This window comes from Alligator mississippiensis, chromosome 15 (genome assembly GCF_030867095.1).
Source record: "Alligator mississippiensis isolate rAllMis1 chromosome 15, rAllMis1, whole genome shotgun sequence".
Lineage (NCBI taxonomy): Eukaryota > Metazoa > Chordata > Crocodylia > Alligatoridae > Alligator > Alligator mississippiensis.
The window spans coordinates 31064877-31192924 of NC_081838.1; the positions used below are offsets into that span (position 1 = coordinate 31064877).

Sequence of the window (128048 nt, forward strand, 5' to 3'; positions counted from 1 at the left end):
CAGGCTGCCTGCTGCCCCCATCGGCTCCTCCCAGCCCATGTGGACGATTTCCTCGAGTGCGTCCTCGGCCTCGCACCCAGCGCCTGCCCAGGTGGTCGGGCCCTGCCCACTGCTGCTGCCCCGCAATGCTGGCATGATGCTTACTTGGAGCCGCCCAGGCTCTGACATCCCCGGGGCCGAGATCTCCCCCCTCCACGGGAGTCTCAAATTTCCCCACCAAATCCTGGGTTTGGGAGAATTGCCCTGAACCACCCAGGTTCCCACAATACCTTGGGGTGAGCCCCAGTCTGGGGAACGGGGAGCAGGGACCCCGGTAACGTGGCCTTTACCCCATTGGCACAGAGACACTGCCACGGCCAAATGTGATGGCCCCCAAAATCATGGTGGTAGAGAATGGGACCCTCAGCCTGACGTGCGAGTCCCCCCCAGCACCGAGACGCTGCTGTGGGACTGCGATGGCTCCGTCCTGGCGCCCGGCAGCCACATGGGCTGTTTCCAGGAAATGGGACCTTGATGGTGCAGGGGGTTGGCTGGGATGGCGCCGGTTATTACACTTGTGAGGTCGGGAACCTCAGCAGCGCGGCAAGGAGCGAGGGGATCAGTGTGCCGGTGATCTGTGAGAATTGGCGACCCCTGGCCCTTGGGATCACAGATGGCTTTAGGGTGGACGTCGGGGCTGGTATCACAGGCCTGGGATGCGGCTGGCTCTGGGGTGGGTGTCGGGGGTAATAGCACACCCTGCGAAGCAGGTGAGAATGTGATCCCCATCCCCCACCACACACACATGCAGGGCCAGTGGTGAGTGGCAGGGTATTGACCCCCACCCACTCCACCGGTGCTCCTCACTTCTGACCCACAGCCCCCTGGTTTCCCTATGGTGCCCAGGACACCTGGGTCCCCTCCGGACATCTCTGGAGCTAACGACCCTCTTGGCTCCGTCTCTGCCCAGGCCCAGCCCGGGAGCTCCCCCGACCCCACCTACCAGGTAAGGGCCTCCCTGGGGCTGCTGAGAATGGGACAGCTCATCACAGCCCAGGGCTGCAAGGGGCTGGGAACATGTCCCCTCCACTGGGTGTCTCTGACCTGCCCCTGTCTCCCCCAGTGCTGCAGCCCGTCACCAGGGACCTGTACCAGGAGCTACAGACCTAAGCGATGACCCCCCAGCCCAGTGCATGGTGGGAGGTCCGATGCACTTGACCCTCCCCCACCACTGTGAACAAATAAAGCTCCGCAGGTTTGCTGCCTCCCTGGCTCTGTGGGCGCAGGAGACCGGTGGACATGGTGTATCTTGATGTTAGGCTTTTGGTACGGTCTTAACAACATTCCCGAAGGCAAGCTAAGGATGAATGGACTGTAAGGTGGATAGAAAACTGGCTGGAGCATCAGACTCAGAGGGTAGTAATCAATGGTTCAATGTCTAGTTGGCAGGTGGTATCAAGTGAAGTGCCCCAGGGGTTGGTTCAATGTCTTCATCAATGTCCTGGAAGATGGCAGAGTGCATCCTCAGCAAGTTTGCAGGTAACACCAAGCTTGGGGGAATAGTAGATATGCTGGAGGGTAGTGCTAGGATTCAGAGAGACCTCAACAGGAGGATTGGGTCAAAAGAAATCTTATGAGGTCCAACAAGGACAAGTGAAAAGTCCTACGCTCAGGGTGGAACAATCCCATGCACCGGTGCAGGCTGCGGTGACGGGCTGGGCAGCAGCTCTGCAGAAAAGGACCTGGGAGTGACAGGGGACAAGAAGCTGAACAGGAGCCAGCAGTGTGCCCTGGCTGCCAAGAAGGCTAATAGCATCCTGGGCTGCATTGGCAGGAGCGTCGCGCGCAGATGGAGAGCAGTGATTCTTCCCTCTATTCAGCATTGGGGAGGCCACATCTGGAGTCCTGTGTCCAGTTGTGGGCCCCCCCACTGCAGAAAGGATGGGGACACATTGGAGAGAGTCCAGCGGAGGGCAACAAAAATGGTTGGGATGCTGGGGGCGTGAGTTATGAGGAAAGACTGAGAGGACTGGGCTTATATAGTCTACAGATGAGAAGACTGAAGGGGGATTTGATAGCAGCCTTGAACTACCTGAAGGGGGCTTCAAAAGATGGAGCTGGACTGTTCTTAGTGGTAGCAAATGACAGAAGGAGCAATGGGCTCAAGTTGCAGCAAAAGAGGCGTAGTTTGCATATTAGGAAGAATTTTCCCACGAGCAGGGTAGTAATGCAGTGGAACAGGCTCCCCAGAGAGGTGGGGGAGTCTCCATGCTTGGAGGTTTTGAAGACCCGGCTCAACAAAGCCTTGCCTGGGATGATGTAGTTGGGACTGGTTTTGCTTGGAGAAGGGGGTTGGACTAGATGTGACCTCCTGAGGTCCTTTCCAGCCCAAATTTTCTATGATTCCCACTGCCTTGCCCCTCCCCCCCAGAGGGTGGGGGGGAGCAGGACAGATACCACCCCAGAGCCAGCCCCACTCCAGGTACCTGGATGCCTGGGGTCTCTCCCTGGTCTAGGAGAGGAGCGGGGTGGAGGGGCTTCGGGCAGGGAGCTGGGACACCTGGGTTCCCTCCAGCTCTGGGACTGGAGTGGGGTCTGTGGGGGGAGGAGAGCACGGGGCGCTGGGAGCCTGGAGGCCTGAGTCCCATGCCCTCAACCCCCGACAGGTGACAAGCAGCCCATTGAGGAGGTGATGGAGTTGCTGCTCCATGGTGAGTCTGCCCTGATGTCAGAGTCTGGAGACCCTGGGGACCCCACCAGGCCCATCCCCCCATCCCAGGATCATCCAGTTAAGCCACGTTCCTCAGCCTTCTGCCTTGCTGGATCCCGCTGGACACCTGGGTTCCCTCCAGCTTCTGTGGGGAGAGGCGGTGGGAGCTGGGGCCCTGGATGCCTGGGTTATGTCTGTGCCCCGGTTGGGAGGGGATGGATATGCCGGCTGGACCTTGACACCCCATTTCCATGGTGGCCAAAGTCATGGGAGGGGGCACCCAACCCTGACCTTTGACCCTGGAAGGCCCAAACACAGGATGGGGCCCAGCCTGGTGGCAAACTGGAATTTATTTGCCCCCCCGGGGGGGGGGGGGGGCAAGTGCACCAGAGCTTCCAGCATGCACTAGGCTGGGGGGCAGGGAGAAGGGTGGTGCTGGTTAGTGCAGTGGCAGCAGCCAGGTGCCCCATGGGGGTCACAACCCAGGTGTTCGTGGTGGAAGCCCAGGGGCAGCCGTGGGGTTGTGGGAGACGACCAGCAATCCCCAGGTAGATGTGGCCGGTGCGTGGAGCGTGGGGGGCTCTGGGGGACACAGCACAAGTGCCCCCAGGATGGAGAAGACATGGTATATATGTGTTTGCATGCGTGTGGTTTCTCTTCAGATGGCATAAATCTTTTGCCTTTTACTAAAGGCTTTTTAGCCCCAGTCAAGTGTAGTGCCTGTTCTTAACCTGGCAGGGGAAACACCATGTATCTGGGTCCATGAAGGCAGTTTTCCTTAAGAGCCCGGGGGATATCTGTTCTATTCGCGTGGTTTAGTACCTGCCGAGGTGTTGCGGCTTAAAGCCCATGTTATGGAAATGGCAGGCTCCTCTCTAGCTTGCTCCTGCAGACATATGGCTGAGGGCAGGTAAAACTTGGAGGCCTCTGAGCCCCAAGCCTCCTGGCCTGGGCCTGCACATAGGGTGCCTGCCAAAAGACTTTGGAAATATCTGAAGCCAGCAGTGGGGGCGGAGGGTGTTTGCCGGTTGTAGGGCCACTTACGGTTCTGGACCGACTCCTGGACTTGGACTTGATTTGGCTGATTTGGCTTGGAACATGAAAAATGTATTAAAACAAAAGAAAAAGAAGTGTGTCTCCATGTGTAGTCCCCCCCCAGCGATGCTGTCGCAGCCCAAGGCGATGTCCCCCGACCCCACAGTGGTGGAGAATGGGACTCTTGAGCCCCCTGCCCCCTCCGGCACCAAGATGCTGCTGTGGGACCGCGATGGCTCCGTCTTGGCTCCCGGCAGCTGCGCGGGGCTGTCCCTGGGGAACCGGACCCTGACGGTGCAGGGGGTCGGCCAGGACGACGCTGGGGATTACACTTGTGAGGTCAGGATCCCCGTCAACCGCAACTGCAGCCGCCCCGTCCCTGTTACAGTCACCTGTGACTAGGCCTGTGCGAGTAGGCAGCTATTCGATTCGGCTTCGGATCCGGCCACTTCGGATGGCTGCGCTCCTATCCGGAGCTCCGGACTGGGTTTCCTCCTCGATCCGGCCGATGCTTTGGAGCTGCCTCGGAGATCTGACCGCAGAATATAATGGGGGATCAATGAAATGTCTATAACGTTGTTGTTTTTTGTGTGATTTGGATGAAACTTGCAGGGAGTGTAGCCTCTGCTGAGAGCATGAAGCCTGCCAAGTTTCAAGATGATAGGTGCAGGAGGTGTGTTAAGTTTGGGGAACTGCACCCCAAATTCCTGAAAGCAAAACTCTTGTCATATCTATGTGTTACACCACAGGGGGGTCAAAACTGCAGGGGTGGTAGCTCTTGCTGAGGCCACAAAGCCTGCCAAGTTTCAAGGAGATCGGTGCAGGGGGAATCTGTCTTTTGGGGTCGCAGTCCAGTGGTTCCACGTCCTCGGTAAGATAGGTAGCCACCAAGCTTTGGTGCTACCTGCCCGAGGCTGGGGTCTGGTGCGTTTGGACCCCAGCATTGAATCCATGCCCATGGCCCACATTGGCAGTGGCTGGAGTGGAGGAGACTGGCTGACGCTGGTGCTGGTGCTGGGAGTGCTGGCATGGGGAAATGGATCCCCCTCTTCCACATCCCCTCACCTCTGCACTTCGGCCTCCCTGACTTTGTTAACCAGCACCTGCCTCCAGTGATCGAGGGTTTTGGTGCTGCCAGTGCACATGCTCCCCTTCACCCTCAGGTTGCACATGCCCGCCGTCATGTGGACTGTACTGGACCGCAAGGGGTCCAGCCGACTCCTGATGCCCTTCTTCAGCTGCCTTGCCAGTGCCTGCACATCTGGTGACAGAGGCCTGCCCCAGCCAGGAACATTGATCCCCTGCAACTTCTCCATTTGGTTCTCCAGTTCCCTCACTATGGGGATCACCTGGCTGAGGAGGGCATCGCCAGTGCTAAGGGTCTCGGTGGCCTTGAGGAAGGTTTGAGGACCACCAAGATCTGGGAGATGGTACCCCACTCAGCTCTGTTCAGGGGGGCGCTGATCCCAATCTCCCTGAGCAAGCCCATCTCATGGATGGCCTTCTGTTGCTCCACCAGCATCTCGAGAATCAGGTATGCGGAGTTCCACCGAGTCTCCACATCCTGCAGGATTTTGTGCTGCAGGGTGCTCAGCTCTGCCTATTTCTCCCGCAGCATCGTACCCGCTTGATGCTGCGGTGGAAGCCCGCCACCTTCCTGCATTTTGAAATCAGCTGGCTTGTAGCAGCAGTGGTGGCGGCACCATCACCAGCAGCCCTGGCCCCCTCCAAAGCATCCCTGATTATGAGGTGCAGCCTGTGTGCCACACAGCGGATGCCAACAAAGTTGGCATCACAGACAGCCTTCACCATATTGGTCCCGTTGTCGGTGACTATGAACCCATGGGTGAGCTCGACCTGCCCAATGAGCCAACCCTGCACCATGCGGTTCATGGCCCCCATGATCTCCCTTGCTGTGTGGGACTCATCCAGCACATCGACTTGTGGTAGAGCCCACCGATGGCCTGACTGATCGCACCAGTGCTCTGCGAGGTAGAGGTAGGCGTGATCACCACCCTGACTGCTCCAGATCTCGGAGGTGAAATGCAAGGTTACCTGCAGCCCTGCCTTGCACAGCTCCTCCCTCAAGTACTCCCTGCATGCCTCATACAGGGAGGGCACCACTGCCCTGCTAAAGGTGGTGTATGTAGGCACTTTGTAAAATGGGGCCAGAAGTGCTGTGAACCGCCTGAACCCTGGCCGCTCAACTAGGGAGAAGGGCTGGCTATCTACAGCAAGCATCTCCCCAATAGTCTGGGTGATCTTGCTCACCTTTACAACTTGCCCCCCTTTCTGTCCACCTTTCCCCCACTGGTCCAGGGTGACCTGCCTCTGCTTTGTGGGGAAGGGGGTTTTGGAGCGAGTGGGGGACTTCCCTTTTGGCGCACACACACTGGTGCCAGGCTGAGCAGCAGGAAGAAGGGCAAGGGGGTGCTGCCTCCTGAGATGCAGCAGTATGGCCGTGCTGGAAAAGTGTCTCAGTCCTTGCCACGGCTCATGTGCCTTCGGCAGTGCTGGCAGATGGCAAGCCTGGGATCATCTGCCACCTCATAATGATCCCACACTACACTACTCCCCTGCTTCTGGGTTGAGGGTGAGGATCCTGCATTTTCCCCCTTCTCAGCAGGCTGAGGCTCAACAGCAGGAGGAGCTGCCTCAGCTGAGCTACTTGCCTCCACAACCTCAGCCTCCTCCGAGGTGCTGCTTTCTGGAGGAGACCTGGGTCTAGGGGAAATTTGAGAGGTGTGGAGCACAAACTGACTCCCCCTCAGTCCCCAGAATTGCTTGGAGCCAGCATGCTCAGCACCCCTGGTTCCAGCTCCAGCTCCTCCTCTGGCAGTGGGAGGCTCACGCTGAGAGATGACATTGGGGTGAAGGAGGCAGTGATTCCACTGCTGGTGCCCACTTCTGGACTGAGCGGAGGTGGTGCAGGTGCAGGGATGTCAGGTGCAGACACCGCTCCCACCGCCTGGCTTCCACTGGCAGCACTGATGTCATGGCTGCTCAGGAAGAAAATGTGTCTGTGTTTGGTGGGGGGCAGCAGCTCTAGCTCTTCCCCTACCCCCTCCCTCCCCTGCCAGAAGACCTGGCACCTGCCTTTACAGCACGCTTCATATTAATCTTTTCTGTGCTGCAAAAGGTGTCTCTGTGTGTGTCAATCCTTTTGTGTTGTGTTTTATTCCCTCTGTTGCATGCGTGCACTGGACTCTGCTTTGATTGTTTGCTTCAGTGTTAAGAGCTGAGTAAAAATTGTGTGCTGTCTGTCTGTCTTCTTCTCCTATGAATATCTGATTTTTCTTCTTTATATTGTGTGTGCGCGCACTCAACAACTTAAGGGACAGTCAGCACGGGTTTGTCGCAGGTAGGTCTTGCTTGACCAATCTCATCTCCTTCTACAACCAGGTGACTTATCACCTGGACAAGGGAGAAGAGATTGATGTCATATATCTTGACTTCAAAAAAGCCTTCGATCTGGTTTCCCATGATCACCTCTTGGAGAAACTGGCCAATTGTCGCCTTGGGTCCTCCACGATCCACTGGCTGGAAAATTGGCTCCGTGGTCGGACCCAGAGGGTAGTAATTGATGGAAGTCACTCATCGTGGTGTCCTGTGACCAGTGGGGTCCCCCAGGGCTCTGTCCTTGGACCCATACTGTTCAACATCTTCATTAATGATGTGGACACTGGAGTCAGAAGCGGACTGGCCAAGTTCACCGATGACACCAAACTTTGGGGCAAAGCATCCACACCAGAAGACAGGAAGGTGATCCAGGCTGACCTGGACAGGCTCAGCAAGCGGGCGGATGAGAATCTGATGGTGTTCAACGCTGATAAATGCAAGGTTCTCCACCTTGGGAAAAAAAACCTGCAGCATCCTTATAGGCTCGGCACTGCTACACTGGCTAGCGCTATGGAAGAAAGAGACTTGGGGGTCATCATTGACCACAAGATGAACATGAGCCTGCAATGCGATGCTGCAGCTAGTAAAGCGACCAAAACGCTGGCTTGCATCCATAGATGCTTCTCAAGCAAATCCCAGGACATCATTCTCCCCCTGTACTCGGCCTTGGTGAGGCCGCAGCTGGAGTACTGCGTCCAGTTTTGGGCTCCACAATTCAAAAAGGATGTGGAGAAGCTTGAGAGAGTCCAGAGAAGAGCCACGCGCATGATCAGAGGTCAGGGAAGCAGACCCTACAATGACAGGCTGAGAGCCCTGGGGCTCTTTAGCCTGGAAAAGCGCAGGCTCAGGGGTGATCTGGTGGCCGCCTACAAGTTTATCAGGGGTGACCACCAGTATCTGGGGGAACGTTTGTTCACCAGAGCGCCCCAAGGGATGTCGACTAGGTCGAACGGTCACAAACTACTACAAGATCGTTTCAGGCTGGACATAAGGAAGAATTTCTTTACTGTCCGAGCCCCCAAGGTCTGGAACAGCCTGCCATTGGAGGTGGTTCAAGCGCCTTCATTGAACACCTTCAAGAGCAAACTGGATGCTCATCTTGCTGGGATCCTATGACCCCAGCTGACGTCCTGCCCTTTGGGCAGGGGGCTGGACTCGATGATCTTCCGAGGTCCCTTCCAGCCCTGATGTCTATGAAGTCTATGAAATCTGTGTGCCTCCCCGCACAGTGATGGATCACACTATCAGGGAAAACACAGCTTTCTTTTTTCAAAGTTTGCAAAAATAAAGAGCAAACATAAATTGAAATAAATGAATTGAATAGTACTAAAAGATGCTAAGTTAAGCTAAGCTATGCTAAATCCTACCCAATCCTTTCTAACAACAAAAAGGAACAGGCAAGTTCAACTACTGAGTACAGGAAGCAAGCTGAGATGCCCGTGTCTGCTAGGGAACCTTTCTTACGAGGATCCTGAGACAGAACAAGCTTGCGAAAGGCACAGCCCGCCTCCAAATAGCTTTTATGTTGTTTCTAGGCCCCGCCCCACAGGCACTGTCATTGGCAAGGCAGCCACAGAGAAGTCCTTCTCACTGGCCACCTACACATGTCAGTCTTCCCCCCTCCCTCCCCTGCTCCCTCCCTCTTCCAACTTTCACTTTCAGCCGCGGAGCCACCGAGACAGCCGGCCGCCTCCTCCGGCTCCGCGCCTGCGCCGAGGGGTGTGGACCAGGGTGCCGCGGCTCCGCGGAGCGGCGCCCAGCTAACCAGGGAGGCGGCGCCGCACGGGCACCTCGCCAAACACCAGGGGAGCCTGTCAGCCCGTTTCGACCAGCTTGCATCCTGCCTGGAAAACCAGGAAGCTCCTGATGTGCAGGCACATGGACGTAGAGGTGGTAGACAGGGTGCAAATGGCTGTGCGGGTGCAGGTTTTGTAATGGGTTATGATTTTTCTTTGTGGAGTGATACTTGGAGCGTAGATGTATGTATATATAACTTTTTTCATCCAAAAAAAAGTGTGTCTCCATGTGGGTGGATGTGCATGCGTGTGCAAGGACACCAGGGCAGACTGGAGCTGCCTGGTGGGAGATTCCCCCCAGCAGTGTGGGGTGGGATGTGCCCCCTTCCCCCTCCCGAACCTGGCCCTGCCCCTGGACAGACAGACGCGGGGGTGGGGGGCAGGATGGAAGAGGGGGCCGGCTGCGCTTCGCTGGGACCCCTGTGCTCCCCTGCCAGCAGCAGCCGCTGCCACTGCTCCACCATGGGCCTGCTCCGCGCCTGGACACCTGGGTGCCCCAGACCCTGGGTCCCGTGGAGCGGTGGCGGCAGCTGTGCGGCTCTGGGTGGGGTGGGCGGGGGCAGCTCTGCTTCCCCTGGGCTGGAGCTGGGTTTCCTCTGCCCAGGGGGCCCCTTCCACCCCCCGGGCACGTCTCCCCCACCCATAGGGCACCCGGGCCGGGGTCAACAGAGCCCAGGGGGGAGGGTGCGGACAGACCTGAGGGGCCCGGGCTCTGGCCTGGGGCAGGACTGCAGTGCCAGGATGCGCCCCTGCCCCCCCTCCAGCTACAGGTGGCAGTGGCTGGAGTGGAGGATTCGGGGGCCCGGACGCCTGGGTTCAGTCCCCGGTCTAGGAGAGGAGGGATCCAGGGGCTTAGGGCAGGGAGCCCGGTCACCTGGGTTCTCTGTAGCTCTGGCAGATGAGGGCGAAGATGGTTATTTATTCCCAATTCCTTATTCCCAGTTCCAGTTCCCTTTTCAAAGCTAATCTATACCCGATAAAAGCTGGGCCTGGCAGGATCGTGGTTAAGGTTGTTTGGGACAGCCCCCCAGTGGCATGGAGAGGAAGTTTGGGGTGGCCCAATAAATATTTTGTCCCATAATCCTATCTTAATCTGAACTTCATTTAGGGCCCCTGACTTGATACAAGATATTATTTACATATTAAGTAATACATATGCATAGCTAATGAAATTCTGTCTCTTTAGGTTGTGTAATTCATCAATAACAAGCTTTTACTGAGTATAGATTAGCTTTGAAATAGGAATCAGGAATAAGGAACTGGGAATAAGCAACTTCAGGCTCCTTCTGGGAGGGAAGTGAGGGTAAGCGGCTTAGAGACTGTGGGCCTGGACCCCTGGGTCCTCCCTTGGCTGCAGGACAGGAGTGGGGGCTGGGGGTGGCGAGAGCAGGGGCATGGGCTGTCCGGACACCTGGGTTCGCGCCCCTTCTCTCCTAGACCAGGGAAAGAGCCCAGGGGTCCAGGCCCCCGCACGACTACCCATGGCCAGGGGGTGGGAGGATGGGGGGGAAGATGCAGGACCCAGGTGTCTGGGTGGGAAAGGGGCCGTGGCAGGAGCTGCTGCTGGCAGGTGAGTGGAGAGCGGGTCCCGGTACAGCGTGGCTGTTTGCACTGTGCAACTGTGTGCCTGCACGCTGATTTACAGTCTCATGTGGAAATCATCCTGCTTGTGGGCATGGAGCTGCATGTCTACGGTGAACGCCGACCCTTTGCCTCCACCCTCCCCCTGCTTCCCATCGCACGCAAGGAGCTCTGGGCACGTCCCAAGGAGCCTGCTGCTCTTCCACCCAGTGTCCCGGAGAGACCCTGGGCATGGCGGGGACGAGGGCAAGGCTGCGGTGCTGCCCCACTACTGAGGGCTCTTCCGGCAGGTGGTGAAGAATGGGATCCTCAACCTGATAAGTGAGGCTCCCTGTGCCCTAGACGCTGCTGTGGGACTGTGATGGCTCCATCCCGGTGCCTGGCAGCCACATGGGGCTGTCCCTGGGGAACTGGACCCTGCTAGCGCATGGGCTTCCCAGGGATGATGCTGGTGATTACGCTTGTGAGGTCAGGAACCCTGTCAGTGGTGCACAGAGTGATGGGGTCATCCTCAATGTGATCTGTGAGCATTGGCCATCTCTGGCCGTTGTGGTCAGACACAGCATGGCTGGCTCTGGGGTGGGTGTTGGGTCTGGTGTCACAGGCCTGGCATGCAGCTGGCTCTGGGGTGGGTGTTGGGGCTGGTATCAGATGCCTGGGATGTGGCTGGCTCTAGGGTGCACATTGGAGCTGGTATCTGAAGCTTGGGATGCGGCTGGCTCTGGGGTGGGTGTCGGGGCTGGTATCAGATGCCTGGGATGTGGCTGGCTCTATGGCTGGGTGTCCAGGCTTGTATCAGAGCCCTGAGATGCAGCTGGCAGTGGGGTGGGCATTGGGGCTAGGTGTAACAGTGATGAGTACGCCTGAACCTTCACTAGTTTTTTCCTAGGAACAGCTTTGTATGTTTTGAAAAAGTATTTTATCTAACCAAGGGCATAGAGTAGGTTGTTTAGGCTGGGGGAGATCGCTTGTTGCTTAGTTGCTTAATTGCTGGCCTCGCTAGAAGGAAAAGCTGCATCAGCAAGGTCCCGGGTGGAGTTGGAAAGGGGGGAGTTACTTGGTAGAGTTGGAAAAGGGGGGTTACTTGCTGGGCTTGCTACACATTTCATCACATCAGCAAGTTTAACCTGTTACGTAGCTATATAAGGCTGATGCCCACTGGGGTGGGGGTGCTTGCTTTGCGAACGATTGCCATGCACCACTTTCTGCGCAGAAATAAAGATTAAGTTGGATCCTTCACCCCTGTGTGTTTATTGGCAGAAGCACACTGGGCACGAACTCACTGTCCTTTGGGGACAACAACAGGACCTGTGTGATGCGGCTGGCTCTGGAGTGGCTGTGGGCAGTGTCAGCCCTTGCTCTCCCCACAGACGGTCTGGATAACACCCAGACCCTCGTGGGACTTCCCCCCTCAGTGGCTACTGGACGACATCTGTCAGCCCCAGGGGTCGCCCGCATGTACGTGCAGGTTTGTGAGTCCGTTGATGAATTTTGAATAGGGCTCTGGGAGCGGTCGATCTGGAGATATTCAGCCCAAAAGTTGGTCCCCAGCATTGATTAACTCAGGCCAGGGCTTCTAGCCTTTGATCAGTGAGGTTTCGAGACTTCCCAGTTGTTACATTGTCTCCTATTGAGTTCTTCTGTTGGTTGATCTGCAGCTTCCAGGTGTTAATTGCTGCCTGCTTCCATGTTACACATTCGATCACTGATTCACTGGCTCTTTCAGGGGCCAGCCTGATACAGGGAAGGGCACTTTGATTCCTGCCCTTGTTAACATTGTTACAATGTATAACTTACTTATGAAACTAAACACATTTAGTTGAAAGGTGAGGAGTATAAAATATAAACTACAAAAGTAATGCCATGGCACGCAAATAGATAAAAACACCAAAATACAAGGGGAGATACAAATTTCAAAACACAATTCCTTATCTTAAAGTGAAAGAAAGAGGAAGGAAGAAAAGGTAGAAGAGGAAAAACATATCCAAGGAGGGGAGAGCAACTGCAGGCAAAAGGAAAAGGGGCTTTCTGCTACACCCGTATTACCCTGCTGGGGCCCCTGTTTCTTGGCCACAGCATGACCCTAATTTGCAAGGTCGACTTGGTCCCAGCCCCGTTGAGCCACTGGTCCCACAATGGCTCCGTCTTAGGGGTGCACCCACTTGGTGCCATGTAGAGCCGTGGCTGGGAGTGTGCTGGGTGCCGCGGTGCTGGGGGGGACCCTGGCCTACTTCCTCTGTGAGTCGCTGCCCGGACGTCTGGGTTCCCTCCCCAGTGGTGTGAGGGCAGGGGGTGCTGTGGGGGTGTTGGAGCAGGGGGCTCACAGCACCGGGACCATCTCCTGCCCATCTTCTCTGGGTGTCTCTGATCTGCCCTCATCTCCCCCCAGACACTGCAGCCCGGAGCCCGGGACCTGTAGACCAGAGAAATGTGCCCCTACCCCTGGCCCAGTGCATGCTGGGAGCCCCAGTGCACTTGAGCTCCCTGCTGCAGCCAAGTAAAGCCTGGCTGGTTTGCTGCCTCCCTGGCTCTGTGCATGCGGGAAGACAAGTGGATATGGTGAGTCTTGATTTTAGCAAGGCTTCTGATACGGTCTTCACAGCATTCCCACGGGCAAGCTAAGGAAGTCCGGGCTGGATGAATGGACTGTAAGGGGCATAGAAAACTGCCTGGAGTATCGGGTTCAGAGGGTAGTAGTCAATGCTGGATGTTTTGTTCAGCGTCTTCATCAATGACCGAGGAAGATGGGATGGGAGGAGCCCTCAGCAAGTTTGCAGATGACATCAAGAAGTGGGGAGGAGTATATATGCTGGAGGGTAGGACTAGGATTTACAGAGACCTCAACATACTGGAGGATTGGGCCAAAATAAATCTCATGACGTCTAGCAAGGACAAGTGTAAAGTCCTTCACTTGGGACAGCACAATCCCGGGCCCCAGGACCGGCTGGTGGCTGACTCGTTGGGGAGCAGCTCTGCAGAGAAGGACCTGGGGGTGACGGGGTGACAAGAAACTGAATGTAAGCCAGCAGTGCGCCCTTGCTGCCAAGAAGGCTAACGGTGTCCTGGGCTGCATGGGTAGGAGCGGTGACGGTAGGTTGAGGGCAGTGATTCTTCCCGTCTGTTCTGCACTGGGGAGGCCACATCTGGAGTCCTGTGTCTAGTTGTGGGTCCCGCACTGCAGAAAGGATGTGGACACATTGGAGAGAGTCCAGCAAAAGGCAATGAAAATGGTTTGTGGGCTGGGGGACATGACTTGTGAGGAGAGGCTGAGGGAACTGGGCTTATTTAGTCTGCAGAAGAGATGACTGAGGGGGGACTGAATAGCAGCCTTCAACTCCCTGAACAGCATTTGCAAAGATGATGGAGCGGGACTGTTCTCAGTGGTGGCAGGTGACAGAAGGTGCAAGGGGCTCAAGTTGCAGCAAAAGAGGCTTAATGTGGACATTAGGACGAATTTTCTCACCTGGAGGGTAGTAAAGCACTGGAACAGGCTCCCCAGAGAGGTGGGGGAGTCTCCATCCTTGGAGGTGTTTAAGCCCTGGGTAGACAAAGCCTTGTCTGGGATGATGTAGCTGGGGCTGGTCCTGCTTGGAGCAGGGGGGTTGGACTGGAGGGGACCTCCTGAGGTCCCTCCCAGCCCTCTGTGTCTATGATTCCTGCTGCCCCCCTGCCCACAAACCTGGACGCCTGGATTGTCATCAGCTCTGGGAGGGGAGTGGGGTCTGGGGGCATGAGAGCAGGGGTGTTGGGAGCCCAGACACCTGGGTTCCCTCTCAGGGCTGGGACAGGAGTGGGGGGTTGAGTGGTTTAGGGCAGGGAACCTGGATGCCTGGGTTCCCTCCGGCTGTGACAAGAGTGGGGAGTGTGGGTGCTTGGGGTGGGGGTGTGCTGAGCAGGGGCACTGGGATCCCCGACTCCTGGGTTCATTCCAGGTCGGGCAGCTAGGACGCCTGTCCTCTCCCTGGTCCAGGAGAAGAGGGCTATGGAAGGGCTCATGGTGAGGAACCTGGACACCTGGGCTGCCTCCAGCTCTGGGAGTGGAGTGGGGTTTGTGGTAGGGCGAGATCATGGGGTGCTGGGAGCCCGGACGCCTAGGTCCCATGCCCTCAGCCACTGGTGATGTGTAGGGGGTGCACACAGGTCCACGAACACCCGCTTAGTGTGGCAGTGCATGCCCTGCAAACAGGCAGTGCATGGCCAGCAAAAGGCATTTTCATTGCCTTTTGCTGGCCATATAGGTTACATGGAGGTCAAGGAGAAAGGGATTTGGTGGTAGGGGTCTGCTACAGACCCCCACACCAAGGGGAAGAACTAGATTCGGGGCTCCTGAGGCAGCTCTCGGAGACCATAAAAGCTAAAGAGGTGGTAGTCATGGGGGACCTAAACTACCCAGGCATCTGCTGGGAGATGCAGACGGCAAAGTCCCACCATTCACGCAGGTTTCTAACCTGTGTACAGGACCTCCACCTGACACAGGAGGTACACGGTCCCACTAGAGGGAATGCCTTACTGGATCTGGTATTGGCAAAGGGGGGAGGACATGGTAGGGGACCTACAGATCGGTAGCCATCTGGGGGACAGTGATCACCTAATAATAGAATTCACCATAAGACGTCGAGTGGGTAAGGTAACGAGTAGGGTGAAAGTGCTAGACTTTAGGAAAAGTGATTTCAATGAACTCAGGCGATTAGTCAAGGACGCACTGCAGAGTAGGAGTTTTGAAGAGATGGGAGCCCAGGAAGGGTGGCTGTGCCTTAAGGAAATGATCCTACGGGCACAAAGGGAGACGATCCCGACGCGAGGAAAAAGAGGGAAAGGGGCCAGGAGGCTTGACCAGAGAAATCCAGGGCAGCCTAAGGGCCAAAAGGGGAGCACATAAAAAGTGGAAACAGGGTGAGATCACCAAAGACGAATATACCTCCTCTGCTCGCGCTTGTAGGGAGGCAGTTAGATGGGCCAAAGCTACCATGGAGCTGAGGATGGCATCCCAAGTAAAGGACAACAAGAAATTGTTTTTTAGATATATAGGGAGTAAAAGGAAGGCCCAGGGAGGAATAGGACCCCTGCTAAATGGGCAGAAACAATTGGTGACAGACAGGGGGGACAAGGCTGAACTCCTCAATGAGTTATTTGCCTCAGTGTTCCTAAGCGAGGGGCACGACAAGTCTCTCACTGGGGTTGTAGAGAGGCAGCAGCAAGGCCCCAGACTGCCATGCGTAGACCCTGAGTTGGTGCAGAGTCACTTGAAAGAACTGGATGCCTTTAAGTCGGCAGGCCCGGATGAGCTCCATCCGAGGGTGCTGAAGGCACTGGCCGACATCATTGCAGAGCCACTGGCGGGAATATTTGAACACTCGTGGCGCACGGGCCAAGTCCCGGAGGACTGGAAAAGGGCCAACGTGGTCCCCATTTTCAAGAAGGGGAGGAAGGAGGACCCGGGCAACTATAGGCCAGTCAGTCTCACCTCCATCCTTGGCAAAGTCTTTGAAAAAATTATCAAGGCTCACATATGCGAGAGCCCAGCAGGACAAATTATGCTGAGGGGAAACCAGCACGGGTTCGTGGCGGGCAGATCGTGCCTGACCAATCTAGTCTCTTTTTATGACCAGGTTACAAAATGCCTGGACGCAGGAGGAGGGGTGGATGTCGTATACTTAGACTTCAGGAAGGCCTTTGATACGGTATCCCACCCCATACTGGTGAACAAGTTAAGAGGCTGTGATGTGGATGACTACACAGTTCGGTGGGTGGCGAATTGGCTGGAGGGTCACAGCCAGAGAGTCGTGGTGGATGGGTCGGTCTCGACCTGGAAGGGTGTGGGCAGTGGGGTCCCGCAGGGCTCGGTCCTTGGACCGATACTCTTTAATGTCTTCATCAGCGACTTGGACGAGGGAGTGAAGTGTACTCTGTCCAAGTTTGCGGATGACACAAAGCTATGGGGAGTAGCAGACATGGTGGAGGGCAGGGTACAGCTGCAGGCAGACCTGGACAGGTTGGACAAGTGGGCAGAAAACAACAGGATGCAGTTCAACAAGGAGAAATGCAAAGTGCTGCACCTAGGGAGGAAAAATGTCCAGCACACCTACAGCCTAGGGAATGACCTGCTGGGTGGCACGGAAGTGGAAAGGGATCTTGAAGTCCTAGTGGACTCCAAGATGAACATGAGCCGGCAGTGTGACGAAGCCATCAGAAAAGCCAATGGCACTTTATCGTGCATCAGCAGATGCATGACGAATAGGTCCAAGGAGGTGATACTTCCCCTCTATCGGGCGCTGGTCAGACCGCAGTTGGAGTACTGTGTGCAATTCTGGGCACCGCACTTCAAGAGGGATGTGGATAACCTGGAGAGGGTCCAGAGAAGGGCCACTTGTATGGTTAAGGGCCTGCAGACCAAGCTCTACGAGGAGAGACTGGGGCACCTGGACCTCTTCAGCCTCCGCAAGAGACTTTTGAGAGGTGACTTTCTGGCTGCCTATAAGTTCATCATGGGGCCACAGAAGGGAATTGGTGAGGTTTTATTCAGCAAGGCACCCCCGGGGGTCACAAGAAATAATGGCCACAAGCTAGCAGAGAGCAGATTTAGACTGGACATTAGGAGGAACTTCTTCACAGTTCGAGTGGCCAAGGTCTGGAATGGGCTCCCAAGGGAGGTGGTGCTGTCCCCTACCCTGGGGGTCTTCAAGAGGAGGTTGGATAGGGATCTAGATGGGGTCATCTATACCCAGCACTCTTTCTTGCCTAGGCAGGGGGTTGGACTTGATGAACTACTGAGGTCTCTTCCGACCCTAACATCTATGAATCTATGAAAAAGGTGCTGTGGACACTGCCGATGGCACCTGCGGGCACTCGCTGCTTGCCACTCCCACCCCTTGCTGCTGGCAGTGTCTGCCAGTGGTCCATGGTCACTGCTGGCCACCACTGATGCTGCTGGTGGCGTCTGCAGGTGGTCGCCGACCGCTGGTCGGTGCTCGCCACTCCCACCCTGCTGCTGACAGCGCCGTGGCTGCCTGCGGGAGCTCCCCGCTTACCACCACCATGCTCCTGCCACCAACAGCGCTGCCACTGCCTGTGGGAGATTGCCAGGCACCCCCGGTCTCTGGGGTCATGCGGCATTCATGGCCTCAACCCCCCATAGGTGACAATGAAGAGGGCAGAGATGTCGTCTGGATCTTGATGCCCTGTTTCCGTGGTGGCAAAAGTCACGGGAGGGAGGCTTTGAGCTTTCACCCAGGAAGGCCCAAACAGAGGATTTGGCCTGGGGAGGCAGGAAACCAGCCGGGCTTTACAGATGATCCTCGCCATTCGCGGGGGATACGTTCTCGCATCCCTGTGAAAGGTGCAATTCACAAATAAGGACAGCGTTGAAGAACGCAGTGCCCCAGCGGCTCTGGGGGGGCAGGGCTCTGGCGGTGGCAGTGGGAGTGTGGCAGCAGCAACTGCAGAGCTCCCGAGGAGCTCCTGTAAGTGTATCAAGTGTATTTACAATGCAGGTTCAGCATTCGCAAATATTTGAAACCATGAATGCCGAACCTGCAAATAGCAAGGGTTTTCTGTATTTGTTCACAGTGCAGGGGTCAAGTACACTGAGGTCCCAGCATGCACTGGGCTGGGGGGGCATTGCTCAGGTCCTCAGCTCCTGGTACAGGTCCCTGGTGCCGGGCTGCAGCGTCTGGGAGGAGACAGGGGCAGGTCAGACACGGGGAGGAGATGTGGGGAGTGGGGGGATGCTCCCAGCCCCCTGGCACTGGGCTGTGATGAGCTGCATGGTGCTCAGCAGCCTGGTGGGGAGCGCTGACCCCTTACCTGGTAGGTGGGGTCGGGGGAGCTCCCGGGCTGGGCCTGGGCAGAGACGGAGGCAAGAGAGTCGTTAGCACCAGAGACCCCAGGGGACCATAGCATGGAGAGGGAAAGGCAGGGGCTGCAGGTTGGGAGTGAGGGGCACCGAGGTCAGGGGGATCAAGCCCCTGTTACTCACCGCTGCCCTCACACAGGCCGGGGGGTTCACGTTCTCATACACCGGGGGGGGATCCGTGCTGCCTTGTGGTGTCTTCTTCCTCCGACAGTGTCGGACTAGGAGAGAGGAGAGAGGCTGAGACCAGGGACCCAGGTGTCCTGGACCCCCCCGACGGCCCCCATTCCCCTTACACAGCCGGGGAGGGAGCCCAGGCATCAGGGCAGCTACTCACATAAGACATAGGCCAGGGCCCCCCCCAGCGCTGCAGCTGCCAGCGTGATCCCAGCCACAGCTCCGGCTGAGAGACTGGGATCTGCATCGTGGGGAGAGATCAGAGTGGGGCAGAGACCCCCTCCTTGCCCCCAGCCCGGTCCCCCCAGTGCTGCCCGGGGGCACAAACCCGCCTCACCCTGCCCCAGGGTGATGGAGACGGCAGCACGTGCCCAACCGCCCCACCCTGCCCAATGGGAGAGAGCCCAGGGGCTTGCAGACACGGGGTCCTGGCCTTGGGGGTCCTGGCCAGGTGTCAAGAGCACACAGTCGTAGCCCTCTGCCATGCTCAGTGCTGGGACCGTGGCAGGCAGCAGCCTGACCCCAGGCAGCATGGGCTAGGAGTGGCCCCAGACTCACCTGCCTGCTGCCCTGGCCCCAGGGCGACAGAGACAGAGGCAGTGGCGCTGCGGCCCGTGTGGGGGTTGGTGGCGTGGCACTCGAACACACCCGTCTGCTCTGCGCCCCTCAGCGCCAGGCTCAGGACGGCACTGGTCAGGGCTGGGACCAGATCAGACCCATTGTGGGACCAGTGGAACTGCGGGGCCGGGAATGAGTCGGCCACACATGTCAGGGTCACATTGTCACCGAGTAGCAGGTGCAGGGGCCTCGGCGGGGAGATGTGGGCAGTGAGCGGACCATCTGTGGGGAAAGTGAGGGATGACACTGCCCACGGCCACCCCAGAGCCAGCTGCATCCCAGGGTGTGATACCAGCCCCGATACCCACCCCAGAGCCAGCTGCATCCCAGGGTGTGATACCAGCCCCGACACCCGCCCCAGAGCCAGCCACGCTGTGTCTGAGCCCAAAGGCTGGGGGCAGCCGATACTCACAGATCACGGTCACAATGACCCCCTCACTGTGCACTGTGTTGATGGGGTTCCTGACCTCACAAGTGTAATTACCAGCGTCGTCCCGGCCGACCCCCGGCACCGTCAGAGTCTGGTTCCCTGGGGACAGCTCCACACGGCCGCCGGGCACAAGGACAGAGCCGTCGCAGTCCCACAGCAGCGTCTCGGTGCTGGGGGGGGCTTCGCATGTGAGCTTCAGGGTCCTGTTCTCCACCACAGTGAAGTTGGAGGATAACACCTTGGGCTGCGACAGCATCTCTATGAGGGACAGAGGTGGCGTTACTGGGCTCCCATCTGCCCCTGCCCACGTGCCCCGACAGGTACTGGGAAAGGTGGGATCCTGCGGCCCAGCCCACATCCAGGATTGGGGCCCCCTGGTGCTGTGAGGACTTCCCCAGCCACACCTGCAGGCCCTGCCCGCCCCCAGCACCATCGTGGTCCCAGCCGCAGGGGTACGCGGTTGAGCCTGGGCGTGCTGGCGGGTGTGGGGAAGGCAGACAGGTTGGACAGGACGACGCTGGGGAAACGGTGCCCTTCCCCCCATCCAAGTGTCCCTGTGGGTGTCAGGGCAGGGAACGTGGATGGAGCATCGATGGCGCCGGGGGATGCTGTCGAGCGGTTCCCCTGAGCGCAAGAGGCCTTGGGGCCGACAGGGGGGTCCAGGGGACCCCTGGCCCCAGCAGAAGTGACCAGAGGGTCCCGGGACCTGGGCACGACTCACCCCAGAGCCGCAGGTCCAGGGGGCAGCTGACGGCCGTGAGCCCGGTGACGGGGTTGTGCACCTCGCAGCGGTACGTGCCCTGCTGGCCCCAGCCCAGCTCGGTCAAGTTCAATATCTCCCCCGTGCCAGGCAGCGCAGTGTCGCTATGAAACCACCCATACCGCGGGGCTGGCACAGAGCCAGCCTCAAACGACAGCCCCAGTGCAGAGCCCACAGCCCAGTCCAGGGGCCCTGGCGGGGCGACAGTGGCAGCATCCGGCCCGTCTGCGGGGAGACGCGTGGGGTCAGGGGGGCAGAGCCGGGTCCAGAACCAGCCACATCCCAGGACCTTACACCCAGCCCCGACGCCCACCCCGATCCAGGCACACCTCAGTCCTGTGTTACCCACCCCCCCTGATGCCCACCCCAGAGCCAGCTGCATGTTGGGAGCCCTGTGATACTCACAGGCGACCGTAACGGTGACAGGGCGGCTGCGGTTGTGGCTGACAGGGTTTCTGACCTCACAAGTGTAATTACCAGCATCGTCCCGGCAGACCCCCTGCACTGTCAGAGTCCGGTTCCCTTGGGACAGCCCCACGCAGCCACCGGGCACCACCACAGAGCCATCATGGTCCCACAACAGTGCCTTACTGCTGCAGGGAGCCTCGCACGTGAGCTCGAGGGTCCTGTTCTCCACCACCATGGGGTTGGGAGCGTCACCTTGGGCTGCGACAGCATCCCTGTGCCCGTGGGGCAAAGGACACGTTACCACGGTCCCTGGTCCCCATGCTCCAAACCGGGGCCCACCCCAACGCGCTGTGAGAGCCTGGGTGTTTCGGGGCAATTTGCCCACATGCAATTTGGGGGGGACCTTTGTGACCCCTGTGCAGGAGGTCAGAGCCCGGGTTGCTCTGAGCAGGCGTCATGCTGGCATTGCAGGGCACCAGCAGTGGGCAGGGCCCGGCTGTGCCTGGGCAGGCGCTGGGTGTGAGGCCGAGGACACGCTCCAGGAAACGGGCTCAGAAAATGAGCAGAGGAGCCGGCAGGGCTGGGCCCACTCCCTGTCCCCAGCTTCCGCTTTCTGGAGAGGAAACTGCAGCACGGCCGAACGGGCAGTTCCTGGCTGGCTGTAGTCTGGATCTCACCCCTCCTTCCCCACCACGGCCCTACCAGGGGCTGGCGCAGACCCAGGGTCTTCCCCATCCCCTCTACAGGGAAGGCAAAACCCCCCAGTATGGACCAGTCTGAACTGGGGGGAAATCTTTTCCTGCCCCCAGCGCACCAGACTCGGGTTGAGCCCTATTGCAGGGACAAGGCCCTGTGGGTTGGTGCCCATTGGCACAGCCCCGTCCCCTACACCCGGTGTCTCTGGGAGAGGCTGAGAAACCCCTTGGCGCAGGGAGCAGGAAGGGAGAGGCAGCCCTGGGCCTGGGAGAGCCCCACAGCTGAGCCCCAGTCTGCCCCGTCCAGGCCCCCGACCCCCGCCACAGGGAGCCCATTCCCCCTGGCCCTGGGACCCGCTCGACCCTGGGACACGGGGATGAGGCCAGTGCCACATGGGCAGATGGGTCTGTGGCAGGTCTGTGGCGAGACCGGGTGTCACCAGTTGCTCTGTTGAGGACAGCCTTGTGGGGCCAGCGGAGGTCAGGGGGGCAGAGGCTTTGGGCAAACGACATGTAAAGCACCTGGGGATGGGGCAGATGGGCACCCTCCCCATGTACCCCTGAGAACTGGCGCCCCACGCTCGAGGTGCCAGGAGGCACCCCCATGCCACCATCCTGCCTCTGGCTCTACACACGCAATGGGGCCGCGGAACCCGGCTTGGCCTGGACTCACCACTGGCGTGAGGCTGGTGCCAGGGTGGCCACATGCCAGGGGGTAGCGGCTCTGGGCACCGAGGCAACACCAGGGCACTTCCCCCTCCAAGGTGCCTGGGACGTGTCTGGGCTGAGCCCCAGCCCACTCAGGTCACCTGTGACCTGGACGGCAGGTGCCAGCACCCATCCCTCCCGGTCCCCCAGCCAGGCTGACGCCAGGACTGACCCCTCCCGAGCCCAGAGCCCTGCCGTGGGGTCAGGGGGACACTCACCATACACTGCCAAGGTCACCGAGACAAGGGAGCCTGTCGTGGGCAGCCACAGAGAATAGGGGCTGGAGTCGTTCAGCATTAACCCCGTGATGTGCAGGGAGCAGTCGGGCCGCCCCGTCTCGCGCCCCGTGTAGCTGGAGCCGTTTCTCTGGCCAGTGCCCTGGACGTAGGTCAAGATCTCGGCGGATAATACGGTCTCAGTCCCGCGGTACCAGATGCAGACCGCAAGGCTCTGCGGTGGCTGCAGGGCCAAGGTCACGGCGCCCCCGACCTGCGGGGCTGGCGGCGGGTCAGGGGTGAGGGCGATGTGGCTCTGGGCCGGCGCCGGCTGCAGGCAGGAGCCCAGGACAGCGGCTGCGGGGAGAGCAGAGGTCGGGTCGGGTCGGGTCGGGTCGGGTGGGGTCGGGCCGGCTTTGGCGCCCGGAGCTCGGCGCCGCCAGCAGGGTCCGCGCCCTGTGCCGGGGGGGCCGGGAGACGGCGGCCCGCGCTGCCCTGCCCCGGCCGTGTGTCCCCGCGGGACGCGTGCGGGCCCCGGGAGTGCCCGTGCCCGTGGCCGGGGGGCCGCAGTGCCGGAGGCGCGGGCACTTGTGCACGGTGTCAGGACACGGCGCATAGCAGTGCCCGGGCACACGGATGTGCGCGTGCCCGCGTGTGCGAGGGCGCCAGGCCGGGGCAGCTGCGCGGTGGGAAATGCCCCGGCAGCGGCGGAGGCGGCCCGGGGCGGGCGGGACCCCCGCTCACCTGCCAGCAGCAGCCGCCGGCTCGGCCCCGCCATGGCCCGTCTGCCCGGGCCCGGCCCGCCGCCCGCGGGCGGAGGCTGCTGGACGGGGGGGGTAGGGGGCGGCTCCTCCCGGCCCCGCCCGCGGCAGCCCCGCCCGCTCCCCCCTCCGCCCGGGCCCGGGACAGCGCGGCCGGGGGGCGGCCTGCACCTGGTACCGCGGCAGCGACCCTCGTCCCCCGCGCCCGGCTGTCCGCGCCAGAGCACCGCCCTGCCGACCCGCGCCCCCGGGGCCAGGCCCTGCTCGCCGGGCTTGGGGGGGGCAGGGCCCGGGGCAGCGCTGCAGCCCGTGTCCCCCGCGCCCAACGCAAAGACTCCGGGGGCGCAGGCGGTGCCAGGGCACTGCCCGGGGAAGCTCACAGCACCAGGGGTTCCCCAGTTGGGGGGGCCGTCACCGGCTCCACTGGGCCTTGCAGCACGGGCGCTTGTAGCACTTTCTGCACTGTCCCCCGGCACTTGGTGGGGTGGGCTGTGCCCCAGGAGTGAGGGGCACTGCCCTTGGGCTGCATCCCACTGTTGGGCACTGCACCTTTAAAGGGCTTTCCCTGCCCCACCCGTGCCCCTCACTCCGGACCTGCAGCCCCTCCTCCCCGGGCTGTGCCCCTCAGACCCAGGCTGAGGTCAGTCAAGTGGTGCCCACAGCCCACATCGTGCCCCCCTCCGGAGGTTGCAATCTGAACAGAGATGTGCCAGTGCCAGTGCCAGCACAGCCAGGAAGAGCTGTGGGGCTGTGGCCGGCCGACTCCTGGGGAGAGTGGGGGTGGCTCAAGGGGTCCCACCAGGTGCTGGCCATGGGGACGTGCCCCTGGGAAGGGGGGGTGGTCCTGGCAGTTGACAAGATGGAGGCAAGGGCAAAGGTGGAGGCAAGAAGGGTCAATGGCACCCAGGAGTCCTGACCAGGAGCAAAGGAAGTTGGCATGCAGGATACAGCAGAGGGGCTGAGAGTCAGGAGTGAGGGGCAGCCCTGGGGAGGAGGGCAGAGAGCTGGTGTGGGGCCTCCTGGAGGAAGCCCAGGCCCGGGAAGGGGCAGCGTGGAGTGGCCACCCCTGTCCCACTGAGTCCAGAGCCCAGACAGGTGAATGTCAGCAGGTTTGTACCCACCCCAATCACAGTTCCTTACACCAAGCCCCGATTTGGGGTTTCCCTTCTGACTTCGTTCACAGTCCTTGTTCCCGTCGCTGTCACTTCCGCTGCTGCTGGTCCCGTTGTCGTCCATCTCGCCGTCTCCAGGTCCGGTTGTGTCACTGTCCTCTTCGTTCTCCCTGTCCGGTTCTCCTTCCAGGGGTCTTTGAACAGCCTGTGCCAAGTGTCTCTTTTCCAGGTGGAGTTGGCTGTGTCTTCTCCATCCTGTCCCACCGATTTCCGGTAGTAGGACTGGAGTTTGCTCAGAAACATTTTAACACTCTGCTCCCCGCGGTTCATGTGTCTGTACGTGAGGAGGTTCCTGCGTTGCCACGGGGCGCTCCCGACGCAGGACACAAACGGGTCGAAGCGGGTTGTCGGGGACCCCAGATGTTTGGTCAAGCGTCTGTACAGCGTCGCCTCCCTCGTCATCAGCCTGACTCCTGTCACTCCCTCCAGGAGCCGGCTTACCTTTCCCCACACTCCCTCAGGAGGTGACCTGTAAAATACTTGACAAGACAGGCTGTTTTGGTTGCTGGCCCGGTCGCGAGCTTGCAGATCTGGCTCCTCTACCTTGCCCGCAGGAAGAGGTGGATGTCTGGCATCCCCCTGCCCCCAGTTTGTTTCTTTTTGTATAGGATCTTCCTTGCCACCTTCTCCATACTGGATCCCCAGAAGAAATGCACATGGTTGCTGGACTGCGTGGGTGATACACCTGGGAGATGTGGGGAGACCAGTGCGGTGTACAGAAGCACTGGTAGCATCACTGCCTTCATGAGCACCACGCGTCCCCCCCCATGGGGAGGTGGCACGCATGCCACCAACCCATCCTCTGCTTCACCTTGGCCTCCTTCTCACACGCTCTGCCTCTGCTTAGCTCAGGGTCAAAACGGACCGTGAGGATCTTGACCTCTCACAGGGGACTGAGACCCCGGGGCCTCCAGGTCCCCGAGCTCGGCTACGGCCAGGCAGGGGTTTTGCTCATGTTGAGCTTGGCGCCTGCTGCCACTTCATAAAACCATGTGCGCCACAGGGCTCTTCCTCCTGCACACTTATTCTGGCACAGGATGTTCAGGTCGTCCATGTAGGCCAGGACCTTGATCTTTTCCTTGCTTCCTTCAGGGATCTGGACTCGGTGCATCCCAGGTTCTTGCCTGATGTGCTGGGCCAAGGGGTCAACGGCGTCGAGGAAAAGAATCGGGGAGAGTGGGCAGCCCTGCCGGACCCCGACTCTATCGCGATCCACGTGCTCAGGAACCTGTTGACCAGCACCTTGCTGCTTGGGTCCTTATCCAGCTGGTGAAGGTCGAGGGGATGCCCATTCATCTCAGCATCTTGAAGAGAAGTCAGTGTGACACTCTGTCATTGGCCTTTTCCAGGTCCAGGCTCAGCACCACTTGCTTCTGCCTTCTGTCCCATTCTAGTCGGAGCGCGTCTGTAGCAGGGTGGGGGCCCTAGGGGTGGCCGTGTTTCCCGTAGCCTCCTTAATCATGCCAGTCTTGCCCTAGAGGCACCCTCTATCTTGCCTGCCACTGTCCCAGCCACCTGCAGAGGGTTCAGGATTGAGAGTGTGTTCGGGGGTAGAAAGGTAAGAAAGATTTATTGACTTAACAAAAACACAAGTATGTGTAGTAACAAGACAAACAGTGACAGACAAAAGCAATTTGCATTGGCAACTTATCGGCAGTCCCCTCTGATGCCTGGTACACAGTGAGCTTCTCTTTCCACAAACTTCAGCGAAGCCAGGCGTCCCTGAACGACACTGTCCAAATGGGTACCGGGAAAGGACCCTGGCATGCAGTTCTTGGGCTCTTTGAGGTCCACGGGCCTGATCCAGGCAACAGCTAACTAATCCTTTTCATAGAGCTGCCTCTTCCTTCTTTGGGAGCCTGTAGCCATGCTTCACTTCCCAGAGAGTGAAAGAGCTCCCACTGTCGTTCATGGGGATGATGCTGTATCGGGTTAATGAAACGGCACTGCTCTGGCAGAATCATAGCACTAATTTGCTTTAGGAACTTCACTGGTATAAAAGGATGAGGATAAGTGGTGGAGACTTGTGGATACAGCCTTCTTCTGGTTGTGTTAAAGTGGGTACCATACGACCACACCTCTGTGTAGGTATGATTCACAAACCATGTAATAACTTTGTTCCAACCTGTGATGCGCTCTCCTACTTGTGGGTCTCACACCATCCCTGGAGAGTGTTGTCAGCCATAGGGATGGGAGGGGGAGATCCTCCCATAAGCGCAGTGGCTCGAGAGGCTGAACAGATGCAGAACGCACTATTGGGGACACAAACTCAGGGGCGTTGAGCTCAACGGGGTTCCCCTCAGGAAGTATGTAACAACACATTTTTAAATGAGCAGAGCTACAACAATCCCCTCCTCTCCCACAGTTAGCCATTTCAGCCTTCAGGTAGGGAATGAACCCAAGATAATAACTGGTGCCACAGGTGTACTGACAGTTACCACCTTGCGAGTCAACTATCATGTTTCTTCTACTCAGAGACCAGGACTTCACCTGCTCCGGGGTGGCAGGTTTCTTTTAGTATGGATACTGCAGCTGGACCACGTGAAGGCCATCTGAACGCGTTTCCGGGGGATGCTCTCCAGGGTCAGGCCACTCCTTGAGGTCTTCAGGAGCAAGTTCATTAATATCTGGGTAATAAGAAGGATAGTAGACACGCCCTACCCAGGAGACACAATAAGGCGTTCATAAAAAGAGTACATTCATAACAGTCCACCACTTCATGGTGCCAGTCGATTCAGACCGGTGACAGAGCAGGACTCGTCTTCAGTGGCAGGCTCAATTAGAAATGGTTATGGCTGCACTTGTGGACACATCTAATCTGTAGGAACAAGACAACAAGGAGCTTGGCTCCCGTGAGATAAATCTGACTTAAATATCCACCATGTATTATGCATACCGTTTGCTAATAGTGTCCCCTCCCATTTATTTCTTTGAGGATGCTTCACTACTACCCGATCTCCTGCCTGGAGCTTTCCCGGGTCACCAGCCCTAGGTCGCTCTACTGCCGGCTCCCGGGGACCACCCAATCCAAAGGCCTGTTGCATGGGGCTACCTCCCGGATGGGGTCGGTTATTGGCCCAATTGATAGCTCGATTCAGGTGCAAGTCCCAGTCTTTAAGAGCTGGGCCAGCGGCTACCTGCAAATTACATTTGAGGATGCCCTTGGCTTGCTCTACCAATCCGTTAGACTGCGGATGGTATGGGATGTGATACGTCCATAACATGCTATGTTTTGCAGTCCCACCATACACAAGATGATTGCGGAAGTGAGGACTATCATCGCTGTGTAGTTCTGTAGGTGGTGGATACACAGCTAGCAGAGTTTCCAGTGCTGCACAAGCATCCTGGGCTGTAGCTCTCGGTGAGGCATGGGCAAATGTCGTTCCTGTGACAACTTCCGCAGCCACAAATGCATACTGTCGCTTTCGGGAAGTCCGAGGGAGGGGGCCTATGAAATCACATTGCCATACCTGCCATGCTACCTTTCCTTCACGTAATGACAACAGGACAGTCGGGCAGGGTTTTAATCGCATTTTTACTTCACGGCAAGTGATGCATGCGTCGACTATTTCTTGTGCTTTTTCTTAGTTACATGAATGCCCCAAGATGCGGCCAGGCGGGCGGTTCCGTCACGCCCGGGGTGTCCATGTTGTCGATGTAGCCATTCTGCGGCTCGTTCCCCAGGTGTACCGTGGGAGGAGGAGTTGGGTAGCGATGGATTAGCCACTTTATCTTTTTCTTCAACATACAAGGTTTCAGCGCTCTCCTCTCTTGTTAGCTGATCAACTCGCCTATTCCACTTTGCCTCTGGGCCTTCTCCTGCCTTATTTCCATGTGCTGCACTCACATGTCGCATGTGTAGAGGAAGTTTATCTTGGGCTAACTCCCATAAGGCTTTCCACTCTTCGTGGCTCCAAATGTCTTGTCCTCGTCTTTTAAAGTCCTCTTTATTCCATAGGGGTAGCCATTTAGTACATCCTTCTACTACCATCCAGGAGTCACAATGAATATAGATGGGCCTTCTAGGACGCGGACCCTGTATTAACTCCCACACAGCCACACCGAGCACTGCTTGGAGCTCGGCATACTGCGCGCTTTTTCCAAGGCCGTGTGATACTATTTGCTTGCCATCTCGAATCCTCAAGGCGGCTGCTCTCCAGGCACGACCTCGAGCAGACCCATCTGTAAACCAGACTTCAACATCGGCTGAGGTTTCCATTTCAGGTGAGAAAGGAGGTGCTTCTTTGATGGGTGAAGGTTCACTGCAGCTTGTTTGATCAGGATAAACATTAATTGTACTTTCAGTGACTCTTTTAACTAATGCAGGGTGTCCTTGTGGGGTTACTCATTGGACTTGGCTCAAAATGTAATAAATCCACCTTTGGACCGCAGTGTTTTGGGCTCTCCCCCCAGGTGGTAGCTGGCGATCTGGCAGAGCCATTCCAAGGATAGGTATCGGAGTAGTGATAACTGTGGGTAATTCCCCTCTCAGTGCTTCTGTGGCTTCCAGGGCTGCTGTTGCTGCACACAACATCTGGGCTCAGAGAGTATACCTTGCTTCTGCCCCTCTCCTGCCTCGGCTCCAGAATCCAAGGGGTTTTCCTTCTGCTTCCGAGGACCCTTTCTGCCACAGGCTCCAGTGTGGTCCTCCTTCCGAGACACCGATATGGAGCCAAAGCTCTCCTTCGGGACATCGTGCTGCTAGAGAGGCATGAACAGTTACTGCTTCTTTAAGGGCTTGCAAGGCATATTTATGCTCAGGACCCCATTCCCATTTAGTTCTCTTTTTACATAGATTATACAAGGGACGAGCCAATATGCTAAACTCAGGAACATGCATACGCCAAAAATTTAGTGCTCCCAATTGGACTTGCAGTTCTTTCACATTAGTGGAAGTCGAGGTCTCTGCTATATTTCGCAGCTCCTCAGCTGGTATTGTGGGCCCCCCATTCTGCCATTCTGGTCCTAGAAATTCACACTGGGGCCCGACCTCTTGGATTTTTTGTTCAGACAGTGTGACTCCAAAGGTAAGCACTTTTTGTTTCAATGATTCAAAGGCTGCACTTGATGGCAGCCTCTCTGTCTTGACTGCTTACCATAACGTCATCTATGTACTGCCACACGCGTACGTCAGGGTACTTTTCTTGAACTTCATGATCTATTGTAGCTAAAACTCCATGAGCCAGGGTGGGGCTGTGTATCCACCCCTGGGGCAACACGGTGTAGGTATACTGTTGCCCTATCCACGCAAAAGCAAATACTGGCCAGTGGCTCTCCTGGATGGGAATAGGAAAAAACATGTCTTTGATATCAACAGATCCCATCCACACGGGTCCATAACTTCGGATGCTTTCTGTCAAGGCTGGTAGTGATGGGATGGCAGCTGTTAAGGGGTCAGTATTAGCATTCAAAGCTCGAAAGTCAAAAGTCAACCGCCACCCTCCATGTGGCTTGCGCGCTGGCCACACTGGATTGTTATGTGGGGAGTGGGTTTGGATAATAGTCCTGTCTTCTAACTGCTGACTTATGATACACTGGATAGGCTGGGTGGCCTCGGGGGGAGTTCGATACTGGGGTCTGTGTACTCCTTTCATGGGAGGCAGGGTTAGTGGGATCATGCTACATCGAGTTACAGCTGTTACAGCTGTTTCTTCTGGTTCTCGGTGAGGTACTGCGCGCTCAAACTGCCAATTCTCTTGTTCAAGGGCAAACCACTGTCCTCTCAGTACATTAAGTCCCAGTAAGCTTGGTCCCCCTTTAAGTATGACTGCGGCCACTGTTACCTTAGAGCCATTGGGTAATGCGAAGGTTTGTCAGACTAGATGTCCTGGTTGTCTGGTGCCTCCGACTCTAATTACTTGATAAGGGGTTCCTTTCTCCCCCTTCAATCTGCGGAATTTAAAATGCAAATCTGGGTACTCGTGTTTAATAGTGTATCAATTGACTTTTCACTTTTACTTAATTGTATCTGTACAGGTATCCGAATTAAGGGGCCAATATTAACTTTAGATACCGGTCCTCGGCCCGCTACTACTCGCATTGTGTCTCCTTTCTTTGGGGGTTGGGCTGGCTGGACTTCCTAGGCCATATGATCAGGCGGGGTAAAAGCTGGTGGCCCCGCATGTGCCTGGGAAAATGTTGACAGCTTTGCTCTCAGGGCAGAGAATCTCTCCAGTGACACTGTTGGTGGCACAAAAGGCTCTGCTTTTGGTCTCGCCCTTTTGGTACAGTGTTTAGCCCTCAGCCCTTGCAAGACATTGATGGGCAGTCTATTGATTTGCACATCATTGAAACAGGCAGCTGACAAGTCTTTCCACATTTTTGCTTGCGGAGTCTTGGGCCGGCCTTTCCCGGCTTTTCTCAACAATTCGGGGGGCCAGGGGGTTTATCTTTCCAGAGCTTAACTTTTGGTTTATCTCTATACAGACACTTGTGGGAGGATCACTTCATAGCCTGCGCTTGTGGGGGGCCAGTAGGGGGCGCTCCTGCGTTGAGCTGCCCACCTCCCTGCTCCCGACCACCTTCCAGGCTCCGAGTGCCTCCCTGGGGTGCCTCCCGTCCGGCCGACCCCTTCCCTGGAGCACACCCGCTAGCCTGGGGGTCCCGCTGCCACCATCCAAGGCTCTGGACTCAATTCTGGCTCTGCGCGCCTTGGAGAACGCAGCCCTGATCGTCCAATGGGTCCTAGACCCAATACAGGCACTTGGGGCACTTCCCAAGTCAGGGGCTTAATAGGAAAGTCTCCCTTAGTCCACAGACCTAAGGGGCCTCCTCGGCATAATTTAGACCCACCCCTCAATAAGTCTCCCACACCGGTCACAAAGGAGAACTTTATTGATTACAGGGGTAGGGCGGAAACAGGGTAAAAGGTAGAACAATATCAGAGGAATATCAGAGGAATCCCATAGAGCAAACTAGAGTGGCTGAGGTAGCCGTTTAAACACGCATCTGAGTTACTGTAAGCTAAATATCTAGTCTGATCTCGAGTAGCTTACTCACACGCATCGTCCAGAGGTGATTGGAGTTTCCTCTGGAGGCAGGGCACTCTTTGAGCATGCGATGATGAGGAGAGAGCCAGTTTCAGATTCACCTGGATGACCGCATGGCTAATGGCTGCCTTCTTCCTGGCCCGGGCCTTTAAATAACCTCTCGGACCTCAGCAGCCCGGTCCAATCGAAGCTGCCAGTGCTGGCCACAAGCCAACCAATCTAAAAAACCATCACTGGCTACCTGGGCCGGTGAGATGGGCTTTTCCCCCCCCACCAGAGCATCCGTCTCCGAGGCACCAGGCTTTTGTCATGTAGACAAGGGAGGGAGATCCCTGCCCTGAGGGATTCAACGCCAGCCTCTCACGCTGGCAGAGATCTCTGGAGAGGGGCACCGACAGTGGCATTTCTGCCACACTTCCCCCCACTCCTTTAAAAGCTCGGACACGGAGCCTCTCAGGGCCATGGGTCCGGGCATGTCGGGTCAGGGAGTTCCCACGGGATGCCAGAAGAAGAGGAAAAAAAAAAGAAAACCTGAAACATGGAACGAGTTATAACAATAAAATACAGAAACCATAAAACCTGATGGGCAGCCTTACACTAGTGATCTCTTCACTAGGCCTGAGTCCAGAGGACCCACTACTCAGAGTCCTTTTGTGACAAGGCATCCGCTATCACATTCTGGCTTCCCTTGATGTGCTCGACAGTGAAGTTGAACTCGTGAAGCTGCCAGGCCCATCGCTGCAGCTTGGCATTAGTGTTTTGCATGGTCTGCAACCACTGCAGCGGGGCATGGTCCGACAGGACGGTGAACTGTTATCCCCATAAATAGGACTTCAGCTTGTTCAGGGCCCAGACGATGGCCAAGCACTCCTTCTCAATGGAGGACAGGTTTCGCTCCCGAGGGATTAGCTTCTGGCTGAGGTACACCACGGGGTGCCGTGTCTCCTGGTGTTCCTGTAAGAGCACAGCTCCTAGTCCTACATCAGAGGCACCCGTTGCCACGTAGAAGGGTTTATCCTGGAGCGGTGCCTTCAGGATCGGTTGTTTGACCAGGGCGGCCTTGAGGGAGTCAAATGCTTCCTGGCACCCCTGCTTTCAGACCACCGGGTCTGGGCTGCCCTTCTTGGTCTGCACAGCTTGTGCAGTGGTGCTGCAGTTGCTCCAAACCCCGGGACAAATCTTCGGTAGTAACCTGCCAGGCCGAGGAAGGCTCTGACTTGCTTCTTGGTCTGTGGAGGCGGCCAGTCTTTGACGGCCTCAATCTTGTCCCACGAAGGAGCAATATGACCTCCACCCACACGATGACCCAAGTAGACTACCTCAGATAGTGCCCACTGGCACTTTTTGGCTTTCACAGTAAGACCAGCTTGCTTGATCTTACCTAACACGGTGGTCAGGTGAGTCAGGTGCGACTTGAAATCCTGACTGAAGATGGCGATGTCATCAATGTAAGCCATGGCAAACTGCTCGCATCCTTGCAGCAGATTATTAATCAGTCTCTGGAAAGAGGCGGGCGAGTTGTGCATACCGAAAGGTAAAACTGTGAACTCATATAGCCCTATAGGTGTGGTAAAGGCAGACTTGGCTATGGCATCCGGGTCCAGGGCCATCTGCCAAAATCCTTTAGACAGATCGAGAGTTGAGATCACCTTGGCTGGGCCCAGGCGATCCAGCAACGTGTCCATCCTGGGCATAGGGTACGCATCAGAGGTGGTAATGGCATTCAGCTTCCGGTAGTCCACACAGAACCGGATGGTCCCATCCTGCTTCCGGACGAGTACCACCGGACTGGCCCAGGGACTCATTGAAAGCCGGATTACCCCCAACTCCTCCATCTCTGCGAGCTCCCGTTTTATTTCTTGCCTCACCTTCTCATTAACTGGGTTATGTCGGGAGAATATAGGGCGATGGCTGCCTGTCTCTATAGAGTGTACCGCCAGGTCCGTTCTACCTGGTTTATTGGAGAACACAGTCTCAAAGTCCTTGAGCGCTGCGAGCAGCTGGTCCTTGTCCTGGGAGGGCAGATGGTCCGGCAGGCAGAGTTCCTCGATCCCTGCCTCGCCATCCCAGTCCCCATACATGACCGGCTCCTCTGGGTCCTCCGGTGTTCCCTCAATGGAGGGAACCCAGAATACCATCTCCTTTCTGTCGTAGTAGGGTTTAAGCATGTTCACATGAACTGTCTTAGGCTTTCTATCCCTAATAGCCACTATGTAGGTCACATCATCCAGTCTGTCCAGGATAGCATGAGGACCTTCCCAAGCGGCTTGCAGCTTGTCTGTTTTTAGTGACAGGAAAACCATCACATTCTCACCCCGCTCAAAGGTACGTAAGCGGGCCTTCTCATTATACCAGGACCTTTGCTTCTCCTGGGCCTGTCCCAGGGAGTCCCGTGCCACCTTCATCATGTCAGTAAGTTTCTGACAAAAGTTAAGCACATACTCCACCATGGAGGTCTTTGTGGAAGTGATCTTCCCTTCCCACTCCTCTCTCACCGAATCCAGAGGACCTCGCACTCACCTCCCAAACATCAGCTCGAAGGGCGAGAACCCAGTGGACTCCTGGGGCACCTCCCTGCAGGCAAAGAGCAGGTGCGGCAGTTTCTCATCCCAGTCATTGGGGTTGGAGTCCACATAGGCCTTTAGCATCCCTTTCAAGGTCTCATTGAACCTTTCCACCAGCCCATTTGTCTGAGGGTGGTAGGCTGTGGTCTTAAGGTGTTGCACCCCACAGCAGTCCCGCAGGCACTTCATCACCTCTGCCACGAAGTTCCCACCCCGGTCCGTCAGGATCTCGGAGGGAAAACCCAGCTGACAGAAGACCTTGATGAGGGCGTCAGCAATCACGGGTGCCTCAAGGGAGGTCAAGGCAACTGCCTCTGGGTGCCGAGTTGCAAAATCCACTAGAGTCAGTATGTATTTCTTTCCTCTACGAGTCCTATGCTTCAGCGGTCCCACAATGTCTACTGCCACCCTGGGGAAGGGTCGATCGATGATAAGGAGGGGCTGCAGGGGAGCCCTTCTCCTGTCCCCACTTTTGCCTGTCCGCTGGCATGACTCACAAGAGTTGCAATAGTCCGCCACATTCTGGGCAATTCTGGGCCAAAAAAAGTTCACCTGCAACCGCTGGCGTGTCCGTTCCCTGCCCATGTGACCAGCACACGGTAGATCGTGAGCCATGGCAAGCAATTGCTGTCTGTATTTCCGGGGTACTATGAGCTGGCGCTGGGGCTCCCAGGTCTCGGCATGGTTCTTCGGTACCCACAACCGATAGAGAAGCCCCTTATCCCAGACCACCTGTTCCCTTTTGTCCGGTGTGAACTCAGTCTGTTGCTCCCGAGCCATCTGCCGGAGTCCCTCCAAGCTGGGGTCCTCCCAAACCTCCCGCTTGAACTCCTCTTGCCCAGCTAGGCAATCAGCAGGGAGTGCAGGTGCTCCTGCAGGGAGTGCACTCTCACCCTCAGGGACTTCCTGGGTCTCCTCCCTGATAGTCTCATGTCCCCCTGCCACTGACGGAATACACACCTCCCTGGGACTGTCACTTAACCCACCCTCGGGGTCGCTAGTTCCTTCCGGGACTGGTGTCCCTTCCCCTGCGGCCAATGGTGTGGCTGTCTCCTGGGGATTTTCTAACCCCTCCTCTTTAGCCTTCCTGCTCTGCAGGCGAGTCACCGCATGAACAGTGCAGGGCTTTGGCTTTTGGGTCTGTTCCCACCTCCAGAGCTGGGATTCCTGCCCCATAAGATCCTGTCCGCCAGGATGGGGACCAGAGCCCCTTCCAGTACCCCCATTTCCAGGTATGTTGCACAGTCGTTCCACACGACGGGTGCACGGACTACCGGTGCTGTCAGAGGTGGGGGCCCCACCCCATGAATAGTAAGGGTATTCCCTGGGATTATGTCTGCGGGCGAGACAAGGTTGGAGTTGATTAGTGTCACACTGGACCCCGTGTCCAGTTCCCCCACAAGGGTCCTCTCCTTCACCGTGATCACGGTCCGGTGGGGGGCCATCACCTCCTCCGAGTTTGTGATCCTGTAGCAACAGACACTCCCCTCAGAGGGGCTCCGGCCCTCCCCCTCACTGCTCACGGCTGTTGCACGCCTGATGGGCCTGGCTCTATTGCTTAGCTTTGGGCAGTTGGGCTTGATGTGGCCTGGCTCCCCGCAGTTATAGCACCCCCTCTTTTCCGAATTGGGTGTTCTGTCCGAATCAGGGGCTGCCTTGCGCTCTGCAGGAGGTGGCTCTCTTTCCCCTTTTTGACCTGGACCTCCCTTCCCCCCTCTTTGGGACCCTTTTTGTTCCTTCCCAGAGTAGGGAGGCTTCTTATGGTTTAGCAACAGTTGGTCTGCAATCTCAGCGGCCTCTTGAGCATTTTTGGGGTCCCTGTCCCTGACCAGGGTCTTAACCTCTCTCGGACACCAAAAATAGAATTGTTCCAGCACCAGGAGCTGGCGTGCCTTTTTTAAAGTGTCAATCTTGGCTTCGGCTAACCATTTACTGTATGTCGTCCAACAGGGCTACATAATCAGTCAATGACTTTCTGGGTTGTGGATGAGTATTCCGGAATTTTTTCCAAAAATAATCCGGTCCTAACTGGAACCTTTTAGACACAGCAGCTTTGAAGGCATTATAGTCATCAGCTGCGTCTGAGGGCAGGCTGTTCAGGACCACCACCATGTTGCCTTCTACTAGCACAGACAGGTACATCATGAGCTTTTCCTCCGGCACCTTACACCGCTGGGCTTGTCTTTCGAAGTTGCTTAGGAATACCGCAGGATCGTCTCCGTCTCGGCAGCGAGCGAAGGCGGAGACGTCCAGTTTGGGGGGTTCCCCGGACGCTTGCGGAGTGCTCGCGTTTCCCTTGCTGGTCGGCAGACGGAGCTGATCCTCCAGCTTTTTCTCCTCCAGCTCCAGCTTTTTTGCCTCCAACTGGCCTTCCGTCTCCATCCTCTTTTCCTCCAACTGTCGTTGTTCCCGTTCCTTCTCACGCTGGGTCTCCAGCCATCTTTGTTCCCTCTCACGCTGGGCTTCCAGCTCCATCCTTTTTGCTTCTAGCTGTCATTGTTCCTTCTCCTTCTCGCGCTGGGCTTCCAGCTTTTTTGCCTCCAGCTGGGCCTCCAGCTCCAGCCTTTTTAACTCCGTCCTTTTCAGCTCTAGCTCATGGAGTCTCTGCCGCTCCCCCTCAGAGGGTGATCTCTTGGTGGCCTCCGGGCTTGACGAGCGGGAGTGTGTTCCTGGGTTGGTCTTAGGAGTTGTCAAGCATGAAGGTGACGCTTGTTGACTCGCTGGTGCACAAGAGTTTAACCAGCCCTTCCTTCTTTAGCCCTTTCTTCACGTGAAGGCCTCTCTCTTTTGCCAGTTCTTTCAGTTCAGACACGGTCATCCGGACATACTCGTCCGCCATCCTGACTCTCTACACTATCCAGTCGACCCGATGCCAAATTAGAAATTGTTTGCTCAAGGGGTTTCAGTGACTCTATTCCTTTTCCCAAATTATGCCTCAAATACAGCAGGGTATTCGGATCCCACGACTGCCACCACGTGTGGCGGGCCAGTAGGGGGCGCTCCTGCGTTGAGCCGCCCACCTCACTGCGCCCGACGACCTTCCAGGCTCCAAGCGCTCCCTGGGGTGCCTCCCGTCCGGCTGACCCCTTCCCTGGAGCACACCCGCTAGCCTGGGGTTCCCGCTGCCACCATCCAAGGCTCTGGACTCACTTCTGGCTCTGCGCACCTTGGAGAACACAGGCCTGATCGTCCAATGGGTCCTAGACCCAATACAGGCACTTGGGGCACTTCCCAAGTCAGGGGCTTATTAGGGAAGCCTCCCTTAGTCCACAGACCTAAGGGGCCTCCTTGGCATAATTTAGACCCACCCCTCAATACGTCTCCCACACCGGTCACAAGGAGAACTTTGTTGATTACAGGGGGTAGGGCGGAAACAGGGTAAAAGTAGAGCAGTATCACGGAACTATCAGAGGAATCCCATAGAGCAAACCAGCATGGCTGAGGTAGCCGTTTAAACACGCATCTGAGTTACTGTAAGCTACATATCTAGTCTGATCTCGAGTAGCTTACTCACACGCATCATCCAGAGGTGGTTGGAGTTTCCCTCTGGAGGCAGGGCACTCTTGGAGCATGCGGTGATGAGGAGAGAGCCAGGTTCAGATTCACCTGGATGACCGCATGGCTAATGGCTGCCTTCTTCCTGGCCCGGGCCTTTAAATAACCTCTCGGACCTCAGCAGCCCGGTCCAATCGAAGCTGCCAGTGCTGGCCACAAGCCAACCAATCTAAAAAACCATCACTGGCTACCTGGGCCGGTGAGCGAGGCTTCCCCCCCAAGGTGACCAGAGCATCCACCTCCGAGGCACCAGGCTTTTGTCATGTAGACAAGGGAGGGAGATCCCTGCCCTGAGGGATTCAACACCAGCCTCTCCCGCTGGCAGAGATCTCTGGAGAGGGGCACCAACATTTCTGCCATTTCTGCCATAGCACTAACTGCACTTTCTTCTGGAGGGGAGCAGCCATGCGCAGGACCATAATTTTTCCTTTCTTCTGTTTTAATGTTTCCAAGCGGCTCTGCAAAGCTCGCACAGCCTTGCATGCCATGCTGTTGGAATTTCTCACATCTTTTAACTCCTTACTCAGCCGAGTGACCTCTTCCTGGAGCTGGGCATTCTCTTCGGCCCCTAACCTCAGGCATGTTGCCAGCAGCCACGACAGGCACCCCTTCCTGGGTTTACTCCAGGCAGCAGCAGCGAACCTAGCCCAATGATCGGGTACAGTTCCCAGGTCACTCCAGGCATGTCTCAACCTGTCCTTATCCCACCCGGGATTCTCCATCCCCGTCACCTCCTTAAGCAAAGCTACTAACGGGGCCCGCACAACTCCCTCCATTCCAAGCTTTCTCTCCGGACCAGAGCCTCTCAATCCTGTTCGTGATGCCAATTTATGTCCCAGCCGCCTGCGGAGGGTTTGGAATTGAGAGTATGGTTGGGGGTAGAAAGGTAAGAAAGATTTATTGACTTAACAAAAACACAACTACACGTAGTAACAAGACAAACAATGACAGACAAAAGCAATTCACGTCGGCAACTTATTGGCAGTCCCCTCTGACGCCTGATACACAGCAAGCTTCTTTTCCTCAAAGTTCAGCGAAGTCAGGCATCCCCGAACGACACTGTGCAAAGGGTACCAGAAAGGACCCTGGCATGCACTTCTTGGGCTCTTCGAGGTCCATGGGCCCACTGATCCAGGCAGCAGCTAACTAATCCTTTTACAGAGCTGTCTCTTCCTTCTGAATGGTTTCCAGATATTCTAGCTCATTTATAGCTTCTGAATGGTTCTGATAACGAACGACCACTCAGATTCCTTCTACTTCAACTGTCTTTAGACTGACCAGTTAGCAGTACAAGCCTTGCATTTCTTTGATAAGGTAATTTTAACACCACAGGGCCTTACTACTTCTAGGCTTTGCTAAATTTACTAGGCCTTACTTTATACAAGGCCTCACTACATCATAAACTTTAATTAGGCTTTTAGCAACAACATATAGCTTAGTGTCTAAATAAATACAGAAAAACACTTAGTTTAATCTTCATAGAGCCTTCAGCAAGCACCTTTATCACACAGACATAATTTCAGCTGTCACAGCCACGTCTTGTTGGAATAACTGATATAGGGAGGCTGCCCTTGATCTGTGGGTTTAGCACCGTCTGGCTAGATCTTATGGATCCCTGTGGTTCATGGACCCCTTGGCGTCCCACGCTGCGGTGGATGGCTTCCGAGTCTCTTCTGCCTTATGGGCTATGTGCGTGGCTCCAACCGTCCCTTTACCACGCCCTAAGCCTTGCAGGTGGTATTGGCATTATCTTGCCTAGCCCTTGTTATAATTCAGCCCCTTGTCCTCACTGGGCTCTCCGCAGCCCTGTCACTGCACCCTCTCTGGCACCTGGGTCTGTGTGCTCCCCCAAAATGCCTTGCCCTCTCTGGTACCAGGGCCCGTGTGCCCCAAATGCCATGCCCTCTCTAGCACCGGGGTCCCCACACTATAGCAGGGCCCCAAGGAGGCCTCCTCCTTCCCCAAATAGCCTCACCCAAACCACTGGTGTTATCAGACAGCAAACAGACAACTGCAATCAAACATAAGCCCCTGGGCTATAACGCAACACAAAGTGCAAGGCATGCTCTGCCCCTTTAAAAGAGCAAAGCTCCCTCTCTACTACTGGGTGCCTGTAAGCCAGGGTGCTTGATGGGCTCCTGATGCCCCATTAGCCCTAAGGGTAGCGCATCTGACAGCTGTAGCATCTCCAAACCCTTCCTTCCTGAAGGCTCCTTCCCCTTCAGCTGCTGGCAGGGCCCCAGCCCTAGGGTTTATATGGGCCTAGGGCCCTGCCTCTTGCAGCCAGCTAACCAGGTGCAGGTGCGGCCAATTCCCTCATTAGCCAGTTGTCATGGGAACCTGCACCTGGGCTCTTATCTGGCTCTTTGTGTTCCCTCCCCGGCAATCTCTGCTCTAATAGGAGCAGGCACCTTAGTGTCCTGCAACAGCGTCCCTCAGTGGCAGCACGGCCCCGTGGATCTGGCATCCTGGTACCACACATGCATGACTGGTCCTCATGGGTGATGGCACCTAGGACCGATTTAAATCACTCGGCCAAGACTTTGGCCAGCAGCTTATAGTCGAAGTTCAGGAGGGTGATGGGTCTCCAGTTCCTCAACTCTTCCCTTGGACCCTTTGTGTGCAAGAGGGTCACGAGGCCCCGGTCCATTCAGCCCGCGAATGGCCCTCTTGTAGGCACTCTTGAAAGAGCTACAGGAGGTTGGGCCCACCAGAATCCAAAAGGGCACATAAAACTGCTCAGGCAGGCCGACCGACCCAGGCATCTTAATGTTGCTGGACCTCCGGAGGGTCTGCTCAACCTCCTCCAGTGTCCACTCCTCGTCCAGCGGCTGCTGCTCAGCTTCTCTGAGGGCTGAGTGAGCCCTGCAGGCAGGCACTGCTGCACAGCCCCCGGGGCCTCCCGCCGTGCGGTGTAGAGTTCTTGGGAGAAAGTGGTCCATTTCCAACACACCCTCCTTTGGTCCATGGGCTATGGCAGGGGTCAGCAACCCCTGGCATGCGTGCCATTAGTGGCATGTGGAGAGAGTTTTCCCAGCACGCTGAGGCACGCTCAGAAATTGTTTAAAAAAAAAGTTTTAAGTTGCTGCTCTGGGCTGTCCCATGCAGCCAGAAAGAAGTCCCAGTGCTGCAGGGGCGCCATGGTGGAGCCAGGAGAACGCTGTCAGAGACGCTGTCTGCTCCACTGCCCCTGCCCCTTGCTGCCAGGCTGCCTCCTCCAGCCCGGCTGGCCCCTGGAGGCAGCTGCGGGTGGACGGGGCTGGGGCTTGCCCAGGAGGCTTGCCGGGCCAGGCAGGCAGACACCCTGTCCCACCCGGGCAGGGCAGCACTGGGGCCGGGCGTGGGGACAGGGTCTGGGCGGCGTGGGGGAGGCGCCGCGGGCAAGCCAGCCGGGTCGGGCCCTTAGGAAGGCCTACCCATGGCCAGGGGGCGGGAGGATGGGGGGGAAGATGCGGGACCCAGGCGTCTGGGCGGGAGAGGGGCCATGGCAGGGGCTGCTGCTGGCAGGTGAGTGGAGAGCGGGTCCCGGTACAGCGTGGCTGTTTGTACTGTGCAACCGTGTGCCTGCACGCTGATGTCCATACCCATACCCCCACCCAGTGCCCTCCTCAGAGGGTCTACTCCTGAAAAAGTCTGTGCCAGGCCCCTCTCCATCAGATGAGGTCTGCCATTTCTTTCCTGTTGTCCTCTTCTGTCTTCCTGTAGTACCAGGACATTTCACTTAGTCCCATTTTAATACAGTCCTGGACTGTGGGGTCTGAGTGTCTGTTTATGAGCAGCGTCCTGGCTTTCCACAGCACGTACCCAAAGCAGGACATGAACTGGTGGAAGCGAGGTGTCGGGGTCCCTTGCTGTCTGGTCAGGTTTCTGACACCTGTCACCGCCAGGAGGAGCTCACAGACTTTCCTCCACACCTCCCTGGCAGGTGGGCAGTCCCAGAAGAGGTGGTTGATCGTTTCTGCCTGCCAGCGGCAACTTGTCCTCGGTCAGTTCAACAGACCTCCCTGCCCTGCACTGTTTCTCCATGCCCGCATGGGGAGTGCCTGGTGGGCTCCTGCCAGCTCAGGTCTCTGTGCTCCTGCAGCTGCTTGTGGAGGATTCGTTCCCACACGGCCAGGCAGCTGTCACCAGGTAGTAAGTCTACCGGTGATGTGGTGTCTCTTCCCTTAGCACCTCCTGTATCTTGCGGTGGCTCACCAGGGTCACCAGGGTAGCATTGTGCAGCTTGTATTTCTCTAGAAAGTGCTTCAAGACCTCATAAAACCATGGGGAAAACATGGTCCATGGGCTCCCATTGGTCGTTGTGTGCACTTGCCACTGTCTCAGCAACTGCCCTGCAAAATCCATAACAAAGCTGGCTGTTTTAGATCCCCCGCTGTTCCCAGTTTGCAAACCTGGCTCATGTACATGGCCCAGAGCAAGAGGAGGATGTCTGGCACCCCTCTGCCTCTGGACCGTTTGGCTTTGCACAGTTTGGCCCTTGCCTCTTTCTCCCATGTGGAGACCCAAAAGAAAACATACACAGCTCTCTGCATCCTGCGAACGACACACGAGAGCGATGTGTAGCAGCATCGGAGGAGCACCGCCTTCATCAGCACCGCCTGCCCCCACTGCCAGGCAGCGCGATTGTCGTAGCCCCAGGCTCTGTCTGGCCTTGGCCTCCGTCTTCTCCCATGCCCTCTGCCCCGTCAGCTTTGGACCAAACTCCACCCTCAGCATCGTTACCCCTTCCCGGGGGACGGTTACCCCAGGGGCGATGAGTCCTCGAGCTTACCCAGGACTAGGCAGGTGCTTTTGCTCACTTTGAGCTTGGCTCCTGCTGCTGCTCTGTATACCTGGGTGTGTTGTAGTGCTCCTTCCATTGACCCTTTGCCCTGCGTATGATGTTCAGGTCATCCATGTATGCAAGGATACTTTTGTCTCCCCCGTTCCTCCCATCACCACTTTAATGTTGGCCAGCGCTGGGACCTCCAAGCTACAGATAGTCTCATGTGGAAATCATTCCGCTTGTGGGCATGGAGTTGCATGTCTACGGTGAACGCCGACCCTTTGCCTCCACCCTCTCCCTGCTTCCCGTCCCACGCAAGGAGCTCTGGACATGTCCCAAGGAGCCCACTGCTCTTCCACCCAGCGTCCTGGAGAGACCCTGGGCACAGCGGGGACGAGGGCAAGGCTGCGGCGCCGTCCCCACTCCTGAGGGTTCTTCCAGCAGGTGGTGAAGAACGGGATCCTCAACCTGATGTGTGAGGCCCCCCGCGCCCTAGACGCTGCTGTGGGACTGCGATGGCTCCATCCCGGTGCCCGGCAGCTGCATGGGGCTGTCCCCAGGGAACCAGACCCTGCCGGTGCACAGGCTCCCCAGGGATGATGCTGGTAATTACACTTGTGAGGTCAGGAACCCTGTCAGCGCTGCACAGAGTGACGGGGTCATTGTGAATGTGATCTGTGAGTATTGACCATCTCTGGCCCTCGTGGTCAGACACAGCATGGCTGGCTCTGGGGTGGGCGTTGGGGTTGGTACCACAGGCCTGGGATGTGGCTGGCTCTAGGGCTGGGTGTCATGGCTGGTATCACAGGCCTGAGATGCAGCTGGCGGTGGGGTGGGCATTGGGGCTAGGTGTAACGGGACCTGTGTGATGCGGCTGGCTCTGGGGTGGCTGTGGGCAGTGTCAGCCCTCGCTGTCCCCACAGACGGTCTGGATAACACCCACATTACCCTGCTGGGGCCCCTGTTCCTGCCCCTCAGCCACAGCATGACCCTGATTTGCAAGGTTGACTTGGTCCCAGCCCCGTTGATCCACTGGTCCCACAATGGCTCTGTCTTAGGGGTGCACCCACTCGGTGCCATCCGGAGTCGTGGTTGGGAGCGTGCTGGCTGCCGCGGTGCTGGGGGGAACACTGGCCTACTTCCTCTGCGAGTCGCTGCCCGGACGCCTGGGTTCCCTCCCCAGTGGTGTGAGGGTCATTGCTGTCTCGCAGGGTCTTTCTCCGACTGTATCAGACTAGGGGAGAGGAGAGAGGTTGAGACCAAGGACTCAGGTGTCCTGGAGCTCCCCACAACAGCCCCCATTCCCCTCACACAGCTGTGGAGGGCACCCAGGCATCAGGGCAGCTACTTACATAGGACATAGGCCAGGGCCTCATGCAGTGCTGCAGCTACCAGCCTGATCCCAGCTCCAGCTCTAGCTCCAGCTCCAGTTCCAGCGGAGAGACTGGGACTTGCGACATGGGGAGAGATCAGAGTGAGGCAGACACCCCACTCCTTGCCCCGCAGCCCGGTCCCCCCAGTGCTGCCCGGGGGTGCTCACCTGCCTGCCCCAGCCCCAGGACGACAGAGATGGAGGTGGTGGCGCTGTGGCCCGTGCGGGGGTTGGTGGTGTGGCACTCAAACACACCCGTGTGCTCCGTGCCTGGCAGCGCCAGGCTCAGGATAGTGCCGGTCAGGGTCACATTGTCACCGAGCAGCAGGTGCAGGGGCCTCGGCGGGGTGATGTGGGCAGTGACCGGACCGCCTGTGGGGGGAGTGAGGGATGACACTGTCCATGGCCACCCCAGAGCCAGCTTTATCTTGGGGTGTGATACCAGCCCCGACACCCACCCCAGAGCCAGCCACGCTGTGTCTTACTCCAAGGGCCAGGGGCAGTCAATACTCAGATCACGGTCACAATGACCCCCTCGCTCCATGATGTGCTGCTGGGGTTTCTGACTTCACAACTGTAATTACCAGCATCATTCTGGCCAACCTCCTGCATTGTCAGGGTCCGGTTCCCTGGGGACAGTCCCACGCGGCTGCCGGGCACCAGGACAGTGCCATCATGATCCCACAGCAGCGTCTGGGTGCTGAGGAGCCACACTGCACATGAGCTCAAGGGTCCCATTCTCCACCACTGTGGGGTTGTGGGGGCATCACCTTGGCCTGCAACAGCATCTCTGTGGGGGACAGAGGCTGCATTACCAGTGTCCCAGCTGCCCGTGCCCAGGGGCCGAGACCCCGACAGGTCCTGAGGAAGGTGGGAGTTGCGGCTGGCAGGATCAGGGCCGCCCAGGCGCTGAAAACCACCCCAGCTCCAGCCATCCCTGCAGCCTGTGTCCGCACCCTTGACTCTGTCATGGCCCCAGCAGCACGGGATGTGGGGAAGGCAGGCGGGTGGAACTGGGCAAGGGGAAATGGCACCATCTCCCCACGGCCAGGCCCTGTGCCAATGCTGGGGGCAAGGAGCAGGATCTAGTCCAGGGGGCACTACCACCAGGCAGTGTCCAGCCATGGTCAGGCAGGCACTGGGTGCGAGTCCAAGGACACGCTCCAGGAAACTGGCTCAGTAAATCAGCAGGCGGGGCTGGGCCGCGCTCCCCCCTCCAGGCTTCCGGGAGAGGAAGCTGCGGCCCCGACACTGAGGCCATGTCTGGGAACAGGACCCAGCCCCGGCTGCACCAGCACTGCGGTGCCCACAGGATGCACCGGTCAAGCACCAAGGTCCCGGCTGCACTGTCCTCTCCCACCTAGCTCCCAGGGAGGAGCTGGCACTGGGGCGGGGAGTGGGGGCTGGCAGGGACCTGCTCAGCGTCAGGCAGGTCTAGTCCTGGACAAAGTCCATGATTTATTTTAGGGACATGCTTAAGCATGCAAGAGAGGGGCTTACAAAGACTACATGCATCACAGGCAACAACTAGTTTTTAAGTACATAATACACATGGTGGGCTGGAGTAAAAGAAGCAATAGTTGGGATAGAGATTAGGAAAAGGCACTCAGCCCTACTCCTATTGAAACCAGGGGAAAAATACCCCTTGACTTCAGGGATAGGAAGATTGGAGCCAACACAGTCCTGGACAAACCCATCATCCAGCCTTTTCCTAAGACTACAAGCCAGAGCCCAGGTCAGGCTGTGCTGCCCCGGCAGAGGAAAGCAAAACCCCCCAGAGTGGACCGGTCTGAGCAGGGGGGAAATCCCTTCTTCCCACCCCATTGAGCCTGAACCTGGGGGCAAGACCAGGACTTTGCAGTTGCTGCCAGCAGAAGCATTGGCACAGCCCCGTCCCCTGCCGCCCCCAGAGCCATGGAGGAAACAGCCCCCACCCCAGCCCAAGCGGGGTGTGGTGCAGGGAGCCCAGGGCCTGGTCAGTGCTGCTGGAAGAGCCCGTGGGAGCAGGGACAGGGCCACAGCGTTGCCCATGTCCCTGCAGCTCCCGGGTCCCCCCAGCACCCTCTGTGCAGGAGGGCAGTGGGCTCCTCAGGATGTGCCCAGAGCTCCTTGCCTGGGGTATGAAGCAGGGAGAGGGAGGAGGGAAAGGGATGGCGCTCACCGTAGAGCCGCAGCTCTGTGCTCACAGGTGGGATGATTTGCCCGAAAACCTGCATCTGCAGCTTGTAGGTGCCGGTGTTGGCAAGCGTGAACGTGGTGATGTGGATCTACCACTAGAAATCGGTAGCAGAGGAGGGAGAAGACTCAGCGAATGCCACCTGGCACAGGGACACGTGGCACAGGACCATGCAGGCCCCACTGAGGGAGAAGAGAGCGACAACAGTGGAGAAGAGGAACAGACGCGTGGAGCGAAGGACAGCGATGGTGACAGCAGCAGCAGCGGGTCCCCGGCGGGAGATGGAGCGACAGTGACGGAGAGACCCTGTGAACTGAGTGCCTGACCCTGGAAGCGGGGCATGGGTGGACAGGAGAGACCAGAAAGGACTGAGTTTGTGGACTGTGCGTGTTGCGCGTGGTTGTGGAGATTGTAATGGGTATGGGTGGCCAGTAGGCCTTTGTATGGTCTTCATGTAATGGGATCGGTTTTACCCTTCTGGGATGTAACATGTTAGAGAGGAGATATATATAATCTTATATATAGGGACAAATATATTTTTACCAAAAAATAAAAATAAGACGTGCAGTGCGCAGTCCAGGTCCACCGACACCTGCCCCGCGAAGGCCGGGCCCTGGACCAGCAGCAGCCGAGGCGGTGCCGCCAGGGCCTGCGGGGCCGGTCCCGCCAGGGCCATGGGCTCCCACCCGGACGCGGCGGGCGGGGGCGGCGGCTCCAGCTCCCCTCCCGGGGCCGGGCTTCCTCCAGGGCGGCCCCGCGCCACCCTCCGACCCGCAGCCCCTGCGCCCCGCCCGCGGGGCACTGCCCGAGGCGGGGCGCTGTACGCAGCGCGGTGTCGCCCCTGTCGCCGTGCCCGTGCGGGGCGCTCCCCGGCTCGGCGCCCCCTGTGCCAGCGGGCACCGCCCCCGCGCGGCGAGCTTCCCCGGGCAGTGCCCTGGCACCGCCTGCGCCCGCAGGCTCGGCGCGGGGCACACGGGCTTCAGCGGCGCCGCCGCCGCCCTGTCTGCCCCCCCGGCCCGTGCCCTGCGGGGGCGGGGCTGCCGCGGGCTGGGCCGCGAGGAGCCGCCCCGCCCCGTCTAACTGCCGCGGGCGGCGGGGCCGGGCCCGGGCAGACGGGCCATGGCGGGGCCGAGCCGGCGGCTGCTGCTGGCAGGTGAGCGGGGGTCCCGCCCGCCCCGGGCCGCCTCCGCCGCTGCCGGGGCATTTCCCACCGCGCAGCTGCCCCGGCCTGGCGCCCTCGCACACGCGGGCACGCGCACATCCGTGTGCCCGGGCACTGCTATGCGCCGTGTCCTGACACCGTGCACAAGTGCCCGCGCCTCCGGCACTGCGGCCCCCCGGCCACGGGCACTCCCGGGGCCCGCACGCGTCCCGCGGGGACACACGGCCGGGGCAGGGCAGCGCGGGCCGCCGTCTCCCGGCCCCCCCGGCACAGGGCGCGGATCCTGCTGGCGGCGCCGAGCTCCCGGCGCCAAACCCGGCCCGGTCCCACCCGACCCGACCCGACCCGACCTCTGCTCTCCCCGCAGCCGCTGTCCTGGGCTCCTGCCTGCAGCCGGCGCCGGCCCAGAGCCACATCGCCCTCACCCCTGACCCGCCGCCAGCCCCGCAGGTCGGGGGCGCCGTGACCTTGGCCCTGCAGCCACCGCAGAGCCTTGCGGTCTGCACCTGGTACCGCGCGGCTGAGAGCGTATCATCCGCCGAGATCTTGACCTACGTCCAGGACAAGGGCCAGAGAAACGGCCCCAGCTACACGGGGCGCGAGACGGGGCGGCCTGACTGCTCCCTGCACATCACGGGGTTAATGCTGAATGACTCCAGCCCCTATTTTCTGTGGATGCCCACGACAGGCTCCAAGATCACGGTGACCTTGGCAGTGTATGGTGAGTGTCCCCCTGACCCCACGGCAGGGCTCTGGGCTCAGGAGGGGTCAGTCCTGGCGTCAGCCTGGCTGGGGGACCGGGAGGGACAGGTGCTGGCACCTGCCGTCCAGGTCACAGGTGACCTGAGTGGGCTGGGGCTCAGCCCAGACACGTCCCAGGCACCTTGGAGGGGGAAGTGCCCTGGTGTTGCCTCTGTGCCCAGAGCTGCTGCCCCTTGGCATGTGGCCACCCTGGCACCAGCCTCACGCCAGTGGTGAGTCCAGGCCAAGCCGGGTTGTGTGGCCCCATTGCGTGTGTAGAGCCAGGGGCAGGATGGTGGCATGGGGGTGCCTCCTGGCACCTCGAGTGTGGGACGCTGGCTCTTGGGGGTACATGGGGTGGGTGCCCATCTCCCCCATTCCCAGGTGCTTTGCATGTTGTCTGCCCCCCCACCCTTCCCCGGGAGCTGCCCATGCCCCATCTGTGCCTCTGTCTTCATCCAGCACCCCCTGGCCAGGATCAGGTGTGCATGCCCATGTGTTTGCTGTTGTCCTGGGGTGTGACGGGAGGCTGCGATCTGTGCCAGGCCCTGCTGCACCCCCATGCCCTCCCAAACTCCCCCCACTGCCATTACCCCTGGTCCTGACAAGGAGCTGAGTCACCTCCGCGCCTGTTGCCCTTCCTGTTTGGAGCGTTGCGGGTGAGGCCTGGGTGCGGCGGGGCCACGGGCAAGGCCACAGCACCGTCCCCACTCCTGTGAGCTCAGCGTCCCTCTGCGGCTCAGGGGGCGGAGGGGCCTTGCCCAAAGCCTCTGCCCCCCTTGCCGTCTGCCAGCCCTGCAAGGCTGTCCTCAACGGGGCAACCAGTGTCGTTTTGAGCCTTTTGTTACGGTCTGGTTTTCTAATAAAATGTTTTTAAGAAAAAAAACCAACAAACCAGTGACACCCGGCGTCACCACGGACCCACCATGGACCCGCCTGCCCGCGTGGCACTGGCCTCATCCCCATGTCCCCTGACCCTTACGGGGCAGCTGTGCAATGTGGGCCGCACCCAGTGCTTAATGGCCCCACCTTCAGGGCTGAAGTCCCCGGAGAAGCCCAGGCAATGATTAACCACCTGCAGCTCCCACGGCTCTGGGAGCTGGGGACAGGCCACACGGGGGACTGCTCTGGCTCAGGCCTCCCGGGGTCGAGCGGGTCCCAGGGCCAGCGGGAATGGTCTCCCTGTGATGGGGATCGGCGGCCTGGACGGGGCAGACTGGGGCTCAGCTGTGGGGCTTTCCCAGGCCTAGGGCTGCCTCTCCCTTCCTGCTCCCTGTGCCAGGGGGTTTCCCAGCTAGGGGGCAGGAAAGGATTTCCCCCCAGTTCAGACTGGTTCATACTGGGGGGTTTTGCCTTCCCTGCAGAGGGGATGGCGAAGACCCTGGGTCTGCGCCAGCCCCCGGCAGGGCCGTGGTGGGGAAGGAGGGGTGAGACCCAGACGACAGCCAGCCAGGAACTGCCCGTTCAGCCGTGCTGCAGTTTCCTCTCCAGGAAGCTGAAGCTGGGGGCAAGGAGTGGGCCAAGCCCTGCCGGCTCCTCTGCTGATTTTCTGAGCCCATTTTCTGCAGCGTGTCCTTGGCCTCGCACCCAGCGCCTGCCTGGGCACAGCCGGGCCCTGCCCACTGCTGGTGCCCTGCAATGCCAGCATGACTCCTGCTCAGAGCAACTTGGGCTCTGACCTCCTGCACGGGGGTCACAAAGGTCCCCCTCAAATTGCATGTGGGCAAATTGCCCCGAAACACCCAGGCTCCCACAATGCGTTGGGGTGGGCCCCGGTTTGGAGCATGGGGAGCAGGGACCGTGGTAATGTGGCCTTTGCCCTGCGGGCACAGGGATGCTGTCGCAGCCCAAGGTGACGCTCCCCAACCCCATGGTGGTGGAGAACAGGACCCTCAAGCTCACGTGCGAGGCTCCCTCCAGAACTGAGACGCTGCTGTGGGACCACGATGGCTATGTGGTGGTGCCCGGCGGTCGCGTGGGGCTGTCCCCAGGGAACCGGACTCTGACGGTGCAGGGGGTCTGCCGGGACGATGCTGGTAATTACACTTGTGAGGTCAGAAACCCTGTCAGCCACAACCGCAGCCACCCTGTCACCGTTACGGTCGCCTGTGAGTATCACAGGGCCCCCAAGATGCAGCTGGCTCTGGGGTGGGCGTCGGGGTGGGTATCACAGGCCTCAGATGTGCCTGGATCGGGGTGGGCGCTGGGGCTGGGTGTAAGGTCCTGGGATGCGGCTGGTTCTGGACCCGGCTCTGCCCCCCTGACCCCATGTGTCTCCCTGCAGACGGGCCGGATGCTGCCACCGTCGCCCCACCAGGGCCCCTGGACCGGGCTGTGGGCTCTGCACTGGGGCTGATGTGTGAGGCCGGCTCTGTGCCAGCCCCGCGGTATGGGTGGTTTCATAACGACACTGAGCTGTCTGGCGCGGGGGAGACATTGAACTTGACCGAGCTGGGCTGGGGCCAGCAGGGCACGTACCGCTGCGTGGTGCACAACCCCGTCACTGGGCTCACAGCAGCCAGCCGCCCCCTGGACCTGCGGCTCTGGGGTGAGTTGTGCCCAGGTCCCGGGACTCTCCAGTCACTTCTGCTGGGTCGGGGGTCCCCTGGACCCCCCTGTCGGCCCCAAGGCCTCTCGCGCTCAGGGGAACCTCTTGACAGCATCCCCCGGCGCCATCGATGCTCCATCCACGTTCCCTGCCCTGACACCCACGGGGAGACTCGGATGGGGGGAAGGGCACCGTTTCCCCAGCGTCGTCCTGTCCAACCTGTCTGTCTTCCCCACACCCGCCGGCATGCCCAGGCTCAACCGCGTACCCCTGTGGCTGGGACCACGATGGTGCTGGGGGCGGGCAGGGCCTGCAGGTGTGGCTGGGGAAGTCCTCACAGCACCCAGGGGGGCCCTGATCCTGGATGTGGGCTGGGCCGCAGGATCCCACCTTCCCCAGTACCTGTCGGGGCACGTGGGCAGGGGCAGATGGGAGCCCACTAACGCCACCTCTGTCCCTCACAGAGATGCTGTTGCAGCCCAAGGTGATATCCTCCAACTTCACGGTGGTGGAGAACAGGACCCTGAATCTCACGTGCGAAGCCCCCCCCAGCACTGAGACGCTGCTGTGGGACCGCGACGGCTCTGTCCTTGTGCCCGGCGGCCGTGTGGAGCTGTCCACAGGGAACCGGACCCTGACGGTGCCGGGGGTCGGCCGGGACGACGCTGGTAATTACACTTGTGAGGTCAGGAACCCCATCAACACAGTGCGGAGCAAGGGGGTCATTGTGACCGTGATCTGTGAGTATCGGCTGACCCCGGCCCTTGGGCTCAGACACAGTGCGGCTGGCTCTGGGGTGGGTGTCGGGGCTGGTATCACACCCTGAGATGCGGCTGACTCTGGGGTGGATGTTGGGGCTGGTATCATACCCTGGGATGCGGCTGGCTCTGGGGTGGCCATGGGCAGTGTCATCCCTCGCTCTCCCTGCAGATGGTCCAGTTGCTGCTCATATCACCCTGACGGGGCCCCTGCACCCGCTGCTTGGTGACAACGTGACCCTGACGTGTGCGGCCGACTCGTTCCCAGCCCCGCAGTTCCACTGGTCCCACAATGGCTCTGATCTGGTCCCAGCCCTGACCAGTGCTGTCCTGAGCTTGGTGCTGAGGGGCGCGGAGCAGACGGGTGTGTTCGAGTGCCACGCCACCAACCCCCACACGGGCCGCAGAGCCACCACCTCTGTCTCCATCGGCCTGGGGCCGGGGCTGGGGCAGCAGGCAGGTGAGTTTGGGGTCACCCCTAGCCCATGCTGCTGGGGTCAGGCTGCTGCCTGCCATGGTCCCGGCAGTAAGCATGGGAGAGGGCTACGTCTGTGCGCTCTTGACTCTTGTCTGGGACCCCCAAGGCCAGGACCCCGTGTCTGCAAGCCCCTGGATGCCTGGGTTCTGTCCCAACTCTGCGGGGAGGGCTTTGAATGGGATTCACGACTGCCTATCTTTTATGGGGTCAGAGAATCATAGATGATGTGGGTGGAAGGGACCTGGGGCGGTCACGTCTGCTCGAGCCCGCTCTTCCAAGCAGGACCAGCCCCACCTTGGTCATCCCAGCCAAGGCTTTGTCTACCCGCAACTTAAGCACCTCCCGGGATGGAGACTCCAGCACCGCTCTAGGCAGCCTGTCCTAGCACTTCACCATTCTCCTTGTGAGATGGTTCTTCCTCATTTCTGACCTCGACTTCCCCTGCTGTAGCTTAAGCCCATTGCTCCTTGTTCTGTCATCTGCTGCTGCTGAGAACAGTCCATTTCCATCCTCTTTGCAACCCCCCTGCAGGGAGCTGGAGGCTGCTATTAAATCCTCCCTCAGTCTTCTCTTCTGCTGGCTCACTCAGCCCATTTCCCTCAGCAGCTCCTCATCCTTCCTGTTCCCCAGCTGCTGAACCCTCTTCCTTGACCTCTGCTGGTCTCTCCCTTCAGTCCTGTCTGCAGTGCAGGGCACACAGCTGGACACAGGACTCCAGATGTGCCCTCTCCAGTGGTGAATAGAGGGAAGAATCACTGCCCTTGATCTGCTGGCGATGCTCCTACAAGCGCAGCCCAGGGTGCCATTTGCCTTGTTGGTTGCTTGCATGTGATGAAAATTGCCCTTTTTTGCAATTTAACTGCGTTCCTGTTTCCACAGATAGGTTTGGCCACAAGGGCCCCACTCTTGGCTCCTATTTGGCTTCTGGTCCCCTGTCACCCCAGGTCCTTCTCTGCAGAGCTGCTGCCCAGCCTGTTGGCCCCCGGCCCACCCCGGGATTGTCCTGTCTGAAATGCGGGACTTTGTCCTTGTGGTTGTTGAACTCCCTGGGGTTTCTTTTGGCCCAATCCTCCCTGGTGTGGTGGTCTCTGAGTCCCAGCCTGACCCTCCGTTGTATCTGGTTTGGTGCCACCTGGGTGCTGCATACCACCCTGCACCTGGCTGAGCCTCCTCCTATCTGCCCGCAGGAAGTCTGTCAGGCGGCACCATCGCTGGCATCATCATCGGGACGCTGGTGGGGTTGGGGCTGCTTGTTTTTGTCTTCTACTACTTCTGGGGCCAGAGCAAAAGGTACTGGCCTGGTGTGGGGCCTGAAGCCTGGACACATGGGTTGTCTGGGTGGGGAGGGGGCCTGGAGCCTGGATTTGCCCAGACAGGCAGGGGTCAGACAGGCATGGGGGGGAGGGTGTTCCCCATCCCCCCTTCCCAGGCTCACACTGCTTTCTCCCCAGGCACAGCAAGAAACCGGTGCAAACCGGATCCAGGACACCTGTGGCCCCCCATGGTGAGTGCTGAGGGCTGTGGGAGAGTGGGGGGCACCCCAGTGACATCATGGGAACCCCCTTAGCACACAGGAAGTGACATCACAGGCACTTCCCCTGTCCCAAGACCCTGAGGTGTCACCAACACTGTGCCCCTGTTGCTGCTTGGGGGCAGGGGGCTGAGCCCTTGGGACCCCTGTTTTAACCCGTCTCTGTCATCCCCAGGGCCCGACGTCACCCGCAGCGGTCCCCTCAAGGTGAGGACTGGCAGGGCTCAGACACCTGGGCCCCCTGGGGGGTGGGGGTGAGAGCAGGGGGCTGGGAGCCTGGACACCTGGGTCCCCCCCTCCTGACCCGCCCTGTCAGCAGGAGGAGGAGGTGAGCTACAGCTCCGTCGCTTTCCGGGCGGGAGGGCTGCAGACGCCGCGGCCCCAAGGCCCCGCCAAGGCCGACACCACTGTCTACGCCGAGGTCAAGAAGAAGTGACCTGGGCCCCCAGCCCGGGGGGCCCAGGCAGCCCAGACACCGGGGCTCTCCTGTGCTGTGGGCCTGGGTTGGGGGTGAGGGTGGGGGGCAGTGGCCAGGACACCTGGGCTCTTTCTTGTGCTCCAGCGGGGAGGCTGGGGGCCCAGACGCCTGGGTTCCCCTCTGCTTTGCAGAGCTGTGCAGTGTGGGGGTGGGGGGGCTCACATCTGGGGGGGCCATCCCTGGCTCCCACCCCCTCTCTGCCCTGGGGGCATCTCCCCTCCAGCTTGGCCGGGGGTGGGGGTTGAGGCATCCCTTGATTCCTGTGTTTGTAATAAAAACATGCGAGGCCGTGGCTTGTAGATGTGAAACTGCCTGGACACGGATGGCCATGCACACCCGCTGGACACGCACACGTGCGCCATGGCCATGCACGCACCCTGGATGTGCACCTGCGTGTGCCATGGCCAAGCACACTCTGGATCCACACATGCGTATGCCATGGCTGTGCTTGCTCTGGGCCCAGCGTGTGGCTGCTTTGGCCCCATCTCTGCACACGTGTTGCTGGCGTGTGCGCTATACACAGCCCCTGCTCCCCTTCCCCCCTCCCCGGAGCTGCACTCCCCCATTTGCTTTGCAAATGCGGCTCTCTGAGGCAGCCCCGGACACCTGGGTCCTCTCCTGGCGCTGGGAGCGGGGCTGGGGGCCTGGCTTCTCTGGCAGGGGAGTGCGGCGGGGGTGCCAGCGGGGTGCTGGGGGCCCACATGCCTGACTTCTCCCTGGCACCCGCTGTGGTTCCGTGAGCTGGAGCAGCAGACTGGCCCTGGAGGAAACTTTCTAGTGAATCCAGCAAAGAGGAACCAGGCCAAACCTCAAGGCAGCTTCCGCTCCCCCCCAGCCAGAAGGGAACCCAGGCGTCCGGCCCCCACCTTCTTCAAGGGGGGACTCCTGTACCACCCCCGCCCCGTGCACCTGGTTAACCCTGCGTGGGCCGCAGCCCCGACAAGTAGCCCCCACCGCCTCCTGGGCCAGGGCCCTGGCTGCTCTTTGGGTCTGGGGGTCTGGGCCTGGGTCCCATGGGCAGCGGTCCAGGCGCTGTTCACACCAGCACAGCTCTGGGGGTGCAGCCCGTGCCAGGGCACTGCCTGGGGAGAGCTCCCAGCCCCATGTTCTCCAGCTGGGGGGGCGGACACGGGGTCCAAGGCGGCACTCCTGGCAGGGGAGCACACGTGGGCACACGCGTATGGAGCCCGTGAGAAGGTCCCCCGCCCCCTGCCGACAGGCCTTGCGACACCCGTGATTGCAGCGCTTCCTGCCCCCTTCTCTGCACTTCCCCCCCGTCAGCCACGAGCTCACCCGGGGCAGGGCTGCGGGCAGGGGCAGCGGGTCGGGAGGGAGGGGCGAGGGGGAGGGCGATGCCCCGCGCTGTGGTGGGGCCGGCACTGTCTTGGGCGCTGCTGCCCCCTGGTGGCTGCCCTGGGAACTGCGCCTGCGCTGCCCCCTGCCGGCAGCCGGGACGCCTGTTCTCCCTGGTCGGGGAGCGGCTGCTATGGCAGGAGGCGGCGCTGGGAACTGCACCTTTCAGGGGCTTTCGCTTCACGGCCCCGACCCCGACCCGCAGCCCCTGCCCGCCGGCCCCGCCGGTGCCCCTCGGACCCGGGCAGAGGCGGTGCCCGGAGCCCAAATAACGCCCTTCCCGGGGATGTTGCAACCCGGACAGGGAAGTGCCCGCGCAGCCGGGAGGGGTGGTGGGGCTGGGCCGCCTCGAGGGGTCCCTCCAGCCGCCGGCCATGGGGACGCGCCCCTGGGGGGGGATCCTCCTGGCAGGTGAGAGAGGGGCCAAGGGCAAGGTGGGGCAGGGAGGTGTCGGTGGGACCCAGGAGCAGAGCAAACGAGTGCAGGAGACAGCAGAGAGGCTGCGGTCGGGAGGGAGGGGCATTGCCAGGGCTGGGGGGGCAGGGGCTGCGGTCGGGAGCGAGGGGCATTGCCAGGGCTGGAGGGGGCAGGGGGCTGCGGTCGGGAGCGAGGGGCACCGCCAGGGCTGGGGGGGGCAGGGGTCTGCGGTCGGGAAGGAGGGGCACCGCCAGGGCTGGGGGGGCAGGGGGCTGCGGGCGGGAGGGAGGGGCACCGCCAGGGCTGGGGGGGGCAGGGGGCTGCGGTCGGGAGCGAGGGGCACCGCCAGGGCTGGGGGGGGCAGAGGGCTGCGGTTGGGAGGGAGGAGCACCGCCAAGGCTGGGGGGGGCAGGGGGCTGCGGGCGGGAGGGAGGGGCACTGCCAGGGCTGGAGGGGGCAGGGGGCTGCGGTCGGGAGCGAGGGGCACCGCCAGGGCTGGGGGGGCAGGGGGCTGCGGTCGGGAGGGGCACCACCAGGGCTGGGGGGTTCACTAGCTAGTCTAAACCCCCCTCACCCACAGCTGCTGTCCTGGGCTCCTGCCTGTTGCTGGTGCTGGCCCAGACCCACATCACTGTGACCCCTGACCCCCCGCCGGCCACAGTGGTGGGGGGAGCTGTGACCTTGACCCCGCAGCCACCTCCGCAGCCGAGCCTTGTGGCCTGCACCTGGTACCGTGCAGGTGAATTTGAGATCTTCACACACCGGCCTGAGGGTGGCGCCACCCTGAGCCACGGGCCCGGGTACACGCGGCGTGAGACGGGGGGCCCTGGCTGCTCCCTGCGCCTGGGGGGGCTGCGGCCCAGTGACTCCGGTCCTTACACCGTGCTGCTCGGGATGCCCGGGAATGGCCACTCCATCTCGGTCCACCTGGCTGTGCTTGGTGAGTGCCTCCGGGCCCGGGAGAACCCAGGGCCTGCTCCCTTCCCAGACCTGGAGAGAACCCAGGCATCCTGCAGGTGACTTTCCACCTGCACCCCGCACCCCTTCCCAAAATCCCTTGCAGGGGGAGCAGGGACCCCAGTGACCCCCCCACCCTGGCACAGAGCCCCTGGACCCCCCGGCAGTGACGTTCAGTAGTGACACAATGCTGGAGAACAAGACTCTGGAGCTGACGTGCGAGGCCCCCGAGGGCGCCGAGACCCTGCGCTGGCTCCACAGCGACTCCATCCTGGTGCCTGGCAGCCGTGTGCGGCTGTCCCCCAGGAACCGGACACTGCAACTTCGCCAGGTTAGCCGTGGTGATGCTGGAGACTATCAGTGTGAGGTGCAGAAAGGCATCAGCCACATTCGGAGCAGAGCTGTTACCATCACTGTCATCTGTGAGTGCAGTGCATGTGGCCAGATCTGTATCACAGGCCCAGGATGCAGCTGGCTCTGGGGTGGGCATCGGGGCTGGTTTCACACCCTGGGATGTGGCTGGCTCTGGGGTGGCTGTGGGCAGTGTCACCCCTCACTCTCCCCACAGATGGTCCGGAGATTGTCCACATCATCCCACAGGGGCCTCTGGCCCTGCCCGCTGGTGAGAAAGTGAACCTGACATGCATGGCTGACTCAGTCCCAGCCCCGCAGTTCACCTGGTCCCACACCTCTCACATGGTCCCGGCACAGACCAGCACCAGCACTGGTGCTGTCCTGAGCTTGGTGCTCATGGGCATGGAGCAGACGGGTATCTACAAGTGCTGTGCCACCAACCCCCGCACCGGCTTCATCGCCACCACCTCCATTTCCATCACCCTGGGTTCAGGGCAGGGGGGTGAGTGCTCCCGGACAGCACCAGGGGGGTTGGGCTGGGGGGGTCTCTGCCCCCTCCTGATCTCCCCCCATGATGCAGGTCCAAGTCTTGTGGCTGGAGTCGTGGCTGGGGTTGCGCTAGCGGCCGTGGCACTGGGAGGCACTCTGGCCTATGTCCTCTGTGAGTAGCCACCTGGATGCCTGGGTTCCCCACCCAGCTGTTGGAGGAAGGAGGGGTGGAGGGGGGGGGGCAGGACACCTGGATTCCTGGTCTCAGCCTCTGTCCTCTCCCCTAGTCCGACACTGTCGGAGGAAGACCCCGCGGGACAGCAAGGAGCCTCCCCAAGTGTATGAGAACCTGCCCTCCCCGGCCTGTATGGGGGCAGTGGTAAGTGACAGGGGCTTGACCCTCACTCCCAACCCGCAGCCCCCTGCCTTCCCCTCTGTCCCCTATGGTGACCGGGACACCTGGGTCCCCTGGGGTTTCTGGTGCTAACAACCCTCTTGCCTCCCTCTCTGCCCAGGCCCAGCCCGGGAGCTCCCTCGACCCCACCTACCAGGTAAGGGCCTCCCTGGGGCTGCTGAGAACCGGGCAGCTCATCAGGGCCCAGACCTGAGAGGGGCTTGGTGTGTCCGTCTGACCCGTATCTCTGACCTCCCCTGTGTCCCCCCAGACGTTGCAGCTCGGAGCCGGGGACCTGTATCAGGAGCTCTGGACCTGAGCAATGTCCCTCCCTAGCCCGGTGCATGCTGGGGCAAGTGCCAAATGTACTACCCTGTAACCAAATAAAGCCTGGCTGGTTTGCTGCCTCCCTTGGCCCCATTCTGCATTCAGGCCTTTCGGGGGTCAGAGGTCAGGGATGGGTGCCCTCCCATCACCCCCTACCCCCAATGTTTCAGTCACCATGGAAACGGGGTGTGGAAGTCTAGGGGGCATCACCGTGGTAGCCATCTCCCTCACCCCCCCACCCAGAATCAGCAGTTGGGGAGCCGTGTGCTGGAGGGGTGGGAGTGTCCATTCCCCACTTCCCACATACACAGCAGGGCAGGAAAGGGTTAATCCTGGTGTGTGCTGGGCATTCCTTCCAGCCACTGGGGTGGAACCGGGCTCCAGGGAGAAAACCCAGGTGTGGCCCCCCCATGGGAGAAGCCAGCTGTCCCGGTCCCGTCCCACAGCACAGAGTGGACCCAGGCAGCTGGGGGCAGGGTGCAGGGAGGAGCTCTTTAATCCCGAGTGTCCGGGGCTCTGGGGGCGTCTCCTGGGAGGGGCAGATCTCTTGTGGGGTGCCCCGGGCTGTGACGTCAGCGCTGGATCTGCTCGTAGACAGACTCCGCGCAGCTCAGGAGCTCCTGCAGGAGACTGGGGTTAGGTGGGGCACTGGGGGGGGGCACCAGGGGGTGTTGGGGGGCACTCACCATGTAGCGCAGCTCAGGTGGCAGCTCTACGGGGGGGTCCTGCGGGGTGGACATGGGGAGTTATTATAACCCACCTACTGCTGCCCCTCACAGTGTCCGGGGGACCGAGTGGGGGGGCACACTCACCGGGGGGCCACAGGGGTTTGTGTTGCCCCCAGGCAGGGGGGAGTCCAGCGGCGACTCCATCACCTCGTAGATGTGCTGCTTGTCACCTGGGGGGGCGGGGCAAGGGGGCATGGGACCCAGGCATGCAAGGCCCAGCCCCACCGCCCCCAGCCTGGGAGGACCCAGGTGTCGGGGCCCCCAGCCCAACCTCCAGCCGCGGAGAACCCAGGCATCCGGGCCCCTCACTCACTCCTGCCGGAGACCTGGGGGTCCAGCTTGCCCATGGCTCTGCACAGAGAAGGGTGGAGGTGAGAGACGGGGCGAAGACCTCTGCCCCCTCCCCCTGGGGCAGGGACCCAAGCGTCCGCCCCCGTCCCGGGAAGGGACCCAGGCGCAGCCCCCCGGGAAGGGGCCCAGGCGTGCGGGGCTCACCGCGTGGCGGGCTCGGCGCGGCGCAGGCGGCGGTAGAGGACGGCGGTGCCGAGCGCCCCGGCCAGCAGCGCCCCGACCAGCACCGCCGCCACCACCCAGCCCAGGTACTGCGGGGCCGCGGGCGGGGCCCAGGCGGGCGGCGGCTCCGTGCCCTCGGCGTCTGCGGGAGAGAAGGCGGTCAGGGCCGGGGGGGATGCGGGGGTGGTCGGGGCCGGGGGATTCAGGCGTCCAGGGCCGGGGCGGGGCGGGGGGTGGGGTGGGGTGGGGTGGGGGAGGATCAGGCGCCCTGGGGGTTGCGGGAGGCTCAGAGCCGGGGGGACCCAGGCATCCGTGTCCGGGGTGCGGGGAGGATGGGGCCGGGGGCGGCTCACCGCGCACGAGGAGCCGCACTTGGCCGCGGCGGCTGCCTTGGGGCAGGAGCTGCAGCGCGACGCGGTAGAGGCCGGAGTCGCCGGGCCGCGCCCGCAGCAGCACCAGGGTCCCGTCGGCGCGGCCGCGCTCCCGGCCCGTGCTCCGCGCCCCGTCTCGTTGCGGCCGCGACTGCCCCGGGAAGAAGGAGAGGATGCGGGAGCCGCCGTCGGGCGCGCCCTCCCCGCGGTACCAGTCGACCTGGCGCAGCGGGCCCAGCTCGGTCGGGGTCAGCGTCACGTTGTCCCCGGCGCGGGGCTCGGCCGGGGTCACCAGCACGAACAGCTCGTCCGCGCCCGCCAGCGCCAGCCACAGCCACAGCCACAGCCACGGCCACGGGAGAGCTGCGGGGGGAGAGGGAGGTGGGACCGGGGCTCCGCACTCCCGACCGGCAGCCCCCCAGGCCCCCGGTGCCCCTCACGTCCGACATGCAGTCCCCAGGCTCTCTCGGTGCCCCTCACTCCAGACCCACAGGCCCTTGTCCTCCCAGGTGCTCTCACTCCCGACCTGCACCCCCCCAGCCCTCCGGTGCCCCTTGCTTCCAAGTCACAGCCGCCCTGGGGCCCCTCGTTCCCGACCCGCACCCTCTGGTGCCCCTCGCTCCCAACCTGCAGGCCCTTGCCCAGCTGCCCTGAATCCCGACCCCCAGCCCCCTGGTGCCCCTCAATCCTGACCCGCAGCCCCGCCCCGCCCCGGTGCCCCTCACCGCTGACCCGCAGCCCCCAGTCCCTTGGTGCCCCTCACTCCCGACCCCCAGCCCCCCGGTGCCCCTCACCTGCCAGCCGAGCCCCGCAGCGGGGCGCTGCCATCGCCCTCCCTGGACGAGACCCGGGCTTCAGAGCGAGTTGTAGGGGAGGGGGTCGCTGGCCGTCCCGGGCGCCTGGCCCCACCGAGAGCCGCGGAACCTGCTCCCCCGCGTCACCAGGTGCAGCACGGCCCGGGCGGGCAGCGAACCGCGGCGGCCGGAGCCCTGGCGCCGGGCCGGGGGGCCGGGCCGGGAAGAGCCCAGGCGTCCGAGCGCCCCGCCCCCTCTACCCCCCCCAGCTCCCACTCTCCTCCCCGGCTGGAGGGAACCAGGCGCCCGGGCTCCCAGCGTCCCCCGACCTCGCTGACCCCTCCCCGGCAGGGAGAGAGCCGAGGCGGCCGGGCCCCCGGTGACGGTCTCACCGGCTCGGTGCTGGTCCCGCTGGGCTGGGGGGAGGAGGCGCAGCACCCCCTTTTCCTGCCTGCCGGTGTGTGTTCGTGTGTGTGTGTCCGTGTGAGTCCGTGGGAGTGTGTCCGCCCCCGCGCCGGGAACCGGCGGAGCTGGCTGGGCCGGAGGCTGAGGCACGGTGCGTGTGTCAACACGCGTGTGCGTCAGCGCGTGTCAACAGGCGTGTGCCCCCATATGTGTGCTCGCGTCGCGTGTTAACGTGTGGGGCGTGTTAACCGTGGAGTGTCAACACGTGTGTGTGTGTTGTGGTAACGCGCGTGCGCCCCAATATGCGTGTGCGCGTGTCACGGCAACACGCGTGTGTGTATCGTGTCAACACGTGTGTGAGAGAGTGTGAGCGTGTGTTCACACGGGGGGGCGTGCACGGGCCGGTGCGGTGCGGTGCCACGTGAGGCCGCCAGGTGTCGTCGCTGCTCCGCAGAAACGGGGGGGGGGGGGGAGGAGGAGGAGGATCGGAGCCCGGACGCCTGGGTGGGGGAAAGCGGACACTCGGTTAATGTATGGGGGGCTGGGGCCGGACACCCGGGTAATCTATGGGCGGGGGTTGGGGCTGGACACCCGGGTAATCTATGGGCTAGGGCAGGACACCCGAGTAATCTATGGGGGGGGGGGGGGGGCTAGGGCCAGACACCCGGGTAATCTATGGGGGGGTGAGCTGAGGGGGGGTTGCGGGCCCGGACGTCTGGGTCCCCTGCGGGGGGGGCAGCAGGTGCACCCAGCCGTTTGCCGGGCTCAGCCCCGCTCACACTCCCCGCCTAGCCCTGGCACGCCCGTGTGCCCCGCTCCGCCCCCAGCCCCGGGGGTCTCACTGCAGACCACCCCCCGGACTCGGCCCAGTAGGCAGGGGGAGGGTGGCGGGCAAGGGACTTTCCAGCTCGGCCGCCGCTTCTGGTCACCGGTGCCGTGCGGGGGGAGGCGGAGCCGGAGGTGAGGGCTGCAGCACCGAGCCCGGGGCACTCACAGCTGCCCCTCCCCTTGTGCAATTCACGCGCGTGTGCCCCGGCTGCACTGCTGTCCTCGGCGCTGCCTCGTACCGCGGGACGGGAGGGGAGGGGGGGGGGCGTTAATGATTCCTCTCCCCGCCCCAGGAAATCCCCGCCCGGGACAGGGGCGAAGTCCCCCTCTCGGGCCCTTTCCCCCACACCCGCCGGCGGCCCCGATCCCGGCGCTGGGGCAGGAGCCGGAGCAGGCTCCGACGGCCCGGGCGCCCGGGCTCCCTCCCAGCTGCTGCGGCCGCGCCCGGGGGGGGTCCCCGGCCCCGCCCCGGGGCGGGGAGTGCGGGAAGCGGCGGCCGGGGCGGGGCGGGGGCGGCTCCGAAAGTCCCCGGGGTTCAGCTGAGCCGGCGGGGAAGTCCCGCGGCTTCTTCCTCAGCGCCGGGGGGGGATGCGCCGGCAGCCGGAGAGGCCAGGCGTCCGAGCGGGGGCCGCCAGCCCCGTCCCGCCGCCCGCCTGCACGGACCCGCCCCCGGCGCGGGCTGAACAACCCCGGCGTCCGGCCGCGGGAGGGACCCGGCTGCGGCCCCCGGCTGAGGAGCCCAGGCGTGCGGCTGCAGACCCGCGCCCGCCCCCCGCCTGCAGCTGAAGGACCCCGGCGTGCGGCTGCGGGCCCCGGCCCGGGACGGGCCGATGGCGGCGGAGGAACTGCCCGTGGACCTGCGGACGTGGCGGCGGGAGGCGCCCCCCCGCGCCCCCCCGGCGCCCCCCGCCCGCCAGCCCGAGACCTGCCTGCCCCTGCGCAAGCGCCGCTACCCGGGCCGGGACCGGGACCCCCCCGAGCCCCCGAGCGCCGCTGCCGGGAGCCCCCCCAGGCCGCAGGCGCAGCCGGAGCCGGAGCCCCCCGCGCCGGGGCCTTGCGGGGGCTGCTGCGGGCCCGGCTTGGCCCTGCGCTATCCGCGCCTGTCGCCCGCCTGCTGCTACCCAGGTGGGTTCCGATGCCGGCCCCGGTCCCGCAGGGCCGAGGTGCTCGGCGCTGCACGGCGCCCCCGCCCCGGACGCCTGGGTTCACTGGAGCTGGGTCCCTTGGGAGAGTGGGGGGAGTGGCGGGGGAGACCCGGTTGCCTGGGTCCCCGGGTTGGTGGTGCAGCGGGGGCAGGGGCCGGACGCCTGTGGCCCTGGGTGGTGGTGGTGGTAGGGGGGGCAGGACCCGGACGTCTGGGGCCCTGGGTGCTGGGCAGGACCCGGACACCTGGGGCCCTGCGTGGGGGGGGCGGGGAGGACCCGGACACCTGGCTGCCTGACACCCCCATCCCCCGCAGGCCTGGGCGGTGCGTTCCCGGCGGACCTGGCCGCCTGCCTGTCCCCCCCCGCGCTGCTGGGCTTCGCCCCCCCGCTGCCGGTGCCGCTGCCGGTGCCGCTGGCGCTGGCCCTGCCGGGCGCGGCCGAGGCGCAGCTGGCGGCGGACGTCGCGGCGGCCACGCGCCAGGACGAGGACGGAGACACGTAAGTGCGGGGGGGCCATGGGGCACGGCCCCCACCCCACCCCACCCGGCACGGGGAATCCCCGCCCGGGCCCCGCCCCGTGACGTCAGCCACGCGTCACTGCCCGCCGCCCCGCCTCCTTACTGGAAGGGGTGGCAGACAGGGCACCCCCCCCCACTTCCTCCCCTGTGCCCGCTCTGCGAGCTTCCCCCGACAGTGCCGGGGGCGGGGCGGGGGTCACCGCAGGGCAGTGTGCGGGGGGCGGCCGTGGCAGGGCACTGTGGGGCAAGCTCGCAGCACTGGGGGGGAGTCCATGGCAGGGCACTGGGGCGAAGCCTGGGGAAGCTCACAGGATTGGGAGAGGGGTCTTGACAGGGCACTGCAGAGGCGCAGCTCGCAGCGGGGGCGGGGCCGAGGGTCTTGGCAGGGCACTGCTGGAGAAGGTTGCAGCACTGGGGGATGGGGCTGGCGGGGCACTGCGGGGGGGGGGGGGGGAGTCTCGCAGCGGGGGAGCGAGGGGCTTGATAGGGCACTGCTGGAGAAGGCTGCAGCACTGGGAAGGTGCAGGTGGCAGGGCATTGTGCGGGGGCGGACGAGGGACTTGGCAGGGCACTGCGGGGGAGTCCCTGGCAGGGCACTGCTGGAGAAGGTTGCAGCAGGGGGTGGAGGGGGCGGGGCTGGCGGGCACTGCGGGGGGGGAAGCTCGCAGCCGGGAGAGGGAGGGCGGCTCCCGGAGGCGCGGGGGCAGGTTTGGGACAGGAAGTGGCCGCCGGGGGCTGTTACTGGAAGCCCCGATTTCGGTTTCGCTGCGGCGCCATCCCCGCGGGGGGGCCGCCCGCTGACCCGCGCTCCCCGCAGGGCGCTGCACATCGCGGTGGCTCAAGGGAACGTGGCGGCCGCGCGGCGCCTGGTGGCGCTCTTCCTGCGGGGGGGCCGCGAGCTCGACGTCTACAACCACCTGCGCCAGGTGCGGGGGGCGGGGCCGGGCGGGGCGGGGCGGGGACCTTCCCGGAACCGCGTGCGGCCCCACCCGGGGCTTTCCCGCTGGCTTCCGCGGGGGGCGGGGGGCGCTGCGGTGCCGACCGGCGGCCCCTGCCCCGCAGCCCCTGGGGGTTGTGCTGACCCCCCCACCCCCTACTTGCAGACGCCGCTGCACGTGGCCGCCATCACGGGCCAGGCCGCGCTCGTGCGGCTCCTGTTGGCCCACGGGGCCTCGGCGCGCGCCCGGGACCGGCAGGGCCGCAGCGCCGCGCACTTGTGCTGCGAGCACGGGGCCGCGCGCTGCCTGCGCGACCTGCTGCTGGGCGCGCGCCCGCCGCCCGACCTCGAGGCGCGCGACTACGAGGGTGAGCGGGGGCCCTGGGGGGACTATTGGGTTGGGGCGGGGCCGAGGGATCGGGGGCTCTTGGGGGGTCCCTGGTGGTGGTTGGGGGCCCAGCCAGGGTGTGGGCGTAGGGGAGTTTGGGGGTCCCTGGGGACATCCTGGGGGGCAGGGTGATGGGTGGCGGGGTCTCTGGAGGAGCTGCGTGGGGGGTTGCGGGTGCGCTGCCCCCCAGCTGACCCCTGCCCCCACAGGGCTGACGGCGCTGCACGTGGCGGTGGCGGCGCGGGACCAGGAGGCCGCCCGGCTGCTGTTGGAGCATGGGGCTGACGCAGACGCTGCGGTGAGCGGGGTCAGGGGGCTCGATGGGGGGCAGTGCGGGAGAGGTTTGGGGGGCCCAATGGGCTCTGATCCCCCCCCCCCCTTTCTGCCTCCAGGACATCAAGAGCGGGCGGTCGCCGCTGCTGCATGCGGTGGAGAACAATGACTTGGCCATGGCTGAGCTGCTGCTGCAGGTAAGACCCTCAATGCCCCCCCCACCCAGTTGTGGGCTCTGCACCCTGGGCTGGGGCTGCACTGGGGGGTCACGGTGCCTGCGCCAGGCCTGAGCCCCCTTTCCCTGTGCCCTGCAGCAGGGGGCAAGTGTGAACGCGCAGTCGTACGCGGGGTGCACGGCGCTGCACGTGGCGAGCGGCCGGGGGCTGCTGGACGCGCTGCGGCTGCTGTTGCGCTCGGGTGCTGACGGCGGCCTCAAGAACTGCCACAACGACACCGCCCTGGCTGTGGCCAAGAACCGCCGGGTGAGGGCGTGGGTCAGGGTGGGAGCAGGGTAACCCTGGGGGCAGTCAGGGTGGGGTCATGTCAGAGCTGGGGGGTCTCAGGATAGGTCAGGGGGGTCATGGCAGGCCTGAGGAAGGCTGGGGGGGGGGTCATGGCAGAGCTGGGACGTCACAGGCTGCCAGGGCAGGGGTTGTGGCAGCACTGGCGGCAGGCACCGGGGAGGCTGGCCCGGGGGGGGGGGTGTCATGGCAGAGCTGGGAGGTCAATGGGGGGGGGGGGGTCAGGGCAGGGGCCATGGAAGACCTTGGAGGTCATAGGCAATAGCAGGGGTGGGGGGGTCATTTGGGGGCCTTGGGGTGGGGACCCTCGGGGCCTTGCCCTGTGTCTCTAGGGGCAGACCTCTGAAAGGACCCCATAGCCAGGACCAGGGTGGTCCTGGGTTTCCATGGTGCTCACCTCCCCCTCCCCCCATTCCTCCCCCAGGTCATTGACATCCTGCGGGGTAAGGCCTCGCGCCCGCCCCCCACCTCCGAGAGAGCAGGGGATGGGGCCTCGCCAGTGCCCAGCACCACCGGCAGCACCTCCCCTGGCCTCAGCCCCACCGGTGAGACCCCTTCCCTTGCCCCCCCCTGCCTGGACTCCCTGGGGCTGGGTGGGGGAGGCCCTTGGGGGTCTTTGGGGGCAGCTCCTGATTCCCCCTCCCCCCTCAGGTCTCTCCAGCTCCCCCCTGCTGGCCCCCAGCCCCCCCCAGACGCCGGGGGCCCATCAAGCGGCTACACCCAATCAGAGAGCAGAGGGTGCGGAAGGGACCAATGGAGCGTCAACACCAGGCCTCACCCACCATGCGGTGAAGCGGGAGAGCAGCCCCATCTTGTCCCCTGTGGAGCAGCCAATGGGCTGTCAGCTCCCCCTGCCCTTGGCTAATGGACGGCTGGACCACAACCTGGATGCTCCGGCCAATCACTTTGCACCGTTGCTTCCTGCCGCTTTCCACAGGCCAATTGTTTTGCTGGGCTCTGGACCACTGCCCAATCACGTGCCTCCAAGGGATGCTGGCAGCCCGCCCCCTGGGGCAGGGCCAGGGCCAAGGCTTCGCACCCCTGATGCAGTGGGTGGGGGGGGCAGCTGACGCTGGGAGCCCTGGGGGTTGTGGCCCCATGACCCCAGCCCAGGGGCCGTGATCCGGTGACCCCTCCCTGGGGCCAGTAGCATGGGGGGTGACCACCGACCCATGGGGAACCCAGGCATCCGGCCCCCACCCCAGTCAGGACTGTGGGACCCCACTGTCCGCCTCCCCTGCCAACACTGTGGGACCCAGGCATTGGGGGTGGTGGGGTTATGACCCCCATGGCATGTAGCAGGGGTGGGGGCATCTGAGCCTAGCCCCCCCCAGTCTGGGGCACCCCCAGTGGGGTGGGAAAGGGGTGCTGCTCCTGCAGGTATTTAGGGCCTGGCTGGAGATGATGGGGGGGGTCCCCTGCACTGAGCCCCCCCACCCCCCCAGGCACAGCATTAACCCCTCCAGTGCCAGGCTGCACCCCACACAGCCTGGTCTGCCTGGGGGGGCATCTGCTTCCCCTGCCCCCCCAGGTGGCAGCATCAAATACTTGAATGGGGGGTTCCAGGGGGGGTAACTTATTGTGAGGGGGGAGAGGGGGTGTGCTGCTGATGCAGCTAATAAAATATTTGTTTTTTTTTAATGCAGATTTTTGTCTCCAGGGACTTGGGGGTTGGGGGGCTGCAGGTCAGGAGTGAGGGGCAGTGAGAGGGGGCAGCTGGGGGGGCTGAGGGGACAGATGGATGGGGGGAGATGTCATCCCAGAAATGGCTGCTGGGGGGGCGGGGCAGCACCTCTTGGTTCAGGGACAGAAGGACCAATGGTGCCCTCGCTCCCAACCCGCAACCTCCTGCCCCCTTCATCCCTGCCAGTGCCCCCCACTCCTGGCCCTCAACCCCCTGCCCTGCTGGTGCCCAGGAGTGGATCTGCTCTGGTGGTTCTGGCAGAGGTTTGGGAAAGTGCCAGCTGCACCCTCCCGCAGTTGCCCCATTACTGCGCCCTTTGTGCTGGAGCAGCTGGCCAAAGGGCAGGGGGTGACCCCAGACACCCCGGATCCATTTCTAGTAGGGGCAGGGGGGGCAGAGCAGCTGGTGGGGTGGGTGCTGTTTTGTGCCAGGTCCTGGCCCTTGCCAGCTTGGGGAGGGGCTGCCCGGACGCCTGGGTTTTCTATTCCAAGCCTGGGGGAAGGAAGGAAATGCAGGGAGCGGTCTGATAGCCAGGAAGGGGCAGTGGCTGGATCGGAGCCCTGTCCCTCCAGCTGGGGGGGGCACAGACCAAGCCAGGGCCGGGATCGCTGACAGCTCTTTATTGGCTACATGCACGTGCCCCCCGCCACCAAACCAGCCCTCCCAGGCTGGCAGGGTAGTGGGGGGGTCCCCTTGCCCCCCCATTCCCCACCAGCCAGGAATGGTGGGGGAAGGGGGTGGGGGGCTGGAGGGGCTAGGACATCTGGGTTCCCCTCACTCCCCCCAGTGAAACCAGTGTGATGACTACCTGGACCCCCCCCAGACAGCAGGACGGATAGATGGGTGGGGGTGGGTCAGCGAGGCCAATAGGACGGGGTGCAGTGTGGGGGATGGAGTCTTCTCTTCCTCCTTATCCCAGCCGCTCTGGGGAAGTCTCAGCACTGTGTGTGTGGGGGGGGAAGAGTCAGGATGGGTTCACCCCCAGACCCCCCCCTACAGCCCCCCAAATCCACACTCACCTCGGGGCCAGGCCCCCCCCCTGGGCTCAGCAACCCCCGACTCTGCTCTGTCCCATCCGGCCGCAGCTCCGTGGCCCCCCCTGGTGCTGTGACCCCCCCGGCCCTGGGGGTCCTGCCAGACATGGGGGGGGCGTCAGACCCCCTGCCCGCATGGGGGAGCAGAGGGCATTGCCATGGCCATGGCCATTGTCCCCCAAGCACAGTGGGGACATCTGTGGGGTAGGGGAAGGGGTCGGGGGACTCACAGGGAGCGCTTCTCGCCGCCCCCCCTGCACGGCAGGTGCCGGCGTCGCTGGAGCCCGTAGAAGCAGCCGACAACAAGCAGCAGGACCAGGACGCAGACCACCACGGCCACTACTGCAGCCCCCGGACCGGCCAAGGGCCCCCCTGCGGGGACACGGGTTAGCTGGACACCTGGGTTCCCTGCCCCCCCTGCTGTGGGGGTAGGGGTCAGCCAGATGCCTGGTTCCCTGCCCCCTGCTGCCTCCACCCCCTCTACAGGGACATGGGTTAGCCAGATGCCTGGGTTCCCTGCCCCTTGCACACCCCCACTATGAAGATGGGTCAGCTGGACTCCTGGGTCCCCTCCTTGCCCTGCTGCACTTCCTCTGTGGAGACCGGGGAAGAGGGTGGGTCTCCTCCCCTCTGATGTGGGTTGGAGGGGTCTCCCCAGATGCCTGGGTCCCTTCTAGCACACTCATGTCTGGCATCCAGGAGAGGGATGCAGAGGTCCCAGCCCCCCAACTCCCTCACCTGTGGGGTGCGTGGTGGGCACAGTGGGCACGAACGTGATCTTCCCTACTGACAGACAGATGGGGAGGTCAATGCGCGGCTGGAGGTCAATGCCCGCCCTGCCCCAGGAACCCCCCCTTCCCCCCAGGAACCTCTAGTGACTTACGGATGCGGAGGCTGAAGCTGGTCTCGGCCTCGCCATAGCGGTTGTGAGCGTGGCACCGGACACCATCATTAGCGAGCTCAGGTGTCATCTGCACCCACACAGTGCTGTTCACATGGCCCTCAGCGCCGCTGTCCTCTGGCTGTGCCCGTGTGCACACGTGGTAGTCAATGCCCCTGTGCGAGGCACTGGGGCCTGGCATGGGGGTGGCCCTCGTGCGAGGGGGGTGGGTTGTGACCTGATAGGCCACCCAGGCTGCCTGCCCCGGACCTGGAAGGGCCGGGCCTGGTGTGCGTGTGCACATGTGTGTCCCCTGCTCACCGTGACGTCATGCAGGCTCCAGGTGATGTGGGGCAGGGGGTGCCCCTGAGCCTGGCACGACAGACGGACAAGGTCCCCCTCACGACCAAAAACTGGCTCTGGGTCCTCCATCTTGGGCGGCCCTGGGGGCAGGGGAGAGTCAGGGCTTGGATCCCCAGGACCCCCCCCCCAGTACTCCACCTGCCACGGGCCGGTACCTTCTACCACGATGTGGACCGTATCGTTGCGTTGCAGCCCGGGCACGCTGGGCACAGCTGCCTCGCATGTGTAAGGCCCGGCATCGCTGTAGGAGACCGTGCGCAGCGTGTGCACAGGGCCCGGGCCCAGCCAGTCCTGCCCCTGCAGGGAGGTGCCCGGTTAGGCCCAGGGCTGGATCTACAGCCACATCTTGGGGCAGGGCCCTGTTATGCCAAGTGCTTGATGTGCTCCCCCCCAGAGCCAGGTGCATCTCAGTGTGAAGCCCTGTTACACCCAGCTCCTGATGTGCTCCACCCCAGAGCCAACTGTATCTCAGGACCAGGGCCCTGTTACACCCAGCGCCTGGGGCATTCCCTGCCAGACCCAGCTGCACCTCACGGCTGAGTCCCTGTTACACCTGGTGCTTGATGCACTCCACCTCAGAGCCAGCTGCATCCCAGTATGGGACCCTGTTATGCCCAGCACCTGACATGCTCCACCCCAGAGCCAGCTGCATCCCAGTGCAGGCCCCTGTTGTACCTGGTCCCTGTTGCCCCCGACCCCAGACCCAGCCGCCCCCACGCACCTTCTTCCAGGCCAGCTGGGGGGCCTCAGAGCCGGTCGCGGCGCAGCGCAGCTCCAGGTCCCCTCCCAGCGGCACGGTGGCCATCTTGCTGGGCTGCAGCACCGGTGTGTCCAGGTCTGGGGGGCAGGTCAGTGGGTGGGGGGGCAGCAAACGTCCCCCCGGGGCACAGGGTTTGGCGCATCTCCCATCATCCCCTGGGGCACCCCAGCAGGCAAGGGGAAGGGCGCTGGCATGTTCTCCCAGCAGCCTCTGGGGCGGGGCTGGCCTGCCTGCCGGTGTCCCACGGGGCACTCGGGGCTGGCACAGTATCCCAGCATGCCTGGGGGCAGTGGCTGGCGCAGTATGCCAGAATCCCTTGGGGCAGGGGTTGGCGCGGTATCCCAGCATGCCCCGGGGCAGGGTTGGCAGCTGTCCCAGCATGCTCCAGCGTGGGGCTGGCGCAGTATCCCAGCATGCCCCGGGGCAGGGTTGGCATCCCTCCCAGCCTGCCCTGAGAAAGGGTCGGTGTCCCTCCCAGCATGCCCTGGGGCAGGGTCTGTGCTGTATCCCAGAATGCCCCTGGGCAGGGTGGACACCCCTCCCAGCATGCCGCAGGTGGGGTTGGCACGTATCCCAGCATGCCATGGGGCGGGGGGCTCACAGTGCACGTGCAAGCTGAGCTCCCGCTCCAGCTGCACCTCGGGGGGGCTGTCGAAGTCGAGCACACGGCACCGGTAGGTGCCCGTGTCCGCCCGCGTCACCCGCGGCAGCGCCAGCCGCCCGTCCGCGCTCGTGCCCAGGTCACGGCCCTGTGGGGTTAGAGGTCACTGCAGCCAGCTGACCCCTGTCCCCCCCACCATGCCCCTATGCTCTAGCCCCGCCCCTGTGCCCTGACCCCACCCCTAGCCCTGCCCCTCAATCCTGCCCAGCCTCACCACCCCCTAGTCCCGCCCCCGGTGCTCTGGCCCCGCCCCATCACCTCCACTGTGTTGAAGGTGTAGGCCTGGCTGGGGTAGCCGTCGCCGTGGCAACGCAGCACCACGTCATCCCCCTCCTTGGTGATGCCACCGTGGGGGGACTCCAGGGTGAAGTTCACGTTCTCCGTGTAGTCTGCGGGTGGGGCCAGAGTGACAAGCCCCGCCCCCAATCCAGGTGCCCCCATGCCAGACCACACCCCCACCAGGCCCCTCCCACTCCAGGTACCCCCACCCCCCACCAGGGCACGCCCCCTCCACGAGGCCCCTCCCCTGCAGGCCCAGGGACTCACAGTGCAGCACCAGGGTGAAGGGGCTGGAGGCGGTGCGGCCAGGGGGCCCGTGGGGGCGCGGGAAGGTCACGTGGCAGCGGAAGCGTGCGGCGCGGTCCCGCTTGCGCGGCCGCAGGTACAAGGTGCTGGAGGCGGAGCGCAGCCCCGAGGCCTCGCGCACACTGCGCAGCACCGCGTACAGCTCTGCGGGCGGCCAGGGGCAGGGGTCAGTGCCGGGGGCAGCCTGGGGCCAGGGGTTGGCCCAGGGGATCAGGGAAGCGGCCCACCAGGGCCCACATGGGGGTTGGGGTCAGCTCAGGGGCTCAGGGGTCACCCAAGGGGTCAGGGAGCAGCACATAGGGGTCAACATGAGGTCAGGGAGCAGGCCCTGGGGTCAGGGGGCAGCTCCGGGGCTCAGTGCAGGGGGTCGGGGGTGGCCCAGGGGTCGGGGGCAGCTCTGAAGGTCCACATGGGGGTCAGGGGACAGTCCAGGGCTCAGGGGCAGCCCCCTCCCTATGCAGCCCAGCTTCATGTACCGTCGTTGCGCTCGGGAGGGGTGTCCAGGGGGTCCCCGTCCTTGGACCAGGTCAGGGTGGGCAGCGGGTGCCCGTTGCGGCTGATGCAGGTGGCAACCTGGGGGCACAGGCCAGTGTCACCCCAAACCCCCTTGCTGCCTCCCCCCCTTCCCCCACCAACCCCTCACCTCTGATGCCGACGACTCTGTCACCGACAGCGCCCAGGGGTTCACACGCACCTCAGGGGGCTCGGGAGTGGCTGGGGTGGGGAGAGATGTGGGTGAGATGGGGCCGGGTGTTGTATGGGACTGGGCAGCTATATGGACTGTGCAGCTACGTGGGGCTGGGCAGCTGCATGGGCCTGGACTGTGCAGTGCTGCTGTATGGGACCAGGCTGTGATATAGGACCAGGCAGTGCTGCTGTATTGGACCGGGCTGCCCTGTGGGGCTGGTGGGGGGGCTATACGGGACTGGGCATTGTCGCTGTATGGGCTTCGGTTGCTATGGGGGCGCTGCCCATGGAGGTCCTCACCATAGACGCGGACCTGGGCAGTGCCCTCAGCGCTGCCGGCGGTGCCGGCCGTGACCTGGCAGGAGAAGACGCGCTCGTCGGCGAGGCTGGCAGCCTCCAGCTCCAGCCCATGATGGGGGTCCAGCACCAAGCGCCCTGTGTACTCCGTGCCTGTGTCCACTGCGCTGCGGCCGCCTTCGGTGAAGGCCACGCGGCGCCGCTCCCCACTGCGCTCTGTCTGCGGGACACACACTGTCAGTCCCTGCCTGTCACACACACGTGTGCCCAATGTGTGTGTGCACAGTTCCGCCTGGCACGTGCATGTGTGGAGATTCCCACACCCCTGCAGCTCTGCTCACGTGCAGATGTGCATACCCCAGGAGTCATGCACATGTGTTCATCTCACAGGTTGCACATGCATGCGATGAGTTTTGCACACATGTGCCAGGATCATGCTGGATACCACCTCCCTTCCCCAAATCAAAGAGCCAGCCCCACTTCAATAGACCTGCTCCTCCCTTGCACATGCATGTGCCCGGGCCCCTTTTGCACATATACATATAGCTGGGAGAGGCTTGGCTCCCATCCCACACAGGCCTCTCTGGTCAGGAGCTCCTGGTGCACCTTGCACACATGTGTGCATGGGGGGGCCCTGGTGCCCAGCTCCTCCTGCATGTGTGTGCCTCAGCCCCGCTCCCCCAGCACATGTGCGTGTGCATGGGGATACTTACGATGAACCACTCAACCAGGGGGGGGCCCGCGCGCCCCGAGACGTTGTAGCTGCAGGGTATGGTGACTCGGGCGCCAAGCTCTGTCTCCACCAGCGCTGGCACCTGCACCTGCACTTGCACCGCCGCCCGGGTGCCTGCAGGGGTGGGGAGGGGGTGTCAGTCCGGGGGGCGGCGTTCTGCAGCCTCTGCCTGCCCACCCCTGCAAGTCGAGGCTGGAAGACGGGGTGGGAGGGAACGCAGCTGTGTGGGATCTGGCTCCATGGCTTTGTTCCAGGATAAATGAGTGGGGGCAGGGACAGATGGGCAGGTGAGGGGGGGCGCTGCACATGGAGAATGGACCCCCCCCCACATGCTCACAGCAGTCATGCTCCTGCATGCACACACAAGCATGGGCTGCTGCATATGTGCAGACACTCACAGGCTCTTGCACATATGCATACGCACATGGGCTCCTGCATGCATAGCGTATAGGCACATGCATGAACTTCTGCATGTGTGCACACAGATGCTCACAGGCTCATGCACACATGAGCATGCATGAACAGGCATTCACAGGCTTGCACACACACAGCTGCTCACAGGCTCCTGCACACACGCGCATAGGCTTGTGTACGCATACACATGGACACTCACAGGCTCCTGGTGCACACGTGCAGGCTTGTACATATGTACACACACACACATGCACTCAGGACACAGTGAAGGGGCAGGTCTCCAGGGCTGGGTCCCTTGCACGTGTGCATACACACACATACACACACGCCAAACATGGTCTGTGCCCAAAAGCACAGGCCTGCTGGCTCCTCTGCGGGTGCGGCATGTGCTGGAGACATGCTTGGGCTCGCACACACACTCCTGCAACACGCCTCAGCCCTCCTGTCTTACGGGGCTGGCACATGCGTGTGCCCCAATACCCAATGGCGTGTGCATGCACATGTGTCCCAGTGGGGGGGGGTCTCAGGCCCTTTGTTTCTCTGCTGGGCCCTGTCCCTCCCCCACCTGTGTCCGGGGGTACGCCTGCGTGCATGCATGTGACAGATCAGTCTCATTAGTGCAGCCCCGCGGGGCACCGGGATAGAGCATCTGGTGCAGGAGACCAGCCCCCCCGTGCCAGACGCCAGCCGCAGAACCCAGGCGTCCGGGCTCCCAGCCCAGCCCAGCCCCTCCGCAAACAGTGACAGGTGCCTACAGGCTTGGGGGAGGGGCAGGGCTGGGGCATACACCTGTGTGTGCATGTGTAAAGGGCCCGGGGCGCATGTCGCACATGTGTGTGGCATGTATGCAGGGGGCTGGGAAGGCTTGCATGTGTGTGTGGATGTGTGAGGGGCCTGGAGTGTGCACACATGTGCATGCATGTGCAAAGGGACCTGGGCCAGTGCACATGTATGTGCAAGGGGCCTGGTGGGCACGTGCAAGACGTGTTGCATGTGCAGCCCCTGAGAGTGCAGCAGCTTGAGGGCACACTATTAATAGCAGCCCTGAAATAGCCAGTGGCAGAGGACTGTCCTCCCATGTGTTGCGCGTCCGGCCAGGGCTGCGGCCCCTCACGGGGCTCGTTAGTGCCCGGACGCCTGCGCTCTGTCCGGCTGCAGGGCCCGGACGCCTGGGGGCTCCAGCTGTGAGCGGGGGGCTGGACGCCTGGGCTCCCCGTCCGGCTGGAGGGGGAGGCTGGTTTCTGTCCAGCGCCGAGCGAGGCCTGGGGGGTCAGAGCAGGGGGCCAGAAACCTGGGTTCCCTCCCTGACCTTGGGCCTGGAGGGGTCTATGGCGGGTGGGGGCCTGGATGCCTGGGGTCTCTCCTGGGTTCTGGCCCCAGAGCGGGGTCTGTGGGGTGGGGGTAGGCCCGGGTTCGCTCCCTGTGCTGAGGTGCAGAGCCGGGCCTGGCAGGGCCACACGGCACCTGGGTTGCAACCCTGGAGCAGGGTCTCCTGGGAGCCGGGCGCTGGGTTCTCTGCGCAGCTGCGGGGGGGGGGCGCAAACAGAGTGGCCGGCGTGGCGCCAGGCCTGAACCGTGCCCGGACCTGGCCCCCCAGGCTGGACGCACCTGGGCGCTGGTATCTGGGCAGAGGCCGGGACCTGCCCGTCCCCCGCAGCCGCGGGAGGGGCAGGAATGCGGGGGGGGAGGGGGCTGCGGCCTCCGGCATTCCGGAGCGGGCAGGGCGCGGCCCGGGCCGGCTCCTCTGCTGGGGGGGCGGGGGGGGGCACCTGGGTCCTGGGGGGGAGGGGCTCGAGGGGGCCAGCGGCCAGGACGGCTGTGGGGGGGGCTGGCGGCTGGTGGCTGGCGGCGGGGACCCGGACGGCTGGGGGCTGGGGGTGTTGGAGGTTGGGGGGGGGCTGGGGGCCGGGACCTGGACGGCTGGGGGCTGGGGGGTGTTGGGGGCTGGGGGCCGGGACCTGGATGGCTGGGGGTTGGGGGTCCTGGGGGCCGGGACCTGGACGGTTGGGGGTTGGGGGGGCTGGGGGCCGGGACTCGGACTGCTGGGGGCTGGGGGGTGTTGGGGGTTGGGGGGGCTGGGGGCCGGACCCGGACGGCTGGGGGGTGTTGGGGGTTGCGGGGACTGGAGGCCGGGACCCGGACAGCTGGTCCCCCCGCCCCAATCCTGTTGTGGGTTGTTGGGGGGGCTCTGCCCGCCCGGACCTGGCTGGATCCCTGCTCCGGGGGCCCTGCCCCCTCCCCCAGTGCTGTCGGTGCCCGGCCCCGGGCGGCAGCGGGACCCCGGGGGGGCGGGGGGCGCACCTGGCAGGAGCAGCAGCAGGAGCAGCAGCGCGGGGAGCGGCGGGCGGAGCCGGGGCCGCGCGGAGGTGTCCATGGTGCCGCCGCCGCCGCCAGGACCGGGACCGACCGGCTCCAAGTAACTCGGGGCGGCCCCGGCCCGCCCCGCCCCCGGCCGCCCCGCCCCCCGGGCCATAGAGGGCTCGGTGGGGGTCCCAGAGCAAACCGCGGCGAGGCCGCGACCCCCCCCGGGAGCCCCGGACAGCGCGTGTGCCGGGACCAGGGCTCCGTCCCCAAACTGGGGGGCAAAGGTCACCGTGGGGAGACAAGGGCCTGAGCCGGTGCTCCCGGGGCTGGGGGGGCACGGGCCCCGCCCCCATCTGTCCCCCCCACCCCCCTGCCGGCGCCTTTGTTCCCCGGGCAGCACCTAATCGTGTGTGTGTGTGTGTGTGTGTCCGTGTGTGTCCCCGGGAGTCTGCGTCCTGTGCATGTGTATGTGTCCGGGAGCCTGCGTCCTGTGTATACGTGTGCGTGTCTGGGAGCCTGCGTCCTGTATGTGTGTGTCTGAGTGTGTGTGTGTGTCTGGGAGCCTGCGTCCTGTGTATACGTGTGTGTGTGTGTGTGTGTGTGTCCGGGAGCCTGCGTCCTGTGTGTGTGTGTGTGTGTCTGTGTGTGTCCGGGAGCCTGCGTCCTGTGTGTGTGTGTGTGAGTGTGTGTGTCCGGGAGCCTGCGTCCTGTGTGTGTGTGTGTGTGTGTGTGTGTCCAGGAGCCTGCGTCCTGTGTATACGTGTGTGTGTATGTGTGTGTGTGTGTCCGGGAGCCTGCGTCTTCTGTGTGTGTGTGTGTGTGCGCGTGTGTGTCTGGGAGCCTGCGTCCTCTGTGTGTGTGTGTGTGCATGTGTGTGTGTGTGTCTGGGAGCCTGCGTCCTGTGTGGATGTGCGTGTGTGTCTGGGAGCCTGCGTCCTGTGTGTGTGTGTGTGTGTGTCCAGGAGCCTGCGTCCTGTGTATACGTGTGTGTGTATGTGTGTGTGTGTGTCCGGGAGCCTGCGTCCTCTGTGTGTGTGTGGGTGTGTGTGTGTCCGGGAGCCTGCGTCTTCTGTGTGTGTGTGTGTGCGCGTGTGTGTTTGGGAGCTTGCGTCCTCTGTGTGTGTGTGTGTGCATGTGTGTGTGTGTGTCTGGGAGCCTGCGTCCTGTGTGGATGTGCGTGTGTGTCCGGGAGCCTGCGTCTTCTGCGTGTGTGTGTGTGTGCATGTGTCTGGGAGCCTGCGTCTGTATGTGTGTGTGTGTGTGTGTGTGTGTCTGGGAGCCTGCGTCCTGTGTGTGTGTCTGGGAGCCTGCGTCCTGTGTATACGTGTGTGTATGTGTGTGTGTGTGTGTCCGGAAGCCTCCGTCCTGTGTGTGTGTGTGAGTGTGTGTGTGTGTCCAGGAGCCTGCATCCTGTGTGTGTGTGTTCAGGAGCCTGCGTCCCGTGTGTGTGTGTGTATGTGTGTGTGTGTGTCCGGAAGCCTGCGTCCTGTGTGTGTGTGTTCGGGAGCCTGCGTCCCGTGTGTGTGTGTGTGTGTGTCCAGGAGCCTGCGTCCTGTGTATACGTGTGTGTGTGTTTGGGAGCCTGCGTCCTGTGTGTGTGTGTGTGTGTGTGTGTGTGTGTGTGTGCGCATGTGCATGTGTGTGTGTCTGGGATCCTGCGTCCTGTGTATACGTGTGTGTGTGTGTGTCCGGGAGCCTGTGTCCTGTGTGCATGTGTGTGTGTGTCTGGGAGCCTGTGTCCTGTGTATATGTGTGCGTGTGTGTGTGTGTCTGGGAGCCTGCGCCCTGTGTGTGTGTGTGTCCGTGTGTGTCCCCTGGAGTCTGTGTCCTGTGCATGTGTATGTGTCCGGGAGCCTGCGTCCTGTGTATACGTGTGCGTGTCTGGGAGCCTGCGTCCTGTATGTGTGTGTGTGAGTGTGTGTGTGTGTCTGGGAGCCTGCGTCCTGTGTATACGTGTGTGTGTGTGTGTGTGTGTGTGTGTGTGTGTGTCTGGGAGCCTGCGTCCTGTGTGTGTGTGTGTGAGTGTGTGTGTCCGGGAGCCTGCGTCCTGTGTGTGTGTGTGTGAGTGTGTGTGTCCGGGAGCCTGTGTCCTGTGCGCGCGCGCATGTGTGTGTGTGTCCGGGAGCCTGCGTCCTGTGTGTGTGTGTGTGTGTGTGTGTGTCCAGGAGCCTGCGTCCTGTGCACGCGCGCGTGTGTGTGTGTGTCCGGGAGCCTGCGTCCTGTGTGTGTGTGTGTGTGTGTGTGAGCGTGTGTGTCCAGGAACCTGCGTCTTCTGTGTGTGTGTGTGTGTGTCTGGGAGCCTGCGCCCTATGTGTGTGTGTCCGGGAGCCTGCGTCCTGTGTGCATGTGTGTGTGTGTCTGGGAGCCTGTGTCCTGTGCAAACGTGTGCTTGTGCGTGTGTCTGGGAGCCTGCGTCCTGTGTGTGTGTGTGTGTGTGTGTGTGTCCGGGAGCCTGCGTCCCGTGTATAGGTGTGTGTGTGTTTGTGTCCTGGAGCCTGGGTCCTGTGTATACGTGTGTGTGTGCGCGCGCGCGTGCGTTGGACGCCTGGGTTTGGTCTCCGTGTGTGTGGGTACGTGTATGTGCACGTGTCCTGGAGGCCTGGATTCTGCATATACGTGTGCATGTGCGTCTGCGTGTGTGCTTGTGTCAGACGCCTGGGTTGTGTGTGTGTGTATGGGGGGTGTGCACCTGGCTGCACTCCTGCGTGTGCGTGTGTAACCGCGCTGTAAGGGTGTCCGCAGCGCCCCCGCTTGGCTGGTCCGGGGAGTGCGGGGGTGTCCCTGCCCGGGGGGGTGGGTCTCTCCGGGCTGCAGCGGCCCCGCCCCACGTGCAGGAATCCCGGGAATCCTCCCCCTCCCCGCACGCGCCGGGCGCCGGGTGGGGGGGCTAGGACCCCGCTGGTACCGGCCTGCGCCGTGCTGCACAACCCCCCCCCGGCCGGGATGGGGGTGCTCGGGGTTGCACAGACCTCCCCGGCCGGGATGGGACGCTTGGGACTGCACGAACCCCCAGACAGGCAGGGATCGGGGTGCTCAGGGCTGCACGGCCCCCCAGGCAGGGATCGGGGTGCTCAGGGCTGCACGGCCCCCCAGGCAGGGATCGGGGTGCTCAGGGCTGCACGGCCCCCCAGGCAGGCAGGGATCGGGGTGCTCGGGGCTGCACGGACCCCCAGGCAGGGATCGGGGTGCTCAGGGTTGTACGGCCCCCCAGGCAGGCAGGGATCGGGGTGCTCAGGGCTGCACGGCCCCCCAGGCAGGCAGGGATCGGGGTGCTCGGGGCTGCACGGCCCCCCAGGCAGGGATCGGGGTGCTCGGGGCTGCACGGCCCCCCAGGCAGGGATCGGGGTGCTCGGGGCTGTACGGCCCCCCAGGCAGGGATCGGGGTGCTCGGGGCTGTACGGCCCCCCAGGCAGGGATCGGGGTGCTCGGGGCTGTCCCTACTCCCCCAAGCCGGGGGTTTGTGTCCCTACCCCCATGCACGGACCCCCCCGGCCGGAGCGACCTCCTTTACCTGTCCCTGCCCCACCGCAGCCCGCTCCCTCCTGGCTGCCCCCCCTCCCCGCCGGTGCCGGTGCCGGTGCCGGTGCCGGTGACCTGCAGGGCCGGGGCCGCCCGCCAGGGGGTGCTCGGGCCCCGCCGCTGAGGGGTCCCGGGGGGACGTGGGGGGGCGGGGCGCTCGGGGGGCGGGGCCTCGGCCGGGCGGTGCCGGGATCGGGATCGGGACCAGGAGCGCGAGCGGAAGCGGGACGGACGACGGACGCGCGGACGGGCCGGGCCCCGATCCCGCCCCCCATGGGCTCCCCCCGCCCCGCGCTGCTCCTGGCCGCCGCCGCCGCGCTGCTGCACGGTGAGACCCGGCCCCCCCGCGCCGCTCCGGACCCCCCGGCCCCGCCCGGGTGCCCCGCTCCCATGGCGGGGCTGTTCCCACGGCGGGGGCTGCCCTGCCCCGCCGCCCCGGCTCCCTCCACCTGCGGGGGTGCTCTGCGGCCCCTCCCCCGTGGGCCGCCCGGGGGCCGGGCGGCCCCCCCCCCGTGTCCGTGACCGCCCCGTGTCCCCCTCCCCCACCGGGAACAGGTGTCGTCCCCGCCCCGCCCCTGCCGGGAAGAGGGGGATGAATTCCCTGGGAGAGGCCCCGATCAGGAGCCCTGCCCCCCCCCATCGGTTCCAGCCGGGTCGGGGATTTCGGGGCCCCGGGTGATTTCGGGGGGTTTTGCAGAGCCGGGCACAGGGAGCATGAGACCCGTGCGCAAGTGCGGGGGGCGGGGGCATGTGTGCAGCAGCAGGTGTGAGCATAGACGTGTGTGCAGAGAGCTGCGCCCATGCACGGACCTAGGTGTGCCTTAACACATGCGTGCCCATGTTTGCCTGTTGAGGAGGTGGTGGGTGTGCTTGCACATGTGTGTGCAGGGAGCTGCATGTGCGTGTGTCTGCGTGTACTCAGTGGCATGTGCAGCCATGTGCCAGATAGCCCTCGTGCATGGGTGTACATGGCAGCATGTACTGTGGCGTGGTTGTATGCGCATGCACGGGCGCACTCGGGCACTTCCTGTGCACTGTGCGCACACTCGTGTGTGCAAATCCAAGCCATGGAGGTGAATGCTGCGGTTCACCTGTATGTGCACGTGTGTGTGCACGCAGGTCATGTACAAATCTGGGTCATGTGTGTACAGGCCAACTCCCAGGAGTGTGCACAGGATGTTGCCACAGCAGGGCCTGGTCCAGCCCAGAAGCACCGAATGGGCGCTACTCCAGGTGGAGAAACTGGGGCAGGGGTGGGGGCAGGGCTGCCCCAGTAGATCAGGCCCCCGGGGTTCCCCGGAGCCTCTTCTTGGTGCAGATGACTCATCTCTGGGGAGGGAAACCCCCTTGTCTGTCCCAGGGTGCACACGTGTGTGCCTACGTGTGGGTGCAGTGGGTCGGGGCATGTGGGGTGGGTGGGGCTGCCTCTTGTAGGACCCGCTGCCCAGCTGGGTGCACCCCTGGACACCTGGGTTCTGTGTGTGTGTGCGCGCATGTGTATCCTGCACACCTGGGTTCTGTGCGTGTGTGCATCTCAGACACTTGGGTTGTGTGTGTCTGTGCATGTGTGTCCCAGATACCTGGGTTCTGCATGTGCATGGATAGACGCGTCCACTCACATGCACATAGCCTCATACACAGGCACACGCGTGTGCACACATGCACGCACACACACCCGTACGCATACACACACACACACACACACACACACATACACACTTGTGTGCATGCCCAAACAGCTGCAGAGGAAGGGATGGAAAGCTGGGATTGTGCCTCTGGCCTGGCACGCGTGTTTTGTGTGCACGTGTGTGCCTGTGCCTGTGCACGCATATGCAAGCACTTGTACACACATGCGTGCATCCCTGCAGGGGCCTGGCGGGGGGCTCAGGTCCCTCAGCCTGGGCCAGCTCTGGCTTCCAGTGCGGTAAACTGAGGCAGGAGGGTGCGGCCGCCCCTCCCCCAGCGCGGAAACCCAGGCGTCCAGCCCTGCCCCACCAGCCGTAATCCCTGCGCGGCGCTGGGCCTTTGTCTGCATTCCTGAGGCCTGGCAGGGCCCGCCCGCCTGGATGCCTGGGTGCTGTGCCCTGGGCCGGGCCCGGACGCCTGCTCCCAGAGGGGCAGCGTGGGATCTGGGGGGCCGGACGCCTGGGTTGTTTGTTGGGGTCTCGGGGTCTGCCTGCACCAGGACTCCTGGGTTCCTCTGCAGGGGCTGGGGGTGGGAGCCCGGACTCCTGGTTCCCGTGGGGATGCGGCTGCAGTGTCTGGCAGGCCCCAGCCCTGTCTCTCCTCGCCCTCCCGTGGCCCCCACCCTTTCTCCCTGCGGACGCCTGGGTGCTCTCCCGGCTCTGGGCAGGGAGTTGGAGCAGGGGGTGCTGGGAGCCTGGACACCTGGGCTCTCTGCTCCCCCGCCGCCACGGCCTGGGTGGTCTGCTAGGTTGGAGCAGGGGGCTGGGAGCCCGGACACCTGGCTTCTATGCTGGCTGTGCAAGGGGGGTGGGGGCTGTGGGGGGCTCGGTCCAGACACCCTCTTAGCCAGGTCCCCCAGCGCTTCGTGCCTCAGCTTTCCTGTATGTAAGGACTCCGGGGGGTTGCAGGTGCTTCCCCCCCGCCTGCCTTGGTGCCGCCGTCTGCCTTGCTCCCACGCCGCCTGACCCACTTCTGAGCGCAGCCCCGGCTCCTTCCCCTGCGCCAGTGAGGCGGGGCTGCAGCTCCATGCTCTTCCACCTCCTCCCACCCTACCCCTGGGGCGGCCCCTGGGGTCTCTGGGGACTGAGGTGCCGCCCAGACACCTGGGTTCTTGCTGCATCTCCAGGGAGGATGTGGAGGGCTGGGGGGTGAGAGCCGGGGTTGGGGCGTCTCCGTTCTCCACATGCAGCGGGTATGGCCCAGGCCTCAGCTCCTTCCTCTTGAGGAGGGGGTGATCTGCCGCGCCCCCCCCCCCCCCCCAACACCCTTCAGCAAGGCTGGGAGTTTGGGACCTGCTAGGTGTAACAGAGGCCCTGGGATGCGGCTGGCTCTGGGGTGGGCATTGGGGCTGGTGTCACAGGCCTGGGATGCGGCTGGCTCTGGGGTGGGCATCGGGGCTGTGTATAGCAGCCCCTGAAGTGCAGCCAGCTCTGAGGTGGGGTATGTTACGGCTGGGTGTAACATGGCCCTGAGACATGGCTGGCTCTGAGGTGGGACATCAGGTCAGGGTATAGCAAGTCCCCTGAGATATTGCTGGCTCTGGGGTGTCACATGAGGGCTGGGCGTAGCGCCCCTTGAAATGCGGCCAGCTCTGGGGTATGGTACAGTTACAGCTGGTATAATAGCCCCTGGGCTGCGGCTGGCTTGGGGGGGCGGGGGCTCAGTGTGCAGGGTCGCCCCGGCCTGCACTGAGATGCAGCTGGTTCTGGGGTGGGTGCTGGGATAGGTGTAACGACCCCTGGGATACGGCTGGCTGTCAGGTGTCTCTGCCAGCCCCAGCTTGGCCCCAATTCCCCCCTTCCCCCTCCCCACCTGGGCCATCATTCATGCTCTCGCATCGGGCTGACGGCACCACAGCGCCCGCGCGGCCCTGTCGCTTCCCATTAAGGGATGCTGGGGCCGGGGCATGCACTCCTGGGCCTGATGACGGGGCTCTGGCCCAGACGGGGCAGGTGATCCCACTCCTAGCTGCTTAAGTAAAGGCCTCTAATTAAGGGCTCTTTCAGCATGGGATGGGGAGGGTTTGGCCCCGGACGCCTGGGTTCGCTCTGTCTGTGGGAGGAGGAGGGGCTGGGGCCTGGAGCCCCAAGGCCTGCGTTCTTGGGCTGGGGGCAGAGCAGGGCCGGGAGTTCGGACACCTGGGTTCCCTGTGGGGCCAGGTCAGGCTGGGCCCAGCTGTTGTTTCTCCCGTGCCCCCACCCGCTGCTGAGCCCAGTAGGTTTGTGCACACATGTGCACGGGGGGGTCACAGCTTGTCCAGAACAAACAGGAACCAGGTGCAGCCGGTGCCTGGACAATGGGGGGTGGGTCTGGACGCCTGGGTTCTCTGGGGCGTTGGGGCAGGGGGGTGGGGGCCTGAACGCCTGGGTCCTGTGCCCCGTGGGGTGGCGTTGGGCAGCGCTGCGGCGTGTTGAGCTTGTCAGATCTTGGCGCCTCGCGGGTCTCCCGTGCCGTTCCCAGGGGGTCTGGGCCAGTGCCAGGCGCCCCCTCCCCCTGCAGGGGCTGCGCCGGGCAGACAAGGCGGCTTTGTTCCTGGAGGCCTGGGAGCGGCCTTCACACGTGCAGAGCGCAGCCCGGACGCCTGGGTCCTCTGGGGGTGGGGGCCCAGATGACCTGGTTCTCTCCAGGCTCTGGGTCGGGCGAGTGGTCAAGGGGGGGTCTGTACTCCTGGGGTCTCAGCTAGTTCCCGGGGGTGGGGGGTTAAGGGGGGTCTGGATGCCTGGGGTCTCTCCTAGGTGGTGGGGGCGTGTGTGGCTGGGGGGTCTGGATGCCTGTGTCAGCACACCCTGACGCATCCCCCCCCGCCCCCCAGTGTCGCTGCCGCAGGGGGTGAAGGTGCGGCCCGAGGTGGTGGCCGAGGCGGGGCAGGAGGTGACGCTGCCCTGCCGCCTGACACCTGGCCCCGGGGTCATGGTCAGCCAAGTGACGTGGCTGCGCGGCGCGGGCCCCCGCAAGACCAGCCTGGCTGTCTTCCATCCCGCGCTGGGGCCCAGCTACCCCCAGGGTGCCCCCGGCCGCGCGCGCTTCCTGAAGCCCTCGCTGGACGAGCCCAGCCTGGTCCTGGGGCCGCTGATCCCGTCGGACGACGACACCTACACCTGCGAGTTCGCCACCTTCCCCCACGGCAACGAGGACGGCGTCACCCGCCTGCTCGTGCTTGGTGAGTGGCCCCGATCCTGCGGGGCGTGGGGACAGGGGGCCCTGGTCCTGGGGAGCTGTGGGGGCAGGGGCCTGGGGGCTATGGGAGTATGTGGGAGCCCTAGGGGCATATGGGAGCCCTGGTCCTGATGGGGGCTGGGGCCCCAGTCCTTGTGGGGGTGGGTATGGGGACAGGGGGCCCTGATCCTGGCCTCATCCTGGGTGGCGTGGGGGGTTGGGGGACACGGCCCGATCCAGGCCTGATCCGGTGGGGATATGGGACTCCTGGGCTGCAGTTTAACCCCTGCGGTGCCGGTGCAGCACGGCCTAGCATCTCAGCGGAGTCGCGGGAGGTGCGTGCCGGAGGCGCGTCCACGCCGGTGGCTGTGTGCACTGCGGCTGGGGCGAAGCCGGCCGCCAATGTGACCTGGCGCTCAAGCCTGCTGGGCTCGGCCAACGCCACGGAGCTGCCGCAGTCCGACGGCACCGTCACCGTCGCCAGCCAGTACAACATGGTGCCCAGCAGCGCCGCGCACGGCCAGAGCATTGCCTGCGTTGTGACCCACCCTGCGCTGTCGCAGCCACAGGTCCTGCCCGTCGTCCTCTCCGTGCTTCGTGAGTCTGCCGCCCGGGCGCCTGGGTTCCCGTGGGGGAAGGGGGTGGCCCTGCGGGGTCCCCCGGGTTCTCTTGGAGGGGTGGGGGGGGTCTGGGGGGTGAGCGCAGGGGCTCCGGGAGGCCGGACGTGTGGGTTCGACAGGGTCTGACTGCCTCCCCCCTCCGCAGACCCCCCTGAGGTGACCATTGACGGCTATGATGACAACTGGTACCTGAGCCGCAGTGATGCCATCCTGACCTGCGTCGCCAAGGGCAATCCTGCGCCCTCCCAGTACAGCTGGAGCACGAGGTGACTGGGGGCACTGGGAGGGGCCCGAATGCCTGGGTTCTCTGCCAGGGGTGTTGGCACTGGGGGGTGAGATGCGGGGCTCGGACACCTGCACCCACCTGGGGGGGTGCCACACCTGCCACATCCCTGCCTGGGAGCCGGGACGTCCCCGTGGCGCTGGGATGGAGCTGAGCTGGCTCCACTGCCCGCCCTGGGCAGGACCCACTCCTGGCCCTGCTGAGTCCTGGGCTGGGGGGAGGGCTGCCCCGCCGCCTGGGGCCTCCCTGCGCCTGGGAGCGGGGCTGGCTCACAGCCGGGGTTGGGCAGCCCAGGCGCCTGGGTCCTCTGACCCCCTCCCCTCTCCTCCCCTCCCCGCAGCGCGGGCGGGCCCCTGCCCCCGGCGGCGGAGGTGCGCGGGCCGCAGCTCCTGGTGCGCTCCGTGGATGCGTCTGTGAACACGACCTTCGTCTGCCGCGTCTCCAACCGCGTCGGCACCAGCGCAGCTGAGCAGCTCATCCTGGTGCGCGGTGAGTGCCGGGCCCCACCTCTGACCCTGCGGGGTTGCGGCGCCTGGGGTCACGGGGGGCACTCTGGCCCCGGGGTCGGTGCCCCAGGGCGTATGGGAGCAGGGGGAGGGGGAAGCAGTGCATTGTGGGAAGAAAGACTGGTGCATGCTGCTGCCAAGGTGCGTTGCAAGAGCAAGGTGAGGTGCCCTGGGGCATTGTGGGTGTTTGCGTGGGGGGCCCTGGTGCCTCACGGCAGGAAGGAGTTGGCCTGCACCAGTGCCCAGGTGCATTGTGGGAGTGGGAGGGAGGTGCCCCAGTGCATTGTGGGAGGGGAGAGGCTGGCATGAGCCAGTGCTCTGATGCATTGTGGGAGTGGGGGTGACGTGCCCCTGTGCATTGTGGGAGGAGAGAGGATAGCCTGCGCCACTGCCCAAGTGCATTGTGGGAGTTAGGGCATGGTGCTCAGATGCACTATGGGAATGGGGGGTGCCCCTGTGCATAGTGAGGGGGTGGGGATGGCCTGTGCCCTGCCCCGGTGCATTGTGGGTTGTAGGGGCTGTGCTTCTGCGCCAGTGCATTGTGACGTGGGGGAGGGGGGGCACATGTGCATTGTGGGAGCAGATGTCCCAGTGCATGGTGGGAGGAGAGGATTTGGCTTGCGCCGTTGCCCCAGTGCATTGTGGGAGCATGGTGAGGTTCCCCATGCATGTGGAAGGAGGGGCTGGTATGTACCATTCCCCAGGTGCACTGTGGGACACGGGGGTCATGCTCCAGGGGCCGTGAGCTGCATGCAGATGGGGGAGCCCCCCTTAGCCCCAGGAGCCGGCTCTGGCCCCCCGGGGTCCCCAGGACCCCCCGGCACCCCTTGGCCACGCCTCTGCCCGCCCGCCCGCCTGACTGGTCTTTTCTCCCTGCAGAGCGACCGGCGCTGCGGCGCAGCGGGGAGGCCGGCGCGGGGGCCGGGGCCGGGGCTGTGGCGGGGGGCGTCGTGGGGGGGCTGCTGGCCCTGGCCCTGCTGGGGGCGGCAGGAGTCCTGCTGCTGCGCCGGCGCCATGCCCGGGGGCCCCCCCCTGCCGCCAAGGGCACCTATGAGGCCCCCCCGGCCCCCCGCGCCTACGGCAATGGGGCCCCTGCCCCCCCCCGCAGCCCCGAGCCCACGCCCCCTGGCCCCTACGGCTACCCCGGCCCCCCCCGGGGCGAGGAGGAGGAGGAGGAGGAAGAGCGGCTGGACGAGGTGGGGCCCATGCTGCGCATGGGGGGGCCCCTGGGACTCCCTGACGAGGACGACATGGAGTCGCAGCACGACGGCTCCGTCATCTCGCGCACGGCCGTCTACGTCTGACCCCCCGCAGGGGCAGAGACTCTGGGGTTTGGGGGTGGGGGGGACCCAGGCATCCAGGGCGATTGTTTTATTTATGTCTGTTTGTGTGGGGGCCGGGGGGGCCGGGTACCCCCTTGTGTCTGGGGGCTCCGTGGGGGGCGGGGGGGAGGGGAGAGGTTATTTTCGTACCAGCTGCTTTTTGGTCGGGGGTCAGGGTTTGGGGGTCATTGGTGTCTCCACTTCACGTGCAATAAAAGGCCTTCGTCCTAGCTCGGCTGCTCTCGTTGATGGGGGTCGCAGTGCCGGGGGAGCGGGTTGTACCGCCTGGGGGGGCTGCAGTCTCTGCGCCGGTTCATGGGTGGTTTGGGGGTGGGGGGCATGCATTGGTCATGTTGGGGGGGGGAGGGGGAGTGTAGCCGGCAGCAGCCGGGACTTGGACTTTGTCCCTGTGGTGATTAGATAAGGGGGGACCGTGCCCAGCGCAGTGGCGGGCAGGCTGGGTGAGCCCTGCTGCGTTGGGGGCACTGAAGGGGGGGGACTCGAGCGTCCGGGGACGCACACATACAAACACACCTGCACATGCAGAACCCAGGCGTCCGGGGACACATGCACGCAAACACACCTGCACACAAATACACACACACACACACACACGGAACCCAGGTGTCTGGGGCACACGCAAGCACACCTGCATGCAGATACACAAATAACCCAGGCGTTCAGGAATCCGAGCATAGAGTGAAACTCGGCTTCGACTTCTCCTCCCCCTTCCCCCACAGCTGGGCAGTTTCGGTGCCTGAGTCACCAGGTGACGTCACCCCTCCTGTGATGTCACCGCACCACCCTGCCTCCACCTCTTGTGTCAGCAGCGCCCCCCAGGACTGCTGGGCCCCCTCCCTGCACCAGCAGGGGTTGGGGGGTGAGCGTGGAGGAGGGCCCGGACGCCTGGGTCTCTCCCTTCCCTGGGCCAGGAGCGGGGGCCTGGTGGGTGGGGGTATGAGCTGGGATGCCTGGGTCCTTTGCCTGCTCTGGGGCTAAAGCCAGGGCGGGTCCTGACCCAGCCACCCCTGGTGGGGGCCGGGGGAGCAGCAGTGACCCCTGGTGGCCGCCTCATGCTCTTGACTCTGCCATGGGGGGGGTCATGGGTGCAAGGGAGCTGTGGCTCCCCTCTCACTTATCATGTGTCCCACCCCAGCGCAACCCAACACAGACGGTGCAGGAGCCACAGGCGGCATCATCGGGGGCCTCATCGCGGCAGTCGTGGCTGTGGCAGTCGTGGCCACCGGGGTCCTCATCTGCCGGCAGCAGCAGAAGGACCGGACGGAGCGGGATGACGAGTGAGCGAGGCTGGGGGTGTGTGGGGGGCTGGGATCAGGGCTGCAGGTTAGGGTTAGGGGGTGCTGGGGGCTGGGATTGGAGCCATGGTGGGGTGGGCAGGTGGGCGGGGCAGTGGGGGGCAGGGGTTGGATTTGGGGGTGCAGAGGATGGGGCCTGGGGAGACCTTGCTGCAGGGCAGGGGTCAAAGGTTACGGCCCCAGGACTGACCTCTGTCTACCCCCAGCTTGGATGGGCCCCCGGCCTACAAGCCACCCCCGCCCTGCATGAAGCTGGAGGACGTGGAGCTGGTAGGTGCCTGACCCCAGGGTGGGGGGTGCTGGGGCCCGGACGCCTGGGGCCCCCCTGGCTCGGGGGCGGTGGGGTGAGGGACACTGCAGCCAGACGCCCGGGTTGTTCCCGGCCCAGGGGGGGAGGATGCCCGGGTTCTTGCTCACGACACCCCTGTCCGCTGCAGGCCCCCCCCGCGCCCGAGCAGCTGAAGACGCCGTACTTCGAGCCCAGCGTTGCTGACGGCCCGGTGAGTCCTGAGGAGGATTGGCGGGGCGGGGGGGTGACACACACCAATGGGGTCCCAGGTCCCCGGGTCCTAACCCCCCCCCCCCGGCTGCAGGCTGCGCCGCGGTACCACGAGCTGCCGACACTGGAGGAGCCGGAGTCGGAGCTGGGGCCCGAACCCGGCCTGGCTGACGCCTGCCTGGACCAGATCAACCCCATCTACGACGCGCTGGTGGTGGTGGATGACGAGGCCTCGGCCCCCCCGCGCGAGCGCGACCCCCCCTTTTTCATGTCCCGCGCCATGTACGTTTGACACCCCCCGCCCCGAGCCTGATCCTGATCCCAGACACTGTGAACGTGCTTCGTGTCGGGGGCCGGGCCTGTGCCTTGTGCAGCAGCTGCTGCTCCCTGCGCTCCTCGCAGCGTGCGGGTCTCAGCGCCCCTGCGTGGCCGGGGGGGGGTTGCTGCTTCCTGGGTTTTTGGTGCCTTTGGGGCTTCAGGCTCTCGCTGCTGGGTTGGGGCTGACCGGTCCTGCCCGGGGCCAGGGCCCTCGCTGCTGTGGTCGGTGCCCCCCTCCGTGTGCCTTTGCAAACACTATTGGGGGGCCGTCCGCCCCCCGAAGCCATTGCCCTGCTGCTGCCCGGCCCCGTGGGGTGACTCAGGGTCGGGGTCACGGGTCATTTCTGGGCTTTACCTTGTTTTTGTATTTGTTGCGTTTTCTTAAAATAAAGGTTTGCCAGAGCCACAGCCTCATGGTGTGGGGGGGTGGGGGGGGGTGTGTGTGCCTGGGGCACGGTGCCAGGGGGGAGTAGGGAGCCCTCCCCTTTTGCGGGGGGGAGGGGGGGGTCATTGGACATAGGGGGGGGCTGGAAACCGCCACCGGATAGCGGGGGGCGCCTAGAAACTACCATTTCAGAGGGGAGGGCCTAGCACAGGAGATGGGCCCTGGTGGGGGGGGGGGGGGGGGGGCTGGCTCCAGGCCCCGCCCCCGGCATGGCGGCCGCAGCAGCGCTCTGGCCGCGCGCCCTCGACGTCTCTGTAGTCCCGCGGTGCACGCCGGGACCGCGCCGGCGCCCTGACCTTGCGCCTGCAGCCAAGCCTGGGCTGTGAACTCCGCCCCGTCGAGCGACCAGCCAATCGGCGCGGAGGGCCTGGCCCCGCCTCGGGCTGTTGCGGCCAATGGGCGCACGGAGCAAGGCGCAGGGGCGGATCGCAGAGGTGCATCGACCAATGGGCACACGCCGCCCCTGGGAAGGGCTAGGACAGCTCTGATTAATGCCCAATGGCAGGCAGGCATGGGGGAGGCGGGCCTTGGCGCCCAGCTGCCCAATAGCGGGGCCGGGCAGGCCGGAAGAGGTGGGAGCTGGCCGCGCGGCGGCCCATGAGGACTGGAACACCGTAGGAAGTGGGCAGGACTCAGTCGGGTTGTGACCAATGGCGGGGCGGAAGAGGCTGGAACGGGCGGGACCGGGGGGGGCTGGCCAATGGCGGCGCGCGGAGGGCGGGGCTGCGCGGTAGGCGCGTTCGGTTGTCTCCCGGCTCCGGCCCCTGCTGCTGCCGCCGCTGCCGCGTGAGTGCGGGACGGCCTGGGGGGGGGGTAGACCCGGCGGGGGGTAATGGGGGGCCCTCACGTGGGACTGGGGGGGTGGGGGCTGTGCTAGGGTCACGTGCTGCTGAGGCCTGGGGGTGTGTTGGGGTCACGTGGGCCCGGTGTCCCGGGGGTGCCGGGGTCACGTGGCGCTGGGGGCGCTGGGTGGTCACGTGTCTCTTGAGGGGGCTGTGATGGGGTCACGTATCGGGGTCCTGGCGGGGGGGGGGGAGACTCCGGGGTCACGTGATCCCGAGGGGGCGGGGCCGGAGCACGTGCTGCCAGGAGGTGGGGGTGGCCGAGCGGGCGGTAGCCCCCCCCCCCCGCTCATCCCCTTCCCCCCCGCAGCCCCCGCCATGGGCAACGTGCTGGCCGCCAGCTCCCCCCCGCCCCCCACCGCGCCGGCCCCCGGCTCCGGCCCGGGGCTGGTGTCGCTGCCCCCCGGCTTCACGCTGCCCCCCGTGAGCGGGCTGGGCGCCCCCGCCGCTGCCCCCAGCCCCAGCACGGACCAGCTGCCCAACCCCGGCACCTTTGAGGAGTGTCACCGCAAGTGCAAGGGTGAGTGCGGGGCCAGGGCTGGTGGGAGCGGGCCCTGCGGTCTGTGCCCCGGCAGCGCCCAGCGCAGGATCGGGCCCTGGTGCGGGGCCCCGCGGGCGCAGAGCGCTCATACCCCCCCCGCCCCCCAGAGCTGTTCCCGGTGCAGATGGAGGGTGTGAAGCTGACGGTGAACAAGGGGCTGAGCAACCACTTCCAGGTGAGGCTGCGCAGGGGAGGGGGTCCGTGGGGCAATTGAGTCGGGCGTGCGGGTCCAAGGCAGGGCCCGTGGCGCAGCTCCCGACACCCCCTTCCCCCAGGTGAACCACACCGTGGTGCTCAGCACCGTCGGCGACTCCAACTACCACTTTGGAGCCACCTACGTGGGCACCAAGCAGCTCAGCCCCACTGAGGTGAGCACGGGGGGCAGGAGCGGGGAGCGGGGGCGGTCTGGGGCGGAGGGTCACTGCCGCTGTCCCCCCAGGCTTTCCCGGTGCTCGTGGGCGACATGGACAACAGCGGGAGCCTCAACGCACAGGTCATCCACCAGCTCTCGCCACGTCTGCGCTCCAAGCTGGCCTTTCAGGTGTGCCCCGGGCCCGGATGTCTGGGCCCTGCTCTGCTGCGGGGGGGGGAGCAGTTTGGACCCTGCTCTGGGGGGTCCTGGGCTGCCCTGACCCCCCTCCCCTGTTGCAGACGCAGCAGTCAAAGTTCGTGAACTGGCAGGTAGATGGCGAGTTTCGCGGCGCTGACTTCACGGCTGCCGTGACGCTCGGAAACCCCGACGTGCTGGTGGGCTCCGGTGAGGCCACATCCCCCCTTCATCTCAGTTGGGCCCCTCTGCTCCCTAGTCAGCCTCCCTAATGGCATCTCCCTGTAGGTATCCTGGTGGCGCACTACCTGCAGAGCGTGACACCCGGCCTGGCGCTGGGTGGGGAGCTGGTCTACCACCGCCGCCCCGGCGAGGAGGGCACCGTCACGTCGCTGGCTGGGAAGTACACGGGTACAGCCACATGTCTGCGTTCCCTTCTCCTGTGGTGGGGGGGCGCTGGGGTGCCACAGCGTGGCCTGGGAGCTCAGATGCCTGGGGTCTCTTGGGGATGGGGGAGCTGGGTGCCAGGATGCCTGGGCTCTCTTGGTATCAGGGGATTCAAAGCCAGGACACCTGGGTTCACTTGAGGCTGGGGGGGTTGAAGCAAGGCGGGGCTGGAAGCCAGGACGTGTGGGGTCTCCTGGGGCCGGGGCCCAGGACATCTGGGTTGTTTCGGGGCTGGTGGGGTCTAGCGGGATGGGGTGGGCCTAAGGCACCTGGGTTCCCACCCTGGGCTCAGCCGGACCCATCTACTGCTCTCCCTGCTCCTAGCGCCGAACTGGATCGGGACCCTGACGGTGGGGCAGGCTGGAGCTCATGCAACCTACTACCACAAAGCCAACGACCAGGTAGGCACTGCCCGGACACCTGGCTTCCCATCGCACCCTGCGGGGGGGGGGGGGAGCAGGTCACACACCTGAACAAGATCGTTACCGCTTGGTGATAGGAGTGGAGGGGAGGGGCGTGCTCTGGGGGCCCCAGCCCAGCATGGCTTCCTGGGTGGTATTTGTAGCTGTGGGGTGGCCTGGGCTCTGCTGACCTTTGCCTCCCACCCCCAGCTGCAGGTTGGGGTGGAGTTCGAGGCCAGCACGCGCATGCAGGACACCAGTGTGGCGTTTGGGTACCAGCTGGACCTGCCCAAGGCCAACTTGCTCTTTAGAGGTACAGCCCCCAATCCTCCCTAGTGTGACCCCTTGACCCCCACTTCTCCAGCCATGACTCCCAACCTCACTGCCCCCTGCCCCTGCAGGCTCTGTGGACAGCAACTGGATCGTGGGGGCGGTGCTGGAGAAAAAGCTGCTGCCGCTGCCGCTAACGCTGGCCATGGGCGCCTTCCTCAACCACCGCAAGAGCAAGTTCCAGTGTGGCTTTGGCCTTACCATCGGTTAGAGCCCCCATTCCTGCTCCTCGCCCCCCCCGGCCGGCGGGACCCAGGCATCGGAGCCCCATCGCCTGTCTTCCTTTGGCCTGGGGGCTGCTGGACCCAGCCCCACCTTCCCTGTGCTCCCCCCTTTCCCCGCCAGGGGGCGCTGCGGCCTCAGGAACCGTCTGTGGTGTGGTCCGTCCCTGAGCTGAGCCGCGGGAGCGGGCCAGGACCTCCGGGGGGACTGCAGGGGCGGGAGGAGATGTGAATGGGCCCTGAGGCCGCACCAGGAGATGCCTCGGGGGGAGCCAGGCCATGACCCCCACAACAGTACTGCAAGAACTCAGGCCCAGGGGTCCTGCCTGGCCCCTGTGAGCAGAGCCTGGGACTGCTGTGAATCATGTGCATAAGTTATGGGACAGAGGGTCTTGTACACGATGCCCCCCATGTTGGTGCCGCGCATGTGTGTGCACCTGTGTCACGCGCGTCCTAATAAATCACCCGCGCCTCTGGCGCTGCTATCTGTCTGCCTTGCAGCGGGGAAATACCAGGATCCCTGTCCTGTCTGGGCAGCTCTGGGCTGCGCATGCAGTTGGGTCCTGCCTCGGGGGCTGAGGGGCTCTTGCCCCTGAGGAGGGGCTCGGAGCCACGTAGGACAGAGCCCCAGCCCGTCTGGTCTCAGCTTCCCCGCCCCCGCAGAGAACCCAGGCAGGTGGGCCTTGGGGCTGGTGCTGCGCTCAGCTGGTGGCTGCTCTGGCTGGATTCACGTTGTGGGGAGCAGCTGTCTCAGTGCCATCCGGTGCCCCCCCCAGCCGTTGTGCAACTTGCAGTCTGAAAGGGGAAGTGGGGCCGGGATGGTGGGGGCAGCCCTGATGCCTGGACTCCCTCCTTGGTCGTGGGTGCGTGAGCGTTGCTGCAGGGTTACTGCAGGGCAAGGCCTGGCTGGCGCAGCTCCCTGCTCGCCCACGGCAGCACCTGGAGGGACTCTGCTTTGCCTGCAGCAGTGCTGCCTGGGAGCTTGGGGTGGGGGGCAGATGCCTGGGTTCTCATCTAGTTTTTGGGGGGGCTGCGGGGGGGGTTGGTAGGGGTCAAGCTGGGGAGGCTGCAGGCCTGGACAGCAGGGTCCTGTCATGGCTGGGCTGTTTGAGCCTGGGGGCGTTGGGAGGGGACTGGCCAGTTCAAGCCTGTGGCGGGCTGGGAGCTCAGACACTTGGGTCCCATCAGGGCTGGTGTGTTGGAGCCAAGGGCTGCTGGGAGCCTGGCTGTCTGGGGTCTGTGGGGCTGGTGGGTTCAAGCCTGGAGGGTGCTGGGGGCCTGGATGCCTGGGTCTTGGGGGCTGGCAGTTGTGGTTGCTTGTGGGCTGGGGGTGCCGGACTGGCCAGGATCTCCCCTTGTTTCGGAGGTGCATGAGGACATACCAGGGCTCAATGGGGTGGGGGGTCTGAATTGTACTGAGGGGCGCGGTGCTGTGGGATGTAAGGAGGCTGCACGGGGTCATTGTCCCACAGCTGCTTTATTGGAGTCACAGGGACCAGGTGAGTGGGGAGGGGGTGGTGCTGCTCAGGGCCCTGGGCCCAGTGCTGCCAGCTGCTCCCCCAGCGCCTCCAGCACTGCGGCCAGGTCCAGGCCTAGCCCATCCACCTGCTCTAGCACCTGCTCCACGGTCGGCTCCAGCGCCTCACGCAGGCCTTGCACCAGCGCTGACACCTGCACCTGACCCCTGTGCCGCAGTGGCTCCAGCGCCTGTTCCAGTGCCTGGCGTGGCCCCTCCAGCACCTCGGCTGCTGCTGCCTCAGCTGCCTCGTATGCCTGCTGCGCCTTGGGCAGTGCGGCCTCCAGCCTGGCCAGCGCTGCATCCAGGGGTGGCCGTGCGGGCAGGCCCTGGCCCAGTGGGGACATCTCCAGCATCCGCTCGGCCTCCTTCAGTGCGGCCCCCGCCCTGGCCACAGCCCCCCAGGCCGCGTCGCGTAGCCGGTGCAGACGTGGGGCTTGGGCTGGAGCCAGGGCAGCTCTGGTGCCTGCGGGGGGGAGCCAAGGTGAGGCTCGGGTCCTGCCAGACCGGACCCTTGGGGGTCCAGATGCCTGGGTTTTTTCCCTGCTCATGAGGGGAATGGGGTTGGAGCAGGGGGCTGGGGTCCTGGATACCTGGGTTGTTAGAGGGCAGTGGGGACTGGAGAATGAGAGCAGGGGACAGTGGGAGCCCAGATGCCTGGGTCCCGCAGGGCTGGGAGGGCAGGGGGGTCTGGGCAAAGGCCACTTACCTGCCAGGCTGAGCAGAGCCAGCGCCAGCACCAGGGTGGCCGTGCGGAGCTCCATGGCGGTGCTGCCTCCACGCTGCCCTGGGCCGGGTGAGGGTGAGGACGGGCCCAGGTTCATCACTCATTAACCACCCCCCCTCCCTTGGCCCAGGGCCTAGTGCCCTGTTTTGGACCCATGAGTTCTGTCCGGGCTTGCTCCCCTGCGGCCCCGCTTTTGGGTGGGGATGGGGTGGGAGGTGCTGCAGGGACATGGCTAGTGCATCTCGGCAACGGTGCTGAGGCAGGGTGTGAGCCCTGTCAGCTCCAGCACCCGCCTGGTGCCTGCCTGCAGCGCTCTGGGCAGGTCCAGCCCATGTCTCCACCTGCTCCAGGGCCTGCTCCAGCACTCTTTGCACTGCAACTGCCTCCAGGTAGGGGCCCATCACCTTCAGTGCCTGCCCCAGCAGACCCAGGATGCCCCTGACAACCTGCCTCAGCACCTGCTGCAGCTTGGGGTGCTCCTGCTTGAGCTGCAGCAGCTTGGAGACGTCCTTGACCCATGCCATGGATGGGGGGAGCCAGGGGTTGGGGGCAGAGGACCTAATCCAAGGACCCAGCTGAGCCCCCAGTGCAGCTCTGATGCCTCGAGCCACAGCTTAGCGCCGTGCACCAACTGCGCAGCCTCCATGAGGAGGTCACTGAGGGCTCATAGGGCACCTGGGGCAGCCTGGGAGCCTGTGGGGTGGGGAGATGCCATCAGTGCAGGGATGGGAGCCCGGATGCCTGGGTGCTCTGGGAGGTCAGAGCATGGAGATACCTGGGTCCCCACACCGCTGTCCCTGGTCCATGGGGTTTGCTGGACCATCCCATCCTGTGCCCCATGTAGTGCCCAGTGCGGTGGTCCCACTCCAGGGCCAGTGCCAGGATGGCTGTGTGGAGCTTGATGGTGGCGGTGCCAGGCCTGGGCGCTTGGAGCTGGACGGGACAGGGCAGTGTGGGGTGAGTGCATGGGGGTGGGGGCAGAAGCGGGGGGCAGTCAGTCATCAACTACAGCCCCCACAACCCTGGCTCTGTCCTGGAGCACTGCTGCTAGCATCAAGCCTGTGGGGCAAACCCTTGCCACTGGGGCCGGGGCTGGAAGCCCAGATGCCTGGGTTGTCTACAGGCTCTGGGAGAGGAGCAGGGCAGGCTGGGAGCCTGGACGTGGGGGTTTTCCCCCTGGCTCTGCTGCACCTCTGCACTGCCAGAGGTTGCTGTGACCCTACGCTGAGGCTCCGTGTTGCAGAGCGGGCGGGACGCGGCCCAGCTGCACACATGTGTGCGTGGGTGTGTGCATGATCCCGGCCGCAGGGTTACCACAGGGCAAGACAGTCTGCACAGCTGGTGGAGCTTCCTCCCCCCCGCCCTTTCACCAGCTGCTGCGCCGTGGTGTTGGGGGGGTTCTGCTTTGACCCAAGGGATCTACATTGCCCCCAGTAACGCAGCCTGGGACCTCAGGGGGAGCCCAGATGTCTGGGTTATCTCCCAGGTTTTGCAGGGGAGTGAGGGCTTGGAAGGGGCTAAGCGGGGGAGGCTGCAGGTGTGGACCCCTGGGTCCCATCATGGCTGGGGTATTTGAACCAGGAGTGGTGGGGGCCTGGATGCCTGGGTGCTATCATGTTTGGGGTGTTGGAGCCAGGGGACTGGGAGGCCAGACGCCTGGGTCCTGTGGGGCTGGTGTGTTGGAGCCAGGACTGGAGTGGGGGGATGGGACGAGGGGCGAGTGCCAGGAGGGACCAGGGCTCCTCACTCATCAACCATGACCCACCCCCCCGCCCCTGGCCCAGGGCTTAATGCCCTGTCCCCCTGGGTACCTTTAGGACTTGCTGTGCCCAGGGCCCTGTGGGTGGGGCAAAGGGGTGGGAGGCACAACAGGGACACGGCAGGTGCGGGGTACCAGAAGGATTGGTGCGTATGTCTCAACAGCTGCTTTATTGGCGCCAGGTAGGGGCTGTGTTGGCTTAGCAGGAGCTGGGACTGGGCAGGGGCCCCACCAGCTGCTCCTTCAGCTCTAGCACCCACTTGGCACCCGCCTGCAGTGCCCCAGGCAGGTCCAGCCCCAGCGCCTCCGTCTGCTCCAGCACCTGCTCCAACGCCTGGTCCGTCTGCTTCATGGCTGCATCCAGGTAGGGGTTCATCGCCCCCAGTGCCATCTCCACCAGCCTCATGGTGCTGTGGATGGCCTTGTTCAGCGCCTGCTGCAGCTCAGGGGACAGCTCCAGCTCCAGCTGGTCGGAGAGGTCCCCGGCCTGCGACCTGCCAGGAGAAGCCGGGGACCACGGGGTCAAGGGTTGGGGCCTCTCCTGTCCAGGAGCCTCAGGCCCTGATCTGGGGACCTGGCCAAGCCCCAGGGCAGTGCCGACCCCCTCCTGGGTTCGGGTTCAGGTTCAGGGAAGCTGCTCACTCACTCCAGCTCCTGGGCCAGCTCCAACATATTGATCCACTGCCCAGTGTGACAGGTCACCTGCATGACCTCCTCGATGAGGTTGTTGACAGCTGTTTCCAGCTGCTGCACTCGCGAACCATCCCCCTTGCCTGCTGGGGCGGCTTGGGAGCCTGCGGGGTGGGAAGCACCCCCGGGAGAGACACCGTCAGCACAGGGCTCGGGGCCTGGACGCCTGGGTGCCCTGGGAGGGGTGTGGGTGCTGGGAGGTCGGAGCAGGGGGCTGAGAACCCAGATGCCTGGGTCCCCCTGCAGCCGTTCCTGGTCCCGGGGGTGTTCTGGGCTCAGGGTCTCCCCATGCCATCCCGTGCTCTGTACTGTGCCCTGTGTGGCAGGTCCCGCTCCGTGCCCAGGGACGGGCTAAGGCCACTCACCTGCCAGGCTGAGCAGGGCTAGCGCCAGGACGGCAGCGCGCAGCTCCATGGTGGTGGTGCCAGGATCCAGGTGCTCTGGGCTGGACGTGACGGGGAGGCACGGGGTGAGCAAGCGAGAGGGGCGGGGGCTGTCACTTATTAACTGCAGCCCCCCCCCCCCCCCCCCCCCCCCCCCCATCCCTGGCCCCGTCCCAGGGGCTCCGCTGCTGACGTGGAGCCCGAGGGGCAAAGCTTAACCCCTGTGGCAGGGGCTGAGAGCCTGGATGCCTGGGTTCTCCACGGGCTCTGCTGCGCCTCAGTCCTGCCCAAAGTTGCTGTGACCCCTGTGCCTAGACCCTGTGGCCCAGTGAGGGCAGGACACGGCCCAGCTGCACACTCGTGTGTGTGTGTGTGATCCTGGGCGCAGGGTTACCACAGGGCGAGGCTGTCTGCGTGGCTGGCGGAGCTGCCCCCCCATTCACCAGCGGCGGGGAGGGGGTTCTGGTCTGACTCGAGGGGTTCCCATTGCTCCCAGCAGTGTGGCCAGGGAGCTCAGGGGGAGCCTGGATGCCTGGGCTCTCTCCCAGCTTTTGTGGGGGGTTGGAAGGGGCCAAGTAGGGGAGGCTGCAGGCCTGCATGCCTGGGTCCTATCACGCCTGGGGTGTTGGAGCCGGGGGTGGGGTTGGGAGTCCAGACACTTGGGTCCTGTGGGGCTGGTGTGTTGGAGCCAGGACTGGAGCTGGGGATGAGGTGAGTGCGAGGCGGGGCTGGGGCTCATCACTCAGTAACCACGACCCTCCCTGCCTTGGCCCAGGGCTTAGTGCCCTGTCCTGGACACCTGGGTTGTCTTGGGACCTGCTCCCCACAGGCCTCGCTGGCAGGAGGAAGGGGCGGGGGAGCACAGCGGGGATGCAGTGCGTCAGGGCACCAGTACAACCAGCTCATGCATCTCAGCAGCTGCTTTATTGGCTCTGGGTGGGGGCTGCGCCAGGCTAGGGGCAGCTGGGCAGGAGCCCCACCAGCTGCTCCTTCAGCTCCGGCGTCCGCTGGGCACTCGCCTGCAGCACCCTGGGCAGGTCCAGCCCCAGCGCCTCCGCCTGCTCCAGTGCCTGCGCTGCCTACTCCATGGCTGCCTCTAGGTAGGGCTCCATTGCCCACAGTGCCAGATCCACCAGCTGCATGGCACTGTTGATGGCCTGCCTCAGCGCCTGCCGCGGCTCAGGGGACACCTCCAGCTCCAGCTGGTCAGAGAGGTCCCTGGCCTGTGACCTGCCAGGGGAAGCTGGGGACCACGGGGTCAAGGGTTAGGGGTCGGGGCCTCTCCCCTCAAGGGGCCTCGGGTCCTGAACCGGGGACATGGTGAAGCCCCCAGGGCAGTGCCAACCCGCTGCTGGGTTCGGGCTCTGGTTCGGGGCGGGTGCTTGCTCACTGGAGCTTCTGGCCCAGCTCTGATGCCTGGAGCCACTGCCCAGTGCGACGGGTCACCTGTGCGACCTCCTCGATGACATTGATGGCTTCTTCCAGCTGCGGCAGCTGCCGTGTGGCCCCCTTGGCTGCTGTGGTGGCCTGGGAGCCTGCGGGGCGGGGAGCACCCCAGGGCAGACACCCACCAGCGCAGGGCTGGGGGCCGGATGCCTGGGTGCCCTTGGAGGGCCGTGGGTGCTGGGAGGTCGGAGCAGGGGGCTGAGAGCCTGGGTGCCTGGGTCCCCCTGCAGCCGTTCCTGGTCCCGGGGGTGTTCTGGGCTCAGGGTCTCCCCATCCCATCCTGTGCTCTGTACTGTGCCCTGTGCGGCAGGTCCCGCTCCATACCTGGGGATGGGCTAAGGCCACTCACCTGCCGGGCTGAGCAGGGCTAGCGCCAGGACGGCAGCGCGCAGCTCCATGGTGGCGGTGCCGGGATCCAGGTGCTCTGGGCTGGACGTGAGGGGGAGGCGCAGGGTGAGCAAATGAAAGGGGCGGGGGCCATCACTCATTCACTGCAGCCCCCCTGCATCCCTTGCCACGTCTCAGGGGCACTGCTGCTGGCGTCGAGCCTGCCAGGCAAAGCCTGGGCCCCGTGCCCGGGGCTCAGAGCCTAGATGCCTGAGTTTTCTACTGACTCTGCTGCTCCTCAGCCCTGCCTGAGGTAGCCGTGACCCCCACACTGAGACCCCATGTCACAGGGCAGGTGGGACATGGCTCAGCTGCACGTGCGTGTGCGTGGGTGTGATCCTGGCAGGGCGAGGCTGTCTGTGTGGCTGGTGGAGCTGCCTCCCCCGCCCACCACCAGCTGCTGCATCCCGGTGTGTGCTGGGGTCTCTGTTCTGACTCGGGGCTCCTGTCACCCCCAGCAGGGCAGCTTGGGATCTCGGGGGGAGCCTGGATGCCTGTATTTTGTGGGGGCTGGTGTGTTGGAGCCAGGACTGGAGCCAACAGGATGGGGTGAGGTGTGAGCGTGAGGAGGGGTCTGGGCTCATCACCCATTGACCACGAACTCCCCCTCCCCGTCCCTGGCCCAGGGCCCAGTGCCCTGCCCCAGATGCCTGGGTTCTCTCGGGAGCTGCTGCCCCCCAGGCCCCCTGGGTGGGAGGAAGGAGCGATGCCACAGTGCAGATATGGTGGCGTGGAGCACCAGGAGAACCGGCTCATGTCTCAACAGCCGCTTTATTGGCTCTGGGCGGGGGCCTCGGCAGGCTAGGGGCTGCTGGGGTGCAGCCCCACCAGCTGCTCCTTCAGCTCCAGCACCCACTTGGTGCCCACCTGCAGTGTCCTGGGTAGGTCCAGCCCCAGTCTCTCTGCCTGCTCCAGCGCCTGCTCCAGCGCCAGGGCTGTCTACTCCATGGCTGCCTCCAGGTAGGGGTCCATTGCCCACAGCGCTAGCTCCACCAGCCCCACAATGTCCCCAACAGCCTCCCTTAGTGCCCGCCATAGCTTGAGGGGCACTTTGTCCAGCTCCAGCTGGTCGGAGAGGTCCCTGGCCTGCGACCTGCCAGGGGAAGCTGGGGATCACGGGGTCTGGACATCTCCCCTCAAGGGCCTCAGGCCCTGAACCAGGGACCTGGCTGAGCCCCCAGGGAAGTGCTGAGCACCTCCTGGGTTCGGGTTGAGGTTTGGGGCGGGTGCTTGCTCATTCGAGCTTCTGGCCCAGCTCCAATGCCTGGAGCCACTGCCCAGTGCGACGGGCCACCTGTGCGACCTCCTCGATGATATTGATTTCCAGCTGCGGCAGCTGCTGTGTGGCCCCCTTGCCTGCTGTGGTGGCCTGGGAGCCTGCGGGGTGGGGAGCACCCTGGGGCAGACACCCGCCGGTGCAGGGCTGGGGGCTGGACGCCTGGGTGCCCTGGGAGGGGTGCGGGGGCAGGGGGCTGTGGCATGGGGGCTGTGGCCAGCATGCCTGGGTTTTCTGCTGGCTCTGCGCACCTCAGCCCTGCCCGAGGTAGCCATGACCCCTGTACTGAGACCCCATGTCACAGGGCAGGGGGGACATGGCTCAGTTGCACACGCGTGTGTGTGGGTGCGCACGAGATCCCATCCGTGGGGTTACTGCAGGGCGAGGCTGTCTGCGTGGCTGGCAGAGCTGCCCCTCGCTCTGAGTTGAGGGGTTCCCGTTGTCCCCAGCAGTGCGGCCAGGGAGCTCGGGGGAGCCCGCACACCTGGGCTGTCTCCCAGCTTTTGTGGGGGGTTTGGTAGGGGCCAAGCAGGGGAGGCTGCAGGCCCGGATGCCTGGGTCCCACCATGGCTGGGGTGTTTGAGCCTGGGGGTGAGTTGGGAACCCGGATGCTTGGTTTCTGTGGGGCTGGTGTATTGCAGCCAGGCCTGGAGTGGGTGGGATGGGGCGAGTGCAAGGAGGGGCCAGAGCTAGTCGCTCATTAACCACGACCCCCCCACAACTGTTGGCCCAGGGCCTAGAGCCCTGTCCTGGACACCTGGGTTCTCTGGGGACCTGCTCCCCACAGGCTGCACTGGCGGGAGGAAGGGGTGGGGGTGCAGTGGGGACGCAGTGGTGCAGGGCACTGTTTTGACTGGCTCGTTCGTCTCCACAGCCACTTTATTGGCATCAGACGGGGGCTGCACCAGGCTAGGGGGAGATGGGTGGGAGCCCCACCAGCTGCTCCTTCAGCTCCAGCGCCCACTTGGTGACGGCCTGCAGCGCCCCGGGCAGGTCCAGCCCCAACGCCTCCACATGCTCCAATGCCTGCGCCGTCTGCTTCATGGCTGTGTCCAGGTAGGGCTCCATCGCCCACAGCGGCAGCTCCACGAGCCTCATGGTGCTGTGGATGGCCTCCCTCAGCTCAGGGGACATCCCCAGCTCCAGCTGGTCATAGAGGTCCCTGGTCTGCAATCTGCCAGGGGGAAGCCGGGGACCACAGGGTCAGGAGTCAGGGCCTGTTCTGTCCAGGAGCCTCAGGCCCTGATCCGGGAACCTGGCCAACCCCCAGGGCAGTGCCCAACCCCCTCCTGGGTTTGGGTTCAGGTTTGGGGCAGCCGCTCACTCACTCCAGCTCCTGGACCAGCTCCGACACCTTGAGCCACTCCGCAGTGTCATGGGTCACCTGCATGACCTCCTTGATGATGTTGTTGATGGCTTCTTCCAGCTGCCGCAGCCGCGGGGCAGCCCCCTTGCCTGCCGGAGCGGCCTGGGAACCTGTGGGGCAGGGAGCACCCCCGGGAGAGACACCGTCAGCGCAGGGCTGGGGGCCTGGGTGCTCTGGGAGGGGCGCGGGGGCTGGGAGGTCAGAGCAGGGGGCTGACAGCCCCCTGCAGCCATTCCTGGTGTCAGGGGGTTACTGGGCTCAAGGTTTCCCTGTCCTGTCCTGTGCCCTGTGCAGTGCCCGGCATAGTGGGTCCCGCTCTGTGCTCGGGCCGAGGCCACTTACCTGCCAGGCCGAGCACTGCCAGTGCCAGGACGGCAGCGCGCAGCTCCATGGTGGTGGTGGTGACACCCGGGAGCTCTTGGCTGGATGTGGTGGGGCAGTGCGGGGTGAGTTTGCAGGAGGCAGGGGCCGTCACTCATTAACTGCAGCCCCCCCACGTCCCTGACCCCATCCCGGGGGCACTGCTGCTGGCGTCGAGCCCTTTGGTGCAAAGGCTGGGGCGTAGCGGGGTTGGGAGCCCGGACACCTGAGTTTTCTACGGGCTCTGGGCGGGGAGTGAAGTTAGAGCAGGTGGGGCTGGCGGACGCCTGCAGCCTCTCCCAGCACACGAGGGCTGCCCGGCGACCACGTGCCTGGCTGCACGGGGCCCACAGTGGTCTCATCTCACTCCCACGTGACCTGGGGAGCAAAGCCCGATGGTGGTGGTGGTGGGGTGAGGGTTGGACAAGGCAGGCCTGGCCTCGAGGCGGGGGCAGGGGGCGAGGAACGGCTCTCCAGCTCTCCTGGCTCAGCTCCGACTCCCTAAACATCCGCTTGACGTCAGCGCCCGGCAGCCGGGCCTGCTCCAACTGCCCCAGGAGGCTCTTCGGAGCCGCGCCAGGAGCAGGGTGGCCCCTGCGCTCACCAGGGACATCTGCTAAGGCCCCCACCCCCGTGAGAGCCGGCCCGGGCGCCTGGGCTCTCGCCAGCTCGGCGTGGAAGCGAGGTCTGCGGGGTGAGAGCAGGGGGCTGGGAGCCCGGCCGCCTGGCTCTGCAGCGCTGGGCGGGGAGTGGGGCCTAGTTGTTAGAGCAGGGAGGGCTGGGAGCCCGGGGGCCTGGGTTCTCGGCGGGGGGTGTGTGGCTGCTGACTTGCTCTGGGCGTGTCCCTTGTCTCTGGGTGACCCTTGCCCCCTGCTGCCACCTGGGATAAATAGGCACCGGTGCAGGGTGCTGCCTTCAGCTACCGCTGCCCCCCGCTCTCCCTGGGGCCACGTACGGTCGGGGCGTCCTGGGCAGGGGCTCCCGGGAGCCGCGGGACAGAGTCCACCTGGACTGTGCTGCACATGGACTTCTGTTCAGGGGAGCCCTGCCACGTGGGGGCGGCCGCGCCCGAGAGCCCCACCTCTCCCCCAGCTGACAGATACGTCCCCGTGCCTCCACCGCCCCTGGGGCTCCCACCCCTGCAGGGTGGTGTCTGGGCCCCCCACCCGTTACCTGGGGGAGGCCTGGCCTGCGTGAAATTCCCCAGGAGGGGGTGGGGGATCCTGGTGGCAACATGGGATGCCCTGCCTGGGCAGGCAGTCCTGCCCCAGCCCTAGGGGGCGCTGTGTATTGGTGGGGCAGCAGGGAGCTCTGACCTGGCAGGCAGTGTTGGGAGATGGGGCAGGGTGCCCGTGCTACCCCAGGGTAAGGAAGCAAAGAGAAGGACTGGGGCTGGGGCTGGGGCTGCAGGGAAGGGGCTGGAGCCGGGACTGGGACTCGGGGGACTGGAGATGGGGTCAGCAGAAGCAGCTGCAGCAGGCCAGGCTGGGCTCATGGGTGTTGGGGGGAAGCGGGGGAGAGGTAAGGGCTGGGGGAAAGGCAGTGATGGGGGTGCAGGGGAGAGGTCAGGGATTCGGGGAAGGCAGTGATGGGGCTGCAGGGGAGAGGTCAGGGTGGGCGTGTGCAGAGGAGAGGTCATTGCTGGGGGGAAGGCATTGATAGGGGTGCAGGGGAGAGGTCAGGGATCGGGGGGAAGGCAGTGATGGAGGTGCAGGGGAGAGGTCGGGGCTTGGGGGAAGGCAGTGATGGGGATGCAGGGGAGAGGTCAGGGATTGGGGGGAAGGCAATGATGGGAGTGCAGGGGAGAGTTTGGGGCTGGGGGGAAGGCAGTAATGGGAGTGCAGGGGAGAGGTTGGGGCTGGGTGGAAGGCAGTGATGGGGTGCAGGGGAGAGGTCGGGGCTGGGGTGAAGGCAGTGATGGGGTGCAGGGGAGAGGTCGGGGCTGGGGTGAAGGCAGTGATGGGGGTGCAGGGGAGAGGTCAGGGATTGGGGGGAAGGCAGAGATGGGGGTGCAGTGGAGAGGTCGGGGGTGGGGGGAAGGCAGTGATGGGGGTGCAGTGGAGAGGTTGGGGCTGGGGGGAAGGCAGTCATGGGGGTGCAGGGGAGAGGTCAGGGATTGGGGAAGGCAGTGATCGGGCTGCAGGGCAGAGGTTGGGGCTGGGGGGAAGGCAGTGATGGGGGTGTAGGGGAGTGGTCAGTGCTGGGGGGAAGGCAGTGATGGGGGTGCAGGGGAGAGTTTGGGGCTGGTGGGAAGGCAGTAATGGGGGTGCAGGGGAGAGGTCGGGGCTGGGGGGAAGGCAGTGATGGGGGTGCAGGGGAGAGGTTAGGAATTGGGGGGAAGGCAGTGATGGGGGTGCAGGGGAGAGGTCGGGGCTGGGGGGAAGGCAGTGATGGGGGTGCAGGGGAGAGGTCAGGGCTGGGGGGAAGGCAGTGATGGGGGTGCAGTGGAGAGGTCAGGGATTGGGGGGAAGGCAGAGATGGGGGTGCAGTGGAGAGGTCGGGGGTGGGGGGAAGGCAGTGCTGGGCGTGCAGGGGAGAGGTCGGTGCTGGGTGGAAGGCAGTGATGGGGGTGCAGGGGAGAGGTCGGGGCTGGGGGGAAGGCAGTAATGGGGGTGCAGGGGAGAGGTTGGGGCTGGGGGGAAGGCAGTGATGGGGGTGCAGTGGAGAGGTCAGGGATTGGGGGGAAGGCAGTGATGGGGGTGCAGGGGAGAGGTCGGGCGTGGGGGGAAGGCAGTGATGGGGGTGCAGTGGAGAGGTTGGGGCTGGGGGGAAGGCAGTGCTGGGCGTGCAGGGGAGAGGTCGGTGCTGGGGGGAAGGCAGTAATGGGGGTGCAGGGGAGAGGTCGGGGCTGGGGGGAAGGCAGTGATGGGGTGCAGGGGAGAGGTCGGGGTTGGGGGGAAGGCATTTATGGGGGTGCAGGGGAGAGGTCGGGGCTGGGGGGAAGGCAGTGATGGGGGTGCAGGGGAGAGGTCGGGGCTGGGGGGAAGGCAGTGATGGGGGTGCAGGGGAGAGGTCAGGGCTGGGGGGAAGGCAGTGATGGGGGTGCAGGGGAGTGGTCAGTGCTGGGGGGAAGGCAGTGATGGGGGTGCAGGGGAGTGGTCAGTGCTGGGGGGAAGGCAGTGATGGGGGTGCAGGGGAGAGTTTGGGGCTGGTGGAAAGGCAGTAATGGGGGTGCAGGGGAGAGGTCGGGGCTGGGGGGAAGGCAGTGATGGGGGTGCAGGGGAGAGGTCAGGGATTGGGGGGAAGGCAGTGATGTGGGTGCAGGGGAGAGGTCAGGGATTGGGGGAAGGCAATGATGGAGGTGCAGGGGAGTGGTCAGTGCTGGGGGGAAGGCAGTGATGGGGGTGTAGGGGAGTGGTCAGTGCTGGGGGGAAGGCAGTGATGGGGGTGCAGGGGAGAGGTCGGGCCTGGGTGGAAGGCAGTGATGGGGGTGCAGGGGAGAGGTTAGGAATTGGGGGGAAGGCAGTGATGGGGGTGCAGGGGAGAGGTCGGGGCTGGGGGGAAGGCAGTGATGTGGGTGCAGGGGAGAGGTCAGGGATTGGGGGAAGGCAATGATGGGGGTGCAGGGGAGAGTTTGGGGCTGGGGGGAAGGCAGTAATGGGGGTGCAGGGGAGAGGTCGGGGCTGTGGGGAAGGCAGTGATAGGGGTGCAGGGGAGAGGTCGGGGCTGGGGGGAAGGCAGTGATGGGGGTGCAGGGGAGAGGTCAGGGCTGGGGTGAAGGCAGTGATGGGGGTGCAGGGGAGTGGTCAGGGCTGGGGGAAGGCAGTGATGGGGGTGCAGGGGAGAGGTCAGGGATTGGGGGGAAGGCAGTGATCGGGCTGCAGGGGAGAGGTCGGGGCTGGGTGGAAGGCAGTCATGGGGGTGCAGGGGAGAGGTCAGGGATTGGGGGAAGGCAGTGATCAGGCTGCAGGGCAGAGGTTGGGGCTGGGGGGAAGGCAGTGATGGGGGTGCAGGGGAGAGGTCGGGGCTGGGGGGAAGGCAGTGATGGGGGTGCAGGGGAGAGGTCGGGGCTGGGGGGAAGGCAGTGATGGGGGTGCAGTGGAGAGGTCGGGGGTGGGGGGAAGGCAGTGCTGGGCGTGCAGGGGAGAGGTCGGTGCTGGGTGGAAGGCAGTGATGGGGTGCAGGGGAGAGGTCAGTGATGGGGGTGCAGGGGAGAGGTCGGGGCTGGGGGGAAGGCAGTGATGGGGGTGCAGGGGAGAGGTCGGGGCTGGGGGGAAGGCAGTAATGGGGGTGCAGGGGAGAGGTTGGGGCTGGGGGGAAGGCTGTGATGGGGGTGCAGTGGAGAGGTCAGGGATTGGGGGGAAGGCAGTGATGTGGGTGCAGGGGAGAGGTCGGGCGTGGGGGGAAGGCAGTGATGGGGGTGCAGGGGAGAGGTCGGTGCTGGGGGGAAGGCAGTAATGGGGGTGCAGGGGAGAGTTTGGGGCTGGTGGGAAGGCAGTAATGGGGGTGCAGGGGAGAGGTCGGGGCTGGGGTTAAGGCAGTGATGGGGATGCAGGGGAGAGGTCAGGGATTGGGGGAAGGCAATGATGGGGGTGCAGGGGAGAGTTTGGGGCTGGGGGGAAGGCAGTAATGGGGGTGCAGGGGAGAGGTCGGGGCTGGGGGTAAGGCAGTGATAGGGGTGCAGGGGAGTGGTCGGGGCTGGGGTGAAGGCAGTGATGGGGGTGCAGGGGAGTGGTCAGGGCTGGGGTGAAGGCAGTGATGGGGGTGCAGGGGAGAGGTCAGGGTTGGGGTGAAGGCAGTGATGGGGTGCAGGGGAGAGGTCGGGGATGGGGGGAAGGCAGTGATGGGGGTGCAGGGGAGAGGTCAGGGCTGGGGTGAAGGCAGTGATGGGGGTGTAGGGGAGTGGTCAGTGCTGGGGGGAAGGCAGTGATGGGGGTGCAGGGGAGAGTTTGGGGCTGGTGGGAAGGCAGTAATGGGGGTGCAGGGGAGAGGTCGGGGCTGGGGGGAAGGCAGTGATGGGGGTGCAGGGGAGAGGTCAGGGATTGGGGGGAAGGCAGTGATGTGGGTGCATGGGAGAGGTCGGGGCTGGGGGGAAGGCAGTGATGGGGTGCAGGGGAGAGGTCGGGGCTGGGGGGAAGGCAGTGATAGGGGTGCAGGGGAGAGGTCGGGGCTGGGGTGAAGGCAGTGATGGGGGTGCAGGGGAGTGGTCAGGGCTGGGGGGAAGGCAGTGATGGGGGTGCAGGGGAGAGGTCAGGGATTGGGTGGAAGGCAGTGATGGGGGTGCAGGGGAGAGGTCACGGATTGGGGTGAAGGCAGTGATGGGGGTGCAGGGGAGAGGTCAGGGATTGGGGGAAGGCAATGATGGGGGTGCAGGGGAGAGGTTGGGGCTAGGGGGGAAGGCAGTGATGGGGGTGCAGGGGAGAGGTCAGGGATTGGGGGAAGGCAATGATGGGGGTGCAGGGGAGAGGTTGGGGCTGGGGGGAAGGCAGTAATGGGGGTGCAGGGGAGAGGTCAGGGATTGGGGGGAAGGCAGTGTTGTGGGTGCAGGGGAGAGGTCGGGGCTGGGTGGAAGGCAGTGATGGTGTAGGGGAGAGGTTGGGGCTGGGGGAAGGTAGCAATGGGGGTGCAGGGGAGAGGTCGGGGCTGGGGGGAAGGCAGTGATGGGGGTGAAGGGGAGAGGTCGGGGATTGGGGGGAAGGCAGTAATGGGTGTAAAGGAGAGAGGTCGGGGCTGGGTGGAAGGCAGTGATGGTGGTGCAGGGGAGAGGTCGGGGCTGGGGGAAAGGCAGTGATGGGGGTGCAGGGGAGAGGTCAGGGATTGGGGTAAGGCAGTGATGGGGATGCATGGGAGAGGTCAGGGCGGGGGTGTGCAGAGGAGAGGTCATTGCTTGGGGGAAGGCAGTGATGGGGGTGCATTGGAGAGGTCAGGGCGCGGGGTGTGCAGGGGAGAGGTCGGGGCTGGGGGTAAGGCAGTGATGGGGGTGCAGGGGGAGAGGTTGGGGCTGGGGGGGGAAGGCAGTGTTGGGGGTGCATGGGAGAGGTCAGGGCGCGGGTGTGCAGGGGGAGAGTTCGGGGCTGGGGGGGGAAGGCAGTGATGGGGGTGCAGGGGAGAGGTTGGGGCTGGGGAGGGAAGGCAGTGTTGGGGGTGCATGGGAGAGGTCAGGGCGCGGGTGTGCAGGGGAGAGTTCGGGGCTGGGGGGGAAGGCTGTGATGGGGGTGCAGGGGAGAGGTCAGGGATTGGGGGGAAGGCAGTGATGGGGGTGCAGGGGAGAGGGTCAGGGATTGGGGGGAAGGCAGTGATGGGGGTGCAGGGGAGAGGTCGGGGCTGGGGGGAAGGCAGTGATGGGTGTGCAGGGGAGAGGTCAGGGCGGGGGATGGGGATGCAGGGACAAGTCGGGTCATCTCCTGTGCGGGGCGAGAGGAGGAAGCTCGCGATTGCATCAGAGTCACAAGGAGCCCCCCCCACCCCCAGCACGCGGCCGTCCCCCTGCAGCCCCCGGGTCGGGCGGGGCGCGGGGGGCTCAGACTTTCCCTGCGAAGGGAAGTTGCCCCGGGCCGGCTCGGGGGGAGGGGGGTCACCTTTGCCCTGCAGCCGCCTCGGAGGTGGTGCCTCCCCCGGCGCCGCTCCGTACTTAATGCGCCGCCGGGACCTCTTGGCTCAGACTCGCAGGACTGCCCGTGGTCTCCGAGGAGCCTGCGAAGGAGGTGCGCCGCGCCGGGGCCGACCGGGGCAGGGCGTGTTGGAGCCGGGACACGGGGTGCTGGATGTGGGTGCGGGAGCCGAGGAGCGGGTGCTGGAGCCGGGTGCAGCCATGGAGGGAGTCCTGGAGCTGGGACACGGGGTGCTGGAGCCGCGTGCAGCCGGGGAGTGGGTGCTGGAGCCGGGACACGGGGTGCTGGAGCCGGGTGGAGCCGGGACACGGGGTGCTGGAGCCGGGTGGAGCCAGGACACGGGGTGCTGGAGCCAGGTGCAGCCGGGGGGGGTGGTGCTGGAGCTGGGACACGGGGTGCTGGAGCTGGGACACGGGGTGCTGGAGCCGGGACACGGGGTGCTGGAGCCGGGTGGAGCCAGGACACAGGGTGCTGGAGCCAGGTGCAGCTGGGGAGGGGGGTGCTGGGGCCGGGACACGGGGTGCTGGAGCCGGGTGCAGCCAGGGAGGGAGTGCTGGAGCTGGGACACGGGGTGCTGGAGCCGGGGTGGGGGTGCTGGAGCTGGGACATGGGGTGCTGGAGCCGGGGAGGAGGCACTGGAGATGGGACAGGGGTGCAGCAAGGGCCCTGCTCTGCCTCACCCCGCGCCCCGGCCTCTCCCCGCAGGTGGAGCCGCAGCCATGAGGGTCTGGACCGTGTTGCTCGGAGCCGTGCTGCTGCTGGCGGGTAAGAGCCCAGCCCGGCCCCCCCGCCTGTGTGAACGCTTCACGCGCCCGGTCCGGAGCGACTCCGCGGGGCAAAGTCGGAGCGAGGCGGGGGCCCGTAGTTGTAGGGGCACAGGGACTCTTCCCTTCTCGCATGCGGGGAAGGAAGCAGCAGCTCTGCACAAGGAGCCGAGAGCCCTGGGGTCCTGTCCCGGCACAAGGAGCCGGGACTCGGTCCCGCTGGAAACGACCTTCAGCCCTTGCCCTCATCAGCAAGGAATGGGGCGATCCGCCCGCTTCTCCCCCCAGGCTGTAAACCCTGGCGCCAGGCTGTGTGAGCCGCGCCCGCCCGGGGAGATGAGGAGATAAGGGTGCAGCATCGCCCTCCACCCCCTGCAGCCAAGGGGCAGCCTGGACCCTGGCCCATGATGCCCTGGCTCCGCGCAGCCCCATGCATCAGCCTCTCCTGTGTCTGTGCTGCCCTGGTGTGGGGGGCCAGGGCTCAGCCCGCTGCTCCGTGGGTCAGCCTGGGTGGGACAATGGGGAGCACCAGGTCCAGCCCATTGCAGCTGGGAGCCCTGATCCTGGTTGGGAGGGGTCTGCATCCAGTAGGACACGGGGAGCTGGGATCCTGTCTGGGGGTGGCACACTGGGGCCTTCACCCCATGATCTCCATGTGTGCATGTATCCCACACAGCCTGCCAGGCCGACGTCCAGGACGTGGAGACCAAGGTCAAGGCCAAGTGGGAAGAGACCGTGGAAGTGTTTCGGGAGTACGTGAACCGGCTGAGCCTAGCTACCGATGACATCACGGAGCAGATCACCAGCTCCCAGATGGGCAAGGAAATGGAGTGAGTGCCACCCACCCTGTTGCTGTCTCAGGGGGCTCCTGGGAATGGGGGTAGGTGGGGGCAGCCCCCCGCTACCCCTGTGGGCTCAGTGCAGCGGGGCACAGACCAGCCTTCCCAGGCAAGACTGTGGAAAAGGGGTCCTTGGAGGGCTTTTACCCCCCCAGCTCTGCTCCCTGCTGGGGTCCTGAGGCCTGTGACACCCCCCCCCCCCCCCAGCCCTGCTCAGTGCTGAGGCCTGGCTGTTGGGGTGCTGGGGGCTGTGCCCTGGCCTTGCTGACCGCTGCCTCCCTACAGCATGCTGATCAAGGACGTGGTGGCGGAGCTGCACGCGTACAGAAAGGACGTGGAAGAACGGCTGGGCCCGCAAGCGGTGGTGATGCGGGAGCGGCTGCATACAGATGTGACGGTGCTGGGCGAGCGGCTGCGTGTTGACATGGAGGAAGCCAAGACCCGGGTGCAGCAGTACCTGGGTGAGGCTCGCCAAGTGGCGGGCCAGAACCTGGAAGATGTGCGCAGCCGCGTGGGCACCTACTTGCGCAAGCTGCGCAAGCGTCTGGCCAAGGACACAGAGGAGCTGCGCCGCAAGCTGGAGGCCTACAGTAAGGAAGCCACCCAACACCTGGAGACCGTGCGCGAGGACCTGGAGCCGCTGCGCGAGAAGGGGCAGCAGCGCCTGGAGACCCTGCAGCAGGCACTGCGTGACCAGGGCCAGCGCTTGCGTGAGCAGCTGGAGGTGCGCGCCCAGGAGATGCGTGGCTCCCTGGACCGCGCAGCCACGCAGCTGCAAGAGTGGCTCGAACCCTTCCTTGAGGACATCCGCACCCAGATGCAGGGGCTGCTGGACAAGCTGCAGGCTAAGGAGCAGCAGTAGGCGCTTCCCCAGCCCCGCAGGGCCTGCTGCCCCCACTGGCCTCTGCACTTGCTAGGGACCCCTCCCCAGCCCCGTGCCCCCCTCAGTCTCCACTGTCACGCTCTCAATAAAGGCCTGCTTCAGGCACTTGCGTCCTGCTCCTTCTCTGCTTCCCACTGGGTCCCATGGGGAACTGATGGGGTTGGGGCTCCCTAGTGGGGGGTGAATCAGGATCTGCCCCTGTGGTTACACGGGGCGGCGGGGCGGGAGGGGGTAGTGAATCCGGAGCAGACTCCAGCATTCACATGGGCTCCCAGGGGTGGTGGTGGTGGTGGGGGGTTAATCAGGATTGGTCCTAGTAGGCACATGGGGCTCGTGGGGGCAGTAGTGAATCCAGAGCAGACCTCAGCGTTCACTTAGGTTCTCCAGTGGGTGAATCAGGATCAGCCCCTGAATTCACATGGGTCTGTGGAAGAGAGTAGTGAATCTGGAGCAGATCTCAGCGTTTTCATGGACATGGGTGGGGGGAATCAGGATCAGCCCTCACGTTTACATGGGGCTTGTGGGGTGGGGGGAGTGAATCCGGAGCACACCCCAGCATTGACATGGACTGGAGGGATGGTGAATCAGGATCAGCCCTTGCATTAATATGGCGCTGGGGGGAAGGGAGAAGGGGAAGTGAATCCAGAGCAGACTCCAGCATTCACAGGTGCTCCGGGGAGGGAGGGGGAATGGAGCAGCCCCCGCATTCCCACAGGGCTGGCTGGAGCCCGTGGCCGCCCCCGCCCTTCCCAGGTGCTGGAGCCCGGGGCAGGCGGCCCAGCCCCACTCCCAGCAGGTGCCAGCCTGCCTCGCCTCGCCCTGCCCCAGGGCTGGGGACAGCCCTCCAGTTCTCTGCTGCAGCCTGGGAGCCCCCCCTCCCCCCCCCCCCCCCCCAGCAGGATGAGCCCTTGGGCAGCCCCCCACTGATGAGGCACAGGGCTGGTACCTGGGCCTGGGGTAGGGACCTAGGAGCTGGGTGCTGCCCGTGTCCCCTTGGCCCTGGCTGTGTCCATCTTGACTTCTCCCAGTGGCAGGTGGGGGTGTCCTCTGGGCACAGCTCTGCTGTGCCCCCAAACCCAAGATATCTTGACAGCCAGTTGCCCCCCTGCACCTACCCGAGCAATGGACTGGGCAGGGGGAGGAGGGGGGCTGTTGGCATTTGATTGTCTGGGTCTTCTTTCACTTTATCCCCCACAGGGGCTCTTCTCCTCAAAGGCTGCCAGCTGCACTGCATGAGACATCTACTCCAGGCAGCTGCATCTCCCTGCCAGGTAAGGAGGTCCTTGGCCCCCCACACCCCCAAACCAGGGGTGTTTCAGTGCTGGGTGGGCAGCCCCCATCAGTGGGCCCAGCCCAGAGCAGCTGCATCTCCTTGCCAGGCCGGGAGTATGTAGTCATCCCCCATGTGTGCAGCACCCCAGAGCTGGCTGCGTCTCAGGCCCTGTATAATCGCCCCACATGTGTGCTGCACCCCAGAGCTGGCTGCATCTCAGGCCCTGTATAATCGCCCCCCATGTGTGCTGCACCCCAGAGCTGGCTGCATCTCGGGCCTTGTATAATCACCCCCCCGTGTGCAGTGCACCCCAGAGCTGGCTGCATCTGCCTGCCAGGCAGGACCCAGCGTAATCAGTGTTTCTAAACGTCAAAGGGAGTTTGGGGCAAGCTCTTAGGTGACCCCAGGCTGCCTCCCAGCTGCTGCCTGTTCCTCAGCGAAGCCACAGAGCCTCAGGATGCTGACCTAGGAGAGGATCTGGAGAGCCCAGTGCCCCTGAGGCATTGCACTGCTCCTCCCTCCCCACTGGAGCCAGCTGGTTTCCAGATATCTGCTTTCTCTCTCCTGTGAATTGCCCAGGGGCAGGGGTTGATGGATGAAAGCTGGAGCTGAAAGCATCAAAGGAGCTAGGGCACCAGGAAAGGCGGCAGTGCTGATCCCTGATAAGATGCAGCAACCACAGACACCCAGAGCTGCTGATACCTGGGACGACCCCTGCCCTGCCCTGCCCTGCCCTGCCCAGCTCCCTGGAGGAGCCTGGACTCAGGTGAGCTCTGGCCTGGGGTCCCAGTTGTGCCTTGGGGGGAGGGGGTTGTCATTTTCCCTGGTGGCCCCGGATGACTGTAGCTGGCAGAGCTCAGACAAGCAAGGGCTCAGTGAGAAATGTCCTTGCTCAGGGCCAGGGACGAGCTGTGGCCTCTGCTAGACCCTGGGTGTTGGCTTAGCCCCATCGTAGGCGCTGGGAACGGGTGGGGGCTGCAGAGAGGGGTCTGGCAAGCGAGCGAGCACATGGGGTGTGAGTGCGGGCACCGGGCATCAGCAGCTGGGCAGAGAGGCTCTGAGCTGGACACAGCTGCTCCAGCTCTCGGTGCTTCGCGTGGCCCGGGCCAGGCCTGGTCTCTTCTGAGGACCTTGGACAAAGGGGAAGGAGCCAGTGGCAAACGCCAGACAAAGCCCCTTTGCAACAGGCTTCAGGGCCAGGGCTGTTTGCATGGGGTGCAGCTGGGCTGGGAGGGGAGCACGCGGCCCGAGGCCCCGAGCTCGGGAGCCAGAGCCTGGTCCTGGCAAGTGCTGACACCAGCTGTTCCCCGGGAGCCTTTGTTTTGCAACGCAGCCCCCGGGCTGGCCTGGCCTGGCCTGGCTTGGCGGAGGAGCCGGTCAGCTGGTCCCGGTGCTTTCACAACCCAAACCTCAAGCTGGAAGAAGAAAACCGCGGGGAAGGCTGGGGGGGCCGCGGCGCTGGCAAAACAAAGCGTTTCTCAGCTCAGCTGGGGGATGTTTGTGTGGAAACAAGGAGCTGGCCATGGGGGCCCTGCGAGGAAGGGGGTTACTGCCGGTCAGTGCCCCGAGGCGGGCAGGCCTGGGGCGGCCTGAACGCGCGTAACCCCGTGCCAGCGCTGCCTCGCAGCCACAGCCAGGGCCCAGGGGCCCAGCCTTGGGGGTCCCGCAGGGGAGGCCGAGACCCCAGATCGGAGGGTGCCCAAGCTGGGCTGGGGGTTGCATTCCCCAAGTACAAGGAGGAGACCCCCCCCATGGCCCTGCAGCCTTGGGCCTGGACCATGGAAAAACACCAGCTCTCTGTGTGGGTGTTTTCCAGGGCCCTGTCCAACCCAAACAGCCTCCCCGGGTAAACAGGGGCTGCGGCCAGGCCAGCTCCCCGCGGTGCCCCCCTTGGTGCGACCCTTGCTCCGGTGCCTTTGGCCTTGGCCCAAGGGCTTGGGCAGCTGTGGGACCAGGCCGGGGGAGCCGGGTGCATTGGAGGGAAGGGACAGGGGCACCGGCTGTTTCTGCCCCTTCCGGGCAGGGGCAGTTGCTGGGGGGGGAAGGCAGGCCCAGGACCACTTCCGGCCTGTGCTGGGTGCGTGTCGGTGCGATGGTGGGAGTTGGGGGGCGGTGGATGCACCCCACAGTCCCGGGCGGTAGCTCTCCCTGCTCATGGGAGCCCCTTTCTGTGCAGCAGCACGGGGTGAAGCTGTTGGGCAAAGCTGTTGCCCGCTTCAGGGCAGGCGCTGGCTGGGCCCCAGCGAGCCCCCCCCACCCCTGCCCGGGCACTTGGGGGTTAAAGGCAGCTATTCCCCCCTCCCCCCCCACCAGTGCGCGCACACCCTGCTGGGATCTGGTTTCCTGGACCAGCAACCTCCCAATTAAGAGGCCTTGGGAAGGAGGGAGGGGAAAGGGGGTCAGGTTCCCCCCCTGTGGGGCGGGGGCGGCGCAGGGTTTATAGGGCAGGGTTTATAGGGCGTGGGAGCAGGGCTGCAGCCATTGCTTCCTTCCAGCTTGCAGCAAGTGTGCGGGGCTGGGGGGGGGATCCTGGGCTGCAGCTGGGGCTGGGGCTGGGGCAGAGGCAGAGGGGGGTCCTGGGTTGCTGCTGGAGGAGCAGAGAGAGGGGTCTTGGACTGAAGCTGGGGGGAGCAGACGGGGGGTCCTGGGCTGGAGCTGGGGGGGGCAGAGAGGGGAGTCCTGGGCTGGAGCTGGGGGGGCATGGGGGTTTTGGGGGTGGTTTTGCAGCCCCCCCTGTGCAGGGGCTGATCTGGGGAGTGGGTTCCCACAGGGCTGGGGCTTGGTCAGATCCTTGAAGGGAGGGCAGGGGGCAAGAGTGAGGCCCAGGCAGGGTGGGGGTCTCTGTGGGGTTTGAGGGCTGGTTGTGGGGGTCCTGGCAGGGCATGGAGTTGCTGGGAGATGGGAATGGGGCCCCAGCAGGAGGCACGGTGGGGATGGGGGCCGTCTCGCCCCCCCAGTGTGGCTCCAGGTGACCCTCCCTTTTGCCCCCCATCCCCACAGGTTGCAGCCAACCCCAGGGACGATGCGGCCTGCAGTTTCCATCGCTCTGGCCCTTGTGGCTCTGCTGGTCCTGGCAGGTAGGAGCCTGGAGCGGGTCCCTGGGATGGTGTATGTGTGTGTGTGTGCACACATATCTGCACATGCATGTGCGTGTGTCCTGGAGGAGCATGCGTGTGCAGGCAGGGGCTGCACGGGCATAAGAAGTAGTGGGGGAGGGAAGGCAGGTGCGTGGAAGCGGACAGACATGTCTGACCAGTCTTTGTTGTCTGTACTTCATATAACACGCGTGTCCTATCCTGCCGTGTTGCGCCGCGTTGCATCGCATCTTGCTGTCTCCCCTGCGGGGCAGGGCTGGTGCCTGCTGCAAGTCTGCAGCGCTCAGGCACCCACAGCCGCCCTGGTGTGCCCAAGGAAATCAATCACTTGACAGATGCCTGGAGTCTTGCCAGCCCCAGCTGCCTCACGTGCACGTGCATGCGTGTGCAAGCATGTGCCATGGGTGTCTGTGTGTCAAGCAGCAGTCTGGAGACCCACGTGTCCATGGGGCAGGAATTTGGTTGGGGGGGCAGGGGGGGAGCACGTGCACTTGCCATCTGCCTTGGGAGACCCCCACCTGGGCACATCTGTCTTGGCACTTGCCTCCCAGAATCTCCGCTGGGCACTGCGCGAGCCTGGCACAGCCAGTGCTGCTCTCCGCAGGCTCCGTGCCCAGGCTGTGACACAGCAGAGGAGACCGTGTATGTCCTCCCTTGTTTTACTGGTATCCAGTGACCGGCTCTGGGGGCTGGGTAGGGTCGAGGCAGGCATCCTGCCCAGGCCCCCCTCACTTCCACCCTGCCCAGGCACACCCAGCTGATGCTTCCTCCCCACAGACTCTGCCCGGTCGGAGCCAGGGGAGCCGACCCTGATGCAAAAGCTGGAGCAGTTCAAGGAGAATGTGAAGGTCTTCGCTGACAACATTGGGGAGAAGACCAAGGCAGCCTTGCAGGAGCTGCATGACAGCGAGTTCAGCACCAAGACCCGGTGAGCAGGCGGGCGGCTGTGGGGCCCTGACCCTCTCTCCGCTCCCTGGGGCTGGGCCTGGTGGAGGGGGAAGGCTTAACGAAGTTGAGGTGGATGGTGACGCCAATCCTGGCCCTGGCTCAGAGGGGCTGGTGCTGCGGGTCTGCCAGCTCCCCAGGGAGCTGGGAGAGCGGTGGAGGGGCTGGACCCGCTGATGCCCTGTGCTGATGCCCTGTCCCTTGCCTGGCAGGAACTGGTTCTCTGAGCACTTCAAGAAGGTGAAGGAGAAGCTCAAGGACACGTTTGCCTAGGACTGGCCTGATTCAGTGGGGGAATGGGGGTCTCCAGGCAGCCCCCAGCCATGCCCAGTATCTCACTGGTGGCCTTGTTCCTGCCGCCCTTGCTGTGTAGCCATGAATTAAAGCACTGCTGCCTTCGTATCCCGGCATCCACTCAGTCTCCCCTGCTGCGTACTGCCTGCCCCTTCACAATGGAGGACTCGGACCCCTCCCTGTCCATCCTGGATGGTTCTGCTACGTGCACATGCATGTGGGGCCGAGCCCCAGGCTCCCATGCCCACCTGGCTCCACCCCTGTGTGCAATCTTGTTGCATGGGTGGTGCAGCACATGGATTGACAAACACGTGTGCATGCACGTGGCTGCGGCGCTCCAGCCTGGTGAGATGGTGGGAAGAGCTGCTGGGAGGCGACCCCGGTTCAGGCACAGACAGTGCTGGGGGGACCCAGCCTGTCCCTCCTGCCGTCAGCATTTCTGGACTGGGCGCAAGGCTGCAGCCCAGCTGGTCAGGCGCTGGGTGTGCATTTGCTGCAGTCTCGTGTGCCCAGAATAGATTGGCTTGTCTCTGGGCTGCAATGAACATGGTAAAAGGGGGCCAGGAGGGCCTAAGTGGGTGCTGGAGGTCTCCACGGGCTCTCTGTACCCCCAGACCAGGTACCCTGTCCCAGCCCCATGTGAGGGCAGCACAAGGCAGTGCCAGCTTCCAGCATCTGAGTCTGGGGTGAGCAGAGTCCAGGCCTGGGTGCAGGAACCAGCCGGGTAAGGTGAGGCACGGCCTGGAGTACAAGAGCTATGCCCATGTGTGCCCCATATGTCTGGGTACCACATGTGTGCATGTGTCTGCATGTGTTTCTTCATACAAGACGTGCTCACGTGTCCTGGATACCTGATTTCCATGCATGTGCATGTGTCTTCGTGTATTTCTCCAGCAGACGAGGTGTGAACACGTGTGCCCTGTGTGTCTGCATCTGTTCCTCCAGCTGGGGGAAGCCAGTCTCGGGCTGCTGGCAGGGAACAGGCCCCATCGCCTTGAGTACGCCTTGGCAAGGCCCTTTCAGAGCTGGGGGGCATGGGCCGGGCCGGCCTTCCCGACTGCCAGGGGGTGGATGAAACCCCAGGCGCAAACATTGCGACAGAGCAGAGCAAAGGGCTGGGGGGCAGGATGGCACGTACCCAACCTGCCTGCTCATCACTCCGAGCTCTTCAGCAAATAACCTTTTGGACTCCTGCTCTCCCTTGCCGGCCTATTGCAGCCCAGTGGGGCCTTGGCTTTGTGCCTTTGTGCCCAGCTCAGTGCCTGGGGCCTGTTGGTCTTCCCGGGAGTGCGGGGTGCTGTGCAGGGTGGTTCTGCTACAGCCCAGCTGCCGCAGCACAGCCAAGGGCAGAGAGGAGGAGCACAGGGGAGTGGGCGGCTTGGGGTGCACAGGCGTGAACGGTAGAGAGATGGGCAGGCAGACCCAGGGTGCGAGGACGAGATGGCCAGTCACGTAGGGAAATGGCCTTCCCGCCCACGGCACTGCGTGCCCCCAGAGGCCATGGCCGCGCCCCTCCCAGCCCCAATAAATATTGCGGGCAGCTGGTGCCAGGCAGAGGGCTTGCGCTGTGGGCAAGTTGTGCTGAGCTGGACGCAGGATCCTGCCTCGGATCCCTGCCTCGCTTGCCACCACCACCATGGGCCCCCACGTCCTTGCCGGGGTCTGCCTGCTGCTCCTGGCCATGGCCTGGGGTGAGTGAGGTGTGGGCACTGTGGTGCAGCTGAGGCCTTGCTCTCATCTGGGAGCTGCGGTGCAACAGGGCCCAGGGCGGTCGCATGGGCAGGGGGGCAGGGGCCCGGTCCCTGCTCGGTTCAGGGGGTGCTGGGATCAGGGACCCCAGGTCCTGTTGCCCCAGGCTGCCAGGTTTTCTGTGGACCCTGGGGCGTCTCTATGTGACCCCACTGACCAGGACCCGGGGCATGCTGTACGCAGTACCTGAGCCCTCATGGCTGCCTGGGCTGTGAGCTGCCCTTCTGCTCTCCCCTCCACAGTGCCTGGCTTGGAGGGCAGCCCTGTGAAGGAGGAGCAGATGCAGGGGGATGATTGGAGTGTCTCGGGCATCCTCCGCAGTGTCCTTGTTCAGCCACTGCAGAAGTTCGCCGGTGACGTCACCTCCGCCATCACTTCCACCGAGAGCTGGAAGAAGCTCAAGTGCGTGTCCCAGGGTGGGCGGGGGGCGTGAGCAGGAAGCATGGCAGCGCATGTGCACATCAGGGCATGTATGTGTGTGCCTGCACCCGTGCAGAGACCTGCACTTTGTGCATGCATATTGTGTGCACGTGTGCTCTTCTGTTCACAGGCATGCTGGTGGGGCAGGGCGGGTCTGTGCCTCTGCTTGTCCTTCCCTGGCAGGAAGGTGTTGGGCTGGGACCTTCCCTGGCTGGCGTCTCACTGCGTGGGCTCTCTCTGCAGGACACCTGGCCGTGGCTTCGTCACCCCTGCTGTGGGGCTCGTCAAGGAGCTGTACAATGAGTACCTGGCCTGGGTCTGGCCCCGGCTGTGGGAGTGGACTGAGGAGCAACTGGGCCAGGGCAAGGGCGCTGGACAAGCCTAAACCCTCCCCCCCACCAATAAAGGCGTTTGCAGCCGCATGGGGGGTGGCCTCTTCCTGGGTGCCGAGAGGGGATCATGTCCCCATCCTGCTGTATGTCCGTGCACATGTGTCTGCATCTGTCCATGCAGAGGAAACCTGCCCAGACTCCCTGAGCACCCCGGGGGGCTCCTGAGGGCCAGTGTTGGTGCAGGGGAGCCAGGCACCCACAATGCCCCTCCCCACCTGGACTTCATCGCAGGAGGGAGGAGGAAACCCGGAGTGATGTGTGCATGGTCACACCAAGACCTCCCCCCTTCCCCCTCCTCATCCCACCCTCCAGAGCCAGGAGGGGAGCCAGGTGTCTGGGTGCTCAGGCCCGGGGAGGGGGTGCATGGCTGGGTCAGCAGGGGGTGCTGTTGTTGTAGGGGCAGGCACTGTCTCCAACCCCCAGCCCGTGTGCCGTGTGTGCACCTGGCTTGGCCCCGGGAAAGCCACACGGCCCCATCACGGCACTTGCGGGGGAAGTGCCCAGCATGGGGCTGAGCCCAGCAGGGAGGCCCGACCCCCCCATCTGCCCATGGGAGGGAGCTGGGTCCAAGGAAGGGGTGCAGGAGGGGCTGAGCCCTTCAGAGGGGTGCAGCAAAGTGGTCTGGGCCCAGGGCTTAGGTCTGACGGGGGCTGGGGAGGCCCTGGGGGAGGTCAGTGGAGCCAGCGGTGTGGGGAGAAGGGGCAGGGTTGATGCACAGGGGCTGGCAATGGGGGAGGCAGGGGGCTGTGTCGGGGCACACGCTACCCATGAAGGTGTGAGGGGTTTGGAGGGGCTGGTTCCCCCCTCCCCAGGGTCTCTGTGCAGCTAGGCCCGGTCTGTGCTTGGTGGGAGGTGTTTGCCAGGTCGCAGCCTTGGCCTGGTCCTGTTTGCCTGGACTTAGCCCCGGGGCCATGTCACTGCGGCGCCAGCTTCTAGGAAAGGGGGGCTGCGGCTTTCCACCTGCCCCTATAAAGGTGCTGGCTCCAACCTGGGGCCAGAGCCACTGCGGCTGCCACCAAGTATGTGCCCAGCTGCAGGCCCCAGTCCCAGCTCCCCCACCCTGCCTGGCTTTGGGGCGGGGGTAAGGGGTCACCTGTGCCCTGGCCTGGATCGGGACCCTGTGGCTGGTGGGGAGGGCGCCGGGGAGGGTTTGCCTGGGCCTCTGTGCCACGTGCCCTGGATTGGGACTGTCTTCTCTAGCTGCTCTTGCCTTGCTCCCCGGTAGGTCTGTGCCTCTTGCTCCAGGCTCTGGGCATAGACTGGAAGGGCACTCGGTGGCAGGTATGTGGGGATGGCGGCTTTGGGACATCCTGCCCCAGGGTCCCCCGTGCTGGGGGCTGGTGGCAGGGCTGCAGCCTGGAGGAAGGAGTAGGGTGGTATGGAGCTGCTGGGAAGGAGTCTGGGGGGGCTCAGCCCCTTGGAGGGGTCCTGGCATGTCCCCTTTGTCTCACCTGCCCTGGCCCAGCTGTGACGGTGTCTCCTGTCCCGCAGCGTCTCCGGCCAGGATGGATCTGAAAGTCGTGGCTGTCTCCTTCCTGCTGCTGGTCCTCTGCTCGGGTGAGCGATGCCAGAGCCTCACAGTCCCCCCAAACCCGCTCCAGCTGCAGGCTCAACCCAGGGAGCTGCAAGCAGCTGCTGCTGATTTTGGGGGGGCTCTCCCTTCCCCTCCCTCTTCCTGGGATCGGGCCCTTGCTCCCCCAGCCCTGGCTGCTTTGCTTTAGGGCAGGAGCACCCTGGCTTTCCCCTGTGGCGGATGGGGTGCTGGACTCTGCAGCCTGTCCCGGGTGCCCCCAGCCCTGCCCAGCTCCCTGCCCCCCAGACAAGAGCCTGTGCAGCTGGCGGGAGCGAAGGGGGTGGTAGCGTCTCTCCGGGCCAGTGTGCACTGCCGGAGCCTCTGTCCATGCCCTGCACCAGACTCAGGCCCATGAGCCCCAGGTCCTCGGCTGGGGTCCACAGCGTCGGGCCCCTTGACCTGAGCCACCCCCCGACCCTGCAGAGGCTGCCGGCTACCAGCTCTTGACCTGGGAGCAGGCAAACACCGCGGTCAAGGGGGTGCTGGACAAGGTCCACTCCACTGGCGTTGAGAAGCTCCGGTAAGGGCTGGGGGGAGTGGGGCTGGGGGAGGCCATGGCCCCACCCACAGGGTAAGGGCTGCGGGGAGCGGGGCCGGGGGGAGGCTGTGGCATCGCTGATGGGGTTGGTGCTGCTTCTGCTGCCGTCTGGGGGCTGCGGTGGGGGCCTGGCATCTCCCTTGTGCTTCCCAAGCCGCACCAGGACCCTGCTCAGCTGCTTTGAGGGACCTCTGTTTCCTTGAGCCCCTTGGGTTGCTCCAGTCCCCTGTGCCACGTGGTGGGTGCCTGCAGGCATGGGGGCTGCTTTTTCCTTCTCCGGACCCTTGTTAGCCTGTGGCAACGAGGTCGTGGCCCTGGAATGCCACGGGCGACATGGTCGTTCCACCCCCCCCCGCCCCAGGGATGCCTGTGCCCGTGCTGTCCCCAGGAGCGTCTCCTAATGGCTGCACTCCCCTCCCCAGGGACATCTACGACAAGAGCGTGGACGCGGTGGGCACCTACACAAGCATCCTGACGGACCAGCTGTACCACTGGTGGTGTGGGGAGCAGTGACATGCCCGGTCCCCGCTCCATCCCCCTGCCAGGAGCAGGTTCATTCAGCTCCACATCTCTTCCCTGCCTCATGCTGACACTTTTGTCCCTGTGACCCAATAAAACGAGTTCCCCGCGATGGAGACCGGGCTCCTCCTGTTCTCCATGTTCACGCATAGACGCGGTCATGCTCAGGCACACAGTCGGAGCCACGGGTGCGGGAGCTCGGTGGCAGGGCGTGAAGCCAGGCATCTGGTCCCCCTTTCTAGCCCTCTGGGCTCCCATTCAAACTAAGAGGCAGTGGGCGCAGGCCACAGCAGCACAGCCCCGGCGCCCCGTGGGTCCGGACTGGCTGTGACGGGGCCCTCGGTCCCCGGGGTGGAGGGAGCATAGCCACCAGGCTGAGCCCTGTGGCGAGCACTGTGCTGTGGCCTGCCCTTACGCAGCACTGGCTGGGCCAGAGATGAGGTCTGCCTCCGCATGGCCGTGTCCCAGCAGCGCCCAGCGCTGCGTCCTCCTCCACGTAGGCAGGCGGCCCCAACCTTTAGCCTCGACCTGCTCCTTGCTGCTGTGTCAGAGGGGGAGGGCAGGTCAGGGCACATTCTGTCCTCCCTCCTTCCCCCCCCACACCACATGCTGGGTGATAAGGGTTAATGTGCTGCTAATCTCGGGAAGGGGGGAAGGTTGCCTGATAAGGGTGGAAACAGGGCTAGGGCCAGGCTGTGGCCTGCAAACAAACACTGATAAGGGCTGGCAGATTTTGAACATCCAAGTTGCCATGAGAGGCAGCAGGCACGGGGCTGGGGGTAGGGACTGGGGGCTGCAGGTCTGGGGGGATAGGGACTGGAGGTGGGACAGGGTGAGGGGGACTGGGGGGATAGGGACTGGGGGCCACATCCCTGGGGGGATAGGATCTGGGGGGCTGCATGTCTAGGGGGATAGGGGCTGGGCAGGGTAGCAGGACTGGGGGCCACAAGCTTGGGGGGCGGGGTAGGGGCCGGGGTTACTCAACGGTGTTTGCTGGCCCCGGGGAAGGGCTGTTGGGGGCATGGTGGGAACCCAGGGCTGGTGGGACGGTGCCCAGCTCATGTGTCTGTCCCGGCCTGGGTTTATGCCCACTGGGGAAGTGCTGTCCCTAGCAGGTGCTCCCAGGGCGTGCCCTGGCATCGGGCTAAGGGAGCTGCCGTGCAGCAGGGCAAGGTGCCCAGGACTGGGCCCAGGCCGGCTCCCTGCAGCGGGTGCAGTGCTGGGGTGTGGCCACCAGGTGGCAGGAGCCGGCCAGCTCCGAGCCTGGGCTCGCAGGGCACAGCGGGCTGTGGGCAGACGCGCATGGCTTGTACTGGGGTAGCCTGGCTCCCGAGCTGCTGAGGGGCTGCTTGGCCCCAGCACCCACATGTGCAGCTGGCCTAGTCCTCTGTGCATGTGCATGCGTGTGTGCGTGTGTCGGGGACGGGGTGCCCTCTCTGAGCCTGTGAACCGCGCTGCAGCCGTGTCGTGCCTGCCTGCCCGAGAGAGGGAGGGCGGTGCATGTGTCCTGCTTGGGGCTAGGCCAGTGGCCCCCAGCATCCAGTCCCCAGGTCCGGGGCAGGTTGTGGGGCTGCGCGAAGCCCAGCACCTGGCACCTCGGTTTGGGCATGCGGGGAGTCGCTGGCCATGGCGGAGGGAGGGCTGCATCTGCGGGGCCTGCTCTGGAGGTTGTGCAGGGGTCTGAACCTGCACCAGGCACAGGCTGAACCCCCCCCACTGCATGGGCCGGGATGTGCCTGGGCTCCTGGGATATCTCTAGCCCACTCCCCCCTCCCCCCTGGGAATGCAGCAGGTGGAGGGAAGGGCTGTTTACCTCGGAGAAGGACGTTTCTGTTTCCAGTCCCTCTGCACCAGCTGAGGTGGCCGGCAGGGCGAGGATAAAAGGCTGCCGAGCACCACCTCAGTCCTGGATGCGATGGAGCTCCTCATCTTGCTTCTGCTGAGTGTGGCAGGTAACCCCCTCGAGTGGCTGCCGCACCTCGGGTCTGCCCTGGCCCCCCCACCCCACTCACCCAGCCCCTCCGCTTGCCTTGCAGTAGCTGCGCGCCCCTACCAGGAGGACGATGGCGACAGGATAATCAGCGGGTACGAGTGCCAGCCGCACTCCCAGCCCTGGCAGGTCTTCTTCACCTACGGTGACAACTACCGCTGGTGCGGGGGGGCCCTCATCAGCCCGGAGTGGGTCATCTCCGCAGCCCACTGCTACAAGCCGTAAGTAGGGTGGCATGGGCTGGCCCATCTGGGGCTCGCAGGGTCCGCGGTGCTGAGGTCACATACTGACCCATGCCTCTTCCCTGCCACCCCAGGACGCTGGTGGCCCATCTTGGCGAGCATGACACGACGGCCCAGGAAGGCTTTGAGCAGCACATCCGGGTGGTCAAAGCCATCCGCTTCCCCAAGTACAATGCACGGACACTGGACAACGACCTCATGATGGTGAAACTGGTCCAGCCGGCCCAGATTGACCCGTATGTGCAGCCCATCTGCCTCTCCCGCAGCTGCCCTGTGTCAGGGACCGATTGCCTGGTGTCCGGCTGGGGGAACCTCCTCACGGATGGCGGTAAGATCCTGGGGGCGAGAGACAAATGTGGGTGGGGGGGGCATTGGCATTGCCTTCTGGCTCACTGGGGGCCTGAAGGAGAGTGGAGTCGATCCAGACTCACTCCAATCCTGCTGGCTGTCTGACTCTGCCTGACGCCTGCCCTCTGCCTCCGCTTCAGTGCAATACCCAGAGCGTCTGCAGTGCCTGCGGGTGCCCATCCTCTCCGAGTCCACCTGCCGCAGCTGCTACCCTGGTGCCATCACGCGGAACATGTTCTGCGCCGGCTACGTGCAGGGCGGGAAGGACTCCTGCCAGGTATGACAGGGACGGGCTAGGGGCTGGGGGCCTGGGCTGCCTCTTAGATGGGAGCATGCTGGGGTGCAGAGGTCTGTAATGCCCATGACCTCCTGTCATGATGCTGCTGTTCTCTGGTGTGGCCTGGCTCAACCCAATAGCTGCCCTGGCCCCAGCCCTGCCTTGGGGTTTGGGGCTGCTTGAAGGCGCCTTGATGCTGCTGGGCCTGGTGCTTCCTACCGTGGCACCGGGACCCAGCAGGGGTGACCGGAGGTGCCCCCAGCCCTGCACAGGCCCGTCATTCTCTGCCTGGCTCCTGCTTGTCTCCTGCAGGGCGACTCTGGCGGGCCGCTGGTCTGCAATGGGGAGCTGACTGGGGTGGTGTCCTGGGGTGAAGGGTGTGCCCAGAAGGACAAGCCAGGCGTCTACACCATGCTCTGCAACTACCTGCCCTGGATCCAGGAGGTCATGGCCAACAACTGATGTGCTGGGCTCCTGGCTGTGCTGGATCGCCCATGCCTTCCCTGCCCGGACACGAGCGCTCTGCACGGAGGCAGGCGGCTGGACCAGAGCTGGGGCAGGGGCTGGGCAGGGGCTTTGCAGCAAACACCAGCCGGATGGTGACATGAAACCCCAAACTCACAATAAAGTTCAGTGCCAAACTCCTGTCTTCGTGTCCATGGTTCTCACGGTTCCCACCCCTCCCCACATGCCCCAATGGGCAGCTTCCAGGCTCGTCTCTGCCCCAGCAGAGATTGAAGCCCCCGATATAGCTGGGCCCTGGGTTTACAACTACATTCCCAGGGTGCAGACCCCCTCTCACTGTGCTCAGAGGTGAGGCCTCTTCTCTGGTCCCCTGACAGTAGCACTGGTCTCCCCCGTTTCTCAAGCATGTCTGTCCCAGCTCCTGATCCTGTGGGCATGGCTTGGGGTCCGTAAGGCGGGAGGGAGGGGGCAGCCAGCACGGGGCCTGCATGGGCTCCTGAGGCAATTGCTTCAGGTGGCACAGGGGACGGCACAGGCTGGTGACTGCAGATGCCTGCAGCCCACCTCCTGCCCCTGACTCAGGAGCTCAGGACCCTCTACTTCCCCCACCCCAGTGGGCCAACAGTTTTGGAAACCTGCTTTAGGAGGCCCAGCCTGCTGCCCTTGGATGGGCTTTGGAAGGGCTGTCACCCCCTGCTCCTTCCCTGCTGCCGTCTCTGCGAGCGAGCCAGAGCCAGGAGGGAGCCCTGTGCCGGCTGTGCTGGGGCAGAGGCTCTGGCTCCCAGACTTGCGCGGGGCTGGGTCAGGGGCAGCAGCTCCAGCTCTGGGGGCAGCATCGCCCCAGCCCTGGGAGCAGAGCAAACCCCACGGAGGAGTGTGTCAGCCCCCGCTGAGCACCTTGGAGATAAGGTGGGAGCCAGGCCTGTCCAAGCCAGCTCCTGGGGTTGCTTTTCTAGTTCAGGGCATGGCGTTGCCATCCAGTGCCCAGCAGCTGAGGCCAGGGCTGTGTCAGGAACTGCCTATGGCTGAGGTGTCGGTGGGGACCGGCGAGTCCAGCCCCATAGGAGCAGCAGGGATGGGGCGAGTCACGTGGCCCTGGGTGCGGATGATCCACAGCCCCTTCCAAGCCCCTCCCATGGGTGCCCCTGCACCCACCCACCCCTTCTCCAAGGCACTCACCCCTCCCTGCCCGCGCTGGGGCCCCGTGTTCGGCACTGGTTGCTGGGGGGCAGTGCAAGACCCAGCCCCGCAGGCTGCCACGATGCCAGACCCGGGCAGCAATGAGTGGTTGGAGGGCGCGTCCACCCCGCTGACCCCACACCTGGGCCTGGCTGGAAGGCAGCGGCCGCGGGAGGCACCAGCCAAGGGGAAGGTGCAGCTGGACGGGGCTCAGGGGCAGCCGGGTCAGGTGTTGCCTTGGACGTGATTGATGGCGACGCCGGGACTCGTGGGAACACGGCATCTGCTGCTCTGGGCGAGCTGCCCTGTTCTCATCCCTGTCCCCGTCCCTGTCCCCGCCCCGTGGTGGCTCCCCTATAAGTCCCCGGCACCGGGCCCGGCTCATTCCTGCCCTGCTGCCTACACAGAGATGTCGATGTGGCTCGTGCTGCTGTTTCTGGGGGTGGCAGGTACCGGGGACGAGGGCTGCGGATGGGACATGGCTGCAAAGCCCCCTGACATGCGACAGGCCTGCAACAGCTGCAGGGCCACGGCAGAGCCAGCAGCAAGCCTAGGGCCTCAGGGTCACCCTGGGGACCTACTGCCTGGCACCAGCCCCATCCTCCACCCCCATGCACCACATTCCTTGAGTGTGGGTGCAGCTGTGGGGACACACTTAGTGATATGCCCATGCCCCGGCCTGTCCCAGCCCACAGGCTCCATGCGGCTGCCCTGTCTCTAGCACGCAGGGCTGGGGGCCCTGGCAGTGCCCATACTCCAGGGCCCTAGCCCAGTGCCAGCCTGGCCACTGCCACCCCATGCAAACCCTGTGGGCGCCGGAGCGAGCGCTTTCCTTGTTCATTTCCTCCCATGACCAATTGCACCCAAGATTAGCGCGGCTGCAAGGTGGTGCTCCAGGCACCAGCTGCATGTCTCTGATATCAGGGAGCGAAACCAGGCGCAGTATTTCCGGGTGCTCCTGCTCTGCGCCAGGACTTGGGTTTCCCCATGCAGCAGGGAGCTTCGCAGCACCCAGAAAATGCTGAGGGTCCCTGAGCCCATGCTGCAGCCAGTCCGGGGAGGCTGTGTCCACAGGGAGCCCCTTCCCCACCTGGGGGGATGCTTGCCTGCAGCTTGGGACCTGCCTTCTCAGCCAAGCAGCAGCCCTGATTTGGGAGTAACCACTGAGTCCTCCCTGCAAAGTCTGAAGCGGTGCCTGTCTCCCCTCAGCTGCTGCCCCGCCAGGCGCTGACAGGATCATCGGGGGCTATGAGTGCAGACCGCACTCCCAGCCCTG

The 128048-nt window shown here is 64.0% G+C and overlaps 12 protein-coding genes across 22 annotated transcripts; 8 read left to right on the plus strand and 4 right to left on the minus strand.

The window, feature by feature from the left end:
- Positions 1-18031: 18031 nt before the first annotated feature.
- LOC109282515 (carcinoembryonic antigen-related cell adhesion molecule 16-like) lies at positions 18032-30614 on the minus strand. Of its 2 annotated transcripts, none has more exons than XM_059718684.1 (8): positions 24243-30614; positions 22364-22717; positions 19557-19832; positions 19085-19366; positions 18687-18767; positions 18476-18570; positions 18304-18339; positions 18032-18169 (listed from the first exon to the last, which is right to left on the minus strand). In XM_059718684.1, the coding sequence occupies exons 1-8, from the start codon at positions 24355-24357 to the stop codon at positions 18122-18124; spliced, it is 1287 nt and encodes a 428-aa protein (XP_059574667.1). In that variant the 5' UTR covers positions 24358-30614; the 3' UTR covers positions 18032-18121. The 2 variants fall into 2 exon arrangements, with proteins under 2 accessions (XP_059574667.1, XP_059574668.1); XM_059718685.1 differs by lacking the exon at positions 24243-30614 and adding an exon at positions 23105-23211.
- A 15944-nt stretch (positions 30615-46558) lies between these two features.
- Positions 46559-57786, plus strand: LOC102570443 (carcinoembryonic antigen-related cell adhesion molecule 5). The gene is made up of 18 exons (XM_059718142.1): positions 46559-46870; positions 47247-47600; positions 49453-49728; positions 49905-50168; positions 50633-50908; positions 51099-51386; positions 52592-52694; positions 52856-52908; positions 53111-53142; positions 53252-53367; positions 55044-55177; positions 55764-56123; positions 56287-56562; positions 56709-56996; positions 57075-57155; positions 57271-57362; positions 57499-57534; positions 57649-57786. Exons 1-18 carry the CDS (start codon positions 46837-46839, stop codon positions 57694-57696), a joined length of 3111 nt encoding a protein of 1036 aa, XP_059574125.1. The 5' UTR covers positions 46559-46836; the 3' UTR covers positions 57697-57786.
- A 391-nt stretch (positions 57787-58177) lies between these two features.
- Positions 58178-61158, minus strand: CEACAM19 (CEA cell adhesion molecule 19). The gene is made up of 7 exons (XM_019488923.2): positions 60111-61158; positions 59299-59679; positions 58928-59087; positions 58746-58783; positions 58517-58602; positions 58391-58429; positions 58178-58324 (listed from the first exon to the last, which is right to left on the minus strand). Exons 1-7 carry the CDS (start codon positions 60142-60144, stop codon positions 58277-58279), a joined length of 786 nt encoding a protein of 261 aa, XP_019344468.1. The 5' UTR covers positions 60145-61158; the 3' UTR covers positions 58178-58276.
- A 43-nt stretch (positions 61159-61201) lies between these two features.
- On the plus strand, positions 61202-66731 carry BCL3 (BCL3 transcription coactivator). The gene is made up of 9 exons (XM_059718682.1): positions 61202-62468; positions 62803-62986; positions 63824-63932; positions 64110-64311; positions 64541-64629; positions 64724-64801; positions 64919-65086; positions 65550-65670; positions 65777-66731. The coding sequence occupies exons 1-9, from the start codon at positions 62174-62176 to the stop codon at positions 66193-66195; spliced, it is 1665 nt and encodes a 554-aa protein (XP_059574665.1). The 5' UTR covers positions 61202-62173; the 3' UTR covers positions 66196-66731.
- A 683-nt stretch (positions 66732-67414) lies between these two features.
- On the minus strand, positions 67415-75654 carry BCAM (basal cell adhesion molecule (Lutheran blood group)). 4 transcript variants are annotated; one of them, XM_059718679.1, is made up of 16 exons: positions 75525-75654; positions 72790-72923; positions 72080-72296; positions 71736-71806; positions 71569-71665; positions 71054-71236; positions 70766-70896; positions 70448-70595; positions 69808-69923; positions 69242-69383; positions 69045-69166; positions 68727-68865; positions 68582-68626; positions 68074-68215; positions 67829-67940; positions 67415-67750 (listed from the first exon to the last, which is right to left on the minus strand). In XM_059718679.1, exons 1-16 carry the CDS (start codon positions 75595-75597, stop codon positions 67745-67747), a joined length of 1878 nt encoding a protein of 625 aa, XP_059574662.1. In that variant the 5' UTR covers positions 75598-75654; the 3' UTR covers positions 67415-67744. The 4 variants fall into 4 exon arrangements, with proteins under 4 accessions (XP_059574662.1, XP_059574661.1, XP_059574663.1 ...); XM_059718678.1 differs by having other exon boundaries at positions 68582-68629; XM_059718680.1 differs by lacking the exon at positions 68582-68626.
- On the plus strand, positions 74763-89155 carry NECTIN2 (nectin cell adhesion molecule 2). 4 transcript variants are annotated; one of them, XM_059718677.1, is made up of 9 exons: positions 74763-74841; positions 83545-83892; positions 84192-84485; positions 84654-84774; positions 85132-85280; positions 87776-87917; positions 88142-88205; positions 88373-88435; positions 88529-89155. In XM_059718677.1, the coding sequence occupies exons 2-9, from the start codon at positions 83643-83645 to the stop codon at positions 88724-88726; spliced, it is 1281 nt and encodes a 426-aa protein (XP_059574660.1). In that variant the 5' UTR covers positions 74763-74841; positions 83545-83642; the 3' UTR covers positions 88727-89155. The 4 variants fall into 4 exon arrangements, 3 of the variants coding, with proteins under 3 accessions (XP_059574660.1, XP_059574659.1, XP_059574658.1); XM_059718675.1 differs by lacking the exon at positions 74763-74841 and adding an exon at positions 79203-79374; XM_059718676.1 differs by lacking the exons at positions 74763-74841; positions 87776-87917; positions 88142-88205; positions 88373-88435; positions 88529-89155 and adding exons at positions 79190-79374; positions 86177-86849.
- A 747-nt stretch (positions 89156-89902) lies between these two features.
- Positions 89903-93003, plus strand: TOMM40 (translocase of outer mitochondrial membrane 40). The gene is made up of 10 exons (XM_059718165.1): positions 89903-89983; positions 90350-90559; positions 90688-90755; positions 90856-90948; positions 91020-91121; positions 91232-91337; positions 91416-91538; positions 91899-91975; positions 92186-92288; positions 92377-93003. Exons 2-10 carry the CDS (start codon positions 90358-90360, stop codon positions 92514-92516), a joined length of 1014 nt encoding a protein of 337 aa, XP_059574148.1. The 5' UTR covers positions 89903-89983; positions 90350-90357; the 3' UTR covers positions 92517-93003.
- An 8568-nt stretch (positions 93004-101571) lies between these two features.
- On the minus strand, positions 101572-102633 carry LOC106737429 (uncharacterized). The gene is made up of 3 exons (XM_014599662.3): positions 102419-102633; positions 102039-102186; positions 101572-101884 (listed from the first exon to the last, which is right to left on the minus strand). Exons 1-3 carry the CDS (start codon positions 102465-102467, stop codon positions 101620-101622), a joined length of 462 nt encoding a protein of 153 aa, XP_014455148.1. The 5' UTR covers positions 102468-102633; the 3' UTR covers positions 101572-101619.
- Positions 102634-108913: 6280 nt separating this feature from the next.
- On the plus strand, positions 108914-111578 carry APOE (apolipoprotein E). Of its 2 annotated transcripts, none has more exons than XM_059717772.1 (4): positions 108914-109146; positions 109693-109752; positions 110428-110581; positions 110876-111578. In XM_059717772.1, exons 1-4 carry the CDS (start codon positions 109011-109013, stop codon positions 111450-111452), a joined length of 927 nt encoding a protein of 308 aa, XP_059573755.1. In that variant the 5' UTR covers positions 108914-109010; the 3' UTR covers positions 111453-111578. The 2 variants fall into 2 exon arrangements, with proteins under 2 accessions (XP_059573755.1, XP_059573756.1); XM_059717773.1 differs by having other exon boundaries at positions 108925-109080.
- A 3651-nt stretch (positions 111579-115229) lies between these two features.
- On the plus strand, positions 115230-117188 carry APOC1 (apolipoprotein C1). The gene is made up of 4 exons (XM_059717775.1): positions 115230-115253; positions 115747-115823; positions 116619-116769; positions 116999-117188. Exons 2-4 carry the CDS (start codon positions 115769-115771, stop codon positions 117057-117059), a joined length of 267 nt encoding a protein of 88 aa, XP_059573758.1. The 5' UTR covers positions 115230-115253; positions 115747-115768; the 3' UTR covers positions 117060-117188.
- Positions 117189-117825: 637 nt separating this feature from the next.
- LOC102569738 (uncharacterized) lies at positions 117826-122387 on the plus strand. Of its 3 annotated transcripts, XM_019488022.2 has the most exons (7): positions 118665-118771; positions 119072-119231; positions 119493-119724; positions 120867-120922; positions 121133-121198; positions 121638-121734; positions 122175-122387. In XM_019488022.2, the coding sequence occupies exons 2-7, from the start codon at positions 119120-119122 to the stop codon at positions 122263-122265; spliced, it is 654 nt and encodes a 217-aa protein (XP_019343567.2). In that variant the 5' UTR covers positions 118665-118771; positions 119072-119119; the 3' UTR covers positions 122266-122387. The 3 variants fall into 3 exon arrangements, with proteins under 3 accessions (XP_059573757.1, XP_019343568.2, XP_019343567.2); XM_059717774.1 differs by lacking the exon at positions 122175-122387 and having other exon boundaries at positions 117826-118771; positions 121556-121728; XM_019488023.2 differs by lacking the exon at positions 119072-119231 and having other exon boundaries at positions 117860-118771.
- An 899-nt stretch (positions 122388-123286) lies between these two features.
- LOC102571833 (trypsin) lies at positions 123287-125762 on the plus strand. The gene is made up of 5 exons (XM_014604039.3): positions 123287-124223; positions 124308-124482; positions 124578-124831; positions 124992-125128; positions 125441-125762. Exons 1-5 carry the CDS (start codon positions 124187-124189, stop codon positions 125588-125590), a joined length of 753 nt encoding a protein of 250 aa, XP_014459525.1. The 5' UTR covers positions 123287-124186; the 3' UTR covers positions 125591-125762.
- The last annotated feature ends 2286 nt before the right edge of the window (positions 125763-128048 follow it).

What these genes read in the sequence shown, in the direction of transcription:
- LOC109282515 (XM_059718684.1), bottom strand. Translation starts at nt 24,357, where the DNA reads ATGGACGACAACGGGACCAGCAGCAGCGGAAGTGACAGCGACGGGAAC. An exon ending in GGGGCCAGGGCAGCAGGCAG is followed by an intron (nt 18,768 to 19,084) that starts GTGAGTCTGGGG and finishes CCCACGATGCAG; the next exon opens with ATCCCAGTCTCTCAGCCGGA. An exon ending in CCCCCGACCCCACCTACCAG is followed by an intron (nt 18,170 to 18,303) that starts GTAAGGGGTCAG and finishes GTCTCCTCCCAG; the next exon opens with ACGCTGCAGCCCGGCACCAG.
- LOC102570443 (XM_059718142.1), top strand. Translation starts at nt 46,837, where the DNA reads ATGGCGGGGCCGAGCCGGCGGCTGCTGCTGGCAG. An exon ending in CCGGCGGCTGCTGCTGGCAG is followed by an intron (nt 46,871 to 47,246) that starts GTGAGCGGGGGT and finishes CTCTCCCCGCAG; the next exon opens with CCGCTGTCCTGGGCTCCTGC. An exon ending in GGGGGGGATCCTCCTGGCAG is followed by an intron (nt 55,178 to 55,763) that starts GTGAGAGAGGGG and finishes CCTCACCCACAG; the next exon opens with CTGCTGTCCTGGGCTCCTGC.
- CEACAM19 (XM_019488923.2), bottom strand. Translation starts at nt 60,144, where the DNA reads ATGGCAGCGCCCCGCTGCGGGGCTCGGCTGGCAG. An exon ending in CAAACCCCTGTGGCCCCCCG is followed by an intron (nt 58,430 to 58,516) that starts GTGAGTGTGCCC and finishes TCCACCCCGCAG; the next exon opens with GACCCCCCCGTAGAGCTGCC. An exon ending in CACCTGAGCTGCGCTACATG is followed by an intron (nt 58,325 to 58,390) that starts GTGAGTGCCCCC and finishes AGTCTCCTGCAG; the next exon opens with GAGCTCCTGAGCTGCGCGGA.
- BCL3 (XM_059718682.1), top strand. Translation starts at nt 62,174, where the DNA reads ATGGCGGCGGAGGAACTGCCCGTGGACCTGCGGACGTGGCGGCGGGAG. An exon ending in TCTACAACCACCTGCGCCAG is followed by an intron (nt 63,933 to 64,109) that starts GTGCGGGGGGCG and finishes CCCTACTTGCAG; the next exon opens with ACGCCGCTGCACGTGGCCGC. An exon ending in TGGCTGAGCTGCTGCTGCAG is followed by an intron (nt 64,802 to 64,918) that starts GTAAGACCCTCA and finishes TGTGCCCTGCAG; the next exon opens with CAGGGGGCAAGTGTGAACGC.
- BCAM (XM_059718678.1), bottom strand. Translation starts at nt 75,597, where the DNA reads ATGGACACCTCCGCGCGGCCCCGGCTCCGCCCGCCGCTCCCCGCGCTG. An exon ending in GCCCACCACGCACCCCACAG is followed by an intron (nt 68,216 to 68,581) that starts GTGAGGGAGTTG and finishes GTGTCCCCGCAG; the next exon opens with GGGGGCCCTTGGCCGGTCCG. An exon ending in GGCGGCGAGAAGCGCTCCCT is followed by an intron (nt 67,941 to 68,073) that starts GTGAGTCCCCCG and finishes CATGTCTGGCAG; the next exon opens with GACCCCCAGGGCCGGGGGGG.
- NECTIN2 (XM_059718675.1), top strand. Translation starts at nt 79,320, where the DNA reads ATGGGCTCCCCCCGCCCCGCGCTGCTCCTGGCCGCCGCCGCCGCGCTG. An exon ending in GCAGCTCATCCTGGTGCGCG is followed by an intron (nt 85,281 to 87,775) that starts GTGAGTGCCGGG and finishes GTCCCACCCCAG; the next exon opens with CGCAACCCAACACAGACGGT. An exon ending in CCAGCGTTGCTGACGGCCCG is followed by an intron (nt 88,436 to 88,528) that starts GTGAGTCCTGAG and finishes CCCCGGCTGCAG; the next exon opens with GCTGCGCCGCGGTACCACGA.
- TOMM40 (XM_059718165.1), top strand. Translation starts at nt 90,358, where the DNA reads ATGGGCAACGTGCTGGCCGCCAGCTCCCCCCCGCCCCCCACCGCGCCG. An exon ending in CGACGTGCTGGTGGGCTCCG is followed by an intron (nt 91,338 to 91,415) that starts GTGAGGCCACAT and finishes ATCTCCCTGTAG; the next exon opens with GTATCCTGGTGGCGCACTAC. An exon ending in GGCCAACTTGCTCTTTAGAG is followed by an intron (nt 92,289 to 92,376) that starts GTACAGCCCCCA and finishes CTGCCCCTGCAG; the next exon opens with GCTCTGTGGACAGCAACTGG.
- LOC106737429 (XM_014599662.3), bottom strand. Translation starts at nt 102,467, where the DNA reads ATGGAGCTGCGCGCTGCCGTCCTGGCACTGGCAGTGCTCGGCCTGGCA. An exon ending in GGCAGTGCTCGGCCTGGCAG is followed by an intron (nt 102,187 to 102,418) that starts GTAAGTGGCCTC and finishes CCTGCCCCACAG; the next exon opens with GTTCCCAGGCCGCTCCGGCA. An exon ending in GAGCTGGTCCAGGAGCTGGA is followed by an intron (nt 101,885 to 102,038) that starts GTGAGTGAGCGG and finishes TCCCCCTGGCAG; the next exon opens with ATTGCAGACCAGGGACCTCT.
- APOE (XM_059717772.1), top strand. Translation starts at nt 109,011, where the DNA reads ATGCGCCGCCGGGACCTCTTGGCTCAGACTCGCAGGACTGCCCGTGGT. An exon ending in ACACGGGGTGCTGGATGTGG is followed by an intron (nt 109,147 to 109,692) that starts GTGCGGGAGCCG and finishes CTCTCCCCGCAG; the next exon opens with GTGGAGCCGCAGCCATGAGG. An exon ending in CAGATGGGCAAGGAAATGGA is followed by an intron (nt 110,582 to 110,875) that starts GTGAGTGCCACC and finishes GCCTCCCTACAG; the next exon opens with CATGCTGATCAAGGACGTGG.
- APOC1 (XM_059717775.1), top strand. Translation starts at nt 115,769, where the DNA reads ATGCGGCCTGCAGTTTCCATCGCTCTGGCCCTTGTGGCTCTGCTGGTC. An exon ending in GGCTCTGCTGGTCCTGGCAG is followed by an intron (nt 115,824 to 116,618) that starts GTAGGAGCCTGG and finishes TCCTCCCCACAG; the next exon opens with ACTCTGCCCGGTCGGAGCCA. An exon ending in GAGTTCAGCACCAAGACCCG is followed by an intron (nt 116,770 to 116,998) that starts GTGAGCAGGCGG and finishes CTTGCCTGGCAG; the next exon opens with GAACTGGTTCTCTGAGCACT.
- LOC102569738 (XM_019488022.2), top strand. Translation starts at nt 119,120, where the DNA reads ATGATTGGAGTGTCTCGGGCATCCTCCGCAGTGTCCTTGTTCAGCCAC. An exon ending in GATCATGTCCCCATCCTGCT is followed by an intron (nt 119,725 to 120,866) that starts GTATGTCCGTGC and finishes GCTCCCCGGTAG; the next exon opens with GTCTGTGCCTCTTGCTCCAG. An exon ending in ACTGGCGTTGAGAAGCTCCG is followed by an intron (nt 121,735 to 122,174) that starts GTAAGGGCTGGG and finishes TCCCCTCCCCAG; the next exon opens with GGACATCTACGACAAGAGCG.
- LOC102571833 (XM_014604039.3), top strand. Translation starts at nt 124,187, where the DNA reads ATGGAGCTCCTCATCTTGCTTCTGCTGAGTGTGGCAG. An exon ending in GCTTCTGCTGAGTGTGGCAG is followed by an intron (nt 124,224 to 124,307) that starts GTAACCCCCTCG and finishes CTTGCCTTGCAG; the next exon opens with TAGCTGCGCGCCCCTACCAG. An exon ending in GCGGGAAGGACTCCTGCCAG is followed by an intron (nt 125,129 to 125,440) that starts GTATGACAGGGA and finishes TGTCTCCTGCAG; the next exon opens with GGCGACTCTGGCGGGCCGCT.